Genomic DNA, 144,179 nt, shown 5'->3' on the forward strand with positions numbered 1-144,179 from the left:
ACAATTTCTGTTTTAATGTCTATCTATCTATCTATCTATCTATCTATCTATCTATCTATCTATCTATCTATCTATCTATCTATCTATCTATCTATCTATCTATCTATCTATCTATCTATCTATCTGTCTATCTATCTATCTATAAAACTTACCACTATTATTACTTTCTTTAAGATCAGCACCATCCTCCACTAAATATTGTACCACAGGGAGATGTCCTCCATATGAAGCAAGTAACAATGGTGTATCACCTGAATATAATTATAATATTATCATTTCAGTTCCAATATTTATCCTACTTTCTATCTTTATCTATCTATCTATCTATCTATCTATCTATCTATTTATCTATCTATCTACCTATCTATATATATATTTATCTATCTATCTATCTATTTATTCCTATAGACACTACTAAATAATAAAACTTACCATTATTATCTCTTTTTTTAAGATCAGCACCATCCTCCACTAAATATTGTACCACAGGGAGATGTCCTCCATATGAAGCAAGTAACAATGGTGTCTCACCTGAATATAATTATAATCATTATCATTTGTGTTTCTATATTTATCATTTAAATACATCCTTATTTCTATTGTTATTAATTTATCTATCTATTTATCTATTTATCTATCTATCTATATATCTATCTATCTATCTATCTATCTATCTATCTATCTATCTATCTATCTATCTATCTATCTATCTATCTATCTATCTATCTATCTATCTATCTATCTATCTATCTATCTATCTATCTATCTATCTATATATCTATCTATCTATCTATCTATCTATCTATCTATCTATCTATCTATCTATCTATCTATCTATCTATCTATCTATCTATCTATATATCTATCTATCTATCTATCTATCTATCTATCTATATATCTATCTATCTATCTATCTATCTATATATCTATCTATCTATCTATCTATCTTTCTATCTATCTATTTATCTATTTATCTATCTATCTATCTATCTATCTATCTATCTATCTATCTATCTATCTATCTATCTATCTATCTATCTATCTATCTATCTATCTATCTATCTATCTATCTATCTATCTATCTATCTATCTATCTATCTATCTATCTATCTATCTATCTATCTATCTATCTATCTATCTATCTATCTATCTATATATCTATCTATCTATCTATCTATCTATCTATCTATCTATCTATCTATCTATCTATCTATTTATCTATCTATCTATCTATCTATCTATCTATCTATCTATCTATCTATCTATCTATCTATCTATCTATCTATATATCTATCTATCTATCTATCTATCTATCTATCTATCTATCTATCTATCTATCTATATATCTATCTATCTATCTATCTATCTATCTATCTATCTATCTATCTATCTATCTATATATATATCTATCTATCTATATATATATCTATCTATCTATCTATCTATCTACTCTTATAGACACTACTAAATAATAAAACTTACCATCATTATCTCTTTCTTTAAGTTCAGCTCCTTTCTCCACTAAATATTGTACCACAGGGAGATGTCCTCCATATGAGGCAGCCAACAATGGTGTAGCACCTGAATATAATTATAATCATTATCATTTCTGTTTCAATATTTATCAGCCCATCTATATATCTATCTGTCTACATTAACCCTTTACAGTCGGGCCCCTTGCCGCACCTTAATCAGTCGGGGGGGGGGGGGCGTTCAACGCCCCCCCCCCCTATTATCTCAGTTCCTATTAGAGCTAGAGGGCTAAAATTTTTTGCGCAAGTCCCCTGTGTTATGATGAATTTTCGACCTTAAGTAAGTCAAGGTCATTTTCGCTTCCTTCACCCTTTTATTTAACAACCTTTGTTTTTAGGTCCTTTTTTACTTAAAAATTTCAAACGGCTGTAATTTTTTTATTTTTGAAGCTAGAAGAAAATTTTTTTTGCAGAAAATGTTTATTTTTATGTAAATTTTATGTTTGAAGTATCAAAACATAAATTTCAGCGGCCGCAGCTGTACTTGGCAGCTGCCAGCCGCCGCAGTCGGCGGTCAGCGGGAAAACGGCGGCGGATCTGTATGAAATTTTAATACATTATGTAGACATGTAAGAAAAGCTTAAGTTTAAAATTTGAAGTCTCTAAGTCATAGATTGCGGCCACAGGAGCCTTTTAAAGATTTCTGGAGACCTGGAGGATCAGGACCTGCAGGATCATACCTGGAACCTGAAATTGACTTGAACACCTGTATTTAATATGAGGATGTACTACTAGAGGATATTTTAGTATTTTGGTAAGATAAAATGCTTTGTTTAAGTCAAAAAATATTTTTGATCTTTACCTGGATGACCCTGCCAGGTTTGCTGGCATCCTGTGCCCGCCAGGATGGAGATATTCAAAAAATTCCAACTCTCAGTTATGTGTCATACCCAAACTTAAAAAGTCAAGCAGTTTGGGCTCTTTATCTTTCACACACAGAAAATGAGATAGAAAAAACCAGATGGGGGGGCGTTCAACGCCCCCCCCCCCCGACCGTTAAGGGTTAAGCTATAAAAATTGGAAAGAATTTTAATGAATATAATAGATTTGAAATCTGCATAAAATTTTAAGGAATTTTTATAAAATTCGTTTTTTGTATAATTCTTTATCTACATATAAGCGCAAATACAAATTAAGTTAAATAATTTTGACATCTGTGATTGGTGGATTGAAAACTATCTGCGCCCTGATTGGAGAAGCTCAAGTGACGTACATCATTCAACCAATTAGAGCACAGGTAGTTTCTAATCCACCTATCCTATTGGTCAAAATTTATTAACTTAAATTGGATTTGCGCTTTTAAATTATAAATTATATAAAAAACGAATTTTATAAAAAAGATCCTTAAAATTTTATGCAGATTTTAAATCTTTTATATTCATTAAAATTCTTTCCAATTTTTATAGCTTAGTCTACATATTTAGTATCTATTTATATACTTATCTATTAATCTATATACATATCTATCCATGTATCTATCTATCTATATATATATATATATATATATCTACTTATCTATCTATCTATCTATCTATCTATCTGTCTATCTAGCTATCTATATATAAATCTATCTCTCAATCTATATATCTATCTATATCTATCTATCTATCTATCTATCTATCTATCTATCAATCTATCTATCTATCTATCTATCTATCTATCTATCTATCTATCTATCTATCTATCTATCTATTTCTATAGTCACCACTGAATAATACAACTTACCATTATTAGTTCTTTCTTTAAGATCAGCACCTCTCTCCACTAAATATTGTACCACAGGGAGATTTACTCCATATGAGGCAGCAAACAATGGTGTAACTCCTGAATATAATTATAATCATTATCATGTATATTTCAATATTTATCAGTCTATCTTTGTAAATATTTTTCTCTTATTTTCTCTTTTTTTCTCTGTCTTTCTGTCTGTCGTCTGTATGTTTGTCAATATTTAATAGTTTTTCTATGTACATTTATATTTCATCATTCTTTAATCTATCTGTCTATCTAACCATCTATTTATCTATCTGAATGTCTATCTATTGTTATCTATTCTACTTTTTATCATTTCTATTAAATCGCTGCAAGATATACAATGTAAATGACCTTTCCTGTTTGTTTTGGTACTTTATTTTTTTTTATTTACTTAACCTGTTTGTTCATGTTTATATTTGATGAGAGTAGGATCTTGGCTCAATAGTTGAGTAACTCCATCTACATCCCCCTCATAGCACAAGTCCAGAAATTTCTCTTTATCCTCTTCACTGGTAGCCATTTCTTTAAAAAAGAAATAGGTTTATTTCTGGTTATAATAATGAAAAATCTTGATATTAGTCAAGGCTTTTATTTCTATACTCAATCAACATTTTTTATTATTTTGTTACATCTAGTATACTTTTAAAATTTATCTTTTGGGAGGGTACATCCTTTACCCCTCCCCTACCCCTTGGACGCCCTAACTCCTAGGGCTCTACCTCGCTAGGAGTTTGTCCCACTCTGAAGGTCGATTCCCTTATAACCCTAGACATTGGTCTTATCCCTCTATAACACCACCAATCAAACAAACAAGCCAATTAAAATCAGCTGAGACATTTATTTTAGTTTCTGTCCATATGTATGTCTGAATGAATTGCTGAACTAAAATGTTGGAGTGAGAATGATTGTTTGACTTCTGAAAAAGTTGATTAGCACCCTTCCCCTTACCGTAGTCTTGTCATAGACCTTAAAGCTTTCACCCCCTCTATTTTGGTCACATAAGGGAATATAAAACTTGTAAAGGGAGTACCAAAATATTAAAGCCTGTAAAAACATATAACTACCTGATTAGTTTGACCAGAGCCAAGAGAAATTAACCCATTAGTGCCGAACCGGGTTTTAAAACCCGGTGCCAGAAAATGGAAAAAAAACCGGTTTCCGGCTTCATAATTGCATCATTCTCAGTATGAATCCCCCCTCTACTACCCTGGCTTTCATTTCCCCCTGGAGCTGGCAGTTTAGCTTACTTCCGTTTGCTGGTATAGATCAACAAAGTTTGAAAATCATGACAATTCAAAATACCCCATCTAACTTTTTTGTTTTTATAGTAAAGTCGCTGATTTTTTTCGTGAAATCTAATGTTTATTGACAAGTACATCTATTTGTGAATTCGTTTTATTTAAATTATTATTTTTTATATGATTTTTTTATCGTTTTTTTACGCCCTATATAGGCCCGGTTCGGCATTTCCATTTTGAGTCTGAAATTTTTATTACCCGGTTTCACTAATAGATCTTTTTTGACAACAACAACAAAACAGGGTTTTTTTACCCGAAATCGCCGGCTAAACACGAAATTTGAAATAAATCGCTTCGTATTATACTTGTAGCTCTTTAGATTACATGAGGTTGTGTAGTTTTCAATTACGGATCGTATCAAAGTTCTAAAAAGTGTTCATCTCACTTTTGGCGTTCAAAAATTACATTTTTCGATTTTTGTTCAAAATAACCGGGTTTATACAGGTCAACCGGGTTTTAAAACTGGGGGAAAGCACCAAAAACGGGTGTTAATGCCTGGTTGGTATTTATGGCCAAGCCGAACCGGGTTTTTTTGCAACTTTCCTGTGCACGCCACTAGAGCAAAACAAAAAAATACGAATTCCGTTTTGACCATTATAAAGCTTCCCTGAAACTTACAGCTCGATCGGCCCATAAAAGTGGCGCTCGGCACTAATGGGTTAAATCAGCATGACAGCATATTTATAAATCTAAAGACAATGATCAGTAAATTTTTTTTATAAAATTAGTTTTTACACTAGGTTAGGTTAAGTAATATTTGAGATAGGGTAACCCGCAGGTTTTAACCCAACAGTGTTAGTGCCTTTCACAAGGGGTTAGGCTTTAAAAAATTTTATTGTCCATGATTTTTTTTGTACTTTGCTACTTATGGATATTGTTATCCGTGTTTAGAAAATAAATACTGTTCTTATTTTTCAAAATTTTTGTTTGATGTAAAATCAATTTGTGATTATAAGACATTCAAGGTTGTCTGGTACCTCTTGTTTATTGAGGAGGTAAGATGAGATTGCCTTATCTACTAAAAGCTCCATTTACAGGATGTTTTTTATAGGATTAAATCATTACTTAATGTAAAAATAACTAAAATTTAAACTCCACTTCCCCCAACCTGAAATTTTTACCCATGTTTTGGGGTGTCATAACCCCTTCCTAATAAATCTCTTAATTTTATTTGAGGGGGGGGGGTAAATGTTAAAAAGATTTTATCCCTCCCCCCCTCCATCCCCTACCAGATATTATCCTACCAAAATAAAATTTTGGATGTCCTTAACGCATACCCCCTTCCCTCCGGTTTTTTCTGAACCAGCTGTCTCTATTAAAAAGCAACCTGTTATTCAAATTTTTGATCTTTACCTGGATGACCCTTTTCAGGTTTGCTGGTATCCTGTGCCCGCCAGGATGGAGATATTAAAAAAATTCCAACTCCCAGTTATATGTCATACCCATACTTAAAAAGTCACGTAGTTTGGGCTCTTTATCTTTCACACACAGAAAATGAGATAGAAAAAACCGGAGGGGGGGGGGGGGCGTTCAACGCCCCCTCCCCGACCGTTAAGGGTTTATAGCCCTGGCAGATCAACTAAATAAAAGCAGCTATCGACCTAGAATCTAGGGGCTCTGTATTAGAAAGGGGAGAGAGTAGGTATGAATGTAATAGCCTAAAACCAACCTAACACTTAATCCTTTTATATAAAGTAGTAAGCTTTTGTGTCTGTAGCGAAGGATCTCGCAAACCACTGAACAGATATGGTTCTCAATTATAGGTCCAGGAAAGGTTTAAAACTATTTTGGGGTTCCTGTCATACCATTTCAGAGCTTTGCTTTTATGGATGTTGTCATCCTTGTTTGTTGAATTTTGATTGGGGCATTCAATACTAGTAGAGGCCATACGTATCAATCAATAATTTTGAAAGGAAAAGGATAAAGTTTGTTTATCATCAGTGGGGCTGTATATAATTTTTTCATCCATTGTCTTATCCCTTATGATCCCCGACATTCTTTAAGCCACAAGAATTTTATGAACATTAATTTATTGTTCATTGTCCTATCTCTGCAACCCTGAATTAATTAACCCTTATTTTTAAAGTTACTTTTCTATAATTAGAGTAGGTCCGTCCGTCTGTCAGTCCGTCACGGTTATCTCTTTTTGTTAATTTAGGCATGTTAGAATTATCTTATCCATTTCAAACTTTGCATGATGATTCCTGTAGTTTTTAGGTACTATTTGAAAAGCGTAGCAACTCTATAGTCATTGCCAGAATGTCCGTACATCCATTTTAAAAATGTTGATTTTTTTACTTTTTTAACAAAAAATTTGTATGTGATCTAATTATCCGATTAAAACATGTTTTTTTTACTTTTTTGACATCAAATTTTTGTATGTTAGAATTTTCCGATTTTTGGAATACTGATTCCTATTACAACAAGGTACAATGTTGTACTCGAAACATCTCTATAATAATGTCCTAAAAATGTAAGTATGTCCTTAAATAGTAACATGTATTTATGTAGTTTGCAACAAATGTCCGTACTTCCATTTTAAAAAGGCAGATTTTTTACTTTTTGACAACACATTTTTGAATGTTTAAATCATCCTTTTCATCTGATTTTTGGAATACTGATTCCTATTACAACAAGGTATAGTGTTATAAGCGAAACATAAGTTTTGCATCAAATTTACTTATAATTTTGTATAGACATATGCATTAATATTTAGTTTATTCAGTTCTTACACTCTACAAGTGTTAAAGTTGATTTGTCCTTCCATTTCAAGGCTTTGCTTTTATGGATGTTGTCATCCTTGATTTTTGAAAAGTTACTTTTCTATAATTATGGTCAGTCTGTCCTTCCTGTCCATAACAGATAGCTCTTTTTGTTAATCTAGACATGTTATAATTGTCCTAGCGATTTTAATTGCATATAAACTTTTTCTAATTTTTCTACTCATGTGATTTTTGGAATAATGATCACTAGGACAACAAAGTACAAAACTATAAGCGAGACATCTATAATCAAATCATAATGTACTTTATTCTGTTTTACACAATTTTTCAAATTTATGTAAATTTTGTTTAGGCTTACAAATTAACTTATTAACTGCTTATTACGATCTGACACCTTACAACTATAAATATTATAGGGTCTATCTGCAAGAATTCAAATACTTAAATGGGTTTGTCCTTGTTTAATTCTCTACAAGGGCTAGGTCTCAAGTTGTAGTGCTTTGGAGAGGTGAGAAAATTCAAGGGTCAATATTATTATGTTATGGTCATTTCTTGAGTATGAATTGGGTCATTTTTCAAATTTTTCATATACAATTAGAAAATTGATAAATGAGTACATATATATGTTTAGCGCTTATATAATTTTAAACTTTTCAACCACTCAGCCACAAAACAAAATACTGGTTCAGCCGGCTGAAGCAGCGAATATGTGAAAATGTGAAGAAAGAAAAATTTCAGTTTTGTCCCTTCATAACTCATTTGTGCATTACAGACAGACAGATATGTAGATAGCCAGACATGTAGATTGATAGACAGATATGTAGATAGACAGACAGATATGTAGATAGACAGACAGATATGTATATAGATAGCCAGACATGTAGATAGACAGACAGATATGTATATAGATAGCCAGACATGTAGATAGATAGACAAACATGTAGATAGATAGACAGACATGTAGATAGACAGACAGATATGTAGATAGACAGACAGATATGTATGTAGATAGACAGACATGTAGATAGATAGACAGACATGTAGATAGACAGACAGATATGTATGTAGATAGACAGACATGTAGATAGACAAACAAATATGTATATAGATAGCCTGACATGTAGATAGATAGACATACATGTAGATTGACATGTAGGTAGATAGACAAACATATAGATAGATAGACAGACATGTAGATAAACAGACAGGTATGTAGATAGACTGACAGATATGTATAGAGATAGACAGACATGTAGATAGATAGGCAGACATGTAGATAGATAGACAGACATGTAGATAGATAGACAAACATGTAGATATATAGACAGACATGTAGATAGATAGACAGACATGTAGATAGACAGACAGTTATGTATGTAGATAGACACACATGTAGATAGACAGACAGATATGTATATAGATAGCCAGACATGTAGATAGATAGACAGACATGTAAATAGACATGTAGGTAGATAGACAGATATGTATATAGATAGCCAGACATGTAGATAGATAGACAGACATGTAGATAGACAGACATGTAGATAGATAGACAGACATGTAGATAGACAGACAGATATGTAGATATATAGACAGATATGTATATAGATAGACAGACATGTAGATAGATAGGCAGACATGTAGATAGATAGACAGACATGTAGACAGACAGACAGATATGTATATAGATAGCCAGACATGTAGATAGATAGACAGACATGTAGATAGACTGACAGACATGTAGATAGATAGACAGACATGTAGATAGATAGACAGACATGTAGATAGATAGACAGACATGTAGATAGATAGGTAGACATGTAGATAGACGGACAGATATGTAGATAGATAGACAGACATATAGATAGACAGACAGATATGTAGATAGACAGACAGATATGTAGATAGACAGAGAGACATGTAGATAGATAGACAGATATGTAGATAGATAGACAGAAATGTAGATAGATAGACAGACATGTAGATAGACAGACAGATATGTAGATAGACAGACAGATATGTATGTAGATAGACAGACATGTAGATAGATAGACAGACATGTAGATAGATAAACAGACATGTAGATAGATAGGCAAACATGTAGATAGATAGACAGACATGTAGATAGATAGACAGACATGTAAATAGATAGACAGACATGTAGTTAGATAGACAGACATGTAGATAGATAGACAAACATGTAGATAGACAGACAGATTTGTATGTAGATAGACAGACATGTATATAGATAGACAAACATGTAGATAGTCAGACAGATATGTAGATAGATAGACAGACATGTAGATAGACAGAAAGACATGTAGATAGATAGACAGACATGTAGATAGATAGACAGACATGTAGATAAACAGACAGATTTGTATGTAGATAGACAGACATGTAGATAGATAGACAGACATGTAGTTAGCCAGACAGATATGTAGATAGACAGACATGTAGATAGATAGACAGACATGTAGATAGATAGACAGACATGTAGATAGACAGACAGATATGTATGTAGATAGACAGACATGTAGATAGACAAACAAATATGTATATAGATAGCCTGACATGTAGATAGATAGACATACATGTAGATAAACAGACATACATGTAGATAGATAGACAGACATGTAGATAGATAGACAGACATTTAGATAGACAGACAGATATGTATGTAGATAGACAGACATGTAGATAGATAGACAGACATGTAGATAGACAGACATATATGTATATAGATAGACAGACATGTAGATAGACAGATATGTATGTAGATAGACAAAAATGTAGATAGATACACAGACATGTAGATAGACAGAAAGATATGTATATAGATAGTCAGACATGTAGATAAATAGACAGACATATAGATAGACAGACTGATATGTATATAGATAGCCAGACATGTAGATAGATAGACAGACATGTAGATAGACAAACAGACATGTAGATAGATAGACATACATGTAGATAGATAGACAGACATGTAGTTAGACAGATATGTATGTAGATAGACAAACATGTAGATAGAGAGACAGACATGTAGATAGATAGACATACATATAGATAGATAGACAGACATGTAGATAGACAGACATATATGTAGATAGAAAGACAGATATGTATATAGATAGACATACATGTAGATAGATAGACAGACATGTAGATAGATAGACAGACATGTAGATAGATAGACAGACATGTAAATAGATAGACAGACATGTAGACAGATAGACAGACATGTAGATAGTCAGACAGATATGTATGTAGATAGACAGACATGTTAATAGATAGACAGACAAGTGGATAGACAGACATATATGTATATAGATAGACAGACATGTAGATAGATAGACAGACATGTAGATAGATAGACAGATATGTATATAGATAGCCAGACATATAGATAGATAGACAGATATGTAGATAGACAGACAGACATGTAGATAGATAGACAGACATGTAGATAGATAGACAGACATGTAGATAAACAGACAGATATGTAGATAGATAGACATACATATAGAAAGATAGACAGACATGTAGATAGACAGACAGATATGTAGATAGAAAGACAGATATGTATATAGATAGACATACATGTAGATAGATAGACAGACATGTAGATAGATAGACAGACATGTAGATAGACAGACAGATTTGTATGTAGATAGACAGACATGTATATAGATAGACAAACATGTAGATAGTCAGACAGATATGTAGATAGATAGACAGACATGTAGATAGACAGAAAGACATGTAGATAGATAGACAGACATGTAGATAGATAGACAGACATGTAGATAAACAGACAGACATGTAGATAGACAGACAGATATGTAGATAGATAGACAGATATGTATATAGATAGACTGACATGTAGATAGATAGGCAGATATGTATGTAGATAGACAGACATGTATATAGATAGACAGACATGTAGATAGACAGACAGATATGTATACATACATAGACATACATAGACATACATAGACATACATGTAGATAAACAGACATACATGTAGATAGACAGACAGTTATGTATGTAGATAGATAGACAGACATGTAGATAGATAGACAGACATGTAGATAGATAGACAGACATATAGATAGACAGACATATATGTAGATAGACGGACAGATATGTATGTAGATAGACAGACATGTAGATAGATAGACAGACATGTAGATAGACAGACAGATATGTATGTAGATAGACAGACATGTAGATAGATAGACAGACATGTAGATAGACAGACAGTTATGTATGTAGATAGATAGACAGACATGTAGATAGATAGACAGACATGTAGATAGATAGACAGACATGTAGATAGATAAACAGACATGTAGATAGATAGACAGACATGTAGATAGACAAACAGATATGTATGTAGATAGTCAGACATGTAAATAGATAGACAGACAGATATGTATATAGATAGCCAGACATGTAGATAGATAGACAGACATGTAAATAGACAGACAGACATGTAGATAGATAGACAGACATGTAGATAGATAGACAAACATGTAGATAGATAGACAGACATGTAGATAGACAGACAGATATGTAGATAGACTGACAGATATGTATAGAGATAGACAGACATGCAGATAGATAGACGGACATTTATATAGATAGACCGACATGTAGATAGATAGACAGACATGTAGATAGATAGACAGACATGTAGATAGATAGACAGACATGTAGATAGATAGACAGACATGTAGATAGACAGACAGATATGTATGAAGATAGTCAGACATGTAGATAGAAAGAAAGATATGTATATAGATAGCCAGACATGTAGATAGATAGACAGACATGTAGATAGACAGACAGACATGTAGATAGATAGACAGACATGTAGATAGATAGACAGACATGTAGATAGACAGACAGATATGTAGATAGATAGACAGATATGTATATAGATAGACAGACATGTAGATAGATAGGCAGACATGTAGATAGATAGACAGACATGTAGATAGATAGACAAACATGTAGATAGATAGACAGACATGTAGATAGATAAACAGACATGTAGATAGACAGACAGATATGTATGTAAATAGACACACATGTAGATAGACAGACAGATATGTATATAGATAGCCAGACATGTAGATAGATAGACAGACATGTAGATAGACATGTAGATAGATAGACAGATATGTATATAGATAGCCAAACATGTAGATAGATAGACAGACATGTAGATAGACAGACAGACATGTAGATAAATAGACATACATGTAGATAGATAGACAGACATGTAGATAGAGAGACAGATATGTAGATAGATAGACAGATATGTATATAGATAGACTGACATGTAGATAGATAGGCAGACATGTAGATAGATAGACAGACATGTAGATAGATAGACAAACATGTAGATAGATAGACAGACATGTAGATAGACAGACAGATATGTAGAGAGACAGACAGATATGTATGTAGATAGACAGAAATGTAGATAGATAGACAGACATGTAGATAGACAGACAGATATGTATGTACATAGACAGACATGTAGATAGATAGACAGACATGTAGATAGACAGACAGTTATGTATATAGATAGATAGACAGACATGTAGATAGATAGACAGACATGTAGATAGATAGACAGACAAGTAGATAGATAGACAGACATGTAGATAGATAGACAGACATGTAGATAGATAGACAGACATGTAGATAGACAAACAGATATGTATGTAGATAGTCAGACATGTAGATAGACAGACAGATATGTATATAGATAGCCAGACATGTAGATAGATAGACAGACATGTAGATAGATAGACAGACATGTAGATAGATAGACAGACATGTAGATAGATAGACAGACATGTAGATAGACCGACAGATATGTAGATAGATAGACAGATATGTATATAGATAGACAGACATGTAGATAGATAGGCAGACATGTAGATAGATAGACAGACATGTAGATAGATAGACAAACATGTAGATAGATAGACAGACATGTAGATAAACAGACAGGTATGTAGATAGACTGACAGATATGTATAGAGATAGACAGACATGTAGATAGATAGACAGACATGTAGATAGATAGACAGACATGTAGATAGATAGACAGACATGTAGATAGACATGTAGGTAGATAGACAAACATATAGATAGATAGACAGACATGTAGATAAACAGACAGGTATGTAGATAGACTGACAGATATGTATAGAGATAGACAGACATGTAGATAGATAGGCAGACATGTAGATAGATAGACAGACATGTAGATAGATAGACAAACATGTAGATATATAGACAGACATGTAGATAGATAGACAGACATGTAGATAGACAGACAGTTATGTATGTAGATAGACACACATGTAGATAGACAGACAGATATGTATATAGATAGCCAGACATGTAGATAGATAGACAGACATGTAAATAGACATGTAGGTAGATAGACAGATATTTATATAGATAGCCAGACATGTAGATAGATAGACAGACATGTAGATAGACAGACATGTAGATAGATAGACAGACATGTAGATAGACAGACAGATATGTAGATATATAGACAGATATGTATATAGATAGACAGACATGTAGATAGATAGGCAGACATGTAGATAGATAGACAGACATGTAGATAGATAGACAAACATGTAGATAGATAGACAGACATGTAGATAGATAGACAGACATGTAGATAGACAGACAGATATGTATGTAGATAGACACACATGTAGATAGACACACATATATGTATATAGATAGCCAAACATGTAGATAGATAGATAGACATGTAGATAGACAGACAGACATGTAGATAGATAGACAGACATGTAGATAGACAGACAGATATGTAGATAGTCAGACAGATATGTAGATAGATAGACAGACATGTAGATAGATAGACAAACATGTAGATAGATAGACAAACATGTAGATAGATAGACAGACATGTAGATAGATAGACAGACATGTAGATAGACAGACAGATATGTATATAGATAGCCAGACATGTAGATAGACAGACAGATATGTATATAGATAGCCAGACATGTAGATAGATAGACAGACATGTAGATAGACTGACAGACATGTAGATAGATAGACAGACATGTAGATAGATAGACAGACATGTAGATAGATAGGCAGACATGTAGATAGATAGACAGACATGTAGATAGATAGACAAACATGTAGATAGATAGACAGACATGTAGATAGATAGACAGACATGTAGATAGACAGACAGATATGTATATAGATAGCCAGACATGTAGATAGACAGACAGATATGTATATAGATAGCCAGACATGTAGATAGATAGACAGACATGTAGATAGACTGACAGACATGTAGATAGATAGACAGACATGTAGATAGATAGACAGACATGTAGATAGATAGACAGACATGTAGATAGATAGACAGACATGTAGATAGATAGGTAGACATGTAGATAGACGGACAGATATGTAGATAGATAGACAGACATATAGATAGACAGACAGATATGTAGATAGACTGACAGACATGTAGATAGATAGACAGATATGTAGATAGATAGACAGACATGTAGATAGATAGACAGACATGTAGATAGACAGACAGATATGTAGATAGACAGACAGATATGTATGTAGATAGACAGACATGTAGATAGATAGACAGACATGTAGATAGATAAACAGACATGTAGATAGATAGGCAAACATGTAGATAGATAGACAGACATGTAGATAGATAGACAGACATGTAAATAGATAGACAGACATGTAGTTAGATAGACAGACATGTAGATAGATAGACAAACATGTAGATAGACAGACAGATTTGTATGTAGATAGACAGACATGTATATAGATAGACAAACATGTAGATAGTCAGACAGATATGTAGATAGATAGACAGACATGTAGATAGACAGAAAGACATGTAGATAGATAGACAGACATGTAGATAGATAGACAGACATGTAGATAAACAGACAGATTTGTATGTAGATAGACAGACATGTAGATAGATAGACAGACATGTAGTTAGCCAGACAGATATGTAGATAGACAGACATGTAGATAGATAGACAGACATGTAGATAGATAGACAGACATGTAGATAGACAGACAGATATGTATGTAGATAGACAGACATGTAGATAGACAAACAAATATGTATATAGATAGCCTGACATGTAGATAGATAGACATACATGTAGATAAACAGACATACATGTAGATAGATAGACAGACATGTAGATAGATAGACAGACATTTAGATAGACAGACAGATATGTATGTAGATAGACAGACATGTAGATAGATAGACAGACATGTAGATAGACAGACATATATGTATATAGATAGACAGACATGTAGATAGACAGATATGTATGTAGATAGAAAAAAATGTAGATAGATAGACAGACATGTAGATAGACAGAAAGATATGTATATAGATAGTCAGACATGTAGATAGATAGACAGACATATAGATAGACAGACTGATATGTATATAGATAGCCAGACATGTAGATAGATAGACAGACATGTAGATAGACAAACAGACATGTAGATAGATAGACATACATGTAGATAGATAGACAGACATGTAGTTAGACAGATATGTATGTAGATAAACAAACATGTAGATAGAGAGACAGACATGTAGATAGATAGACATACATATAGATAGATAGACAGACATGTAGATAGACAGACAGATATGTAGATAGAAAGACAGATATGTATATAGATAGACATACATGTAGATAGATAGACAGACATGTAGATAGATAGACAGACATGTAGATAGATAGACAGACATGTAAATAGATAGACAGACATGTAGACAGATAGACAGACATGTAGATAGTCAGACAGATATGTATAGAGATAGACAGACATGTAGATAGATAGACAGACATGTAGATAGATAGACAGACATGTAGATAGATAAACAGACATGTAGATAGATAGACAGACATGTAGATAGATAGACAGATATGTATCTAGATAGACAGACATGTAGATAGATAGACAGACATGTAGATAGACACACAGATATTTATATAGATAGCCAAACATGTAGATAGATAGACAGACATGTAGATAGACAGACAGACATGTAGATAGTCAAACATTCAGATAGATAGACAGACATGTAGATAGATAGACAGACATGTAGATAGACAGACAGATATGTATGTAGATAGACACACATGTAGATAGACAGACAGATATGTATATAGATAGCCAGACATGTAGATAGATAGACAGACATGTAGATAGTCATGTAGATAGATAGACAGACATGTAGATAGACAGACATATATGTAGATAGACAGACAGATATGTGTATAGATAGACAGACATGTAGATAGATAGACAGACATCTAGATAGATAGACAGATTTGTAGATAGATAGACAAACATTCAGATAGATAGACAGACATGTAGATAGATAGACAGACATGTAGATAGACAGACAGATATGTATGTAGATAGACACACATGTAGATAGACAGACAGATATGTATATAGATAGCCAGACATGTAGATAGATAGACAGACATGTAGATAGTCATGTAGATAGATAGACAGACATGTAGATAGACAGACAGATATGTATATAGATAGCCAGACATGTAGATAGATAGACAGACATGTAGATAGACAGACAGACATGTGGATAGATAGACAGACATGTAGATAGACAGACAGATTTGTATGTAGATAGACAGACATGTAGATAGATAGACAGACATGTAGTTAGCCAGACAGATATGTAGATAGACAGACATGTAGATAGATAGACACATGTAGATAGATAGACAGACATGTAGATAGATAGACAGACATGTAGATAGACAGACAGATATGTATGTAGATAGACAGACATGTAGATAGACAGACAGATATGTATATAGATAGCCTGACATGTAGATAGATAGACATACATGTAGATAGACAGACATACATGTAGATAGATAGACAGACATGTAGATAGATAGACAGACATTTAGATAGACAGACAGATATGTATGTAGATAAACAGACATGTAGATAGACAGACAGACATGTAGGAAGACAGACATATATGTATATAGATAGACAGACATGAATAGATAGACAGACATGTAGATAGACTGACAGATATGTATATAGATAGCCAGACATGTAGATAGATAGACAGACATGTAGATAGACAGACAGACATGTGGATAGCTAGACAGACTTGTAGATAGATAGACAGACATGTAGATAGACAGACAGATATAAAGATAGACAGACAGATATGTATATAGATAGACAGACATGTAGATAGATAGACAGACATGTAGATAGATAGACAGACATGTAGATAGACAGACAGATATGTAGGTAGATAGACAGACACGTAGATAGACAGACAGATATGTATATAGATAGCCAGACATGTAGATAGATAGACAGACATGTAGATAGATAGACAGACATGTAGATAGATAGACAGATATGTAGATAGATAGACAGACATGTAGATAGATAGACAGACATGTAGATAGATAGACAGATATGTAGATAGTCAGACAGATATGTATATAGATAGACAGACATGTAGATAGATAGACAGACATGTAGATAGACAGACAGATATGTAGATAGATAGCCAGACATGTAGATAGATAGACAGACATGTAGATAGATAGACAGATATGTAGATAGATAGACAGACATGTAGATAGATAGACAGACATGTAGATAGATAGACAGACATGTAGATAGATAGAAAAATATGTATATAGATAGAAAGACATGTAGATAGATAGACAGACATGTAGATAGACAGACAGATATGTATATAGATAGACAGACATGTAGATAGATAGACAGACATGTAGATAGATAGACAGACATGTTGATAGATAGACAGACATGTAGATAGACAGACAGATATGTATGTATATAGCCAGACATGTAGATAGATAGACAGACATGTAGATAGATAGACAGACATGTAGATAGATAGACAGACATGTAGATAGATAGACAGACATGTAGATAGACAGACAGATATGTATGTAGATAGTCAGACATGTAGATAGATAGACAGACATGTAGATAGATAGACAGATATGTAGATAGATAGACAGGCATATAGATAGATAGACAGACATGAAGATAGATAGGTAGACATGTAGATAGATAGACAGACATGTAGATAGACAGACAGATATGTATGTAGATAGACAGACATGTAGATAGATAGACAGACATGTAGATAGATAGACAGACATGTAGATAGATAGACAGACATGTAGATAGATAGACAGACATGTAGATAGAAAGACAGACATGTAGATAGACAGACAGATATGTATGTAGATAGACAGACATGTAGATAGACAGACAGATATGTATATAGATAGCCATACATGTAGATAGATAGACAGACAAGTAGTTAGACAGACAGACATGGAGATAGTTAGACAGACATGTAGAAAGATAGACAGACATGTAGATAGACATACAGATATGTATATAGATAGACAGACATCTAGATAGAGAGACAGACATGTAGATAGATAGACAGATATGTAGATAGATAGACAGGCATGTAGATAGATAGACAGACATGAAGATAGATAGGTAGACATGTAGATAGATAGACAGACATGTAGATAGACAGACAGATATGTATGTAGATAGACAGACATGTAGATAGACAGACAGATATGTATGTAGATAGACAGACATGTAGATAGATAGACAGACATGTTGATAGATAGACAGACATGTAGATAGATAGACAGACATGTAGATAGATAGACAGACATGTAGATAGATAGACAGACATGTAGATAGATAGACAGACATGTAGATAGATAGTCATACATGTAGATAGATAGACAGACATGTAGATAGACAGACAGACATGTAGATAGATAGACAGACATGTAGATAGATAGACAGACATGTAGATAGACAGACAGATATGTATGTAGATAGACAGACATGTAGATAGATAGACAGACATGTAGATAGATAGACAGACATGTAGATAGATAGACAGACATGTAGATAGACAGACAGATATATATGTAGATAGACAGACATGTAGATAGATAGACAGACATGTAGATAGATAGACAGACATGTAGATAGATAGACAGACATGTAGATAGATAGACAGACATGTAGATAGATAGACAGACATGTAGATAGACAGACAGATATGTATGTAGATAGACAGACATGTAAATGGATAGACAGACATGTAGATAGATAGACAGACATGTAGATAGATAGATAGACATGTAGATAGATAGACAGACATGTAGATAGATAGACAGACATGTAGATAGACAGACAGATATGTATTTAGATAGACAGACATGTAGATAGATAGACAGACATTTAGATAGATAGACAGATATGTATGTAGATAGACAGACATGTAGATAGATAGACAGACATGTTGATAGATAGACAGACATGTAGATAGATAGACAGACATGTAGATAGATAGACAGACATGTAGATAGATAGACAGACATGTAGATAGATAGACAGACATGTAGATAGATAGCCATACATGTAGATAGATAGACAGACAAGTAGTTAGACAGACAGACATGGAGATAGTTAGACAGACATGTAGAAAGATAGACAGACATGTAGATAGACATACAGATATGTATATAGATAGACAGACATCTAGATAGAGAGACAGACATGTAGATAGATAGACAGATATGTAGATAGATAGACAGGCATGTAGATAGATAGACAGACATGTAGATAGATAGATAGACATGTAGATAGATAGACAGACATGTAGATAGACAGACAGATATGTATGTAGATAGACAGACAGGTAGATAGATAGACAGACATGTTGATAGATAGACAGACATGTAGATAGATAGACAGACATGTAGATAGATAGACAGACATGTAGATAGATAGACAGACATGTAGATAGATAGACAGACATGTAGATAGATAGTCATACATGTAGATAGATATACAGACATGTAGATAGACAGACAGACATGTAGATAGATAGACAGACATGTAGGTAGATAGACAGACATGTAGATAGACAGACAGATATGTATGTAGATAGACAGACATGTAGATAGATAGACAGACATGTAGATAGATAGACAGACATGTAGATAGATAGACAGACATGTAGATAGACAGACAGATATATATGTAGATAGACAGACATGTAGATAGATAGACAGACATGTAGATAGATAGACAGACATGTAGATAGATAGATAGACATGTAGATAGATAGACAGACATGTAGATAGATAGACAGACATGTAGATAGACAGACAGATATGTATTTAGATAGACAGACATGTAGATAGATAGACAGACATTTAGATAGATAGACAGACATGTAGATAGATAGACAGACATGTAGATAGACAGACAGATATGTATGTAGATAGACAGACAGATATGTATGTAGATAGACAGACATGTAGATAGATAGACAGACATGTAGATAGATAGACAGACATGTAGATAGATAGACAGACATGTAGATAGACAGACAGATATGTATGTAGATAGACAGACATGTAGATAGATAGACAGACATGTAGATAGATAGACAGATGTGTAGATAGATAGACAGACATGAAGATAGATAGACAGACATGTAGATAGATAGACAGACATGTAGATAGATAGACAGACATGTAGATAGATAGACAGACATATAGATAGATAGACAGACATGTAGATAGATAGACAGACATGTAGATAGATAGACAGACTTGTAGATATATAGACAGACATGAAGATAGACACACAGATATAGAGATAGACAGACAGATATGTATATAGATAGACAGACATGTAGATAGATAGACAGACATGTAGATAGATAGACAGACATGTAGATAGATAGACAGACATGTAGATAGACAGACAGATATGTAGGTAGATAGACAGACATGTAGATAGACAGACAGATATGTATATAGATAGACAGACATGTAGATAAATAGACAGACATGTAGATAGATAGACAGATATGTAGATAGATAGAAAGACATGTAGATAGATAGACAGACATGTAGATAGATAGACAGACATGTAGATAGTCAGACAGATATGTATATAGATAGACAGACATATAGATAGATAGACAGACATGTAGATAGACAGACAGATATGTAGATAGATAGCCAGACATGTAGATAGATAGACAGACATGTAGATAGATAGACAGACATGTAGATAGATAGACAGACATGTAGATAGATAGACAGACATGTAGATAGATAGACAGACATGTAGATAGATAGACAGACATGTAGATAGATAGACAAATATGTATATAGATAGAAAGACATGTAGATAGATAGACAGACATGTAGATAGATAGACAGATATGTATATAGATAGACAGACATGTAGATAGATAGACAGACATGTAGATAGATAGACAGACATGTAGATAGATAGACAGACATGTAGATAGACAGACAGATATGTATGTAGATAGACAGACATGTAGATAGATAGACAGACATGTAGATAGATAGACAGACATGTAGATAGACAGACAGATATGTATGTAGATAGACAGACATGTAGATAGATAGACAGACATGTAGATAGATAGACAGAAATGTAGATAGACAGACAGATATGTAGATAGATAGCCAGACATGTAGATAGATAGACAGACATGTAGATAGATAGACAGACATGTAGATAGATACACAGACATGTAGATAGATAGACAGACATGTAGATAGATAGACAGACATGTAGATAGATAGACAAATATGTATATAGATAGAAAGACATGTAGATAGATAGACAGACATGTAGATAGATAGACAGACATGTAGATAGATAGACAGACATGTAGATAGACAGACAGATATGTATGTAGATAGACAGACATGTAGATAGATAGACAGACATGTAGATAGATAGACAGACATGTAGATAGATAGACAGACATGTAGATAGACAGACAGATATATTTGTAGATAGACAGACATGTAGATAGATAGACAGACATGTAGATAGATAGACAGACATGTAGATAGATAGACAGACATGTAGATAGACAGACAGATATATATGTAGATAGACAGACTTGTAGATAGATAGACAGACATGTAGATAGACTGACAGACATGTAGATAGATAGACAGACATGTAGATAGATAGACAGACATGTAGATAGATAGACAGACATGTAGATAGATAGGTAGACATGTAGATAGACGGACAGATATGTAGATAGATAGACAGACATATAGATAGACAGACAGATATGTAGATAGACAGACAGATATGTAGATAGACAGAGAGACATGTAGATAGATAGACAGATATGTAGATAGATAGACAGACATGTAGATAGATAGACAGACATGTAGATAGACAGACAGATATGTAGATAGACAGACAGATATGTATGTAGATAGACAGACATGTAGATAGATAGACAGACATGTAGATAGATAAACAGACATGTAGATAGATAGGCAAACATGTAGATAGATAGACAGACATGTAGATAGATAGACAGACATGTAAATAGATAGACAGACATGTAGTTAGATAGACAGACATGTAGATAGATAGACAAACATGTAGATAGACAGACAGATTTGTATGTAGATAGACAGACATGTATATAGATAGACAAACATGTAGATAGTCAGACAGATATGTAGATAGATAGACAGACATGTAGATAGACAGAAAGACATGTAGATAGATAGACAGACATGTAGATAGATAGACAGACATGTAGATAAACAGACAGATTTGTATGTAGATAGACAGACATGTAGATAGATAGACAGACATGTAGTTAGCCAGACAGATATGTAGATAGACAGACATGTAGATAGATAGACAGACATGTAGATAGATAGACAGACATGTAGATAAACAGACAGATATGTATGTAGATAGACAGACATGTAGATAGACAAACAAATATGTATATAGATAGCCTGACATGTAGATAGATAGACATACATGTAGATAAACAGACATACATGTAGATAGATAGACAGACATGTAGATAGATAGACAGACATTTAGATAGACAGACAGATATGTATGTAGATAGACAGACATGTAGATAGATAGACAGACATGTAGATAGACAGACATATATGTATATAGATAGACAGACATGTAGATAGACAGATATGTATGTAGATAGACAAAAATGTAGATAGATAGACAGACATGTAGATAGACAGAAAGATATGTATATAGATAGTCAGACATGTAGATAGATAGACAGACATATAGATAGACAGACTGATATGTATATAGATAGCCAGACATGTAGATAGATAGACAGACATGTAGATAGACAAACAGACATGTAGATAGATAGACATACATGTAGATAGATAGACAGACATGTAGTTAGACAGATATGTATGTAGATAGACAAACATGTAGATAGAGAGACAGACATGTAGATAGATAGACATACATATAGATAGATAGACAGACATGTAGATAGACAGACAGATATGTAGATAGAAAGACAGATATGTATATAGATAGACATACATGTAGATAGATAGACAGACATGTAGATAGATAGACAGACATGTAGATAGATAGACAGACATGTAAATAGATAGACAGACATGTAGACAGATAGACAGACATGTAGATAGTCAGACAGATATGTATGTAGATAGACAGACATGTTAATAGATAGACAGACAAGTGGATAGACAGACATATATGTATATAGATAGACAGACATGTAGATAGATAGACAGACATGTAGATAGATAGACAGATATGTATATAGATAGCCAGACATATAGATAGAAAGACAGATATGTAGATAGACAGACAGACATGTAGATAGATAGACAGACATGTAGATAGATAGACAGACATGTAGATAAACAGACAGATATGTAGATAGATAGACATACATATAGATAGATAGACAGACATGTAGATAGACAGACAGATATGTAGATAGAAAGACAGATATGTATATAGATAGACATACATGTAGATAGATAGACAGACATGTAGATAGATAGACAGACATGTAGATAGATAGACAGACATGTAAATAGATAGACAGACATGTAGACAGTTAGACAGATATGTAGATAGCCAGACATGTAGATTGATAGACAGATATGTAGATAGACAGACAGATATGTAGATAGACAGACAGATATGTATATAGATAGCCAGACATGTAGATAGACAGACAGATATGTATATAGATAGCCAGACATGTAGATAGATAGACAAACATGTAGATAGATAGACAGACATGTAGATAGACAGACAGATATGTAGATAGACAGACAGATATGTATGTAGATAGACAGACATGTAGATAGATAGACAGACATGTAGATAGACAGACAGATATGTATACATACATAGACATACATAGACATACATAGACATACATAGACATACATGTAGATAAACAGACATACATGTAGATAGACAGACAGTTATGTATGTAGATAGATAGACAGACATGTAGATAGATAGACAGACATGTAGATAGATAGACAGACATATAGATAGACAGACATATATGTAGATAGACAGACAGATATGTATGTAGATAGACAGACATGTAGATAGATAGACAGACATGTAGATAGACAGACAGATATGTATGTAGATAGACAGACATGTAGATAGATAGACAGACATGTAGATAGACAGACAGTTATGTATGTAGATAGATAGACAGACATGTAGATAGATAGACAGACATGTAGATAGACAGACAGATATATTTGTAGATAGACAGACATGTAGATAGATAGACAGACATGTAGATAGATAGACAGACATGTAGATAGACAAACAGATATGTATGTAGATAGTCAGACATGTAAATAGATAGACAGACAGATATGTATATAGATAGCCAGACATGTAGATAGATAGACAGACATGTAAATAGACAGACAGACATGTAGATAGATAGACAGACATGTAGATAGATAGACAAACATGTAGATAGATAGACAGACATGTAGATAGACAGACAGATATGTAGATAGACTGACAGATATGTATAGAGATAGACAGACATGCAGATAGATAGACGGACATTTATATAGATAGACCGACATGTAGATAGATAGACAGACATGTAGATAGATAGACAGACATGTAGATAGATAGACAGACATGTAGATAGACAGACAGATATGTATGAAGATAGTCAGACATGTAGATAGAAAGAAAGATATGTATATAGATAGCCAGACATGTAGATAGATAGACAGACATGTAGATAGACAGACAGACATGTAGATAGATAGACAGACATGTAGATAGATAGACAGACATGTAGATAGACAGACAGATATGTAGATAGATAGACAGATATGTATATAGATAGACAGACATGTAGATAGATAGGCAGACATGTAGATAGATAGACAGACATGTAGATAGATAGACAAACATGTAGATAGATAGACAGACATGTAGATAGATAGACAGACATGTAGATAGACAGACAGATATGTATGTAAATAGACACACATGTAGATAGACAGACAGATATGTATATAGATAGCCAGACATGTAGATAGATAGACAGACATGTAGATAGACATGTAGATTGATAGACAGATATGTATATAGATAGCCAAACATGTAGATAGATAGACAGACATGTAGATAGACAGACAGACATGTAGATAAATAGACATACATGTAGATAGATAGACAGACATGTAGATAGAGAGACAGATATGTAGATAGATAGACAGATATGTATATAGATAGACTGACATGTAGATAGATAGGCAGACATGTAGATAGATAGACAGACATGTAGATAGATAGACAAACATGTAGATAGATAGACAGACATGTAGATAGACAGACAGATATGTAGATAGACAGACAGATAAATATGTAGATAGACAGAAATGTAGATAGATAGACAGACATGTAGATAGACAGACAGATATGTATGTACATAGACAGACATGTAGATAGATAGACAGACATGTAGATAGACAGACAGTTATGTATATAGATAGATAGACAGACATGTAGATAGATAGACAGACATGTAGATAGATAGACAGACAAGTAGATAGATAGACAGACATGTAGATAGATAGACAGACATGTAGATAGATAGACAGACATGTAGATAGACAAACAGATATGTATGTAGATAGTCAGACATGTAGATAGACAGACAGATATGTATATAGATAGCCAGACATGTAGATAGATAGACAGACATGTAGATAGATAGACAGACATGTAGATAGATAGACAGACATGTAGATAGATAGACAGACATGTAGATAGACCGACAGATATGTAGATAGATAGACAGATATGTATATAGATAGACAGACATGTAGATAGATAGGCAGACATGTAGATAGATAGACAGACATGTAGATAGATAGACAAACATGTAGATAGATAGACAGACATGTAGATAAACAGACAGGTATGTAGATAGACTGACAGATATGTATAGAGATAGACAGACATGTAGATAGATAGACAGACATGTAGATAGATAGACAGACATGTAGATAGATAGACAGACATGTAGATAGACATGTAGGTAGATAGACAAACATATAGATAGATAGACAGACATGTAGATAAACAGACAGGTATGTAGATAGACTGACAGATATGTATAGAGATAGACAGACATGTAGATAGATAGACAAACATGTAGATATATAGACAGACATGTAGATAGATAGACAGACATGTAGATAGACAGACAGTTATGTATGTAGATAGACACACATGTAGATAGACAGACAGATATGTATATAGATAGCCAGACATGTAGATAGATAGACAGACATGTAAATAGACATGTAGGTAGATAGACAGATATGTATATAGATAGCCAGACATGTAGATAGATAGACAGACATGTAGATAGACAGACATGTAGATAGATAGACAGACATGTAGATAGACAGACAGATATGTAGATATATAGACAGATATGTATATAGATAGACAGACATGTAGATAGATAGGCAGACATGTAGATAGATAGACAGACATGTAGATAGATAGACAAACATGTAGATAGATAGACAGACATGTAGATAGATAGACAGACATGTAGATAGACAGACAGATATGTATGTAGATAGACACACATGTAGATAGACACACATATATGTATATAGATAGCCAGACATATAGATAGATAGATAGACATGTAGATAGACAGACAGACATGTAGATAGATAGACAGACATGTAGATAGACAGACAGATATGTAGATAGTCAGACAGATATGTAGATAGATAGACAGACATGTAGATAGATAGACAAACATGTAGATAGATAGACAAACATGTAGATAGATAGACAGACATGTAGATAGATAGACAGACATGTAGATAGACAGACAGATATGTATATAGATAGCCAGACATGTAGATAGACAGACAGATATGTATATAGATAGCCAGACATGTAGATAGATAGACAGACATGTAGATAGACTGACAGACATGTAGATAGATAGACAGACATGTAGATAGATAGACAGACATGTAGATAGATAGGCAGACATGTAGATAGATAGACAGACATGTAGATAGATAGACAAACATGTAGATAGATAGACAGACATGTAGATAGATAGACAGACATGTAGATAGACAGACAGATATGTATATAGATAGCCAGACATGTAGATAGACAGACAGATATGTATATAGATAGCCAGACATGTAGATAGATAGACAGACATGTAGATAGACTGACAGACATGTAGATAGATAGACAGACATGTAGATAGATAGACAGACATGTAGATAGATAGACAGACATGTAGATAGATAGACAGACATGTAGATAGATAGGTAGACATGTAGATAGACGGACAGATATGTAGATAGATAGACAGACATATAGATAGACAGACAGATATGTAGATAGACAGACAGATATGTAGATAGACAGAGAGACATGTAGATAGATAGACAGATATGTAGATAGATAGACAGACATGTAGATAGATAGACAGACATGTAGATAGACAGACAGATATGTAGATAGACAGACAGATATGTATGTAGATAGACAGACATGTAGATAGATAGACAGACATGTAGATAGATAAACAGACATGTAGATAGATAGGCAAACATGTAGATAGATAGACAGACATGTAGATAGATAGACAGACATGTAAATAGATAGACAGACATGTAGTTAGATAGACAGACATGTAGATAGATATACAAACATGTAGATAGACAGACAGATTTGTATGTAGATAGACAGACATGTATATAGATAGACAAACATGTAGATAGTCAGACAGATATGTAGATAGATAGACAGACATGTAGATAGACAGAAAGACATGTAGATAGATAGACAGACATGTAGATAGATAGACAGACATGTAGATAAACAGACAGATTTGTATGTAGATAGACAGACATGTAGATAGATAGACAGACATGTAGTTAGCCAGACAGATATGTAGATAGACAGACATGTAGATAGATAGACAGACATGTAGATAGATAGACAGACATGTAGATAGACAGACAGATATGTATGTAGATAGACAGACATGTAGATAGACAAACAAATATGTATATAGATAGCCTGACATGTAGATAGATAGACATACATGTAGATAAACAGACATACATGTAGATAGATAGACAGACATGTAGATAGATAGACAGACATTTAGATAGACAGACAGATATGTATGTAGATAGACAGACATGTAGATAGATAGACAGACATGTAGATAGACAGACATATATGTATATAGATAGACAGACATGTAGATAGACAGATATGTATGTAGATAGACAAAAATGTAGATAGATAGACAGACATGTAGATAGACAGAAAGATATGTATATAGATAGTCAGACATGTAGATAGATAGACAGACATATAGATAGACAGACTGATATGTATATAGATAGCCAGACATGTAGATAGATAGACAGACATGTAGATAGACAAACAGATATGTAGATAGATAGACATACATGTAGATAGATAGACAGACATGTAGTTAGACAGATATGTATGTAGATAGACAAACATGTAGATAGAGAGACAGACATGTAGATAGATAGACATACATATAGATAGATAGACAGACATGTAGATAGACAGACAGATATGTAGATAGAAAGACAGATATGTATATAGATAGACATACATGTAGATAGATAGACAGACATGTAGATAGATAGACAGACATGTAGATAGATAGACAGACATGTAAATAGATAGACAGACATGTAGACAGATAGACAGACATGTAGATAGTCAGACAGATATGTATGTAGATAGACAGACATGTTAATAGATAGACAGACAAGTGGATAGACAGACATATATGTATATAGATAGACAGACATGTAGATAGATAGACAGACATGTAGATAGATAGACAGATATGTATATAGATAGCCAGACATATAGATAGATAGACAGATATGTAGATAGACAGACAGACATGTAGATAGATAGACAGACATGTAGATAGATAGACAGACATGTAGATAAACAGACAGATATGTAGATAGATAGACATACATATAGATAGATAGACAGACATGTAGATAGACAGACAGATATGTAGATAGAAAGACAGATATGTATATAGATAGACATACATGTAGATAGATAGACAGACATGTAGATAGATAGACAGACATGTAGATAGATAGACAGACATGTAAATAGATAGACAGACATGTAGACAGATAGACAGACATGTAGATAGTCAGACAGATATGTATAGAGATAGACAGACATGTAGATAGATAGACAGACATGTAGATAGATAGACAGACATGTAGATAGATAAACAGACATGTAGATAGATAGACAGACATGTAGATAGATAGACAGATATGTATCTAGATAGACAGACATGTATATAGATAGACAGACATGTAGATAGACACACAGATATTTATATAGATAGCCAAACATGTAGATAGATAGACAGACATGTAGATAGACAGACAGACATGTAGATAGATAGACAGACATGTAGATAGATAGACAGACATGTAGATAGACAGACATATATGTAGATAGACAGACAGATATGTGTATAGATAGACAGACATGTAGATAGATAGACAGACATCTAGATAGATAGACAGATTTGTAGATAGATAGACAAACATGTAGATAGATAGACAGACATGTAGATAGATAGACAGACATGTAGATAGACAGACAGATATGTATGTAGATAGACACACATGTAGATAGACAGACAGATATGTATATAGATAGCCAGACATGTAGATAGATAGACAGACATGTAGATAGTCATGTAGATAGATAGACAGACATGTAGATAGACAGACAGATATGTATATAGATAGCCAGACATGTAGATAGATAGACAGACATGTAGATAGACAGACAGACATGTGGATAGATAGACAGACATGTAGATAGACAGACAGATTTGTATGTAGATAGACAGACATGTAGATAGATAGACAGACATGTAGTTAGCCAGACAGATATGTAGATAGACAGACATGTAGATAGATAGACAGACATGTAGATAGATAGAAAGACATGTAGATAGATAGACAGACATGTAGATAGACAGACAGATATGTATGTAGATAGACAGACATGTAGATAGACAGACAGATATGTATATAGATAGCCTGACATGTAGATAGATAGACATACATGTAGATAGACAGACATACATGTAGATAGATAGACAGACATGTAGATAGATAGACAGACATTTAGATAGACAGACAGATATGTATGTAGATAAACAGACATGTAGATAGACAGACAGACATGTAGGAAGACAGACATATATGTATATAGATAGACAGACATGAATAGATAGACAGACATGTAGATAGACTGACAGATATGTATATAGATAGCCAGACATGTAGATAGATAGACAGACATGTAGATAGACAGACAGACATGTGGATAGCTAGACAGACTTGTAGATAGATAGACAGACATGTAGATAGACAGACAGATATAAAGATAGACAGACAGATATGTATATAGATAGACAGACATGTAGATAGATAGACAGACATGTAGATAGATAGACAGACATGTAGATAGACAGACAGATATGTAGGTAGATAGACAGACACGTAGATAGACAGACAGATATGTATATAGATAGCCAGACATGTAGATAGATAGACAGACATGTAGATAGATAGACAGACATGTAGATAGATAGACAGATATGTAGATAGATAGACAGACATGTAGATAGATAGACAGACATGTAGATAGATAGACAGACATGTAGATAGTCAGACAGATATGTATATAGATAGACAGACATGTAGATAGATAGACAGACATGTAGATAGACAGACAGATATGTACATAGATAGCCAGACATGTAGATAGATAGACAGACATGTAGATAGATAGACAGATATGTAGATAGATAGACAGACATGTAGATAGATAGACAGACATGTAGATAGATAGACAGACATGTAGATAGATAGAAAAATATGTATATAGATAGAAAGACATGTAGATAGATAGACAGACATGTAGATAGACAGACAGATATGTATATAGATAGACAGACATGTAGATAGATAGACAGACATGTAGATAGATAGACAGACATGTTGATAGATAGACAGACATGTAGATAGACAGACAGATATGTATGTATATAGACAGACATGTAGATAGATAGACAGACATGTAGATAGATAGACAGACATGTAGATAGATAGACAGACATGTAGATAGATAGACAGACATGTAGATAGACAGACAGATATGTATGTAGATAGTCAGACATGTAGATAGATAGACAGACATGTAGATAGATAGACAGATATGTAGATAGATAGACAGGCATATAGATAGATAGACAGACATGAAGATAGATAGGTAGACATGTAGATAGATAGACAGACATGTAGATAGACAGACAGATATGTATGTAGATAGACAGACATGTAGATAGATAGACAGACATGTAGATAGATAGACAGACATGTAGATAGATAGACAGACATGTAGATAGAAAGACAGACATGTAGATAGACAGACAGATATGTATGTAGATAGACAGACATGTAGATAGACAGACAGATATGTATATAGATAGCCATACATGTAGATAGATAGACAGACAAGTAGTTAGACAGACAGACATGGAGATAGTTAGACAGACATGTAGAAAGATAGACAGACATGTAGATAGACATACAGATATGTATATAGATAGACAGACATCTAGATAGAGAGACAGACATGTAGATAGATAGACAGATATGTAGATAGATAGACAGGCATGTAGATAGATAGACAGACATGAAGATAGATAGACAGACATGTAGATAGACAGACAGATATGTATGAAGATAGTCAGACATGTAGATAGAAAGAAAGATATGTATATAGATAGCCAGACATGTAGATAGATAGACAGACATGTAGATAGACAGACAGATATGTATATAGATAGCCAGACATGTAGATAGATAGACAGACATGTAGATAGATAGACAGACATGTAGATAGATAGACAGACATGTAGATAGATAGACAGACATGTAGATAGACCGACAGATATGTAGATAGATAGACAGATATGTATATAGATAGACAGACATGTAGATAGATAGGCAGACATGTAGATAGATAGACAGACATGTAGATAGATAGACAAACATGTAGATAGATAGACAGACATGTAGATAAACAGACAGGTATGTAGATAGACTGACAGATATGTATAGAGATAGACAGACATGTAGATAGATAGACAGACATGTAGATAGATAGACAGACATGTAGATAGATAGACAGACATGTAGATAGACATGTAGGTAGATAGACAAACATATAGATAGATAGACAGACATGTAGATAAACAGACAGGTATGTAGATAGACTGACAGATATGTATAGAGATAGACAGACATGTAGATAGATAGACAAACATGTAGATATATAGACAGACATGTAGATAGATAGACAGACATGTAGATAGACAGACAGTTATGTATGTAGATAGACACACATGTAGATAGACAGACAGATATGTATATAGATAGCCAGACATGTAGATAGATAGACAGACATGTAAATAGACATGTAGGTAGATAGACAGATATGTATATAGATAGCCAGACATGTAGATAGATAGACAGACATGTAGATAGACAGACATGTAGATAGATAGACAGACATGTAGATAGACAGACAGATATGTAGATATATAGACAGATATGTATATAGATAGACAGACATGTAGATAGATAGGCAGACATGTAGATAGATAGACAGACATGTAGATAGATAGACAAACATGTAGATAGATAGACAGACATGTAGATAGATAGACAGACATGTAGATAGACAGACAGATATGTATGTAGATAGACACACATGTAGATAGACACACATATATGTATATAGATAGCCAGACATGTAGATAGATAGATAGACATGTAGATAGACAGACAGACATGTAGATAGATAGACAGACATGTAGATAGACAGACAGATATGTAGATAGTCAGACAGATATGTAGATAGATAGACAGACATGTAGATAGATAGACAAACATGTAGATAGATAGACAAACATGTAGATAGATAGACAGACATGTAGATAGATAGACAGACATGTAGATAGACAGACAGATATGTATATAGATAGCCAGACATGTAGATAGACAGACAGATATGTATATAGATAGCCAGACATGTAGATAGATAGACAGACATGTAGATAGACTGACAGACATGTAGATAGATAGACAGACATGTAGATAGATAGACAGACATGTAGATAGATAGGCAGACATGTAGATAGATAGACAGACATGTAGATAGATAGACAAACATGTAGATAGATAGACAGACGTGTAGATAGATAGACAGACATGTAGATAGACAGACAGATATGTATATAGATAGCCAGACATGTAGATAGACAGACAGATATGTATATAGATAGCCAGACATGTAGATAGATAGACAGACATGTAGATAGACTGACAGACATGTAGATAGATAGACAGACATGTAGATAGATAGACAGACATGTAGATAGATAGACAGACATGTAGATAGATAGACAGACATGTAGATAGATAGGTAGACATGTAGATAGACGGACAGATATGTAGATAGATAGACAGACATATAGATAGACAGACAGATATGTAGATAGACAGACAGATATGTAGATAGACAGAGAGACATGTAGATAGATAGACAGATATGTAGATAGATAGACAGACATGTAGATAGATAGACAGACATGTAGATAGACAGACAGATATGTAGATAGACAGACAGATATGTATGTAGATAGACAGACATGTAGATAGATAGACAGACATGTAGATAGATAAACAGACATGTAGATAGATAGGCAAACATGTAGATAGATAGACAGACATGTAGATAGATAGACAGACATGTAAATAGATAGACAGACATGTAGTTAGATAGACAGACATGTAGATAGATATACAAACATGTAGATAGACAGACAGATTTGTATGTAGATAGACAGACATGTATATAGATAGACAAACATGTAGATAGTCAGACAGATATGTAGATAGATAGACAGACATGTAGATAGACAGAAAGACATGTAGATAGATAGACAGACATGTAGATAGATAGACAGACATGTAGATAAACAGACAGATTTGTATGTAGATAGACAGACATGTAGATAGATAGACAGACATGTAGTTAGCCAGACAGATATGTAGATAGACAGACATGTAGATAGATAGACAGACATGTAGATAGATAGACAGACATGTAGATAGACAGACAGATATGTATGTAGATAGACAGACATGTAGATAGACAAACAAATATGTATATAGATAGCCTGACATGTAGATAGATAGACATACATGTAGATAAACAGACATACATGTAGATAGATAGACAGACATGTAGATAGATAGACAGACATTTAGATAGACAGACAGATATGTATGTAGATAGACAGACATGTAGATAGATAGACAGACATGTAGATAGACAGACATATATGTATATAGATAGACAGACATGTAGATAGACAGATATGTATGTAGATAGACAAAAATGTAGATAGATAGACAGACATGTAGATAGACAGAAAGATATGTATATAGATAGTCAGACATGTAGATAGATAGACAGACATATAGATAGACAGACTGATATGTATATAGATAGCCAGACATGTAGATAGATAGACAGACATGTAGATAGACAAACAGATATGTAGATAGATAGACATACATGTAGATAGATAGACAGACATGTAGTTAGACAGATATGTATGTAGATAGACAAACATGTAGATAGAGAGACAGACATGTAGATAGATAGACATACATATAGATAGATAGACAGACATGTAGATAGACAGACAGATATGTAGATAGAAAGACAGATATGTATATAGATAGACATACATGTAGATAGATAGACAGACATGTAGATAGATAGACAGACATGTAGATAGATAGACAGACATGTAAATAGATAGACAGACATGTAGACAGATAGACAGACATGTAGATAGTCAGACAGATATGTATGTAGATAGACAGACATGTTAATAGATAGACAGACAAGTGGATAGACAGACATATATGTATATAGATAGACAGACATGTAGATAGATAGACAGACATGTAGATAGATAGACAGATATGTATATAGATAGCCAGACATATAGATAGATAGACAGATATGTAGATAGACAGACAGACATGTAGATAGATAGACAGACATGTAGATAGATAGACAGACATGTAGATAAACAGACAGATATGTAGATAGATAGACATACATATAGATAGATAGACAGACATGTAGATAGACAGACAGATATGTAGATAGAAAGACAGATATGTATATAGATAGACATACATGTAGATAGATAGACAGACATGTAGATAGATAGACAGACATGTAGATAGATAGACAGACATGTAAATAGATAGACAGACATGTAGACAGATAGACAGACATGTAGATAGTCAGACAGATATGTATAGAGATAGACAGACATGTAGATAGATAGACAGACATGTAGATAGATAGACAGACATGTAGATAGATAAACAGACATGTAGATAGATAGACAGACATGTAGATAGATAGACAGATATGTATCTAGATAGACAGACATGTATATAGATAGACAGACATGTAGATAGACACACAGATATTTATATAGATAGCCAAACATGTAGATAGATAGACAGACATGTAGATAGACAGACAGACATGTAGATAGATAGACAGACATGTAGATAGATAGACAGACATGTAGATAGACAGACATATATGTAGATAGACAGACAGATATGTGTATAGATAGACAGACATGTAGATAGATAGACAGACATCTAGATAGATAGACAGATTTGTAGATAGATAGACAAACATGTAGATAGATAGACAGACATGTAGATAGATAGACAGACATGTAGATAGACAGACAGATATGTATGTAGATAGACACACATGTAGATAGACAGACAGATATGTATATAGATAGCCAGACATGTAGATAGATAGACAGACATGTAGATAGTCATGTAGATAGATAGACAGACATGTAGATAGACAGACAGATATGTATATAGATAGCCAGACATGTAGATAGATAGACAGACATGTAGATAGACAGACAGACATGTGGATAGATAGACAGACATGTAGATAGACAGACAGATTTGTATGTAGATAGACAGACATGTAGATAGATAGACAGACATGTAGTTAGCCAGACAGATATGTAGATAGACAGACATGTAGATAGATAGACAGACATGTAGATAGATAGAAAGACATGTAGATAGATAGACAGACATGTAGATAGACAGACAGATATGTATGTAGATAGACAGACATGTAGATAGACAGACAGATATGTATATAGATAGCCTGACATGTAGATAGATAGACATACATGTAGATAGACAGACATACATGTAGATAGATAGACAGACATGTAGATAGATAGACAGACATTTAGATAGACAGACAGATATGTATGTAGATAAACAGACATGTAGATAGACAGACAGACATGTAGGAAGACAGACATATATGTATATAGATAGACAGACATGAATAGATAGACAGACATGTAGATAGACTGACAGATATGTATATAGATAGCCAGACATGTAGATAGATAGACAGACATGTAGATAGACAGACAGACATGTGGATAGCTAGACAGACTTGTAGATAGATAGACAGACATGTAGATAGACAGACAGATATAAAGATAGACAGACAGATATGTATATAGATAGACAGACATGTAGATAGATAGACAGACATGTAGATAGATAGACAGACATGTAGATAGACAGACAGATATGTAGGTAGATAGACAGACACGTAGATAGACAGACAGATATGTAGATAGACAGACAGATATGTAGGTAGATAGACAGACACGTAGATAGACAGACAGATATGTATATAGATAGCCAGACATGTAGATAGATAGACAGACATGTAGATAGATAGACAGACATGTAGATAGATAGACAGATATGTAGATAGATAGACAGACATGTAGATAGATAGACAGACATGTAGATAGATAGACAGACATGTAGATAGTCAGACAGATATGTATATAGATAGACAGACATGTAGATAGATAGACAGACATGTAGATAGATAGACAGACATGTAGATAGATAGACAAATATGTATATAGATAGAAAGACATGTAGATAGATAGACAGACATGTAGATAGATAGACAGATATGTATATAGATAGACAGACATGTAGATAGATAGACAGACATGTAGATAGATAGACAGACATGTAGATAGATAGACAGACATGTAGATAGACAGACAGATATGTAGGTAGATAGACAGACACGTAGATAGACAGACAGATATGTATATAGATAGCCAGACATGTAGATAGATAGACAGACATGTAGATAGATAGACAGACATGTAGATAGATAGACAGATATGTAGATAGATAGACAGACATGTAGATAGATAGACAGACATGTAGATAGATAGACAGACATGTAGATAGTCAGACAGATATGTATATAGATAGACAGACATGTAGATAGATAGACAGACATGTAGATAGACAGACAGATATGTAGATAGATAGCCAGACATGTAGATAGATAGACAGACATGTAGATAGATAGACAGATATGTAGATAGATAGACAGACATGTAGATAGATAGACAGACATGTAGATAGATAGACAGACATGTAGATAGATAGAAAAATATGTATATAGATAGAAAGACATGTAGATAGATAGACAGACATGTAGATAGACAGACAGATATGTATATAGATAGACAGACATGTAGATAGATAGACAGACATGTAGATAGATAGACAGACATGTTGATAGATAGACAGACATGTAGATAGACAGACAGATATGTATGTATATAGACAGACATGTAGATAGATAGACAGACATGTAGATAGATAGACAGACATGTAGATAGATAGACAGACATGTAGATAGATAGACAGACATGTAGATAGACAGACAGATATGTATGTAGATAGTCAGACATGTAGATAGATAGACAGACATGTAGATAGATAGACAGATATGTAGATAGATAGACAGGCATATAGATAGATAGACAGACATGAAGATAGATAGGTAGACATGTAGATAGATAGACAGACATGTAGATAGACAGACAGATATGTATGTAGATAGACAGACATGTAGATAGATAGACAGACATGTAGATAGATAGACAGACATGTAGATAGATAGACAGACATGTAGATAGAAAGACAGACATGTAGATAGACAGACAGATATGTATGTAGATAGACAGACATGTAGATAGACAGACAGATATGTATATAGATAGCCATACATGTAGATAGATAGACAGACAAGTAGTTAGACAGACAGACATGGAGATAGTTAGACAGACATGTAGAAAGATAGACAGACATGTAGATAGACATACAGATATGTATATAGATAGACAGACATCTAGATAGAGAGACAGACATGTAGATAGATAGACAGATATGTAGATAGATAGACAGGCATGTAGATAGATAGACAGACATGAAGATAGATAGGTAGACATGTAGATAGATAGACAGACATGTAGATAGACAGACAGATATGTATGTAGATAGACAGACATGTAGATAGATAGACAGACATGTTGATAGATAGACAGACATGTAGATAGATAGACAGACATGTAGATAGATAGACAGACATGTAGATAGATAGACAGACATGTAGATAGATAGACAGACATGTAGATAGATAGACAGACATGTAGATAGATAGACAGACATGTAGATAGACAGACAGATATTATGTAGATAGACAGACATGTAATTAGACAGACAGATATGTATGTAGATAGACAGACATGTAGATAGATAGTCATACATGTAGATAGATAGACAGACATGTAGATAGACAGACAGACATGTAGATAGATAGACAGACATGTAGGTAGATAGACAGACATGTAGATAGACAGACAGATATGTATGTAGATAGACAGACATGTAGATAGATAGACAGACATGTAGATAGATAGACAGACATGTAGATAGATAGACAGACATGTAGATAGACAGACAGATATATATGTAGATAGACAGACATGTAGATAGATAGACAGACATGTAGATAGATAGACAGACATGTAGATAGATAGACAGACATGTAGATAGATAGACAGACATGTAGATAGACAGACAGATATGTATGTAGATAGACAGACATGTAAATGGATAGACAGACATGTAGATAGATAGACAGACATGTAGATAGATAGATAGACATGTAGATAGATAGACAGACATGTAGATAGATAGACAGACATGTAGATAGACAGACAGATATGTATTTAGATAGACAGACATGTAGATAGATAGACAGACATTTAGATAGATAGACAGACATGTAGATAGATAGACAGACATGTAGATAGACAGACAGATATGTATGTAGATAGACAGACAGATATGTATGTAGATAGACAGACATGTAGATAGATAGACAGACATGTAGATAGATAGACAGACATGTAGATAGATAGACAGACATGTAGATAGACAGACAGATATGTATGTAGATAGACAGACATGTAGATAGATAGACAGACATGTAGATAGATAGACAGATGTGTAGATAGATAGACAGACATGAAGATAGATAGACAGACATGTAGATAGATAGACAGACATGTAGATAGATAGACAGACATGTAGATAGATAGACAGACATATAGATAGAAAGACAGACATGTAGATAGATAGACAGACATGTAGATAGATAGACAGACTTGTAGATAGATAGACAGACATGAAGATAGACACACAGATATAGAGATAGACAGACAGATATGTATATAGATAGACAGACATGTAGATAGATAGACAGACATGTAGATAGATAGACAGACATGTAGATAGATAGACAGACATGTAGATAGACAGACAGATATGTAGGTAGATAGACAGACATGTAGATAGACAGACAGATATGTATATAGATAGCCAGACATGTAGATAGATAGACAGACATGTAGATAAATAGACAGACATGTAGATAGATAGACAGATATGTAGATAGATAGAAAGACATGTAGATAGATAGACAGACATGTAGATAGATAGACAGACATGTAGATAGTCAGACAGATATGTATATAGATAGACAGACATGTAGATAGATAGACAGACATGTAGATAGACAGACAGATATGTAGATAGATAGCCAGACATGTAGATAGATAGACAGACATGTAGATAGATAGACAGACATGTAGATAGATAGACAGACATGTAGATAGATAGACAGACATGTAGATAGATAGACAGACATGTAGATAGATAGACAGACATGTAGATAGATAGACAAATATGTATATAGATAGAAAGACATGTAGATAGATAGACAGACATGTAGATAGATAGACAGATATGTATATAGATAGACAGACATGTAGATAGATAGACAGACATGTAGATAGATAGACAGACATGTAGATAGATAGACAGACATGTAGATAGACAGACAGATATGTATGTAGATAGACAGACATGTAGATAGATAGACAGACATGTAGATAGATAGACAGACATGTAGATAGACAGACAGATATGTATGTAGATAGACAGACATGTAGATAGATAGACAGACATGTAGATAGATAGACAGACATGTAGATAGACAGACAGATATGTAGATAGATAGCCAGACATGTAGATAGATAGACAGACATGTAGATAGATAGACAGACATGTAGATAGATACACAGACATGTAGATAGATAGACAGACATGTAGATAGATAGACAGACATGTAGATAGATAGACAAATATGTATATAGATAGAAAGACATGTAGATAGATAGACAGACATGTAGATAGATAGACAGACATGTAGATAGATAGACAGACATGTAGATAGACAGACAGATATGTATGTAGATAGACAGACATGTAGATAGATAGACAGACATGTAGATAGATAGACAGACATGTAGATAGATAGACAGACATGTAGATAGACAGACAGATATATTTGTAGATAGACAGACATGTAGATAGATAGACAGACATGTAGATAGATAGACAGACATGTAGATAGATAGACAGACATGTAGATAGACAGACAGATATATATGTAGATAGACAGACTTGTAGATAGATAGACAGACATGTAGATAGATAGACAGACATGTAGAAAGATAGACAGACATGTAGATAGATAAACAGACATGTAGATAGACAGACAGATATGTATGTAGAAAGACAGACATGTAGATGGATAGACAGACATGTAGATAGATAGACAGACATGTAGATAGATAGACAGACATGTAGATAGATAGACAGACATGTAGATAGACAGACAGATATGTATTTAGATAGACAGACATGTAGATAGATAGACAGACATTTAGATAGATAGACAGACATGTAGATAGATAGACAGACATGTAGATAGACAGACAGATATGTATATAGATAGCCAGACATCTAGATAGATAGACAGACATGTAGATAGATAGACAGACATGTAGATAGATAGACATACATGTAGATAGATAGACAGACATGTAGATAGACAGACAGATATGTAGATAGAAAGACAGATATGTATATAGATAGACATACATGTAGATAGATAGACAGACATGTAGATAGATAGACAGACATGTAGATAGATAGACAGACATGTAGATAGACAGACAGATATGTATTTAGATAGACAGACATGTAGATAGACAGACAGATATGTATGTAGATAGACAGACATCTAGATAGTTAGACAGACATGTAGTTAGCCAGACATATATGTAGATAGACACACATGTAGATAAATAGACAGATATGTATGTAGATAGACAGACATGTAGATAGATAGACAGACATGTAGATAGACAGACAGATATGTATGTAGATAGACAAACATGTAGATAGACAGACAGATATGTATATAGATAGCCAGACATGTAGATAGATAGACAGACATGTAGATAGATAGACAGACATGTAGATAGATAGACAGACATGTAGATAGATAGACAGACATGTAGATAGACAGACAGATATGTATGTAGATAGACAGACATGTAGATAGATAGACAGACATGTAGATAGATAGACAGACATGTAGTTAGCCAGACAGACTGAGATTAAAATATATCTTTTTTACTAATTTCATGACTGACAACCTGTGACTTTATATTTGGATTGAAGGTTTTTTTACCATATTTATAAACCAACCTTGCATTTTTATTCATTTTTTTAGCAAAGCTACTCTTTAATTCAAAATATCTTCTTCTGGCTGTACGTAGGTCTAAAAAATTTTGGGAGAAATGTGATTTTCTTGGCTCCTCCCCTAAAAGATAAGATAAGGCTGAAACTTGTTATCAGAATGGAGCATAATTTTGTATAAAACATCCATGGACGTCGGACTGCTTTAAGGCATGTTTTATACTTTTAAAAAGTATCCCATATCGGTGTTTTCGTCTTATTTGCAAAGTGTTGGTGGATATTAATATTAAAATTAAATTTTCCGATATTAAAGAGCATCCAGTATGTAATTTACTTTGACCGTCAGTCTATCAGTCTATTATTCTAAATAATAAATATTATAAATTATAAAAAAAATTGTTAAAAAGGCTTTGTGATTGTTATTTAAGTTCCTTGTACATAATTTTTCTTTTGCTTCGCTACTTATGGATGTTGTCATCCTTGTTTACGTAATAACTTATTAACTAAATAAAAATCAAACTTATAGAATTTATAAAAAATGGGGACGACAACATCCATAAGTAGCGAAGTTATGAAAAAAAAAGTAGCTTTAAAGCTGCTTAAAAGCAGTCCGACGGCTATGGATGTTGTATACTTAATTATACTCCATATTGATTGGAATATTGGCGAAAAGTTTCTGACCTCTACCTTATACAGTAGCCCAGAAAATCACGTTTTAGACATACAGACAGACATACATATAGACAAACGGACATTTCAAATCCTAGAGTACCTTCGCTACTAAAATAATGCTACAATGTGTATCTTATTTATAAAAATAAACAAATTTTAATAATAAAGATAAGAAGTCTTTTGAAGCTTTTCTATAATTAGGTTCAATCCGTCAGAACGTCCGTAACGGTTAGTTATTTTCGTTAATTATTGGCATGTTAGAATTGTCCTTTATCAATTTCAAACTTTGCTTGATTATGTCCATAACAGTGATGTATGGATTAGAAAGCGTAACAACTCTATAATCATTACCAGAAAGTCCGTACATCCATTTAAAACATGATGAGTTTTAACCTTTTTTTAACGACTTTTTTTTATAGTTATGATAGAATTATTGAAATATACATGTTAGAATTATCCTATCGATTTCAAACTTTGCATAATAATACCTATGATAGTTTATAAATCGTAGCAACTCTGTAATTTAAAACGTACTGACTTTGAACATTTTTACAAGAAAATTTTTTTATGGTATCATTATACTAATAATCTAATTTTTTTTCTAAAAATGAAAGTATGTCCTTTTACTTTATCCTATATTTACGCAATTTTGCAAAAAACATTATGTACAATTTCGTTTAGACTTAGAAATTAATGTTCTGCTTATTATTTCTGGTTCTCTACAAGTGTTAATGTTCGTTTGTCCTACCGTTTCAGTGATTCGCTTTTATGAATATTGTCATCCTTGTTTAAGTTGTAATTTACTGCTAATAAATGATATGAATAATATCAAGTGATGTTTTGTTAAGTAACATTAATGCCTAGAATAGAAGAATTGCCATTTTAAATTTATTTCTATGTTAAAAAAGACAATCACTAAAGTAACAGGATGTTTGTGTGTATGCTAAGATCTAAAACCGTTCACCCTGTAACTTGTAGGAAAGCTTATTATTGATTCAGAGCCGATTTAATGCTATTCAGCAGGTGGTGTGCCAAATTACCAATCCATCATATGCCATTTTCACATTATTCAAGAGAAAATTGTTGTCCCTTTCGTGACAACTCCTCTAAAGAGGCGTTTTGTTGTATTTTCACAGTAGCTTTTCTTATATCTCTAACACTCTGGGGAGATCACCTTACCTAACTTAACCTAACCTAACCGAACTTAAAATGACCTATCAAAGCTACTGTAAAAAATACGACGAAACGCCCCTTGTCACGAAAGGGACTATATCCGAATTTTTTATACTAAGCTGGATCTTTAAATCATTTTAGTGGTGAGACAGATCGGGGTGAGCCAACTTTCCACTAATGAGAGCACAGCATTTTACAAAATGCCACGCTGTGATTGGCTGAAATTCGGCGCACCCCGATCTGGCTCACCACTAAAATGATTTAAAGATCCAGCTCTAGTATATTCATCTATTCATAATCTAAATATTAACACAAACATTTTTTAAGCTTTTTAAAATGTCTATAAAATAATTACGTCATAGTGGCCTAATGGGTAATTTGGTCCATGCATTGACCTATCATTGGTCATTTGTATTGTTTTACGTCATTTTCATAGGCACAATTTCTTCTTCAAATAGATTGAAAAAATGATGGAAATGATTTAAAAAAAAAAAAATTCATGATTTTTCTCTGAGTATTTTATATTTTAATAGATTAAAAATAGGGGGAAGGAATTTTATTGTGTGTTAATTTATAATTAGGTTAGGTTACATTGGGTATAGGATAATAGTATAAGGAAACTAATGGTATAGGCATGGATTAGACATACAAAATATAACACCCCCCCCCCCCACACACACAGTTGATTTCAATTTATTGGAGGGGTGTTACTTTTAGAAAAGCAACCCTAATTATCTTTCCCCTTTTTGGAAACAGTAAATGTAAGTTTCTATGAAAAATTAACGTTCTAGCGAAAACTTAAATATTATTTTTAAAAGCGAAGCTTTTTTTATAATTAGGGTTGGTCCGTCCGTACATCCGTAAGGGACAGCTTTTTTTAGGTATGTTAGAATTGTCCGATCGATTTCAAACTTTGCATGATGATTCCTGTAGTAGTTTGGTACGTTTTAGAAAGTGTAGCAACTCTATAATCATTACCAGAATGTTCGTACGTCCATTATAAATATGTTGATTTTTAACTTTTTAATAACAATTTTCATATGATATAGTCATCCGATTGATCTGATCTTTGGAATACTAATTTCTATTACAATTAGGTACAATATTTAAAGCGAAGCATCTCTAAAATCAAGTCCTGAAAATGTCAGTATGTCCATAAACAGTATTCTGTATTTAATAAGTTTTGCAACCAATTTATGTATAATTTTGTCAAAACTTATTTATATTTATATTTTGTATATACAGTTCTGACACTTTACAAGTGTTAATGTTCATCTGTCATACTGATTCAATGCTTCGCTTTTATGGATGTTGTCATCATTAAATTAGTTTTTCTTGCATTTTTCTTATCTCTAAGAGAAAACAAATATTATAACATCAAATTATAGACAGATTTCCGTGGATAGTAAAGATAAAATTGTTTTAATTTGTATGTTTATATTTTGTTATTAGTGGAAAATTGGCTTTTATACTATTCAATGAATCAATACATTATTTTTCTATATGGCTCAGAATTAATTCTAATCCAGCGGAAATTAATCGGTTTTGAAGCCATACTTGAAAATGTTTTAAATTTAAACATAATTGAATTGAATATAAAAAATTATAGATGTACAATTCCAATATTAGTAACTCAAATAGAAAATTTCGGATCTTGGTAAACAAAAGAAAACTAAGTAGTGGGTTTCGTCGCTTATCCACAGTAGCTATTGAAAAGTTAATTTAGGTTAGTTTATGTTTGGTAAATTTTAATGATTGTCCCGCAGGATTAGGATATAGGCCCCGTGGGATTAATCCCCACCGCAGGGACTAGAAATAGGAGAAAAGCTCCTATGGAAATAAACAAAACCCGCTACTTTGTTTTCTTTTCATGATATTTGATATGTAGATTACTGTCCAAAACTTTTATCGATTATATTTAAACAAGGATAACAAATTGCCTTAAAGGATAACAACATCAATAAAAGCGAAGCTCTGAGATGGTAGGACTAGTAAACATTAACACTTGTAGAGTGTCAGAACTTAATAAGCAGATTATGAATGTGGAATATATTTGTTGCAAAATTGTTTAAAGACATACTTACAATAGACAAACAAATATGACAACATCCATAATATTAAAATTTTTAACTTTTTTAACAACAATTTTTTATGGGGTATAATCATCCGGTTGATGTGATTTTTAGAATACTGATTCCTATTACAATAAGTACAATATTATAAGCGAAGCATCTCTATAATCAGAAAGAGAAGCATCTCTATAATTAAGTCCTAAAAATTGCAGTATGTCCTTAAACAATATTCTTTATTTTAAAAGTTTTGCAACAAATTTACATATATTTTTTTAAAAACTTATATATTTATATCTTGTTTATTCAGTTCTGACACTCTACAAGATTTAATATTCGTCTGTCATACTGTTTCAGAGCTTCGATTTTATGAATGTTGTCATCCTTGATTTTTAAAGATTTAAGTATATCTGACTTAATATTAATGTTAGAAATGTTATTTTTTTTGTCTGCTAAAAATTCCTGTCTTTTGTTGGTCGACAGATTGTGTTAAATTGACACCCGTACATACAATTAAGATACATTATCTCATTTCTTGGAAAAAAAATTATTAAATAACATTCTATTGCAACAAAAAGGTGATGTTAGCAAATAATTTCTTGAATAAAATGAATAAACGTTTTTTCTTTTAATTTCATTTAGTTTAATGTTTTGTTTTTGTTCAACTTTGATATTAAAATAAAAAAATCTTCCAAATAAAAAAGAAAAAATGTTTGAATCATTTGTCAATTTAAGTTCAAAGATTTTTTTTTCATTGTAAATAAAAATTTGAAAAAAACCTTGTAACAATAAAATTTTTGCAATGGAATGTTTATTGATTGGTTCAAACGACGAAGCCCAAAATACATAACTTTTGCACCACGTCGTCTTCCCGTGACGTCATAAAATGAGGGAGATGAGAGGAGAAGTGGAAAAGAAAATCCCTAAAAAAGAGATGGAGAATATGACAGGAAGACGTGGTGCAAAAGTTATGTATTTGGGCTTCGTCTGTTCAAACTTTTTAACAACCACCACCCCCCCCCCCCCAAAAAAAAACTAAAAAAACCACCTCAATATTATTTTAGCTAGGCTGTAGCAGTACCTATTTCTTTTAGGTAGTTAAGGCAACATGTTGTGGTTGCAGCACCAGAGGTACTTAATTTTTTTTTTCAAATTAACTCTTGGGGCAAAGCCCTAGAGGCTAGGGGCGAAGCTGCTAGTAAATATATACTATATAAATAAAAAGTAGGATGTTTCTCTATCTATTTGATTGACCTCTGTAAGCATTTAATTTTAAAGGGAGTAGAAAAATAGCCTAAACCCATCCTGGGACCAATCTGATTCTTACTTCTTTCAATCTTAGTTTTAGTAAGAACAAGGATGACAACATCTATAAAAGCAAAGCTCTAAAATCATAAGGAAGGACAAACAAACAATAACTTTTTGTAGAGTGTGAGAGCTTAAAAAATAAATATATAAACGAAAAAATATATATTTGTTGCAAAATTGAGTAAATCTTACTTTATTATAAGGATTTAGGCTAATTGTTATTAAGTGTTCATGGGAAGCTTTTCTATGCTTATGGTAGGTCCGTCCTTACGTCCGTAACGGTTAAACTTTGCATGATTATTCCTATAACATTTAGGTACAATTAAGAAAGCGTACTGACTTTCTGGTATCTATTATATAGTTGCTACGCTCTCTAAATTGTACCTAATTGTTATAGGAATCATCATGCAAAGTTTGAAATCGATGTAACAATTCTAACATGTCTAAATTAATGGAGAGAGAGTTACCCGTTACGGACTTAAGGACATACCTACCAATAGCTTCCCATTAGTCTAAATCCTTATAATAAAGTAACAGGATGTCTGTTTATTTGTCTGTTTGTCTGTACCAAAGGATCTTGCTAACAGTTCTCCTTATCAGGATAGCTTCTCATAGATCTTGGAGAGGTTTATAACTATATTGAGGGAGGGTACCACCACCCTCCCCAGATGAATCGCAAAAAATAATATATAAAAAAAACAACGGACTGCCGATATTTTTGAAGCTTAGCTAAAAACATGTCTAACACAATTCAGCGGCGAAAATAATATGTTTTATAATATGTTTTAACACAGATTTTTAAAAGAATTTTACGTGTCCCTAGAGGCCTCTAGGGGCGTAGCCGCTAGTATAATATAAAGTGGTAAGTTTTTGTCCGAAACTAAATATCTCGGAAATTGCTGGTTCGAATTTGTTGGACTTTTCAGGCAAGCTTTACAATATTTTGGGATGGTTTTAAGCTATTTTCTTGACCTCCACCGCCCTCCCCTGGAGGCTAGGGGCAAAGTAACTAGTATCTAATACAAATATAATATAAAGTAGAACGATGCCTGTCTGTCTGAAGCTTAAGATCTTTGTATCTGCTGAACCGATTGGGTTATACTCTTTAACTACTGGTCCTGGGATGGTTTTAAGCTATTTTCTAGGAAAAAAAATCTCCCCACCAAAAACTTTTTTACTTTTTCTTCTCAAATCTAAAATATGAAAAACTAGGTGAAGCCCTAGGTTAGAGGCTAGGGTCGAAGCCGCTAGTATTATATAAAGTGGTAAGTTATTTTTGTTTGAAGCTAAATATCTCAGTAATTGCTGGTTCGAATTGAATGGAATTTTCAGGCAAGCTTTACAAATATTTTGGGATGGTTTTAAGCTATTTTCTTGACCTTCTTCGACCTCCCAAAGGATATGGGCAAAGTAACTAGTATCTAATACAAATATATGTAATATAAAGTAGAACGATGTCTGTCTGTCTGAAGCTTAAGATCTTTGTAACCGCTGAACCGATTGGGTTCTACTCTTCATACCAACTAGTCCTGTGGTGGTTTTATGCTATTGTCTTGGGAGTTGTGAGACCCACAACCCCCCCCCCAAAAAAAAAAAATAATATTCCTTTTTTTAAAGCAAATTACGAACGAATAATTCTATATAGGTCGGAGACTTCCCAATATCTTTTAGGGCAGCCCCTAGAGGCTAAGAGCGATATCGCTAGTTAATTATAAAGTATAAAACAATAATGTATAATGTATATAAACTTGTAAACAAGGATGACAACATTAATAAAAGCGAAGCCTTGAAATGGTCGGGCAAACGAACATTTATACTTTTAAAGTGTCATGATTGAAAGGCAGAATATGAATGTATAAGTTTAAACAAAATTGTAGGTAAACTTGTTGCAAAAATACGTAAATACAGGATTCTGTATACTCACATTTTCATGCTTTTATTCTGTACTTTGATTAAATTATTGTATCTTGTTCTCCTGGGAATCATTGTTCCAAAATCAGAAGAATAGGATAATGATATCATACAAATAATTAATGTTCATAAAGTAAAAAATCAGCATATTTTGAATGGATGTACAAACTTTTTCGGGTACTTGCTTACATGTGGTAGACTGGAGCACCGAAACCCCCCCCCCCCCGCTTAGTTTTGACAAAAATCAAAAATAAGGGGGGGGGGGTAGTTTTTTAATGTCTGGAAAACGGCAAGGAGGAAAAGTGCTCAGCAAGGCAAAGACTTAACCCCCCCCTTAATTTTGAAGAAAATCAAAAATAAGGGGGGGGGGGTAGTTTTTTCACTGTACACACGCCAGAAAGTTGAGTGAGGTAAATCAAGAAAATCCAGTATAAAATCCAGTGAAAAAACTACCCCCCCCTTATTTTTGATTTTCTTCAAAATTAAGGGGGGGGGTTAAAAACTACCCCCCCCCTTATTTTTGATTTTTGTCAAAACTAAGCGGGGGGTTAAAAAACTACCCCCCCCTTATTTTTGATTTTTGTCAAAACTAAGCGGGGGGGGGGGGGGTTTTCGGTGCTCCGGTCTTCACATGTAAGCAAGCACCCTTTTTCGTAATATTTATAAATTTGCTAAGATTTCTAAATTATACCTAATTGTCAAATGAATCATCATCCAAACTTTAAATTGATAAGAACAATTTGAGAACTCCATAAAAGCTAACTGTTTCGTATGGACGAATGTACAGACCCTAATTATAAACAGCTTCGCTTTTAATAACAATAGTTTTGATTTAAAGGTAAAAAAGTGAAGATAATAATTTTTTTGTTTTGTTACTTCATTACTTAAGCTTTTCTATAATTAGGGTCCCCCGTCCATTTGTAAAGGATAGCTTTTTTCGTGAAGCATATTAGAAATGTCCTATCGATTTCACATTTTGCATGGTGATTCCTATAGTAGTTAGGTAGGATTTAGAAAGCGTTGCAACTCTATAATCATTACTATAATATCCGTGCGTCCATTTTAAACATGTTTATTTTTTTACTTTTTTAACTACAAATTTTTATGTGATCTAATTATCTGATTGATCTGATTTTTGGTATACTGATTCCTGGGACAACAAAGTACAATAATGTAAGCGAAGCAACTTTATAATCCTAAAAATTATCCATAAACATTATCCTGTATCAAGCCGTTTTTCAACAAATTTACTTACAATTTTGCTTCGACTTCTTCTCAATTATATTCTGATTATTCAGTTCACACACTATACAAGTGTTTATGTCCGTTTGTCCTACCATTTTAGTGCTTCGCTTTTATGGATGTTGTCATCCTTGTTACATTACAGACAGATAGACAAAAATACATGGAGACTGTTATTTACTAAGTATATTTGCGATAACTTTTATTTAATGAAATCTTCCAATTTTTAACATGTACAAAACGGCCTGCTTAATTGCTTCAAGATCCATGTCAGATCTATATAGGAAATAAATGTCTATAAACGAGCTCAAGTTTTCCAAAGAATATTTCTTTAAAACTCATAGTGCTCCAATAATTCATAATAAACTCTCACTGCCCAGAACGATAAGACCCATTATTTTACTTTATTAAAAATAAATTCCTTTTTTAATTTCATGTTGCTATTTACCTTATATCAATGTATTTAATTTCTAATCATAAAAAAGAAAATTTAAATTTATAATATAATAAATTTAAGAAAACTCTGTTTTAAAAGAATTCGATTGTGGCGACACTTTGTGTGTTCAAATATTAAACTAAAATTGTAATCATCATCATTAACCCTTTGATGATGGTAATGTAAAGAAAAAAATATAATTTAAAAAATCTTTTTAAAATCATTTAGATTGTTAAATATTTACTTTCTTTTAGATAGTAATGCCGGGTGAGGAAAATAGATTTATTGAGAAATAGATATGCATATAGAAAACTAGCCAATAGGGAGATAATTATATCGAGCCAACTCTAGTTAAAATATATGTTTCACTAATCTTTTTTTTATTTTTTTCACTTTGAACACAAAATGTAAATCAATACTATTTAAAATTTACGTTTTTCTTTTATCTTTTGAATAAAAAAATTAAAGATAAGGTTTAGTAATGAATATATTATTACTTGGATGTTGCGCCAAATTTGTTGTGTACTCTAATAAAGTGATGCTTGCAGCTGGCTAAAATAATAATAACCTTCTATCCACACCCTTCCCTCTTACTAGAAGAAAGAACTAACCAATAAAGGGTCCATATGAGCAAAATAGACGACAAATCCACATATATCCTACATCCATTTGTTTAGCGTTCGGTTTCACACTTTTACTTTATAGTAGCAAAGCTACTCTGTAATTTAATATGTTGGAAAATGATGGAATGTGCGAATTTGCTCGGCTCCTATTCAAGATAAACGGCAGAAATAAGTAGCTATTTTTAATATTTTTTTAAGCGAAGCTTTTCTATAATTAGGGTCGGTCCGTACGTCCGTCTGTTCGTCCGTGACAATTAGATATTTTCTTTAATTTAAACAGGTTAATATTTATCGATTTCAAACTTTGCATGCTGATTCCTGTAATAGTGAGGTACGACTAAGAAATCGAAGCAACTCCAAAATCGTTACCAGAAAGTCCGTACGTCCATTTAAAACAAACACCTTTTTTTACTTTTTTTGACAATACCTTTATGTAAGTTAAAATTATACTACTCATCTGATTTTTTAATACTGATTCCTATTACAACAAGGTATAATGTTATGAGCGAAGCATCTCTACAATCAAGTCCTAGAAAGGTCGGTATTGATTTACACTTTTGTATTGACTCTTATGCATCAATATTTAGTTTATTCAGTTCTGACACTCTACAAGTGTTAATGTTCGTTTGTCCTTCCACTTCACAGCTTTACTTTTAAGAATGTTGTCATCCTTGTTTATATATTTCCGCATTTCTGTTGTGTTATGGGTATGATTTAAATTATTTTTTAAAAGATGAACTGACCAATAAATGATGTTATCAACTTGAATTGAATATATTTTTTCCGTTGTCTTAATATTCACATATGTTCTATATATCCATTGTTGTCATAATATTCACATATGTTCTATATATCCATTGTTGTCATAATATCCACATATGATCTATATATCCATTGTTGTCATAATATCTACATATGTTCTAAATATCCATTGTTGTCATAATATCCACATATGATCTATATATCCATTGTTGTCATAATATCCACATATGTTCTATATATCCATTGTTGTCATAATATCCACATATGTTCTATATATCCATTGTTGTCATAATATCCACATATGTTCTATATATCCAATGTTGTCATGGCCTTGTGAGGGTGTTATGTGCTCCAGATTTGATATAAGGGAAGTCACTGGATGTGAACCTGAGCATGGCCTAAGAAAACGCTCCAAAAGATCACCTTTTTACGCGCATTTACTCCCACTGCGTCATCCTTGTAAGTAAATGAGTCATAGGCCAGTTTAGATTATTTGAAGGCCTACTATTTAAAGGCAAAGTTTCAGACTTTGCATGCCGATTCCTGTAACAGGTAGGTGCAATTTAGAAAGCATGGCAGCTCTATTATTATAAATTTTTAGAAAGTCTGTATGTCCATTTTAAACAAGATTATTTAAAGCATTTTTAAACATAATATTTTATATAAATGTTATAATATTAATCATTTGCTTATGTAATATGGATTCTTTGGACTATTAGGTATAATATCATAACGTTATTTTTTTTAAATCTTAAAATGTAAGTATTTCGAACCTAGTAAAAGTGTCTGACTCTGATTATGACGTAAAAAAAATTTGCCAATAAGAGGCAAGTATGCACTGTAATTGACCAATGGTAAAATTTATACTGGCATCTCATTGTTTAATTTTTTTACGTCATAATCAGAGTCAGACACTTTTACTAGGTTTAGTATTTTTTTCTTAACTCTTACAGATTGGGCTCCAATTCGCACCTTTGGGGGGGGGGGGGTTGTACTTAACCCCTCCCCCCTCGTTCTCGGCTCCTGTTACAGATAGAGACATATTTTTTTTCTGGTAGTTCATGTGCATTTTTAGAGAATGACATTGAAAAAACTTGAGGGGGGGCTGATTTAGCCCCCCCCCCCACTCGATCCATAAATATTAAAAAATGTTTTAAATGGATATACTGACTTTCTGATTATAGAGTTGCTATGCTGCTTTCTAATTTGTAATTGTTATAGGAATCATCATGCAAAGTTTGAAATTGTTATGAAATAACATGCCTAAATTAACGGAAAGAGCTAACCAACCAACACTATATATAGAAAAGCTTTGCTCTTAAAATGTGGATTTTGTGGTGAATTAAAGTTAGGAGGTCGATTCAGGTTCTAGAAACTTCTGGTGCAAGATGTACCAGTCAAAAGCCTTTCTTGGCTTTAGCAGGCTTAATACCAATAGTAGCGGGACAGAGTGTATCAAAAATCTGCCATGTGACGTCATAAAAGGGAGAAGGGAGACGAGAGGAAAAGTGGGAAAGAAAACCCCTAAAAAAGAAATGGATGATTTCTCATTTTAACGACGTCACTTGGCTGAGTTTTGAGAGACTTTGTCCCGCTACTACCAATAATACTTTAAGTGTGAAACAAAACGTCATAGAAATGTGATTTAGTGTTTTTTTTTATAGAAAATATATAGCATAAATCTTCCTAACTGTTCATGAATATGAGTTTGAATGAAGGCATTCCATTCAAGAAGACCAAAATACACTACTTTTGCACCTCTTTTGACGTCATATTCTCCATCTCTTTTTTAGGGGTTTTCTTTCCCACTTCTCCTCTCATCTTCCTCATTATACGACGTCACAGGAACAAAAGTAACACTAAAGTTATGTATTTTGGTCTTCGTCACTCTACTCTTTCATAATAGCAGTAGGTTCAACTTTTAATGTCTTTAGTAATGACGCTAAGATTTTCTGTAACTTTATTTGAATTATGAAAGGAAATAGAATTCTTATCAATTTAGAAATATTTTTGATTTTTTAGGGAGGGAGGAGACATTGGACTTTAATTTATATTGGTACCCAAAGTTGTAGAAAATTTGTTTCAACTTTTATGGATTTTTTTTTTTTTGGGGGGGGGGGGTGGGGGGGTGGTTGGGTTGGAGAAATTCAAATGTTTTTCCTCCTACAAAAAAAAGTTATTACCCTCCCCTGTCCTTCCAAATAAAAATCCTTGAAATTTGGATTAGGTTTTACAATAATTTTATCTATACAACTTTTGTATACATTGTCTTACAAAAAGATTTATCCTAAGCCAGTATTAAATAACTTTAACTTGTTAGAAAAGTCCTATCAATCCTAAATCAAACATGATGATTCATGTAACAGTTTAAAAACCTGTTTATAGGCTAAAGCATTACACGGCTCAAATGTTTTTAAAAAACAAAGCTTTTATAATATTTGTGTTGGTCCATCCGTCTGTATCGGATAGGTTATTTCATTATTTAGATATGTTAAAATTGTCCTATTGATTTCAAACTTTGCATGATGATTCCTATAACAGTTAGGCACGTTTTATGAAAAAAATGATTCCTAGGACAACAAGGTACAATAATAAACACAAAGCATCTTTATAATCATATTCTATAAAATTAGATTAATTCCTTTCACGTTATCCTGTGTTTACGCAATTTTTCTAAAAAAACAAATCATATACGATTTTGTTTTAACTTATAAATTACAAAATTTTCTGTTTATCAAGTTCTGACACTCTACAAGAGTTATGGTGTGTTTGTCCTTCCTTTTGAATTTAGAACTTTGCTTTTTTGGATGTTGTATATATTCTGTGTATAAAAAATGTAATAAGTAAAGATGTACTACATATACATATGTATAACCAAGGCAACTATCTGACCCTTGTCTTGGGGACACTGTTTGTCTGCTAGTAGCTTTGTTAATGTTAAGGTTTATGACGCTATTGGTTGATATTCATTGACCCAATTGAATGTCTGTACAGGGTCTATGGGGTGAGGCCATATAGTTATTTCTCGTATTCATTCGAATCCTGTGGATAGGAACCGGTTTTCATCCATACGAAAAAACTATGTCTAGCATCGTATTATATTTAGCTTTCTACGAATATAAAAATGTATAATCATAAGATTAAAACCAGTTTTTTTAGCCCGTGCCTTCGGCATCTCGGGGCTAAAAAACTGGTTTTAATCTTATAATTGTACATTCTATATCCGCGGAAAGCCATTTATAATACGATGCGAGAAATAACTATGAACCCCTCTATTCTAATCTCAAACCCACCAGGGTAAGTATTGTTTTTTGTCCATTGAGATATTGCTAATGACCATATCTTTTATGTTTTCCAGTATTTAGATGCTTTACGAAGATCATGAGCAGGTTCTATTCCTTTTCTATCTTCAATAGTTATTTATCATATCTTATGATGAAATTTTCCGAAAAATGTAGAATTTATGATGTTTTTATTCCTAAAGCAACCAAGTAAATAGCATTTAAAATAATTTCAAATTTCCCTTTACCGTCAAGTTATATTCTTCAAGCTCATTGGGATGAGGCATCTCCACCAAAAAAAAGTATCAGCTGTCTATCTCAAATGGCACCAAGTTTCCTACTGACATCCGAATTATTGAGTAGCTCCGCTGCTAATAAAACAAACCGCTGTTAAAACGATTTTAAGATTAAAAATCTTGGAAATTTTGTGTCTAATATACATGTTTCAATTTATTTATTTCACACGAGAATAAAGAATAGTTTATGGTGCATTATTTTCCAAGTGTACCACTTTTCTGCACTACCTCTACGATTTTGATGATATGTGGTAATACGACACCCAGACGGACAGGCCGTTTACAGAGTTGCTTCGCTGTGACTTATGATAACAAACCCCCCGCACTAATCCTATTATATCACTATCCATCTCATGACCGCTGTTGACCCCGCACCCAGCGGTCAAACTAGCCTGCCTAAATGTGGGGAGGGGACTTGAACATGCAACTATCACGAGTCCCTCACGCGCTTATATAATCGGGAGGCGCTGCCTCCCCTTTTACCACCGCTGCCCCCACAGCCTGTCTACCGTCGGGCGCTAAGCCCTAGCGCCCCACACCCCCTTCAAACCTAACCATTGTTCTATTTTGTTGTATATATATAGTAAACATAACTTGTAAATATTATTCAGTTTAAATATATAATTTCTGTATGATTGAATCCTGCTTGTTTGTTTGGTAGAATACTTAAAGGCTAGGGCTCATTGAATCCGAACTCGTTACCCCGTGGGCCGAGAACGCTCGGCTTACCAGAGATACTCTATATGTTGGATAACTCAAGGATGCTGGATGGCATAAAAAAAGAGTCCCAAGATGTCTCGATATCTAACTATATATGACGGTAGGTAACAAAAACCCCCAAAAAAAACATTTTTTAACAATTATAGAAAATGAACCTAGTAAAAGTGTCTGACTCTGATTATGACGTAAAAAATTAGCCAATGAAGGCCACTATAATTTTTACCATTGGTCAATTACTGTGTATACTGGCCTCTCATTGGCTAATTTTATTACGTTCATAGAAATGAATTTTTTCATCAAACTTTTATCAAACCTATACATATTATACACCAATATGATTGCATTAAGTGCACATAATGTTATTTTGGCCAAAACTTTAGTTTCACAGGGTGTTCAACAAAAAGTATGTTTTTGATATCTCGCGTAATACCCAAAATACTAAGGAACATTCGTAGCGTTGCCTAGCATCAGTTTAAATTATTATAGTAGTTTTAAACCCTCTTTGGTCATATAACAAGATAAGGAGAACCATACCAGTTAATAGGATAGCAAGATCCTGTTACTTCAATATAAGGACTAGTGCCTACGTCCCCTGAGGTAGGGGGGGAAGTTAACCTCCCTCACTTTCAAATTAAGGGAAAAAAATTGGGTCATTTTTTTTAGCGAAGTTTTCTGAACAGTTTCCAGGACCTATAAGAAGCTATCCTATGGGAGGACCATATTGGTTCAGCGGTTAACAAGATCTCATCCTTCGGTACAAACACATTGACATAGACTTGAGGGAGTAAATGTCGTATTGACAGAACATAATTTCAGATCTTAATCAATTTCATAAGCCCAGAATAAAATGAGCCCTGTAATATAAAAAGGCAAGATTATTGCAGCTGACCTAAAAAATATAGTTTCTTCATTTTTGTATATATCCTTGTAAAATCAACTCTTTCTGACGTATAATTACTAAAATTGAAAAGTCATGAAGTCACAGCTCTCTATCTCTTATCTTAAAAAAATGGCATTGAAAAAACTAGAGTTTGTGGATTTGTAAGGGTCAAACATTTGATTGTTTGTTAACTGAAGATTAAATAATCTTAATTAAAAAATCTTTACACGGACCACTATAAAGATTATCATCAAAATTGTTGTTAAAAAAGTAAAAAAACATGTTTAAAATGGACTTACGGACATTCTGGTAACGATTATAGAGTTGCTACGCTTTCTAAATCGTACCTAACTACTTCAGGAATGTCATGTATAGTTTGAAATGGATAGGACAATTCTAACATGCCCAAATTAAAAAAAAAGCTATCCGTTACGGATGGACTGACACGTTACACTGGACCTTATTTAGAAATCTGAATGAAAATTTTGTCTTAGGGAGTGAAAGGACATTGAGCTGTTTATTACACTAGTCCCCAAAGCTTTATATCAACTTTTTCTTATTTGTTACCCTAACAACTTTGGGGACTTTTGATTAAATTTTTAATTGTTTGTTCTTTATATCAAGTGTCCTAGCTATTCAACCACTAATTTTAATCTACAGAGGGGGTAATTTTGTGTATCATTATTGGATATGTACATGAATTTATCGGCCATTGTCTTATCTTTCTTAGAGCCCTGTAAATAAAATTGAGATTAGTTGGAATGTCTAGGCTCACAAACAGGTGCAACTAATGTGTTTCAGACAAAGGTCGTTCAATTAAAGGGTTGGCCGAAGAAGAATCTCCCAACACAGGGTGGTAATTAACCAGATTAATTCTGGTAATTTTTAAATTGTACCCAACTGTACCAGGAATCATCATGCAAAGTTCAAAATTGAAAGGACAATACTAAAATAAGAAAAAAACAGCTGTTTATTAAAAACGGACAGTCGGACGTACACACGGACACATTCTAGACAAAAAAAGCTACGCCCCTAGAGGCCTCCAGTGGCAATTTATTTAAAAATAATATAATACCTATCTATGTTGCGTTCAAGTCTCTGCGTTGAAATTTTTTTTCTCGATTTTTTTATTATTTCTTTTTGGAGGGTGGTAGTAGCCTCCCCTAAAATAGTTATAAACGTTCCTGGGACCTATGAGAAGCTAGCCTGTTCAGGAGAGCCCGATCGGTTCAGTGGATAGTGAAAACAGACAAACAGACATCCTGTTACTTTTTTATAAGGATACAAGAAGCTACTTTGAAGAACACTTTGTCTGTCAGTCTGTAACGCTGTATGGGTTGCTCAGCATCTATCTATCTATCTATCTATCTATCTATCTATCTATCTATCTATCTATCTATCTATCTATCTATCTATCTATCTATCTATCTATCTATCTATCTATCTATCTATCTATCTATCTATCTATCTATCTATCTATCTATCTATCTATCTATCTATCTATCTATCTATCTATCTATCTATCTATCTATCTATCTATCTATCTATCTATCTATCTATCTATCTATCTATCTATCTATCTATCTATCTATCTATCTATCTATCTATCTATCTATCTATCTATCTATCTATCTATCTATCTATCTATCACTATCGGTTGGGGGGGGGGCGTTCAACGCCCCCCCTTATTATCTCAGTTCCTATTAGAGCTAGAGGGCTAAATTTTTTTGTGCAAGTCCCCTGTTTGATAATGAATTTCCGACCTTTTATAAGTCTAAGTCAATTTTCGCTTCCTTCACCCTTTTATTTAACAACCTTTGTTTTTAGGTCTTTTTTTACTTAAAAATTTCAAACGGCTGTAATTTTCTTATTTTTGAAGCTAGAAGAAAAATTTTTTTCAGAAAATGTTTATCTTTATGTAAAATTTTACATTAGAAATATGACAATATAAATTTCAGCGGCCGCAGCTGTACTTGGCAGCTGCCAGCCGCCGCAGTCGGCGGTCGGCGGGAAAACGGCGGCGGATCTTCATGAAATTTTAATACGTTATGTAGACATGTATAAAAAGCTTAAGTTTAAAATTTGAAGTCTCTAAGTCAAAAAATGCGGCCACAGGAGCCTTTTAAAGATTTCTGGAGACCTGGAGGATCAGGACCTGCAGGATCATACCTGGAACCTGAAAGTGACTTGAACACCTGTATTTTATATAAGGATGTACTACTAGAGGATTTTTTAGTATTTTGGTATGATAAAATGCTTTGTTTTAGTCAAAAAAATATTTTTGCTGTTTACCTGGATGACCCTGCCAGGTTTGCTGGCATCCTGTGCCCGCCAGGATGAAGATATTCAAAAAATTCCAACTCTCAGTTATGTGTCATACCCATACTTAAAAAGTCAAGCAGTTTGGGCTCTTTATTTTTCACACACAGAAAATGAGATAGAAAAAACCGGTTGGGGGGGCGTTTAACGCCCCCCCCCCTCCCCCCCCCGACCGTTAAGGGTTAATGAGCTATCCAATCAATATTCAGTCCCCAAAGTTGTTAAGCCAACAAATAAGAAAACGTTACTATGAAAGTTTTGGGGACTAGTGTAATAAACAGCCCATTGTCCCCTCTTTCTCTCACTGTTGATTAAGCCGCAAAAAGTAACGCGGACTTGAACCGCAGTAAAATTGATCCATGTAAGACATAGCAGCCAACAAACCACTTATGTAAAAAAAATCATCCATGTGACGTCATAAAAATGAGGGAGATGAGAAGTGGGAAAGAAAACCCCTAAAAAAGAGATACATAATCACTCATTATTATGACTTCACATTGATCATTTTTGACACAATTTTGCAGCAATTTGGAATTTGTCACCTTATACAGTGAAATTAATTTAAAAACAAGGATGACAACATCCATAAGTAGCGAAGCACAAAAATCGTATACAAGTAGATTTAAAGTGAATTTTTTAAAAATCAAGAATAAATTTATTGGAGAAAATAAACACAAAACCTTGGTTTATTTGTATGATGACGACAGTCAAAGTAAATTACATAAAAGATGCTCATAACAATGAGAAAAATTATTTTGATACTGGTTTGAAAGTTTGAAAATAGGACCAAAAACAATAAAAATATGGGGAAATATGTAAAACATATAAAAATAGACAAAAACCTGCTAAAAGGCAGTTTGACCGCCACGATTGTTTACTTAAAACTACCGGAAATTTAATTTTGATATCTCTAACTGAAAAAATCTTGAAAATCGGAACATAAACACCAAAGATATGAAGAAAAATCTGAAAAATATAAAAATAGCCTAAAACCTGCAAAGGACAGTTGGACTGTCATGGTTGTTTCCTGTAATCGACGGGAAATTTAATTTTGATATCTATTTCTGAAAAAATTTTGAAAATCGGATCATAAACACCAAAGATATGGAGAAAAATCTAAAAAATATAAAAATAGCCTAAAACCTGCTAAAAAGTGGTCTGACCGCCATTGATGTTTTATAGTTAATTGTGCTCCTTAATGATGGGAATGTCGTCAAAAAGTTTCAGCCTTTTATCATTTGTACGAGCTGAGTAAATCCCATTTCCCCCATAGCGTTACGGACTGACTGACTGACGGACTGACGGACTGACTGACGGACAAAGCGAATTATAGAGTTAGAATTATAGCTGTTTTGGGGCCAACATATCTTGACAACCTTTACATCTGTATTATATTTTAAAATATTATTTTAGATTTATTTCGCTTGTTGGTTATACCTTATTCATGGGTTTAGTGTAAGAGAGAGAGAGAGAGAGATAAAGAAAGGCAGAGAGAGAGAAAGACAGAGCTAAGCAGAGATAGAAGTAAGCGAGAGAGAGAGAGAGAGAAAGAGTGATAGATAATTAAATAGAGAGTGATTAGAGAGAATGAGAGAAAGAGAGACAGAGAGACGGAAAGAGAGAGGTGAGCGAGAGAGAGAGAGAAGAGTGACAATGTACGATAAAGAGACAGAGAGAGGAGAAAGCTTGATAGAGATATGGAGAGAGATAGAGAGAGAGAGAGAGACAAAAAAAGAGAGAGAGTGAAAAAGAAAGAGAGAGAGAGAGAGACAAAAATAAAGGGGGAGAGAGAAAAAAAGTTTTTAATATAATTAAAATTGATAAGAATTATACTTCCTTTTATATTTTACAAATAATAGAATAAGCTAGCGACGATTAAGTCCAATAACAATCATTTTTAAAAGCGAGAATTTTCTAAAATTTTGGTCGGTCCGTACGTCAGTCCGTCTGTAATGGTTAGCTCTTTTTCATTAACAATCGTTACCAAAATGTGCAGGGGGAGAAAGTCACTCAAAAATCAGCCACGTGACGTCATAAAAGTTATGGATTCTCCATATCTTTTTTACGGGTTTAGAGTCCTCTGGGAGCGTAGCCGCTAGCAGAACATAAAGCAAGGATATATGTAAAACATGATTGTAATTCTGGATTGTAAATTGATTTAAGATGATGCCAGTTAAATGGTTCTAGGACAAAGGTCGGAGTGGACAATTAACCTAACTTAACATTTTAACCCTTACAGATCGGGCCCCAATTCCCACCTTAATAGATCGGGGACCCCCCCCCCACTCTATCTCGGCTCCTGTTACAGTTAGACATAAAAATTTTTCTGGTAGTTCATGTGTATTTTTAGAGAAAATATTAAAACAGCTGTAGAGCTGCCAATTTTGCAGCTAGGATGACCAAATTTTACGACGAACTTTTATTTTCATAACAAAAAAAATACTTTTTCTGATCATCGCCTAAAAACAGCAAATAACGGAAACCGCCATTTTCGGCGGTTACGGTGGTAAAACGGCGGTTGGCGGCGCCAATTAATATTTAGTTTATTGTTGCTCAAGGATTTACCAAAAATTTACCTTACAGTTTTTTTAAATACCTAACCCCAACGTTTGGGAGCTTAGTTGTATATTCATATCTAATGTCTTTATATTGGAAATAAAGATAAAGTCATTTAATGTATAGCTTAGAAACCGATTAATATCGACTGGAGGATTAAATCTGGTTCTCAACCAAACTAAAATTATGTAAAGCATTGTATTACAGACAATTTTCCAAGAATAATAAAAAGAAGTATTTTTGTAGTATGCTGAACAGATCTCTAGTATAGATGTATATACAAATAACTATCTCCCCCCCCCCCCTTTTCCAATGATTACCAAACATTTTGTCTGCTAGCAAATTATTTTCTGCCACTAAGCTGTGTTGATATTACCGACACCATTGGTTGGTTTTCAAAGACCAAATTGAGAGTCGGCACAAGGTCATTGGTATGGGGATATACAGTTATTTAATCCCTTCCCCCTATAGCGTTTTACTCTATTGTATGCTGTGCAGCTAAAAATTAGGCTTACACTCTTTGAACTCTAAAATTCTTAATGAAAATTTGAATCATACTTAGGTAAACATGTCATATAAATACATCTCAGTTTTTATTATGGAAGCAGTCCATTTGTCTGACCGCTACTTATGCTTTGGGGGAGTTGATTTTCTCAGCTGCTGTTTAAAATAGACAGCTTAAATGTTTTCACCAATGGTCATCCATAATCATAATATACTTTGTCTGTCTGTCTGTCTGTCATTCTTCAAAAGGCAAAGATACTTAATTTTATATAGGTTACTATATCTGTTTTTTTTATGATCTTTGTAGTTTGCTACATATGGATATTGTCATCCTTGTTATAATGTCTTAAATTTGTTTTGTTAACATTTTTATTTCATATTAATCATAAGGAATAAGACAATGAATAATTTAAATTCCGAATTATTATACATAATTAGTAAGAAAAGTAAATTTTCATTAAAATTGATAAAAATTTTGGAATTATAAATAGTGCAGTAGTTACCTTTTTTAATACAAATAAAATAAATATATACTTTGTCTCTCCGTCCATATTCAAGAAAATGATCATAATCAAAGTCCCCAAGGTTGTAAAGCCAACGAATTAGAAATCTCTGGGGACTTGTGTAAAATAACAATAGCCCATTGTCCCCCCCCCCCTCTCACTCTCTCTCTCTCTCTCTCTCTTTCTCTGCTTATTTCATTTTAGATCAAAATGAACACCAGATTCAAAATCTCCGACACCAAATTGTACAGAAAAAAATGGGGGCTATAATATTCAAAACCATTTTTTGTGACGTCGAGGGTTTTGACCAAAGAAGATCTACTTTAGAAGACTAACTTTTAGACAGACATAAAGATTATCCTGTATCAAGTAGTTTTTCAACAAATTTACTTACAATTTTGCTTAGACTCTTATACATTCATATTCTGATTATTCATTGCTGACACTCTACAAGTGTTAATGTTCGTTTGTCCTACCGTTTCAGAGTTTAGCTTTTATGGATGTTGTCATCATTGTTTATTAGAGAAAATGCTTGTTCAAAAGAAGGTCATAAAAAAAGAATTTTAGAAAATTGTATTTGGTATTATTTTTAATAAAAACTGACGCAACCTTTATCAAACTTAAAAACCTATACTATGTAATTTTTGCTTTCGTTGGGGGTCAACACAATGTAGAATTGACGACCTCTACATCTGCCCCTCAAATATTATTTTAGATTGATTTCCCTTGTTCTTTATACCTTACTCCTGTAGAAAACCTAATAAAATAAAATGGGTGCATATGATAATTGAATATTGCTTGCTAGAATTTTCTCAATTTTTGATTTAGAGACTTATTAAACTTTTAAACTTAAGCTTTTTTACATATTTTGACATATATCTAGCATCGTAATACATCCAGTTTCTACAAATATAATAATGTACAATAAGATTAAAACCTGTTTTAAGCCCGTCCTATCGGTATCTTGTGGCTAAAAAAACTTTCTCGAATCTTAAAATTGTACATTTTATATCCACCGGAAGCTGTTTATAACATACTGCGAGAAATGACTATTATAATTGAAGGTGTACATGATGATGTTGCTCCAGAATGAAGGTGGAATGAGAAATGACTATTATAATTGAAGGTGTACATGCTGATGTTGCTCCAGAATGAAGGCGGAATGAGAAATGACTATTATAATTGAAGGTGTACATGCTGATGTTGCTCCAGAATGAAGGTGGAATGAGAAATGACTATTATAATTGAAGGTGTACATGATGATGTTGCTCCAGAATGAAGGTGGAAATAACTATTATAATTGAAGGTGCACATGATGATGTTGCTCCAGTATGAAGGTGGAATGAAATGGAATGAAAAGGAGCTGGAAGCCCATCCTACTTTGTGCTTTCATCTGACACGGAAACCCAGGGATCAAAAGGGATAAGACATCAGCCGATAAATTGATATACATATCCAATGAAGATGCACAAAATTGCCTACTTTGTAGATTACAATTAGTGGTTGAAATGTTTGTACACTCAACTTAATAGACAATCCAATAATAATTCAAGTTGTTAAGCCAACAAAAAAAGAAAATGCTATTATAAACTTTGGGAACTAGTGGAATACAATTAGCCCAATGTCCCCTCCCTCCCTGGCAATGTGTAATAAAACACGGATGACAACATCCATAAAAGCGAAGCACTGGAACGGTAGGACAAATGGACATTAACACTTGTATAGTGTCTGAACTGAATAAACAGAATATAAAAGTATAAGAAATTGTAAGTAAATTTGTTGAAAAACTGCTTGATACAGAATAATGTTTATGGACATACATACATTTTTAGGACTTGATTATAGACTTACTTTGCTTAAAATATTGTTCTTTGTTGTCTCATAAATCAATACACCATAAATCAGATCAAACGGATAATTAGATCACAAAAAATTTGTGTTAAAAAAGTAGAAAAATCAACATGTTTAAAATGGACGTACGAACATTATGGTAATGATTATAAAGTTGCTATGCTTTCTAAATCGTACCTAACTACTAAAGGAATCATCATGCAAAGTTTGAAATCGATAGGACAATTCTAAATTAACGAATAAAAGCTATATATTTCGGATGGACGTACGGACCAACCCTAATTATAGAAAAGCTTTGCTTTTAGTAAATTTTTGATATCAATATTATGCATTACTATAGAGAATCTACTCTATAACTCACTTATACCTTGTTTAGAAATCATGTATTTGCACATGTTTGTATAGGTATATTTTGTAAGCCTTGCTTGTTAATTTGGGAAATATATTTGTCCTAACTTTTTCATAAACTTTGAACAGTTATTATTGCATTGTATTATAGACAGCTTCCCAGGGAGAGTAAAATGAAAAAAAATCAAAAGATTAATTCAAGGTTGGTAGACCAGAGGGGTTGAAGGCCCAGGGCAACAAAACTGGTGTTCATTTAATTAACTGTCTGTCAGTCTGTCCGTAACGCTATGAGGGAAAATATATTTACTCAGCTGCTATCAAAGCTAGACACTCTTTAAGTAGCAAGGCAAATTTGAGTACATAACATTCATTGCAGTTCTACTGCTTTAAAAGGTTTTTAGCCGATTTTTAAAAGAAAAGCTTTTCTATAATTAGGTTCGGTCCGTAAGTCTGTTTGTAAAGAATAGCTATTTCCTTTAATTTAGGCATTGTCCTATCAATTTCAAACTTTGCAATTATGATTCCTGTAGTAGTCAGGTACGATTTAGAAAGCGTAGCAACTCTATAATCATTACCAGAATGTCTATACGTCTATTTTAAACAAGTTGCTTTTTACTTTTTTTGTGATATAATCATCTGATTTTTGGAGTACTGACTCCTATTATAATAAGGAACAATATTATAAGCAAAGCATCACTATAATCGAGTCCTAAAAAGTTCCGTAGTTAGGAGGTTATGCAACAAATTTACAGTTTTGACACTCTACAAGAGTTGAGTTTGTCTGTTATACCGTTTCAGAGCCACGCTTTTATTGATGTTGTCATCCTTGTTATCTTTTAATGATTTCTAGATATCTTGTTTTGTTACGCAACAAATGACATACAGGGTGTTTTTTTTAATTGAACAAAAGTATTGCTTAATATAACCCACTTGCTATTGACAGAAATTAATAATCTATATCTTATTTTCTTTATTGGTTTGGGGCAATTTGTATAAGAAAAAAAAATACTTGGCGATTTTCAACAAAATTATGCCTTAAAAACCGGTTTTTCTAAAGTACCTATTTTTGGAAGATTTTTGGATCATGACCAATTTAAAGATTGTGCAAAAATGCATTCATTTTTAAAATTCAAATTGTGCGGATTTCTGATACTGCCATTAGTGTCATCAAGGGAGTGTCCATCTAGACTTTATATGTCTAGACCCCTAGCTTCGACCCCTAGCCTCTAGAGTTCGTTAAAAAAACAGTGGTGGTGCGACCACCAAAGTTTTATTACATGCCTGAAAAAAAATTTGGGGGATTTTTTGGGGGGAGGTGGGGTTGTCCTACCCCTAAAGAAACTAGCTTAAAACCACCACAGGACCAGTAGATATATTCCCTGAAGAGTAGAATCCAATTGGTTCAGTGGTTACCGAGATCTTATAGATAGACAGATGGACAAACAAACAAATGGACAGACAGACGTCAAGCTACTTTGTATTATAGATTATCCATCAGTTATAATTTATTCAAATTATGACTATTTGTGTAATATAAATTTGATATTGAAGGAAGTAAAATTTTTATCAATTTAGAATTATAAATTGTATTAAAATATTTAAAGTTTTTTCATTAAGGAAGGGAGGAGACATTGGCCCTCAAAATACATTGGGGCCTAAAGCTCTCTCATTAATTGGCACAAAACACTTTGGACACTTTGATTGGTTCATTTTATTAGCAGTGTCCAGAAGTGGTAATTTTGTTTATCATTCAATTTATTGTCCATTGTCTTATCCCTTAAGATCCCTGGGAGCAGCACTACTCTACTAATTCTGTAATATACAGGGACTTTAGGGATAAGACAATTCATGATGAATTCATACTCTCAACCCAAATGAAGATAAACAAAATTACTAGAAATTATTATATAGAAATTTTTGGTTGAAAAGTTTGAAGCAACCAATGAAAATTCAAAAAAAGTACCCAATTTTTTTTAATAAATGAAAAATAAAATTTTTGGTACCAGTGTAGTTTCCTGTCTATTCCTTCTCCTCACTGATAAAAAAAAAACAAAATTTCCACTAGTAAAGCTACTCTTTAGTTTGATTTGTCAGTCTTGTTATATGTTCAGTTTATTCAGAGAGAGAGGGGACTTAATAACTTTAGGGATTTTTTGTTAATTCTGATTGGTTGAATCATATCATCAAATAAAGTGTCCAAAAGTTTAAACCATAGTTTGTAATATACAGAAGTGATAATTTTATGTGTCGTCATTGGGGATGTACATCACTTTATCGGCCATTGTCTTATCCATTTAGATCCATTTAGATTTAAAAGAAAAATTGAAGAAGAAAAAAATTGGGGTGGGGGAGAATTTTTTTTTGAAGGGGGGGTGGTGTTTATCGACCCACAGTGAGCCCAGGAATCCAACTTTGTGGAAAAAATTATTTATGCCCAAAATCGAACTTTAGAAAATCAATTATTTTAAAAGTCCATGTTAAAATTCATCATATTAGAGGAGGTTTGCCATTTTAAATTAATGAAAAATTTAAAAAATTAAAGTTTTTATGGCCTTCTGAAGTTGTTACCCTGGAATTCACGAAATTTAGATACAAAAATCTCACAAAAAAAATATTTTTAAATTTTTTTTTGTTTTATTTGCCATTTAATCAAATATTAACTTAGGACGTAATGTAATAACATTTTAGAAAGGTTGTGCAATTATCTAACGCTGGATAACAAGAAACTAAATAGTTTTGTATATAAAAAAACATCTTGAATCCATATTAAAGAAAGTTGGTGAAAATGCAAAAAAAAGCACGTTGAATATTTTTTTAAGCTCTGATTCAAATACCTTGATCTTTTTAGCAACGAGGTGAAAATTTTTAGAATGAAGTTCTAGCATTAATTAGGCAATATATAAGAGGATCCCATTAGTCTTATTAACTTTCACTTAGTTGCTTAACCTCTATAGATAATTTTGTAAAGGTCGTTTTAAGCTATTTTTAGTGTATAATCCTTATATAATTTGTTGCCGGATTTCATTATAGAGAAAAATCCTTTTACAGGGTAAAAATCTGGCAAAATGCCTTTCCGAAAAATCATGGCATAAAATTTTCCCACCAGTGGTGGAAAAGTTAGAGCACCTCAAAATAAAATTTTACTATGCCCTTGTGTATTGGAACCTGAGGGCCTCCTGGAGGGGCTACCAGAAATCTAAAGGTATCTTTAGAACCACAATGGCCGGCTCTAACTGCACTCAGAAGACGTCAGAGATAATTGCCGGCCGCCTTCCGTCCTTTAATTGGCGGCAAAGTTAGCACACCAAAAAAATGACAATTTTTTGTTGTGTTTTTTGCACACAGGGCGGCGTGTGTTTGTGGCGCAGCCACGTGTATTACCACTTTTTTGTAGGTCATTCCAAGCCGGATTGGCGGGTGTGCGGCCAGAGGTGGTCTGACCGGCCGTTTGGCCGACAGCCGCAGTTAAAGGTCGCAAAAATTGTCAAAAATTGAAGTTTTTGAGGATTTTTGGCATGCCAGTGCAGCCAGACTGCTTAGCTGACAGGCCTGGGACACATGTCACCTGTCACACTGGGCCATTGCCCATCTTTGCTATTTTGCAAAATTTTTTTCCCATCACTTCCCTGGCCGTGATGGCCATTCAAAGTGGCCTGGGTCAAAATTGACCAAAAAACAATTTTTGGGGTTGATATTTTGACCCCCCAATCATCTAGAGAGGGAGGAAGGAATAATCTTGTTAATTCTGTAAAAGGTACTATAAAAACCTTTTCATTAAAAAAAAATTGTTTGATTTGGTTGAAAAATAAGGAAGTTATTAATTTTTTCCACAAAATTGGATTCCTGGGCTCACTGTGCGACCCCAATATTTTAAATTTAGTTTTAAAAATTAATTATTTTTTTTGTGGGGGGGGGTTATTTTAATTTTTTGGGGGGTTGGGGGTGTCCCACCCCCCAAGAAAATAGTTATAAACCTTCCCGGGACCTATGAGAAGCTACCCTGTAACGGAGAACCCAGTTCAGCGGTTAGCAAGATCCTTTGCTACAAACAGACAGACAAACAAACAGACAGACACCGTTTTACTTTGTATATCAATTTAATAAGTTTAATTAAATCAAATTACTAAGAAATTTATAAATTCACACCCATTTTTGATAGGAAGTATTTCTTATCAATATTGATTGGGCTTTTAATCAGCAGTTGGTAAGTTTCAGTCTTGAAATAAACATAAAAAAAAGGTAATGTAAGTTTTATGGATAATATAATTATATTTTGTGTCCATAAGGATCTCATGAATAGCCCAACATAGTTGAATTGATAGATGTTAGGTTATTTGTTATTTTTATTTGTCAAGTAATTAAATTTAAATTATTTCTAATAAAGTAAAATAATATTTATCTGACATGGTCTCATGAATTGTTCAACTGTTTTAAAAATCAGCAGAGAAGGTCAAGGGCAGGTTTTAGTATATTTCATATCCTTGACAAAAATTATCACAAATTTTATTTAGATTACATCTGTTGAAGTATAGTTTCATAAGATGTCTAGTGCAGAACCTCCTCAAGATGAGGAGGCTGCTGTCAATGTAGTCAATGAATTGTTAAAAGATCTCATCAATTCTGTGGTAGAACTTAATGAGGTAAAGTTAATATAATCATTCAAAATTTAAGTTTTACTGTACATTTTATAATTAACAGTTGATATACTTAAACAATAAATTAGAATTTCTATTGTATTCAATTAAATTGTAATCTATGTAAAGGAAAGAACAATTACTGTTGGCATGTCTGACCAAGTTGAAAATGGTGAACACTTGTCAAACTTTGATGCAGAGGAGGAAACATCAAATAAAGTATTTATAATAGTTATTTCTTGCATTGTATTTTAAACAGCTTTCCGCGGATATAGAAATGTACAATTATAAGATTAAAACCAGTTTTTTAAAGCCCCAAGATGCAGAATGTAGGGAATACAAAAAACGGGTTTTAATCTTATGATTGTACATTTTTATATTAATAGAAAACTGGATATAATACAATGGTAGACAAAGTTTTTTTGTATGGATGAGAACTGGTTCTAATCCATCGGATATTAATCGGATTTGAATGAATATATGAAAATAATATTATAATATATGTAAAGGAAAAAAGAATTTCTGTTGGAATGTCTGACCAAGTTGAAAATGGAGTACACTTGTCAAATTTTGATGCAGAAGAAGAAACGTCAAATAAAGTATTTATAATAGTTATTTCTTGCATTATATTATAAGCATTTTTCTAAAGACATTAATGTACAGTTATAAGAATAAATCCAGTTTTTTAACCCCAAGATGCCGAATGCAGGGGATACAAAAAACATGTTTTAATCTTATGATTGTGCATTTTAATATTTGTAGAAAACTGGATATAATATGATGCAAGACATAGTTTTTTTTCATATGAATAATCCACTGGATATTAATAGGTTTAGAATTAATACAAGAAAAAATCTTATTTTTGTAACATTTCTTTTAAGCTCAATACAAGTTTCCTTCCAGACAACCAACTAAGCACACAATGCCCCTCAGACAAAACAAACATTTTGTATTCTTAAATTACTTTTCATTTGAGTCATACTCCTAAAAATCATTTATCAGCTAAAGACTTTTAAATTATAAATAACTGATAGTTGACAAAAAAAATCCTGGATGTTTTTCAAAATTGATATTACACTGAATATTATAAGCTAACCAACAAAAAAATATTTTTATAGGGTGGTGGAGATTCGCCTACAGAGGATATGGCTATTAATGTTGCTATTAGATCTTCTGCTGAGCAAGTTTTGATTACTAAGGTATTGTTCAAATACTTTCATGCAAATATTATAATGTGCCTTTAAGTACAATTCATTGGTATAAAAGTATTCATAAAAACTCTTCGTAGGAAACACTATAGAGCAGCAGTCGTCGTAATCGGTTGAGCTTTCAAAAGTGATGTACGATGTTCATGAATGAACTCGATTTTTGAGCGCATGGCTATACGTAGCTGTAACGCTTTGTTCATGTCAGCTTCGGTGACCCTTGGGTCTGGGCTGTTGCGAAAGAAAGCTATGATGTGGCGAATTGACGAGGCTTTTTCTTCCAACAATGATAGACTATTGTCTAGCTTTTCAATGCTAAACCTGTCAGGGTTATTTATGATGCTCTGACAGTCTTCGTCTATCATCATGCACTCATCGCATTCGATGATGAGTTTGGTTGCCTCATCAGTCATGGTTGGGGTTTGTGCTGTAACAAGCGCAGATAGATCAACACTAATATTGTGTGTCGATGTAGAAGCGTTATAAGCGGAGCCTGGGAGGTGGTCGTGTAATGGGAACTGTTCAGGGTTATAAAAAACCTCGTCCTGAACCTCTTTCTGTAAATCTTCAGAATAGAGTTGTTCCAAAGCTTCTTCAAGAATTGAAGCTGATTTTTTGAAGGATGGTATGGGGGAATAATTATCCCAATCTAGTTGCTGTGGGGCTAGCTCAAACTCTTCAGTATCTGTAGGGGTTGTGGGGGTTTGTGGTGAAAGGCCGTTATACGGATGTATAACGGGAAAAGTTACCAGTGGATCAACAGGTGAGGAGGGTAAGTGGGGGGCTGCAAGTAGTTGGGGAGCTGCAGGGGGTGTAGGGAATCCTCGGATAGGTGACGGGGATGGGCTACGGTGGTGGCTGTTTTGGCCTGGGGGGGTGCGACTAACGCTGGGCCTGCGTGAGGAAACGACGGGCCTAGAGTTGCGGTCAACCGGTTTTTGCCGTTGAAGTAGCGCTTTTTTTGTTTTAAGGAGTTTTTTGGCGCGTAATTCAAACGGGGTGTTGAGTTTATGTTTTTTGGCTAAAACTCTGACGGTTTTAGGCCGACGACTCGCAACAGTCGCAGAGTCGGATTGTGAACGTTTGGTGTGAGAAGGGGTGGGGTGTGAGTTAGATGGATGATAGAGGGTGTTATGCCTTGAGCGTGTAATTGCTCCGGGCGGTTTAGTGAGGAAAATCTCCTTCATTGACCACTGAATGCTATTGTTAATTTATTTATTTAAATTATAACCTCTCTTTAGCTTATATTTTTTTTTTGGTGTTTTTATATTTTTGTGTTTTTACAACAAATAAATGATGAGGGGAGAACCTTCACCGAATTTTTGTTGTCTTTAATATGGCGCAGTATGGGAGGGACCGCAAGCTATCAGGGAGATGAAAAGGGGTAGGGGGGAAAACAGGTTCGGATTATTTAACAGCTATATTGTTAAATAAGAGGACAAGGAGTTGTCCTATGGGTAGGGAGAAAAACAGGTTTGGATTACTTAACAGTTATTGTTAAATAAGAGGACAAGGAGTTGTCCTATGGGTGGGTGGCACTTAGTTGTAAAGCACCTCAGCAGCTGTACAGGATTAACAGTCTGTAAACATCAATGTGCGGGAAGGATGCTGTATCCCCCTTGAGGCTTAAGACTTACAGACAGGGTAGTTATAGAGCAGCTTTAGCAAAATGTTCTACCTGTGACTGCAATGCAGGGAAGGATCAAATTACCACAAGAATCCAGAGGTATCCAGGGGATGCGCGGGGCCAGACGGGAGGGACTGTTGGGATCTCCAGGTGGGCCTTGGTGCATTTATGGATGGTCTGTAATTTGTGGAAGTGTTGATGTTTAGGCCTAAATGAATAGAGTTATATTTTGGGAAATTTGGTGGAAACCTAAACTTCACCCGGCCTAAGCTATTGTCCTATCCTCCCCCCAATTACATTATTTGTTAATAGGGAAGGTGGAAAGGTTAATGATTTGAAGAACTAAGCTGTACCTGGATGTTAATTCTGGACAGCTTAGTTTTCCAAAGAGCCGGCAGACATTATAATTAAGCGGTCTGAAAAATGAAAATCTTTAATTTGCTATTAGCAACCGCGAAATTATGATGTCTGCCGCAGTGAGCCGCAGGCAGCCTCTGTTCTTCTCCAAATTTGGTGGCCTGAAAGTGTACATACATTAGCGTACATGACAGGTAATACATACATTATCGTTTTAAATCAGGGTTAATTTCTTTCTAATTAAAAAAAAATGTTGTCTTCTTAAAAAGTAAGTCTTTTTTGTTGTAAATTAGAATGTTTGATACTGTGTGTACAGGCGTTTAAGAAAAATAAGTTTTTAAAGAAAAAATTGGGATTTAGGACCTTTTTGGAGCATTTTTTTCAAGGTGGACTTTTGCTATGTATTTTTGTTGGTTGTTAACACCGATAAAGACCATGTGGTTTTAACTACCCTGGACTTTTCTTGCAAACCCATTATATTATCGTTTTAAATAACTATATATTTATTTAGGGAGTGAGTCAGGAACCTGAAAGAAAATCTTTCTACATCTCCCAACGGGATACTGAAAAACACCAGGAAAAAAAATACATCTTTAGTTGAAATTGGACAATGAACAAGAAAATTGGGGTATAGTTCCTTTCGTGGCAACGCCTCTTAAGGGGCGATTCTTCGTATTTTTAAAATGGCTTTTTATAGGTTATTTTAGGTTAGGTTAGGTTTATTGGGTTAGGTGATTGCCCCACAGGGTTTGGTACTTGGCCCCGCAGGGGCTAGAAATAGGAGAAAAGCTACTGTGAAAAATATGAAGAATTGCCCCATAAGGTGCTATGTTGCGAAACGGACTATACCCGAAAATTTTAATTAGTGTCATTCAAATTTGGACCTAAAAGCGAGGCATTAATAGTTTTTTTTTTATCGCGCCGTATTTTAGACAGCTTTCCAGGAACATTGAAATGAAAATTAGGATAAAATTGAAAAAAAATTCTAAGAGGATATTACCGTAATACGATATTATTTTCACATTCTAGGTATTTCAATATGTTGACTTAAAAATAAAGTGAGGGGGCGGAAGTGACACTTTTTGAAACCAAAACTGAAAGTCAAAGGAACTCAACTAAATAAAGAGTTACAGCTTTGAGATTTCACATGGTAGTTGCTATATAGAAGTACAATATGGAACTGTTAAGAAACGGCGGTGGAACCGCCGCTCCCGCCGAAATTTATTTTTGTCTTTTCTCGCTATATTAGATAATTTTTTTTATAAAAATTTCCCTTATTTTTTCATATAAAAAGTGTCAAGTGCAAATATATTGAACGGCATCATACTTCTAGTAAACCACACATCTCTTTTACTGCATTTGCAGCCTTCCACTTTCCTGTCGTCCCTTATATTTGCATTTGGAGAGAAAAGTCGAAAAAAATTCGGCGGGAAACAGCGGTTTTCCGCAGGAGCAGCGGTTCCGCCGCCGTTTCTTCACAGTTCCATATTATACCTCTTAAAAGCAACTGCCACGTCAAATCTCAGAGCTGTAACTCTCTATTTAGTTGAGTACCTTTGACTTTTAGTTTTGGTTTCAAAAAGTGTCACTTCCGCCTCCCCCCTTTTATGTATTTTTATCTGTGCAGAGAGGGTTCTACATCTCAGATAATCGGTCTCCAGCTCAGGAGGATATCAAGTCAGCCAATACTACAGTCAGGTAATATTAGTGGTGGAAAAGTTTGGACACTAAGATATATAAATTGGAAAGAAATTTAATGTTAGAGGTTGATTTGAAGTCTGCATCAAATTTTAAGGATATTTTATAAAATTCATTTTTTGTATAATTCTTTATTGAAAAGCGCAAATACAATTTAAGTTAAGGGGGGGGGGGGGGAAGTTTTGACACATTTGCGTAAACCTGGCACCTAGGCTTTATCTTCGGACTGAGAGAATAAGTTATTAATGATAAAATCATTCTTATATGATGAATTTCACTAAGTTTTAAGATTTTTTGGATAGGCCTCCAGGTTAAAGGTCAACTTATAAAACAAAATATGCAATTTTTAATATTATTCACATATTTGAAGAAAAAATATGCATATTTTGTTTTATAAGTTGATTTTTAACTTTAAACATTTATTTTTTATTTTTGCCTGTACAGAGACCACCTGGAGGCCTGGAGCTCCGGAACCTATCCTCTCAGTCCAAAGATAAAGCCTAGGTGCCAGGTTTACGCAAATGTTTCAAAACTTCCCCCCCCCCCTTAATTTTAACATCCGTGATAGGTGGATTGAAAGCTACCTACGCTCTAATTGGTTAAATGATTTACGATACAAAGCTTCTCCAGTGCACTGTAGAGAAAAACCATATCGTTTCAGCAGTTAGCAAGATCCTTTGCTACACACAGACAGTTAGATAAACCAACAGCCAAGACAATGGAAGAAAAAATTAATGTTCAAATTCAATGATAGTAAATCTTTTACCCCTTCTGAAGATTTCAGTTACTGGTTTAAACCAAACAATCATTATTTTTTAGAAGTTCCCAAAGTTTTTAAGCTACCCAATAAGAGAACTTTAAAACCTTTGGGTACCAGTTTGGTTGAAAGTTTTAGAAACTTCTAGTTTAAACCAAACTATCAATATTTTTTAAAGGTACCCAAAGTTTTTAAGCTATCCAATAAGAGAACTTGTTTAAAAACTTTGGATACCAGTATAATTTTCTTCAGGCGAACGTGGGGCACCCCTCAGCCAATGCTGTTGCCCGAACAACACCATCAGTATCAACACCATAACCAAGGTAGGTCAAGTACCAAATCCCCTGCAGGGTAAGTTTTAAGGGGGGAAATTTTTGAAGAAAAAAAAAACATTGTCTTGATTGATTCCAAATTGCCTAATTTGGCGAGAAATGAAAAAAAAATTTGGCGGCGGCGGAAAACGGCGGGAGCGATGGTCACTGATAATCTTCAAAGTAACATTGGCCCTACATTCGCTTAAAATTAGCTCACCCTAGCTCTAAGGGTTCTCAAGTACCCCTTCTCAAACCATTTTAGTGCACATCCTCCAAATTTTGATTTCCTTAACTACAAAAATTTTGAAAATCGGACCATCAATACCAAAGATATGGGGGAAAATAGCCAAAAAACCTGCCATATTGGGGGGGGGGGGGATGTGAAATAAATTACACAAGGTATAATTTAAAATTAAATTATTTTTAGGCCATTTGCCTCCTGGAGATCAATACTCATCAGGTAAACACTTTTTTAATATTGTGGCAAATAGTTTACTAGGGTCTGTTTGTCTGTTCTTACACATGGATCTAAAGGGATAAGACAATGGAATGTAGATAGGTTTAGGCACCTTAACTGTCCAATTTGGTCAATTTAGAACAAAATTAGAAAGATTTACATGAAGATACTTGTAATTTTCTCTAAAATAACTAATTTTATAACTAAGACAAAATAAGACAATAAAGGACGTTAGGTGAAGGTAGTTTTAAAAATAAAAGTAAAATTTGATCACCAAAAGTAATTTTAAAATTTTCTACTATGGGAAGGTACTAACTCAATTTAGGGAAAGCTTGTTCTGAACTCACCATAAGGTCCCAGTACGTCCTGTGTAAACCATTTCTGCGGGGTTTTTTTCTAACCTAACAAGCCTTTGGGTGGGGTGTGTCTGTTCTTGTACATGGATCTAAAGTAATAAGATATTGGCCGGTTTGCTAGGGTCTGTTTGTCTCTTCATATACAGGGATCTAAAGGGATAAGATAATAGCCAGTTTACTAGGGTCTGTTTGTCTGTTCTTATACATGGATCTAAAGGGATAAGACAATGGCCGGTAAATAATGTACATCCCCAATAATAATACAACTTTGTTTCCAATTTCGCCACATGGCCACTCGACAATTTTTAAATTGCTCTCTTGTAACAATAAAGCTGTCAACTCTGTTTCGACTTTTAGTGTACTCAATTTCCAGTTTCCCACGTCTTAAATTATTCACTGTATCTATAAAGTTACCAACTCTGTTTCTACTTTTAGTGTACTCAACACCCGCTGAGCAATTTCTGGTTCACCATGTGGCCGAGTAACTTCCTTGTTTTTAAATTATTCTCTGTAACAATAAAGTTACCAACTCTCTTTCTATTTCAGCAACTGCAAAGCAATATCTGTGTCACCATGTGTCCGAGTAACTTCCTTGTTTTTGAATTATTCTCTGTAACAATAAAATTGCCAACTCTCTTTCTATTTCAACAACTGCAGAGCAATATCTGTGTCACCATGTGTCACCTGTTATTAAATTAATCTCTGTATCTATAAAGTTGCCAACTCTGTTTCTACTTTTAGTTTACTCAACACCCGCCGAGCAATTTCCGGTTCACCACGTGGCAGAGCGACCAACTCTACTGAATCAAGGTGGCGGGTTTTCTCAACAATATCACATGCAAGGTAACTTATTTTCCAGTATTACTTTGAAACTGAGCTAAAACTTTTTTTCTTTTTTAATTTGTTTAACTAAAATTAAAAATGAGGGGGGGGGGGCAAGAAATTGGGTTATTCAATTCAACTCTCTCCTCCTCAAGTGCCCCTAGAGGCCTCTAGTAGGAGTTGCATATATTGTCCAGGGTTTGCAAAAATCCGGGTTTTTCTAGAAAAGTCTGCAGACTATTGAAAAGTCCGGTTTTAACTGGTTAAATCGTGGAAAAAAAACCAGAACAGCCTGTATGCAAACATTATTAATTTCACGTACCCCCCAACAGTATTTAGGCTACCGTTAACAACAACAACATGATATATTTATATATATCATAATATAAAAGACAGCTTTCCGCGGACATTATGCGGATAGTATGACTAAGAAACGGTTCTAATCCAGCAGATTTGTGAAATTATCCTTTATTTTAGGTGCCCCCCAACAGTATTCCGGCTACAATCAACAACAACAACAGCCACTAAACGGGGGTAGTCCTGGGGGTGGGGGCTACCATCCCCCACCCTCCTACAACCGGCCCCTATCTGCACCAGGGGGTGGAGGGTATATGAATCCTGTTAGTTCTTCTCAGGGTTATTCAGGTAAAGGCCTCTTTTTCTCTCCCCTTCTCTCTCCATCTACCTCTTAATAATCCTTATTATAACAATAAAATAATAAGAAAGTTCCAAGAAAAAAGCATTCGTCTGAAAATTATATTACCAGCACATCAGACTGATGTAACCATTATGTAATTAATAACTAGAAAAATCTCCCTGGAACCCATTCAACCCATAGCCCCATAACCCAAAATTTAATTGGATTCCTAGATTGTTTATTAAACAAATATCACAATACAGTTTTTACAAATGATATTTTCTGGAGAGAAAAAAATTGTCAAAACCAGCCACATCATAACAAATTAAGTTTATTGATACTTGTCTGCAATATTCAAAATTAACAAACGAGTTAGCAGCATTCTGTTTGCTAGTACCTAAAGTCAGTCAGAAACTGCTAAATTCTTGCACATTCCCTTTAAGCCAGTACCCAAAGTCTGAGACTCCTAAAATTTGAATATTCGATCCATTGTCCCCTCCCTTACTCCCTGAGTATCTCCCTCTTCTTTCTTTCTTTCTCTCTGTTTCTCTAACTAATTCTCTCTTTCTCTTCCTCCCCTCTCTCTTTTTCTCTATCTTAATAATCCTTTTTCTTAGGTTATATTATTAACCAGTATGGTGGGGGAGGCCCCTCATATCCTGAACCTTATGGGTCAACCTTTACTCTCTTTCTTTCCTCTTTCTCTTTCACTATCTTCCCTCTTTCTCTCTCTTTCACAATAATCCTCATTTTTTACTCAGGTTATGGTAGTAATCATTATGGTGGTGGAGGCCATTCCTATCCTAAACCTTATGGGTCAACTTTTACCCTGTGTCTTTCCTCTTTTCTTTCTCTCTTTCTCTTCCCCCTTTCTCTCTCTTAATAATAGTTTTTCTTAGGTTATGTTGTTAACCAGTATGGGGGTGGAGGCCGCTCATATCCTGAACCTTATGGGTCAACCTTTACTCTCTTTCTCTCTCTCCTTCCTCTTTCTTTCTCTCTCTCTCTCACTATCTTCCCCCTTTCTCTCTCTTTTTCAACAATCATTATTTTTTCTCAGGTTATGGTAGTAACCAATATGGGGGTGGTAGTGGCCCCTCCTATCCTGAACCTTATGGGTCAACCTTTACTCACATTCAGCCCAACAACTCAGATGTACAACAACACCAACACCACCACCACCAACCTCAACTTCATCAACAACAAATGCAACATCAAACTTATGAAGGTCCGGGCACTGTGCGAATCAACTTGTCTCGCAACAATAGTTTCAACAGCCAACAACAGCAGAGACATCTACACATGCAACAACAAACTAATATTTACACCTCCCCGGCAAACACCAACTATTCGGAACCAATTTACTCAGAACCACCAGCAGCGGCATCTGTCTATGGTGGCGGCAATTCTCTGGCAGTGACAGCCTCGCCCAATCCTGGCAGACCCAGAAGCACACCTGCCTTTACCCAGGTCGAGGAGAGAAGCTTGGTGCCTCCCGCCATCGCCGAGAAACCCGCCAACCTGTCCGCACTTGCACATTTCCAGCAGAGGCGCAATGCCGCCGCGGCGGCCAACCGAAGCTCAGGATCAGGATCTCCAATGTCAGAGACTCCTCCCCACCATCATCCTGTGGAGAATCTGTACGAGTCTGTTGATCATGGCTACACAAAATCCAGGTAAGTTTTTTTAAAATCCAAAGCTCTAATTGGTTGAAATACAATCAAGTGATTAAATCCAAAGCTCCTATTGGTTGAAATACAATCACGTGATTAAATCCAAAGCTCCTATTGGTTGAATAAAAATCACATAAAATGCAAAGCTCCTATTGGTTGCATTTATTTCAGGTCTCCTTCGCCAGCTCCTGTTCTCCACGCCCAACCATCCCCAGCTGTGGCGGAACATTATTATGAAACTCTGGAACCGCAGGCCACCCCTCCCAGAAGTTTCAGCTCCCCAAGAACATCTCTAACAATGAACAGGTCCGGACGGCCATCTCTGGAGACATGTGAGCCTCGACAACTAGATTTCAATACACCCTCCAGACTCAGGTAAACTTCTTTACAACAATTTATTGGCCATTGTCTTATCACTTTAGAACCCTGGGTACCAATTCAGTAATCCTAAGAAATAAGAGATGGATGATAAATTGATGTACATCCTTAATGATGATAAACAATATTACCCCATCTGTAGATTATATTTATTATGGAACTATAGACTCTTCACTGTAAAGGAGAAACACAATATTGGTTCAGTGGAAAACGCGATCTGTTGCTACAAACAGACAGACATTCATTAACTTTTATACAAGGATAGACATTAACCGTAAGACTATTAAGGATTGGATTTTAAGGTTTTGTATTAAGGTAGTACGGACTTCCCAGGGGGGTGGAAAAGGCTTTATTACCATAGCCACCCATCAAAACCTTCGAAATGCCATTGTCCAAATTTTAGGGTGTTAACTACACCTTCTACTAATTAAAAATTTTATCTTTAGGGGGTAGATGTTGGGGTAAAAAAGTGTTAATAATGTAATGAAACCATTTTTTAGGGACAGCAATAGCCTTGGTTCCCCCTCGTCAAATCTTCCACCAAGCGGGGTCATGGGTAAACCTTCGCTGCCCCCCACAGGAGCTGCAGGACAGCTGGAGGAGCAGGAAATAATGACCTCCTCAACTATTGAAACTCTCAACACCATGAAAACTGAAACTATAGGTAATTATATTAGATAGGTATAGTCAGTCTAGATGATTAATCTCTTAATTTGACCAATAGAAACATAGAGTTGTGAAAATCCGACGACATGAAAATACAGTTCTTTTTTATTTCATCCATACAATAAGTCCGCTCTAGAGGGATAGGAAGGTTGCGGTAAAAATTTGTAAAGGTATGAGTTTTAAGGCTCAAAAACAGTTGTAGATCGATTAAATTTATGTTTACAGAGCGTTTCAAAAAAACTGCGTTAACTTTTTTGTTTTTAAAGATAACTTCTTGGGATGAAAAGTATTTTAATTTTTATATTATAATCTAAAATACTATAAAGAGTTAGTCACCTAAAGTTTGTTCAACCAAGAGAAACGAGAAATATTGCTATTTGTAAGGATCTAAAAAGCGTTTTTCAGAGAAAAAAAAGGGAAATAATGACAAAAAATTAAACATGCACTTTCATTTAACCATTTACCATATTATTAATGGGATTTTAAAACTTTTTTCTCAAAAATTTACAAGTTATTTCAATCAAATTGATATATCAAATTTAATAGCATTTTTCTCCTACATGTACCTATCAGAAAAGCCGTATTTTTAGAGATATTAAAAACACCTTAAGCAAATCTGGTGTACATTTTTACATAGAATATGGACCTATAATCATTTTTTTCATACTCCTACTGGTTGTTTCCCAAAACCGGAAAACGCAGTTTTTTTTAAACGCCCTGTACATTAAACAAAAAAAAATTTGTCTAGTTCTTTTCAATAAGGAATACACATATTACATTATCGTTTTACTACTGTTCTTAAGCCTTAAAACTCAAACCTGACTTAATATAAAGCTCCTATTGGTTGAAAAAAAGATCACATGACTTAATCTAAAGCTCTCATTGGTTACAGGTGATACCAGCGACGCTAAGGGATTTGTAATATCATTTGATAATGACTCACCAGTGAAACCAAAACCAGTTCTAAGACCCAAACGGACAAGCAGGTGAGATTTGTAAATTTTCTCGTACTAAAACATAGATGTGTCATAACTAAAGATGTTAAAAATGGTTCCTACTGCTACTCAGTCTTCAATATAAAGGTTGTGCACAATGAAAGGGTTGGTTGTCTGTAAGATGTTTGATCAAGTAAGACTGATCTCCAAAATCTTGACATGCATCACCTAAAGTATTTTCTTGTCCATCCAGCGACGTTCACAGGGTTTTATCAGGGTGTCAACCCTCTCCCTCTTAATTAAAATCATGGGATGTGCAGTACGTTATCTCAAAAACTTTGAATGCCTTTATTGAATTTTGATTGATTCATTTTAAACTTAAAATTAAATATTCGAACCCATAGTCATAATCTACTAAAGCTAATTGTCCATTGACCTATAACCCCATAAAATCTAAAGCTCCTATTGTTAAAAAAAGATGACTTTAACCCTATATAAGGCTCCTATTGGTTGAATTAGGAAACCTGACTGAATCTAAAGCTTTTATTGGTTCGAAAAAAATCACATAACGTGATATTATCCTCCTATTGGTTGAATTAGAGAAACCTGACTAAATATAAAGCTCCTATTGGTTGAATCATTTTTTTGTAATTTCTAGACGCGAGTCTCTGACAAGCGGAATCTCAAATGACTCAGTCAGCAGGTAAAAAAATATCTATTAAAAGCTACTGTGAAAATACGATGAAACTCGCTACTTCGTTTTCTTTCCATCATCCAAACTTACTAATTTGAAATTAGCCAATTGGAGAGTCCCAAGGTTGTGTTCTAGGACCAATGTAAACTGTTCCCGTATTGCTTCGGAACCGATTAATATCCTGTGGATTAGAACTGGTTCTGAGCCATACTGTTAAATTATGCCTAGCATCGTATCCAGTTTTCTACGAATATAAATACGTATAATCAAAAGATTTTTCAGGCCGTGCCTTTGGCATCATGGGGCTAAAAAACCTGGTTTTAATATTATAATTGTTCATTTTATATCCGGGGAAAGCTGTTTATTTATAATGCGATGCAAGAAATAACTATTATTTTGTTTAGTGACAGACGTGATAGCACTACAACGAATATTTGTGGGCCGGTTTTCCGCGGATATAAAATGTACAATTATAAGGTTAAACCAGATTTTTTTAGCCCAGAGATGCCGAAGACATGGGCTAAAAAACTGTTTTTAATCTTTTGATTTTTTTGGAAGTTTGAAGTTTTTTAGCTAGAAGTAATTATTGAGATAGAATGAGGAAACACCGAGGAAACTGTGTACACAATCGGCAACTAAAATTCAACTGAACTTCTTTTGTTTAGTGACCGACGTGATAGTACTACAACGAATATTAGTGGCACAGCCAAAACTCCGGATGACAGCCTTCAAATCTCACAAGACTCTAAACAGGCACTTTACTTACATTTAATGGTTGAAACGTTTGGACACTCAACTAAATTTACATCCTTTAACTTGAAGATACTGGCAGCCAGGGATCTAAAGGGATAAGACAAAAGCAGTTGAGTTGATGTACATTCCCAATGATGCTACACAAAATTACCCCTTCTGTAGATTACAATTAGTGGTTGAAACGTTTAGACACTCGACTAAATTAACCAGCTAAACAAAATTCAATTAAAGTCCCAAAGGTTATTAAGCCAACGATGAAGGAACAAACATAGTTTAATCTTTTCATAATTTTAAACTTAATACCCGCGGAAAGCTGTCTATAATACAATGCGATATTTAACTATTCCTTTATTTTGGTGAATATGTAAGCAACAGATCTATAGTATAGATGTATATACAGATAACTACCTCCCTTCCTTTTCATTGACCTTTTTTGTCTGCTTCTAAATTGTTTTTCGCTACTAGGCTGTGTTAATATAAGGTATTGGTTAATTTTCAATGACCCAATAGAAAGGTTGCACAAGGTTTATGCGATGGGGAGATACAGTTATTTAACCATTTCTCCCTCTAATGTTTTACTCTAATATGTAAGTAAGTGTAAAATATCTCAGAATTCTGCTTTATCCTATGGTAGTAAAGCTTCTACCAACCAATCAATAAGAAATAATCTTCAACAAGAACGAGATATTTCCACCACCAGTAGCAGCAATCCACCCTCCAGCTCAAATAATTTAGAAGGTATTTATTCTCCGGGATCTAAAGGGATAAGACAATGATTGATAAATTGATGTACATCCATTAAACTAAATGAACCAACCAATTAATATTCAATTAAAGTCCTCAAAGTTGTTAAGCCAACAAATAAAAAAACGTAATTATTAAACTTTGGGTACTAGTGTAATAAACAGACCGATGTCCCCTCCCTAATACTAGCTACTACGCGCCCCTAGAGCCATCAAGGAGCACTTTAGGTGTAGGGGGGTTAAATAGTTGCTTTAGTTTTTAAAAAATACTTAAGTACCTAGGTAATAAAAACATTTTGGGAGGGTAATTTTTACCAACCCTTTTTTAAATTTTTGTTTTAAAAAGAAACTTTGGACCGGAGGTTAGTGGCACCCTCCCCAAAAATAGTTATAAACCTTCTCATGACATCTGTGGAGCTCCCCTGTAAAGGAGATCCATATCGGTTCAGCGGATAAAGACAGATATACACAGAGAGATTCTGTTACTTTTATATAAGAATAAGAAAATTTTAGAGATAGATGAGTAAGAGGGTTATTTTTTTCGCATATTTCTGTTGGGTTGTAGACAAATGCTTTTATTAAGTCAAACTGTTATTAATTATTTTATATACATTTAGTTATAATTAAGAACACTTTGACTTAATAAGAGCATTTGACTACAACCCAAAACCTAATTTTACAGAATTACGCGATAAAATGATTCTCTTTCTGAAGAAAAAAGACATTTTACCTATCTATCTATCTACCTTTCTATCTATATTTCTAACTATATATCTATAAATAATAAGCTAGACAACTATGAAATTTTTTTTCTATCTCTCCTTCTTTCTATCTATATTCTTATCTATCTATATTTCTATCTATCTATCTATAAATATTTAGATAGACAACTATGAAATTACTTTCAGGAAAACTAGAAGTTAGAGATCAATATTCCAACATTCAAAATGAAAATTCATCTTCACAAAGGAAATTAAGCTTTTTAACAACAAACTTTTAGAAATATGGTTGTTGCAGCAAATCATTTCGGATATAGGCTACATTTATTTATCCTAGGCTTTTTGTTTGCAGCAATAAAAAATCAAAAAAATCATAGAAGGGATGATCTGACAAAAATTTGCCGAAGTAACAAATGAAAGTATAATCAATAAACTACAACTTTGCTTTTCAGAAGATTTCTGGCAAATGTTTAGAACATCGTTAAAAAAGCTTTTTTTCCCGCCAGTGAATTGTGTGTCCTGTGTGAGATATCTGAGATACAGCAGCCCATACTCAAACTCTGCTCCAAATGCTCCAATGTCCTCAAGGAATTTCAACCATCTAAATGATAATGATAATGTCGTATGGGTGAGTTGCACCTGGACTGAATAGTCAACTTGACAACTCAATGCTAGATTCCTTCACCTCATACCCGTAGTACAGTACATAGCAGACAACCAACCCTTTGATTGCACGATCTTTGTCTGGAGATCCTAACTGTGTATTTTTGGGACTAGTGTATTAAACAGCTCAATGTCCCCTCCCTCCCTCTCTCCCTGCTTATTAATGGTTGAAATTGAATCTAGGCAAATATAAACTCCCCAGAGGCTTTGTTGAGGTGTAGCAAAGTTGGCGCTTGTGATCCAGGAATGATATTTGATTAATTTATAATAAACTAGCGACTACGCCCCCTAGAGGCCTCTAGGGGCACTTTAAATGTTTTTTTAAAAATAATACAATACCTATCCAAATGGCTTTCAAGTCTCTACGAATCACAAAAAAAAATTATGTTTAAAGACTCCTATGCAAAGACTCCTATACTTCTTAAGCCGGATACCGGATATCCGGCTGATATCTAATGCCGGATATCCGGTTCCGGCCGGATATCTGGCAAACGTTCGATATCCGGCAAATTACCGGATATCCGGCCGGATAATCGTATATCCGGCGTCAAAAATCAGCCGGATATCATATAACCGGATAGTTTTAATATCCGGTATCCGGCCGGATATTTATAATGACCGGATACCCGGCCCAACCCTACTTAAGAGCAGCATAGATAGGTTTCGTAGAGACTTAAACAAACAAAAAAAAAACATTTAAAGTGCCACTGGAGGCCTCTAGGGGCGTAGCCGCTAATATTATTATAAATGAATCAATAATTTTTGTTAACAGAGGAGTATTGTCCAAAATGTATGATTGAGAAGTCAAAATGTATGGATTTATTTGATAAAATTAGGGATAATTTCCAGGAGGCAAATCCTTCCCTAAATTCAGCGGTAACAAATCTTTTTATCCTTTTTCAAAGCGCAGCTTTTCTATAATTAGGGTCGATCCGTCCGTCCGTACGTCCTTTCGCCCACGTCTAGAGTGGATAGCTTTTTACGTCAATTTAGGCATGTTAGAATTATCCTATCGATTTCAAACTTTGCATGGTGATTCTAAGTATATATTATATTATGCTTTTTATGTTTTTTTTCCACACTTTCAATACATTTTCTTACATATTTATTCTTAATTCTCATCTCCGGGCTAAAAAAAACTAGTTTTAATCTTATAATTGTACATTCTATATCCGCGGAAAGCTGTTTGTAATACAATGAAAGAAATAACTATTCCCAACTCCCAAAACATTTTTCCTACACTCCAAATACATTTTCTTACACTTCAGTATGTATTTTTTTCCACACATTCAAAACATTTTTGCCATGCTAAAGTGTATTTATTTGGAACTTCCAAATACATTTTCCCAACTCTTGAACTTCCATAGGAATTTTTTCCCTTCAAATATTTTTCCCACACTTTTCCCCCTAGATTTAACAAATTTTTCCCTAAACTCCCCCCAAAAAATTGCCATGCTAAAGTGTATTTATTAAGAAGCTGGATGATAAGAAGTTGGAGTGGGTGCAGATGATGACATTGAAGAGAAAACAACAGGTACCCAAAGTTTTATTATATTAGTACCCAAAGTTTTATTATATTGGTACCCAAAGTTGGAGTGGGTACAGATGATGACATTGAAGAGAAAACAACAGGTAACTAAAGTTTTATTATATTGGTACCCAAAGATATATTATTGGTACAGGCTGAGTAGACTATGTTAAAGGGAAAGGAGTGGAAGGCAATTCCGTTACACTATTCCTATTTGATAAACTAGCGGCTTCGCCCCTAGCCTCAAGGGGCGAAGCCCCAAGAGGTAATTTTAAAAAGAATTATGTATTTCTGATGCTGCCATTTTATGTGAAGTGACTGCCTAAAAACAATTTATTTTTGGGGGGGTTGGGGGTGTCCCACCCACCAAAAAAATAGCTTAAAACCACCACAGGACCCGTAGGTATATTCCCTGAAGAGTAGAGCCCTATCGGTTCAGTTGTTACTTAGATCTTAAGCTTCAGGCGGACAGACATAGATTGCACATTATCCTATTTCATATAATTATATAAGTTTGGGTATCATTACAATTATATAAGTTTGGGTACCAATATAATAATATAAGTTTGGGTACTATTCTAATTATATAAGTTTGGGTACCATTCTAATTATATAAGTTTGGATACTATTATAATTATATAAGTTTGGGTACCATTACAATTATATAAGTTTGGGTACTATTCTAGGCTGAAGAGGCGAGGGTGAAGCGGGAAGAGGAGGCGAGAAAGCGAAGAGAAGACGAAGAAGCCAAAAAGGTGAGCTCAGCTACTCAGGGATAGTAGAACCGATTAATATCCGCTGGATTAGAACCGGTTTTTAGGCATAATATCCGCATAATGTCCGCGGAAAGCAGTCTATAATACGATGCTATACATAATATATGAAACTAAGCGATCTAAAGGGATAAGACAATGGCTGGTTAACTTAAGTACATCCCTAATGATGATACACAAAATTACCCCTTCTGTAGATAAAAATAATTGAAACGTTTGAACACTTCATCAATCAATCAATCAAAATTTAATAAAATTCCCCAAAGTTGTTAAGCCAAGGAATAAGAAAAAGTTATCATAAAACCTTGAGGACTAGTGCAATAAACAGCCCAATGTCCCCTCCCTCCCTATGAGCCATATAATGACGTCATTTTATCAGGGAGGGGGGGGGGGGGGAACTTGAACTGTAAAGTAGCCTGGTACCCAAAGTTTTATAACCACGTTGTTTTATTTATTGGCTCAAAAATTTTGGGTACTTTTATTGAATTGTGGTGTTATCGTATTAAAAACAATTTAAACTTTAAGATATTTCCGCGGAAAGCTGTCTATAGATAATTAAAAATAGGTTTTATCACATAGTATTATAAACAGCTTTCCACGGATTTAAAAATGTACAATTAAAAGATAAAAGCCAGTTTTGTTAGCCCCGAGATGCTGATGGCATGTGCCTAAAAAAAACTTATATTAGAAAACTGGATATAATATATGATACATGATTTATCAGTATAGCTTAGAACCAGTTCTAATCCAGCGGATATTAATCGGTTTCGAAGCCATACTGGAAAATAATTTCTATGTTTATCTTTAAATGTTTAAATGAAAGGCCTGTATTCTTTTTTTTGTTTCAAAAAAGCATCAGATTTCATGAAAACTTTTCTTTTTATTTTACTTTCCCTGGAGAGCTGTCTACAAATAACTAAAAATAGGTTTTTTATTACATAAACAACTTTCCACGGATATAAAAATGTACAATTATAAGATTAATATTATGATTCTACATTTTTATATTCATAGAAAACTGGATAGAGATATAATACGATACGATACATGATTTTTCAGTATGGCTTAGAAGGGGTTCTTTTTGCATCGTATTACAGACAGTTTTCTACGAATATTAATAAATAACAATTATTTGGTAGGCGGAGCAAGCCAAGAAGAAGGAAGATGAGAAACGGCGGAGAGAGGAAATATTTGAACAATACAAGATAAAAAAGGTACCCAAAGTTGTATGCATGTACCTAAAGCTTTGCTCCTAGCAGACTTAAAACGTACAGGGCTATTTAAATCAGGGATCTAAAGGAATAAGACAATGACCTATAAATTGATGTACATCCCAAATGTTGATATACAAAATTACTAAGATTAAAAGCTACAGAATAGTTATTTTCAGTATGGCCTCGATTTGAACCGGTACTCAGCCATACTGAAACTTCATGTATAGCATCGTATTACAGACAATTTTCCACGAATATTAAAATAAAAATTATAAAATTAATACCAGTTTTGTTAGCCTGGTCGTTAGGCTAACAAAACTGGTTTAAACTTGTGATTTTTCATGTTTTTATAATACGATGCGGTAAATCCTTATACTAAAGTAACATGATGTCTGTGTGTTTGTCTTTACAGGGTAGCTTTAATGAAGAACCATTTCAGTTCAGTGGTTAGCAAGATCCTTTGGTACAAACAGACAGACAATAAGACAGATACTGTTAGTTTATTATAAGGATTAAAACACAATATTCCTATTTTATTCAGTTTTTTTTTCTCTTTTTTGGTGTGAGTGTCTTTCATCCCTCAATAAAATAGCTTAAAACCACCACAGGACCAATATTTACATATTCCTATTATATTTAGGAGCTGGAGAAGGAAGACAAAGCCCCCAGCCACTAGTTATATACTCTTTGTAACATTTATATACTCTTTGTAATGTTTATTATTATATTCAGGAGATGGAGAAGGAAGACAAAGCGCCCAGCCACTAGATATATACTCTTTGTAACATTTATATACTCTTTGTAATGTTTATTATTATATTTAGGAGCTGGAGAAGGAGGACAAAGCCCCCAGCCACTAGTTATATACTCTTTGTAACATTTATATACACTCTTTGTAATATTTATTATTATACTCAGGAGCTAGAGAAGGAAGACAAAGCCCCCAGCCACTAGATATATACTCTTTGTAACATTTATATACTCTTTGTAATGTTTATTATTATATTCAAGAGCTGGAGAAGGAAGACAAAGCGCCCAGCCACTAGTTATATAATCTTTGTAACATTTATATACTCTTTGTAATGTTTATTATTATATTCAGGAGCTGGAGAAGGAAGACAAAGCCCCCAGCCACTAGATATATACTCTTTGTAACATTTATATACTCTTTGTAATGTTTATTATTATATTTAGGAGCTGGAGAAGGAGGACAAAGCCCCCAGCCACTAGTTATATACTCTTTGTAACATTTATATACACTCTTTGTAATATTTATTATTATACTCAGGAGCTAGAGAAGGAAGACAAAGCACCCAGCCACTAGATATATACTCTTTGTAACATTTATATACTCTTTGTAATGTTTATTATTATATTTAGGAGCTAGAGAAGGAAGACAAAGCCTACAGCCACTAGTTATATACTCTTTGTAACATTTATATACACTCTTTGTAATATTTATTATTATACTCAGGAGCTAGAGAAGGAAGACAAAGCGCCCAGCCACTAGATATATATTCTTTGTAACATTTATATACTCTTTGTAATGTTTATTATTATATTTAGGAGCTAGAGAAGGAAGACAAAGCCTACAGCCACTAGATATATACTCTTTGTAACATTTATATACTCTTTGTAATGTTTATTATTATATTCAGGAGCTGGAGAAGGAAGACAAAGCCCCCAGCCACTAGATATATACTCTTTGTAATGTTTATTATTATATTTAGGAGCTGGAGAAGGAGGACAAAGCCCCCAGCCACTAGTTATATACTCTTTGTAACATTTATATACTCTTTGTAATGTTTATTATTATATTCAGGAGCTAGAGAAGGAAGACAAAGCCTACAGCCACTAGATATATACTCTTTGTAACATTTATATACTCTTTGTAATGTTTATTATTGAATTCAGGAGCTGGAGAAGGAAGACAAAGCGCCTAGCCACCCTCCCCCAACTAGTTCTAACAAAACTGGACCAAGAATGCGACCTAGGAATTTATTTTTACATGAGTTGTGGATTCCATTCTAGTGTTTGTATACAAGGGGGGGGGGGAAGTTTTGACACATTTGCGTAAACCTGGCAACTAGGCTTCATCTTTGTACTGATGAGAGGATAGGTTATTAATGATAAAATCATTCTTATATGATGAATTTCACGAAGTTTTAAGATTTTTTGGATCCATAACCCCCTCCTCTCGCAATTACCGAGGGATCTAAAGAAATAAGACAATGGCCAATAAAAAATTATATTACACATATAATGAGTGTTTAAACGTTTCATCAACTAAGTTTAATCTACAGAATGGGCAATGTTTTAAATCATCATTGGGGATGTACATCAATTTCTCGGCCATTGTCCTGTCCCTTTAGATTTCCTAAGTCAATGCACCGTAAATTAAAGGGTGTTAAAAAAATAATCGATCGCTCACAATTTGAACCACTATAAGTAAATCAAATCTTGGAGATAGACCCCACAATGTTTAGAGTTTTTGATGAGGCATGTAAAGACCTTTCTTTAGACACCTTAACAAGGTTTCTAACTCAATCTATGCCAATTTGACATAAAAAAGACATTCCTATCCAACTTTGAGGCATGATGGCTCTGGCTATTCCTAGTTCTTGATGATTGCCAGGTCTTTCTTTTTGATGCCAAATTGGATAAGATTGTGTTAGAAACCTTGTTAATGTGTCTAAAGAAAGATCTTTACATGCCTCATCAAAAAATCCAAATATTATGGGGTTTATCTACAAGATTTTAAGTACTTATGGTGGTTCAAATTGTGAACGATTGGTTTTTAAAAAGACAAATTTGTAATAAAATATGCACTTTTGAAGTGAAGAGATTGGTTTTCATTTTAACACCCTTTATATTGATACTTTAAAGGTTTTAAAAACATTGGGGACTTTTTATAAAAACTTTTGGGAGTTTTATAAAAAATGTGTAAAATAAACTTGTGGCTGGCTAGATCTGCTGGAGCTGGAGGTATGAAACCACGGCCGCGAACCATCCATGTAGATTCTGACGACCTGCCAGATGGACGGACAGGTGGACAAGTTACGCGCTCATCCAGCGGACTTCGGGGCAGCCATTCCAATCTCAATATTTCAAGTCTCAATAGGTCAAGGTGAGTTTGGGTACCGTTTTAAATTAGTTTGGGTACCATTATCAATATGTAAGTTTGGGAACCATTTTGAAAGATAAGTTTGGGTACCATTCTAATTATTTAAGTTTGGGTACCATTACAATTATATAAGTTTGGGTACCATTATGATTATATAAGTTTGGGTACCATTATGATTATATAAGTTTGGGTACCATTATAATTATATAAGTTTGGGTACCATTATAATTATATAAGTTTGGGTACCATTCTAATTATATAAGTTTGGGTACCATTAATAACACTAATTTTGTTAAATTTTAGAAATTACAGAAGGGGGAGTAATTCATCCCTAGCTGATGAAGAACTTTATGGAGGCGTTTCTTCTGGGCTTAGAGGTCTTGGCCATATAGGTCAGTTCTACTTTTACATTAGTCCCCAAAGTTTTATAATAACTTTTTCTTATTTGTTTGCTTACCAGCTTTGGGGACCTTTGACTTGAATTTTGATTGGTTGTTTCATTTAGTTGAGTGTCCAAACGTTTCAACCACTAATATTAATTTGGTAATTTGGTTTATCACCATTGGAGATGGATATCAATTTATTGGACATTGTCTTATCCCTTTAGATCCCTGACTTTTGTCAGGTGACAGACGTACTTACGGACGTACAGAAATTAAGTAGAGTATCTGCATTAGATATAGATAGATAAATCTGGAAATGAGAGGTCATTGGAGTTTAAATTCTCATAGTACCCAAAGTTTTACAACCATGTTTTCTTGTTCATCGGCTGTAAAACTTTGGGTACTTGGCCAACAACAAAACTGGAACTCTTCTCCCCACTTTTAGTTTTAAAAAAAAAAATTAGTTTTTTTATGTTGTGAGTGTGATGATAGTATCCTTCCATATTATCGTGTACTCTAATAAGTGAAACTTTTAGCTGGCTAGAAATAACAATCCCCTCCCTCTACCAACTTTATCCATCCCCTCCCACTGGATGAACAAACTGACCAATAAATGACGCCAATTTTTCCCCTTTTCATAATATCCACGTAAAATTTACATCCATTATTGTTAGTGCCTTAAATTTTCAACCATTTTTTTTGTAGGACGCAGTAAATCATCCAGTGTTAGCAATCTTGGTCCTGGCTCCTTACCCCTGGGTCTCCGTAGAGGTACAGGTTAGTTTTACTAAAGGGATGATCTTGTTTATTATCATTGGGTATGTCTATCAACATATAGCGCATCCGCTCGTCGTCTGAGAGGTGATAGGTTCGAATCACGGCCCGATACCGCGTCATAACTAAAGACGTTAAAAATGGTTCCTAACTGCTTCTATGTTAAGTGCGCAACATTAATAGTTAAAGTAGATGGGAAGAATGCCTTGGCTCATAAACATGCGCAACTTTTCACCATGTACAGTTAGAATTTCTCAGACAAAGGTTGTCCAATCAAAAGCTCCTTTCCCCTTGGCAGGTACAGTGGGGAGACTGAGTATCTATCTATCTACATATCCATCCATCTACCTATCTATCTATCTAAGGTCTTTCTGGCGGGGGGCACAGATCCGAGTATGGCAGGCACAGGGGGGAGGGAGACTCAAATATCTATATATCTATCTCTCATAAAAAAAATTCTTTTCTTTGAAAATTCTGTTTTTTTTCTATGATTAACTGGTTAAAAATCGGACTTTTCAATTATCCGCGGACTTTTATAAAAAAAATCGCATTTTTGCCTACCCTGTCCCTGGGACTTAAAAAATCTTGTTAAAGGTCTTTCTGGCGGACACAGATCCGAGTATGGCAGTCACAGGGGGGAGACTGAGTTATCTATTTATTTATCTATCTATCAATCTAATTATCTATCCATCTATCTATCTATCTAAGGTCTTTCTGGCGGACATAGATCCGAGTATGGCAGTCACAGGGGGGAGACTGAGTTATCTATTTATTTATATATCTTTCTATCTAATTATCTATCTAACTAAGGTCTTTCTGGCGGACACAGATCCGAGTATGGCAGTCACAGGGGGGAGACAGAGTTTGATGACAGAGCTTCAGATATTTCTAGCACCACGTCTGGTTATAGGTCAGGCAGAGGTAAGAGTACCCATAGTACCCCACCAGTACCCAAAGTTTTTTATTAATGGATAGACTAGAGAATAGTTTAGTTTAGTTTAGTTTAGTTTAGTTCAGAGAGTCGGGCTGAGAACACGCATTTTGCAAGCTCTCCCCGCCCTACCCCATGTGTTAAGCTCAGTTCTACCTTCCCCCTCTCTCTCAACTAGTTCCCCTCTCCCCACTGCCCGTGGTCACTCCGCAGTTGGAGGAAAGGGAAGACACTGTAGCCAGAGGGCACCTCGTATTTAGGCCTGGCAATGTGTATGTGTTAACGTATCGGTCAATTGTTAACACAAAAAAGTGAAAATAAAACATTAAATAAATGAATTAAAAGTCTAAATTTATGTGTAACCTAATCGCTTTAATGAACAATTTATAGTGAAGACACTCTCTAAAACTTTTTGATAATTTATCGGTCTGGCAACATTCTACCGGCGCAAAGTACTCCCGACAAATAAGCTCTCCCATTGGCTAACATTTTCTCGCGTCCCACTATTGGTCAGCTGACCCACACTCATTCAGCACCCTCGGATCCGCCATCTTCACTTCATCATGGCCTGTAGTACGTGTGACAACCCAGAATATTGGTCAAAATTTAAAACAAATTTGGACGCAGCTTTGGATGTTAAGTTTAGTGAATACGATGCGAATATAGCCAAGGTAAGGGATGAGCTTATCCATAGTACTTTTGCCAGTCATAAAACCGAAATAAATGATATTAAATCGAGAGTCTCAGATTTAAATGTTAAATTACAATCTATCGAAGGCATTGAAAATTTCGTCGACGCTAAATCAGTCGCAAGTGAGCAAAAAGCGATTAGGACTACGATTACACAACAAAAGGACTATTTAAACTCTGTCGAATCGTCGAGAGAAAATTTCGTAAAGTTTCAACTTCTACAAAACTCGATAAGAGAGCAAAGATGTCGCGATTGGAGTTGTAGAATAGTGAACTTTCAGCAGCCATGGAGCGGTGAAAATATCACTGAGTTTGTTATATTCAGAAACATTATAAGGCCCACCCTTGAAGCCGCCGTTAAACGAGGGGAATTAGAATATATCCCTTCACATTTTAGTGATATCGTTGAGCGTGCTCATATGCTCCCATATACAAAGGGCCAGATCCCCGTTTTTATCTTTCGTTTTATGTCTAGATCCTACCTCGACGCGTGGATGAACAATAAGAAGGCTGTGCTCGACCGCTACAACGCCGAGATCAAGAGGTTCAACCCCAGGAATAACGCGTCACCGGTCCCGTTCTTTCCCAACAGATTAGTGCAGGCAAAACAAGATATGTCAGACCTCAACAGGAAGACAATGACCTTTGTATATGCCACCAACCAGATTTCGAGGGCCAAAGTCGCTGGCCAATATGTGCAATTCCAGCTCAAGAACGGCAGCCGCTGGATACGCTGCCTTAACCCGTTCGGCAAAGACCTGAAGGAAATGGCTCTGCCCATACCTGGAAGTGAGGATTTTTTTCTGTCTGAAGCACCGCCAATCCTTCGTTTCAACAGGTTAACGCCTGAGGAAAGGAAAACATTCTTCTCGAACCAAGCTGATTTAACAGAGGATGACTTCCCCAGACAGTTTAGTACAATCACTGCCCATCCAGCCAGCACGGTTCAACATAATTCAACGTCTGCCCCTGCCCCAGCTCTTGAGGACCTGGCTGTGTTTCCTCCCATAGACTCTGCCGCACGTAATGCCGCAACTGCAACCGCCGCAACCGCCGCACCTAGTGCCGCACATGCCGCCGTTGCACCAGCCGCCGCCGCACAGTCTGTACCTACCGCACCCGCCGCCGCCGCTGCCGCTGAATTCACTGCCGCACCTGCCGCCGCGCTCACCGCCGCACCTGCCGCCGTGACCGCCGCCGTATCTGCATCTACTGCCGCACTTGCCGCCGTGTCTGCCGCCGTACCTGCCGCATCTACTGTCGCACCTACCGCCGCACACGCCGCCGCACTTGCCGCCACGTCTGCCGCCGCATCTGCCGCCGCATGTTCTGCACCTCCTGCTTCTGCATCTTCTGCATTTACCGTTGACTCAGCACCTTCTGATCCTGTTGCCACGAGGGCATTTACCGTTGACTCAGCACCTTCTGATCCTGTTGCCACGAGGGCCAAATCCAGAGAAATCAAGGAAGTGAGAGACACCGCCAATAAAACAAAACGTATAGCAACAAAGGCGGTAATCTCAACATAAAGTTAAGTATCTTGTACGGCGAAAAAAGGTACCTAACATAAGACATTCAGCATAGTTATTATTTTCGGAATAATTTAAATATTTTTGGAGTTAATCCTGATCCATATGACGTGAACTTTATAATATTATATATATATTACTTAACTTATAATTGTTCGAACGTCTATGTCGCCTATTAATCTTAAAACTATGGTCTCAATCATATCTCTATTTTTTTCTTTTTTTGTTGATTAGCATATAAAATATATGGAACTTGTATGAAAATGAGTAGGGGGAACTAAACTAGCTTTTAAATGTGTTGCCACCCCCAACACACACATAAACTAAACGCAATCGGAATAAATATAGTAAATATAGTAATTTTTTTCGTTTCAACGATAATATTTTGTATATTAACTATCTTTATTTGTCCATTAATATCTACTGTGTTTCAGATCAAGATATTGTATTTTATTATTGTTAAGATTATTGTTAAGATTATTTATTTGCACATATAACATTGTATCGGCTTGGCAAGCGTCAAAGTACACCAGTGGCTCCACAACCCTTAAAGGGTTATGCCAACTATCTGGTACAATGTTGCATGGAATTTTTCTTGTAAAATGTTATCTTCATCCTATTCGAACTGGCCTGGCAACTAGGTGGAGACGAAGTTCGGCCAATTCCATGCTAGGTACTTAATAATAGTTATTATGTAAATTGTTCTCAAACCTGCATCAAACATAACAAACCAGAAGAATCAAACCAATCAAAGCATAGTAACTTAATGTATGATATATATCTAATAAAATATGTTGTACCTTTGAGGAAAATAAATCTTATCTTATCTTATCTTATCTTAATATTTCCAGCACCACTTCCGGTCAGTCAGAGTTAGGTACCTACCAGTTCCCAAAGTTTTCATTTATTGATTTATGGATAGATTGATTTATTAATTGATGAATAGATTAATGAATAGATTGATTGATTGATAGATAGATAAGTTGATTGATAGATTCATTGATTGATTAATATATTCATTGATAGATTGAAAGATTAATAGATTAATAGATTGTTTGACAGATTTATTGACAGATTTATTGACAGATTGAGTGATAGATTGATTGATTGATTGATTAATTGATTGATAGACATGGATGGTTCGTAGGTCCTTGTCTTAACCTAACCTAACCTAACCTACATCATGTCAAACAACTGGCTGTTCCATTATACACTGTACAAAACTAAGGTTTAATAAGTAATTGCAAATGAGTTTGATTATGAGTTAAGGTTGGCACTTAGGCACTTTTCAATATATATATAGAAAAAAATGGTTCTAAATTAAACCAATAATTATCAACCAAACAGGGAACCAACCTAACCTAGCCTAAACAGCCATACAAGTAACCATTTCTTCAAACTTTGTGCAAGTGAGATTCATTATGAGTTAAGGTTGGCACTTAGCCACTTTTCAATATATATAAAGAAAAAACTGGTTCCGAATGGGTATGGTACAGTAGAAAACGGTTAAAACCATAATGGGTCTTACATCCCCTTACTCAACCTAACCTAGCCTAAACAGGCCAATACAAGTAACCATTTTAGATGAATTTGATTGTGAGTTAAGGTTGGCACTTAGGCACCTTTTAATATATATTAAAAAAAAAACTGGTTCCGAATGGGTATGGTACAGTAGAAAACGGTTAAAACCATAATGGGTCTTACATCCTTTTACTCAACCTAATCTAGCCTAAACAGGCAAATACAAGTAACCATTTTAGATGAATTTGATTGTGAGTTAAGGTTGGCACTTAGCTACTTTTCAATATATATATATATATATATAAACGGTTCTGAATTAAACCAATAATTATCAACCAAACAAGGTCTCACACACCCCTACTCAACCTAACCTATCCTAAACAGGCCATACAAGTAACCATTTTAGATATATATAAGGAAAATTATGGAAAGTTTAAATCTGATTCATTAGGTTACATGGCTAGTTTGAAGGTCCATGTCTTAACCATTATACACAGTCCAAAACTAAAGTTTAGTAAGTAATTGCAAATGAGATTTATTATGAGTTAAGGTTGGGACTTAGGCACTTTTCAATATATATATAAAGAAAAAACTGGTTACTACAGGGAATGGTACAAGTAGAAAACTGTAACAACCATACAGGGTCTCACATGCCCCTACTCAACCTAACCTAGCCTAAACAGGCCATAAAAGTAACAATTTATTCAAGCTTTGTGTAACTCCATGTGAGATTCATTATGAGTTAAGGTCGGCACTTAACTACTTTTAAATATATATAAAGAAAATTATGGAAAGTTTAGACATGTTTCATTAGGTTACATGGCTAGTTTTTAGGTCCATGTCTTAACCATTATACACAGTCCAAAACTAAGGTTTAGTAAGCAATTGCAAATGAGATTTATTATGAGTTAAGGTTGGCACTTAGGCACTTTTCAATATATATTAAGAAAAAAACAGGCCAATACAAGTAACCATTTCAGATGAGTTTGATTATAAGTTAAGGTTGGCACTTAGCTACTTTTCAATATATATATAGAAAAATGGTTCTGAATTAAACCAATAATTATCAATCAAACAGGGTCTCACACACCCCTACTCAACCTAACCTAGCCTAAACAGGCCATACTAGTAACAATTTCTTCAAGCTTTGTGTAAGTAACTCCATGTGAGATTCATTATGAGTTAAGGTTGGCACTTAGCTACTTTTCAATATATATAAAGAAAACTTTATAATCATGGGACGGGACAATAGATTGTATATTAATTTCTGGTACCCAAAGTTTTATAATCATGAGAGGGTGTAGTAAACTGTATATTATTCTGGTACCCAAAGTCTTATAACCATGGAAGGGAATAGTAAACTGTATATTATTCTGGTACCCAAAGTTTTATAATCATGAGAGGGTATAGTAAACTGTATATTATTCTGGTACCCATAGTTTTATAACCATGGAAGAAAAAAAAGGTTCCCAAAAGGCAAAGTAAGAGTAGACCCAGTCATAAACAACCAACCAGGGTCACTCACCTTCCTAATTGGTTACCTTAGTAAAAACTATACTTCCACACCTTCCTAATTGGTTACCTTAGTAAAAACTATACTTACACACCTTCCTAATTAGGTACCTTAGTAAAAACTATACTTCCACACCTTCCTAATTGGTTACCTTAGTAAAAACTATACTTCCACACCTTCCTAATTAGGTACCTTAGTAAAAACTATACTTCCACACCTTCCTAATTAGGTACCTTAGTAAAAACTATACTTCCATACCTTCCTAATTAGGTACCTTAGTAAAAACTATACTTCCACACGTTCCTAATTGGTTACCTTAGTAAAAACTATACTTCCACACCTTCCTAATTGGTTACCTTAGTAAAAACTATACTTACACACCTTCCTAATTAGGTACCTTAGTAAAAACTATACTTCCACACCTTCCTAATTGGTTACCTTAGTAAAAACTATAATCACCCACCTCTCTAATTGGGTACCATAGTAAAAACTATACTTACACACCTTCCTAATTGGGTACCTTAGTAAAAACTATACTTACACACCTTCCTAACTTGGTACCTTAGTAAAAACTATACTTACACACCTTCCTAACTGGGTACCTTAGTAAAAGCTATACTTACACACCTTCCTAACTGGGTACCTTAGTAAAAACTATACTTACACACCTTCCTAATTGGTTACCTTAGTAAAAACTATACTTCCACACCTTCCTAATTGGTTACCTTAGTAAAAACTATACTTACACACCTTCCTAATTAGGTACCTTAGTAAAAACTATACTTCCACACCTTCCTAATTGGTTACCTTAGTAAAAACTATAATCACCCACCTCTCTAATTGGGTACCATAGTAAAAACTATACTTACACACCTTCCTAACTGGGTACCTTAGTAAAAACTATAATCACCCACCTCTCTAATTGGGTACCTTAGTAAAAACTATACTTACACACCTTCCTAACTGGGTACCTTAGTAAAAACTATACTTACACACCTTCCTAACTGGGTACCTTAGTAAAAACTATACTTACACACCTTCCTAATTGGGTACCTTAGTAAAAACTATAATCACCCACCTCTCTAATTTGGTACCATAGTAAAAACTATACTTACACACCTTCCTAATTGGGTACCTTAGTAAAAACTATACTTACACACCTTCCTAACTGGGTACCTTAGTAAAAACTATACTTACACACCTTCCTAATTGGGTACCTTAGTAAAAACTATACTTACACACCTTCCTAATTGGGTACCTTAGTAAAAACTATAATCACCCACCTCTCTAATTGGGTACCTTAGTAAAAACTACACTTACACACCTCCTGCAGGGTGCTTATTTGTTTATTCATATCTTAACCTAACCTAACCTATTGTATACCATTCTAAAGGTTTTCCAAATGCCTAACCCCTGCGGGGGGCTTAGTTTTTATTCATATCTTAACCTAACCTAACCTATTGTATACCATCTAAAAGGTTAATTAAATGCCTAACCCCTCCAGGAGCTTAGTTGTTTATTCATATCTTAACCTAACCTAACCTATTGTATACCATCCTAAAAGTTTTCCAAATGCCTAACCCCTATGGGGGGCTTAGTTGTTTATTCATATCTTAACCTAACCTAACCCATTGTATACCATCCTAAAATTTTCCAAATGCCTAACCCCTGCGGGGGGCTTAGTTGTTTATTTATATCTTAACCTAACCTAACCTATTGTATACCATTTAAAAGGTTAATTAAATGCCTAACCCCTGCGGAGGGCTTAGTTGATTATTCATATCTTAACCTAACCTAACCTATTGTATACCATCCTAAAGGTTAATTAAATGTCTAACCACTGCGGGGGGCTTAGTTTTTTATTCATATCTTAACCTAACCTAACTTATTTTATGCCATCCTAAAGGTTTTCCATATGCCTAACCCCTGCGGGGGGCTTAGTTGTTTATTCATATCTTAACCTAACCTAACCTAACCTATTGTATACAATCCTAAAGGTTAATCAAATGTCTAACCACTGCGGGGGGCTTAGTTGTTTATTCATATCCTAACCTAACCTATTGTATACCATCCTAAAGGTTAATTAAATGTCTAACCCCTGCGGGGGGCTTAGTTGTTAATTCATATCTTGACCTAACCTAACCTATTGTGTACCATCTTAAAGGTTAAGTAAATGTTTAACCCCTGTGGGGGGCTTATTTGTTTATTCATATCTTAACCTAACCTAACCTATTATATACTATCTTAAACGTTAATTAAATGCCTAACCTCTGAGGGGGCTTATTTGTTTATTCATATCTTAACCTAACCTAACCTTTTATAAACTATCTTATAGGTTTATTAAAGGCCTAACCCCTTTGGGGGATTAGTTTTTTATTCATATCTTAACCTAACTTAACTTATTGTACATCATCTCAAAGGTTTTCTGCATGTCTAACCCCTGCAGGGGCTCATTTGTTTATTCATATCTTAACCTTAGCTAACCCTTTGTAAACTAACTTATTGGTTGATTAAATGCCTAACCCCTGGGGGGGGGCTTAGTTGTTTATTCATATTTTAACCTAACCTAACCTATTCTATACCATCTTAAAGGTTTTCCAAATGCCTAACTCCTGCAGGGGGCTTATTTGTTAATTCATATCTTAACCTAACTTAACCCTCTGTAAACTATCTTATAGGTTAATTAAATGCCTAACTCCTGTGGGGGGATAGTTGTTATTTCATATCCTATCCTAACCTAACTTATTGTATACCATCCTTCTTATGTTTAAAATCAACCTTGTAGAGCTAGAAAAATGTGTCAATCTGAAAAGGCGGGATTTAGGACCTTTTAAAAGTAACCAATCACAGATGATCTAGCTTCCCTCCAAAAGATTCTGGATTCTAATTGGCTTTACAGCCATTTAAATTTAATGTTGACACAGAAAAATTCTTAGATGGGAGGAAGTCTAAAATTTGAACTATTTTCTTTTGGGATTAAAGGACTTTCTTATGTGGTAAAATAAATATACATATTAGGTACATATATTGAACTATCAAAATATGATACTTCATAATTGTTGAGCAGGTTTAATTCCATATGGGGGTATGTGGAAAATTGATAAGTATTAATTAAAAATAATGGTTTGGTATTAGATCTAATTTTAGTACTTTTGCATTATTAAACTTTTTTCATTACTTTTTCCCCTTAGCCCTGACATCAAGACTTTTAAAATCTTATTCCCATGTGAAAAAAATGTCAACATGATATTTTGTCCTTTCAGCAGAGGGGGTAAGGATAAGGAAGGTTATACTGTAAATAATTCTTGTATTTAAATCTTAATTAGAACAAATAAATTGATCTTAAAATGGTTTGCTGCAAAACTCCTTAAATACATGATTCTATTCTTACATTTTTAGGACTTTATTTAAGAGATGCTTCGCTTATAAAATTGTACTTTGTTGTAATAGGAATCAGTAAGTTTACCAAATATCAGATGAATCAGATAATTTTAACATACAAATATTTGTTGTCAAAAAAGTAAAAAATCAACATGTTTTAATGGACGTACGGACTTTCTGGTGACAATTATAGAGTTGCTACTCTTTCTAAGTTGAACCTAACTTTTATAGGAATTAATATACAAAGTTTGAAATGATTAGGACAATTCTAACCTTATAATTTAATGAACAGAGCTTATCATAACAGCCAGACAAACAGACATTTATTATAGAAAAGCCTTGCTTTAAAAAAATAGAATTGACTAATGAAACAAAAAAGGCGGGACTTCTATATAGTTAAAACAACCTAACTAATCACAGCTAAGCATTTTTTCCCTCCATAAACTTCGCGATTCTAATTGGCCAATTACAGCCCTTATAATTTGGATAGTAACACAAAAAAAATGTGGGAGGGGTCTCAAATTAAAGGGACCCGTTAAATTTAATGTTGACACAGACAAATTCTCACAGGGTAGGAGGTATTAATTTTAAACTATTTTCTTGGGGATAAAAGGATTTTCAAATGTGTTAAAATGTTAAAAAATAACATACAAATAATATCTATTAATAATTTTAATAATATTGGTCTTTTACATATCTTTTATTTTATACAAAATAATATGAACCAGAACCGGTTTAATGCTATTCTACTTGGAGCCTGGTGAATAATTCATTTGCATTTAATATAAATAATTCATATGCATTCAATATAAATAATTCATATGCATTCAATATAAATAATTCATATATTATATATCCATTATAAATAACTGTTTTTACTAAATTCTATTTTGGTATCTTGATAGTACTGAACTCAATTTAAAATAATGCATATTTCTTATTTATAAAACTTTAATTTATTGAATTTATCTTTGTTTTTTTATTTAAAGTTATTGCGTATCACTTTACCCCTATCATGAAGACTTTTACAACCCATGTGAAAATAAGTCAGTGACCTTTTTAGTTTTTAGTTAGTGTTAACACATATTTGCAGGGAGGGAGGGGACATTATGCTGTTTATTACACTAGTCCCCGAAGTCAAAACAACATTGGTAACCTTTACAGAATTTTAATAAGTTGTGTGTCCAAAAGTTTTTACCACTAATTGTAATATACAAAAAGGATAATTTTGTGTATTAAAATTGGGGATGTGCATCAATTAATCAGCCATTGTCTTATCCCTTTTTATCCCTGCATTTATAACCTGTTTCCTCTGCCTTTCTTGTCCTAAAAATGCCGACATCCTACACATTTGTAACAAGATATATTTTTAAAGCATATTTAACAAAAATGTCTTTTTTAGTGGGGGGGGGGGGGTTTGTCGTCCAGGATAGGGAAGGATTTACTTTAGATAAATCTTGTATTAAAATCTTAAATTGGAGGGGTTTATTTTCTAGTACAGGAAGAAAGGGGATAATGGGCCGTTAATTTCACTAGTCTCTAAAGTTTTATAATAATGTTTTCTTATTCATTGTCTGAACAATGTCTTATTGTTTTATTAGATATTTGTTGAGTGTTCAAATCTTTAACCAATAATAGTTGTCTACAGAAGGGATATTTTTGTGTGTCATCATTGGGAAAGCACAGTAGTTTAGATCCCTGTATATATATAAATTGATTCCCTAAAATAGATCAACATTAACTAAAATTTTGATTACATATTTCTATCCCAGATATTTATGACTTATTTCCCTTTCTACAGCTAATTAATCTACATATATTGTACAAAACTTAACTGTTTTTCTCATGAAAAAAGATATTTAAAAAATTTAAAGCAGCTTAACAAATATTTCAAAGAAGTAAACATCTTATACAATATTAGCAGCCGTGCCATTAGAATTCAGGGGCTCTGTGTTGGAAAGGTAAAAAAGGAAGGAATATAGCCTTAAACCATCCCAAGATATACATCTGAAAATAAAATAGCCTAAAACTGGGACCAAACTGGGACTGAAGCTTCCCTTAAATGGAGAACTCAATAGGTTCAGTAGTTATAAAAATCTTAAGCTATAGACAAAGAAACTTACTTACTACTTTGATATCAAAATTTGAATAATAATAAAATTTGAACTCTATTTTTACCTCCCAAAAAAGGAAAAATTTTCCTGCTTTTTGTTTTAAAGTGTAAACTTGAGACATATTAATTGGGGGCAATTAAACTTGTCAATCCATGTGTAAATATGCAGGGAGGGAAGGAGGGGAAATTGGGCTATTTATTACACTGGTCCCCAAAATATTATAATGTTACTAATTCGTTGGCTCAAAACTTTGAGGAATATAGTGAATTTTGATTGGTTGGTTCATTGCGTTGAGTGTTTCATTTCAACCACTAATTGTAATGTACAGAAGGGGTGCTTTTGTGTTACTTCATGTGTAAATCAATTTATCGGCCATTGTCCTTTCCCTTTACATCCCTGTGAAATATTTTATGACCCCAAAAATATAAAGGACTAATTTTACTGCTTTTTGTTTTAAGGTGTAAACTTGAGACAAATATATTGGGTGCAATTAAATTTGACATGCTTTCTTTAAAATGTTTCCCATATGTGGTGTGTGTTCAATAAAACAAATGCATCAATTTGGCTATTTGTAAAATCAGTGCAAACTGTTTCTTTTACTTTGCTTCACTCTTTTAATTTTAAACATCCAATCATTGACTTATATTATGGGGGAGTAGTTTGTGTTGTGTATACTATTTTCTACTTTAAGTCAGGTTAGGTTAGGATAATTAGTAGCCCCGCTGGATTAAGTTACCCCAAGTATATGCCCTGCAGGGTTAAAGCCTTTGCTTTAGGGAAAACACCATATTGTGAATAATTTTCTTTGTAAAAAAATGTGTTGATTTGTATACACACCTATATGGGAATGAATGATTTCAGCATAAATCTTTATATTTCTTACCCCCCCCCCCCTGGGCACATATTGGGAAATACTAGATTTTGATATTTCCAAATTCTTTAGCACAAAGTACCCCCTCTAATTTAACTGAAATTATAAAACAAGAACATCCTAGTCTAAAATTTAACTAAAGGTAAAGACTTTGCACATAAATATAAATCTTGTATTTTTAGGATTCTTTTTCTTATGTGGCCATTAGTCTTTTAATGTATTAGAACTTAGCCTTGCCAAAATTTGAGCAGAACCAGTTTAAGACCAATACAAACCTTCACTGAAAGTGAAGACTTTTTTTCAAAATATTTCTTTTATGTGAAACCGATAAATAAATACTTTAAAAAATACTTTAAAAGACAATCAAAACTGTTCTAATTGTATTGACAGCAAATTTAATGTGTAAAAGAAAATATAAGCAGCATAGAACAATTTCTACATGTATTCAACACAGCAGGAGATATGGAGATATTTTGTTACAATATCCTATAATATATCAATATAAAATTTGTTGCAACGCTGTTTCACCACTACCCATCTGCCTCTCTCTTTCTCTCTCTCCTTCTCTTTCTTTAAAACTTTCCTTCTTTTCTTTTATTCAACAAAACTGATTACAAAATATAAATAAACCAAATTTGTTGCTATGCTAAATATATAACCTTCTTTTTGATTTTTATATATGCAGTGCACAGACTAGAAAATACTATATTTACTAAGAATACCTTATATTTTCCTATATAAGGTTGAAATTTTTATATTTAGTCTTAAATATCCTTCTCCTCCCCGGGCCCCCTATCCCCCTGCCAAATACTAAGCTTCTCTGAATATTTTGGAGTTATATGTCATACTTCTACTTTTACTAACATATTAGAAAGAAATATATAATTTGATATCAAGGCATAAGGACAAAAAGTGCTCCAATATGCCAAAAGAGTTTGCCTTATCATTTTTGTTTCATGAAGCCCCTTTGGACACAGAGAGAGAGAGGGGACGGTTATGGGCTGTTTATTACACTAGTCCCCAGAGTTTTATAATAATGTACCTACGTACAAAACACTAGTTTTATATAGTAGCTTCACTACTAAAAAAAGCTTAATAACTGGCATATTAATAATATAGACAATTATTAGGTAAATTAGCTTTTATATACAGCTTGACTGACGGACAGACACTGGTATTATATAGTAGCTTTGCTGTATCAAAATAAAAATATGGTAAAATAGTTAAGCTACGCTTATATTTATCCTTGTCTTGCCTTAGTATTTGTATAAAAAAATATTAACCCCCCACCCCCCACTGTGAAAGTTGGTAATATGTAATTTCTACAATGAAGAAATGCAGCTACTCTATTATTAAAGTATGTTACTTCAATTATTTTTAAATTGAATTTTCTCTCTCTACCTACCTATCTATCTAAAACTTTGGCCTGATTCATTAGGTGACGTGGATTCACAATTTTTAGCGCAGCTTTTAATTCATTGGATAAGGGTTTTGATTATTTTTTTGTAAAGAAAAACTCAAATTTTGTTGTAATCTTTTTCATTTGTTGTATTTTGAACATAAATATCCTTGTTTTAAAATGAGGATCTCCCATCCATTCATTCTCTCTTACACATAGTAGTGTGTCTACAATTCCACACTTTTTTTAAAATGAAAATTAATTGGGATGAGAGGGATGCCATTTACAGTGTACAGTGGGGCAAATATAACTGATATAACCTAACCTAACTAGGCTTTAAGTAATGATGAAAAAACAAAATTCAAAAAAGTTGGAGTGTACAATGATGAAATAGAAGCAAAGTAGAAGGTATAGTTTAGAATGTTTTGACAACTAGCAAATTTAAAACTATTGGGGGGAATATAGACGCACCACCTACGTAAAGGCCCCATGTGTAGTTTTTAGTCTAAATTTTTTCACACATTAATTTAAATTTAGGTCTTTACTGTCTTTCCAATCAGGGATCTTAAGGGATAAGACAATGGCCAATAAATGGATGTTCCCCAATGATTATACACAAAATAACTCACTGTAGATTACAATTTATGTGTAAAAAGTTTGGACACTTAACTTAATAAACTAACCAATGAAAATTTGATTTATGTCTCCAAAGTTGTAACCAACGTATAAGAAAATGATTTATAAATCTTTGGGGACTAGGGTAATAAACAGCCCAATGTCCACTCCCTCCTTGCTTTCCAATAGTGTGTCTACAGTTTAGCGCGCTTTAAATGGTGTAAACTGTCATACAAAATACATACGTCTGGGGTAAAGTAAGAAAAAACTTTAACATTAAACCTGTTCTGGGTTGTATTCAATATTTTGATAGATCAAATTTGTAGGAATCTATTTTTTACTACATTTGAAAGTCATTTTATCGTGTGAAAATTGTTTAAATTTGAGACCCCCTTTTTTCTGACAATTTTTCTGTGTCAACATTAAATTTCTTGTTGCCTCTGAATTCGCACTTTTTTATTCATTCCTCTTTGGGAAAAAAATATATAATTTGGTCTTAGAAAATAATCATAATATCTTTTAAAATTTAAATCCTAAATTAAGACTATTATAATGTATATCAATTTACTACTTAGAATCTATGAGATCCCAGATTAGCTTTACTTTTCTTAACAGGTAAATATGTTTAAACTAAGAAGCTACATAGAAAAATTTGAGAAAGGTTAAAAAGTTTTGAGTAAGTTCGAACATTTTACCAATACTATATGTAGAACAGGAATTTTAAAAAACGTTTCTCTTGAAAAACCCTGTAGATTTATTGATATAAAGATAGATTGATTGATATATTGATAGAATGATTAATTGAAATATTAATAGATATATTGATTAATTGATTGATAGATTTATTAATTGATAGATTGTTTGATACATTAATTGATAATAGATTCATTGATAGATTCATTGATAGAATTGATAGATCATTTATAGATTCATAGATTGATATATTGTTTAATAGATTGATAGTTAGATTGATGATATATTGATTGATAGATTGATTGAATGAGTGAAAGATTAATTGATTTAGAATGATTGATAAATTGACTCATTAATTTATACATTGAGAGATAGATTGATTGATTTTTTTTATTGTACTTATATATTTAGTATCAGCCCGCCTGTATAGAGAACCAGTGAGCAAGTCTAACAGACCAATAGTCATGAATGCCATAGAATTTGTTGTCTTCCCGGGGGCTGTCAATAGAGAAACAAGGTCAGTGCTTGGGTTAGGTCGAAATTGAATTTTTTTATTTAGATGTAGTACCTATAGGACTAGGCTAGCTAGGATAGCCTAAAACCTTTCAGAGACATGTGTTTAGTTCCCCTTGAAAGGAGAACGCAATTGGTTTGGTGGTTATCTAAGTGGGATTTTTAAGGACAAACCAAAAAAGTTTTCTTTTTATATAGGGTGAATTAACACTAAATACATTTTTTTTGTAAGTTAGTCTGTCATCTATGCAACAAAAGACATAAAACTTATCTGCTTATTATACATGTTTCATGATTTACTTTGGTTTTTTGGCATAAGTAGGTGTTCCTTCTTTACTTTACTTTTTTTTACCACTGAACATCTGCTTTATCATGAACTTTTTCTGGTTGTCTATATCTATTGGATTTTTTGTGCTCCTCTACTTATGGATGTTATCATTCTTGTCAGAGACTGAGCTGTTTATAATACTATTCCCCAAAGTTTTATAATAACGTTTTCTTATTCGTTGGCTTAACAACTTTAGGGACTGTTATTGAATTTTTATTTTTTGGATAGTGTTCAAATGTTTCAACCACTAATTTTAGGATGCGCCTGTTGGAGGAGATAGAGAGGTGTGACTGTCCACATTTCCTTCTTCTCTTCCGAGACAATCGTCTACAGTTCAGAGCTCTGTACGCTTTCTACCCGGACACTGAAGAGGTAATCATTAATCTTTCATTGATTAATTGATGGATTGAGTTTTTGATTCATAGTTAGACTAAATCTACCATTATTTTTGGATTGATTGTTTGATTGATTCGTTGATTGATACATTAATTGATTCATTGATTAATGCATTTATGATTTAATTAATTTATTGATTGATTCAATTGATTTATTGATTGATAAATTGATATTGATTGATTAATCATTTTATTCAACAATTGATTCTAAGATTAATTCATTGATTGATTCATTGATTGATCAATTGATTTATGCATTGATTGATTCATCAATTGATTCATTGATTGATAAATTGATTTATGCATTGATTGATTCATCAATTGATTCTATGATTGATAAATTGATTTATGCATTGAATGATTAATCAATTGATTCATCAATTGATTCAACAATAGATTGATAGGTTTACTGAATATATTGATAGATTGACTAATAGTTTGATAAAAATAAATAGATAAATTGATTAAATAATAGATAGATTGATTAATTAATAGATTTATAGATTGTTGTAAAAATAGATGTATTGATTCTTTCAATAAAAGATTGTGAGATTGTTTGATTAATAATTGATAGATTGCGTTAATAAGGGGGGGGGGGGGGGGGGAAGTTTGTACAGTTATAGGAAATGAAATTCAGTACCAAATTTTGCCCTGGCCGTTTGGGCTTGTTTTTATAGTTATCAACCTAATTCTTTTTGTAAGCGCTCTTATATGATTGCATCTACCTGTAAAACTTTAAAAATTGAATTTTGGGACTTTCCCTTAAAGGGGCTAGTGGAGCAAAAGACCCCCAAACACTAAAATTTTAAGTTCTGAGTCTATTTTCTGAGATATTGAGACGATTTTTTTAATGAAAACACTTTTTAACAAAACCGAACTAAATAGCCAATACAAATTTCATTTTGGGACTTTCCTTCTAGGTGCTAGTGGAGCAAAAGGCCCCCCAAACACTAAAATTTTAAGTTCTGAGCCTATTTTCAGAGATATTGAGATGATTTTTTTTATGAAAAATTTTTTTCTCAAAACCGAACTAAGTAGCCATTACAAATTTCATTTTGGGACTTTCCCTTAAAGGGGTTAGTGGAGCAAAAGCCCCCCTAACACTAAAATTTTAAGTTCTGAGCCTATTTTCAGAGATATTGAGACGATTTTTTTAATGAAAACACTTTTTAACAAAATCGAACTAAGTAGCCAATACAAATTTCATTTTGGGACTTTCCTTCTATGGGCTAGTGGAGCAAAAGGCCCCCCAAACACTGAAATTTTAAGTTCTGAGCCTATTTTTAGAGATATTGAGATGATTTTTTTAATAAAAGCATTTTTAACAAAACCGAACTAAGTCGTTATTACAAATTTCATTTTGGGACTTTCGTTCTAGGGAATAGTAGAGCAAAAGACCCCAAAACACTAAAATTTTAAGTTCTGAGCCTATTTTCAGAGATATTGAGATGATTTTTTTAATGAAAACATTTTTAACCAAACCGAACTAAGTAGCCAATACAAATTTCATTTTGGGACTTTCCTTCCAGGGGCTAGTGTAGCAAAAGACCCCCAAACACTAAAATTTTATCTTCTGATTATTTATTTCAGTTATTTGAAAAAAATTTTCATTAAAAAAATCAGCCATAATATCTTTAAAAATAAGCTCAGAACTTAAAATTTAAGTGTTTGGGGGCCTTTTGCTCCACTAGTCCCTAGAAGGAAAGTCCCAAAATAAAATTTGCAATGGCTACTTAGTTCGGTTTTGTTAAAAATATTTTCATTTAAAAAGATCATCTCAATATCTCTGAAAATAGGCTCAGAACTTAAAATTTTAGTGTTTGGGGGCCTTTTGCTCCACTAGTCCCTAGAAGGAAAGTCCCAAAATGAAATTTGTAATGGCTACTAAGTTTGTTTTCTTTAAAAATATTTTTATTAAAAAAAATCGTTTCAATATCTCTAAAAATAGGCTCAGAACTTAAAATTTCAGTGTTTGGGGGGCCTTTTGGCTCCACTAGTCCCTAAAAGGAAAGTCCCAAAATAAAATCTGTAATGGTTCCTTAATTCGGTTTTGTTAAAAATGTTTTCATTAAAAAAATTATCTCATATCTCTAAAAATAGGCTCAGAACTTAAAATTTCAGTGTTTGGGGGGCCTTTTGCTCCACTCATCCCTAGAAGGAAAGTCCCAAAATAAAATCTGTAATGGTTCCTTAATTCGGTTTTGTTAAAAATGTTTTCATTAAAAAAATAATCTCATATCTCTAAAAATAGGCTCACAACTTAAAATTTCAGTGTTTGGGGGGCCTTTTGCTACACTAGTGCCTAGAAGGAAAGTCCCAAAATAAAATCTGTAATGGTTCCTTGATTCGGTTTTGTTAAAAATGTTTTCTTTAAAAAAATCATCTCATATCTCTAAAAATAGGCTCAGAACTTAAAATTTCAGTGTTTTAGGGTCTTTTGCTCAACTAGCCCCTAGAAGGAAAGTCCCAAAATGAAATTTATAATGGCTACTTAGTTCGGTTTTGTTAAAAATATTTTCATTTAAAAAATCATCTCAATATCTCTAAAAATAGGCTCAGAACTTAAAATTTTAGTGTTTGGGGGGCCTTTTGCTCCACTAGCACCTAGAAGGAAAGTCCCAAAATGAAATTTGTATTGGCTACTTAGTTCGGTTTTGTTAAAAATTGTTTTCATTAAAAAAATCATCTCAATATCTCTGAAAATAGGCTCAGAATTTAAAATTTTAGTGTTTGGGGGTCTTTTGCTCCACTAGCCCCTTTAAGGGAAAGTCCCAAAATTCAATTTTTAAAGTTTTACAGGTAGATGCAATCATATAAGAGCGCTTACAAAAAGAATTAGGTTGATAACTATAAAAACAAAAAAAATCATCTCAATATCTCTAAAAATAGGCTCAGAACTTAAAATTTTAGTGTTTGGGGGGCCTTTTGCTCCACTAGCACGTAGAACGAAAGTCCCAAAATGAAATTTGTAATAACGACTTAGTTCGGTTTTGTTAAAAATTGTTTTCATTAAAAAAATCGTCTCAATATCTCTGAAAATAGGCTCAGAATTTAAAATTTTAATGTTTGGGGGGTCTTTTGCTCCACTAGCCTCTTTAAGGGAAAGTCCCAATATGAAATTTGTATTGGCTACTTAGTTCGGTTTTGTGTAAAAAGTTTTCATAAAAAAAATCATCTCAATATCTCTGAAAATAGGCTCAAAACTTAAAATTTTAGTGTTTGGGGGGCCTTTTGCTCCACTAGTCCCTAGAAGGAAAGTCCCAAAATGAAATTTGTATTGGTTATTTAGTTCGGTTTTGTTATAAAGTGTTTTCATTAAAAAAATCGTCTCAATATCTCTGAAAATAGGCTCAGAATTTAAAATTTTAGTGTTTGGGGGGTCTTTTGCTCCACTAGCCCCTTTAAGGGAAAGTCCTAAAATGAAATTTGTAATGGCTACTTAGTTTGGTTTAGTGTAAAAAGTTTTCATAAAAAAATCATCTCAATATCTCAGAAAATAGACTCAGAACTTAAAATTTTAGTGTTTGGGGGTCTTTTGCTCCACTAGCCCCTTTAAAGGAAAGTCCCAAAATTCAATTTTTAAAGTTTTACAGGTAGATCCAATCATATAAGAGCGCTTACAAAAAGAATTAGGTTGATAACTATAAAAACAAGCCCAAACGGCCAGGGCAAAATTTGGTACTGAATTTCATTTCCTATAACTGTACAAACTTCCCCCCCCCTTGATTGTTTCATTTTTAAAAAATAGAATGATTGATAGATTTACTGATAGATTGATAGATTTACTGAAGAGATTGATAGATTGTCAGATAGTTTAATGGATTGATTGATCGATAGAATGATAGATGAATAGTTTGAAGTATATTTTACCCAAAGCACAAAAATAGTTTTTTCTTGCATGGTATTATAAACAGCTTTCCGCGGTTATAAAATGTACATCAGCATCTCGGGGCTAGAAAACTGTTTTTAATCTTATTTTTATATACATAGAAAACTGGATATAATACAATGTTGTACATAGTCTTTTTGTATGGATGAGAACCGGTTCTTATCCACCGGATATTAATTGGATTTAAATGAATACAAGAAAATATTTTACTTTTTTTAGGTGTTTAAAATTTATGGAAACGGGCCGAAACAAATTGTGGATAACATGATAGACAACTATTATAAATACAATTCAGGAACATAATTTTATCAACCAATAGGAACTCTAGATTTAGTCATGTGATCTTTATTCAATCAATAGGAACTCTAGATTTTATCATGTGGTAGTTATATAACCAATAGGAGCCTTTGATTTATTCATGTGATCTTATTCAACCAATAGGAGCTTTAGATTTAGTCATGTGAACTTATTTAACCAATAGCTTTAGATTTAGTCATGTGATCTTATTCAACCAATAGGAGCTTTTGATTTATTTATGTGATCGTTATTCAACCAATGAGAGCTTTCAATTTTAGGAACTCTAGATTTTATCATGTGGTTGTTATATAACCAATAGGAGCCTTTGATTTAGTCATGTGATCTTATTCAACCAATAGGAGCTTTAGATTTAGTCATGTGAACTTATTTAACCAATAGCTTTAGATTTAGTCATGTGATCTTATTCAACCAATAGGAGCCTTTGATATATTAATGTGATCTTTATTTAACTAATAGGACATTTAAGTCATGTGATCTTTATTCTATTATATAAAGTAGTAGGGTTTTCTTTCTGTTGCGAAGAATCTCACTAACCGCTGTTCTGCTGATATGGTTCTCCTTTACAGGGAAGCTTCTTTTAGGTCAAGGGAAGGTTTTTAACTATTTTGGGGAAGGGTATCCCCGATTCAACACCCTTCCAAATATGTATCCCCCCCCAAAAAAACCTTTTTTTACTTTAAAAAAAAATTGTTTTTGACTTTTCCCCCTGGCACCTTAAGTGCCCCTAGAATAATTACCCAATATTATTACTACTGAAATCCTACGTGACCATAGAACTTTGGGTACTTGGGAACCACTTGATGAACCTGATGCAGATATTATAGGCTTTGTCTTTATGTTAGGAGCCAAGCCCCTCTTCACCCCCCTGGAAAAGGGGGGGGGCTTAAAACCTCCCCTGAAAATGGACATTCGTAGGAACTACTTGGACTTCAGCTTTTAGGGACATAGGCTAACGTTTCACAATGAATGTATCATCAATACATCTTCCTCCATTATCTTATCCCTCAAGAGTATAAATTAAAATTGTGTCACTTGTGTCTGTAGGTGGAAAGAAATTTACCCAAATCCACACAAAGCACTTAACTGTTACAATCGACGCCTTCACAATCCACAACGGGCTCTGGTTGGGCAAGAAGACGAGGCTCCCAGACAAGAAGGGCCTACCATTGGTCATTTAGATTGTGTGCTGGCCTACCATTGGCTAATTAGATTGTGTGCTGCCCTACTATTGGTTAATTAGATTGAATGTTGAACTACTATTGGTCATTTAGATAGAAAACTGAACTGCTATTGGTTCTTTAAATTTTTTAATGTCCTATAATTGGTCAATTAGATAGATTGATCACTGACCTACTATTGGTTATTTACATTTCTACTGGCCTGTCATTGGTCAGTTAATTTAATAGTCCTTGCCTCTTATTGGTTAATTTTATAGTTAAATCTGATTGGTCATAGTAATTATATGATTTTCTGGCCAATGATTGGTCAGTTTAATAGTAGTTTTGAAAAGATTACTTCTGATTGGCCACATAATATTGATTAAAATTATTACTTTTAGAACTTAATAGATACAATACACCAAGAAAAAAAAGCTTAAAATTATCCTTCTAAGTTGCAAAAATCTTCAAATCTTGATCGTAAAAAGAAATTGTATAATTTCGCATAATTCCTTAAAGTTGGGTGTTGTGTTACAGTCAAATGCTCTTAATACGTCACACAGAGAGAGAAGGGACAATGGGATGTTTATTACTCTAGTCCCCAAAGTTTTATAATAACGTATTTTTATTCGTTGGCCTTACAACTTTAGGAATTTTAGTGAATTTTGATTGGATAATTTATTTGGTTGAGTATTTAAACGTTTCAACCACTAATTTTAATAAACAGAAGGGGTAATTTGTGTTGCATCATCGGGAATATACATCAATTTATAGGCCATTGTCTTTTACCCTTAAGATTTCCTATGAATAAATCTATAAATAATGGATCTCGCTAACCGCTGAAGTGATCGGGTTCTCCTTTACAGGGTAGCTTCTCATAGGTCCCGGGAAGGTTTATAACTATTTTCTTGGGGGGTGGGACACCCCCAACCCCCCCAAAAAATGAAAAATACCCCCCCCCCAAAAAAAAAAAATTTTCTTTTTAAAACTAAATTAAACTAGTGGGGTACACTACTCCCCCACCCCTCAGAAAAAAAAAAATCCCCCCCATCAAAAAAATTTATTTTAATTTTTCTCTTAAATCTATAATACGAAAAATTGGTTTGATTAAACCTCATAGGGCAAAGCCCCTTGAGGCTAGGGGCGAAGCCGCTAGTATGGTTATAATTAAGAACAGTTTGACTTAATAAGAGCATTTGACTACAAGCCAACAACCATCTTTACAGAATTACGCGAAATAATGATCCTCTTATTCGCTGAAAAAGTGGTTAGATATAAAATTGTGTCGTGTCTGTTTTAGTGGAATAGTTATTTATACAATCCTATTATAGACATCTTTCCGCGGATATTAAAATGAAAAATTATAAGATTAAAACCAGTTTTGTTAGACCCGGGGCCGAAGGCCCTTGCTAACAACTGCTAAAACTGGTATTAGTTTTTAATTTTTATTTTAATATTCATGGAAAAATGTCTGTAATACGCTGTTATACATGATTTTTCAGTATGAGTGACCGAACCGGTTCTAATCCAGCGGATATTTATCGGTTTCGAAGCCATACTGGAAAAGGTTATATGTAATAATTCTCTTGTAAAATAGGAAAAAAATTATAATATTTTTATTTTTAAAAATTTCTGTATTACTTAGCTTAAACTAAAAAGCTCCATTTTAGTGTAGAATAGAACTTTTTTTAAAAATATTTTTTTGTAATCGAGCATTTTTTGGCGTTTGAAACACTACTCCTGTGATGCTATAAGATCAGGGATCTAAAGGGATAAGACAATGGCCAATAAATTTATGTACATACCCAATGATGATACACAAAATTACTTCTTATATGTAGATTTTAATAGTGGTTGATTGCAACGTTTAGTACTCAACTGAATCAACCAACCAATCAATGTTCAATAAAGGTCTCTAAAGTTATTAAGCCAACGAATAGGAAAGTTTTATTATAAAACTTTGGGGACTAGTGTAATAAACAGTCCAATGTCCCCTCCCTTCCTGGGATTTTCAATTAAATTTGTTTTATGTGTTTTTTCAAAGTAGAGAGGGGATATTAGGCTGTTTATTACACTAGTCCCCAAAGTTTATGATAACTTTGGGGACTTTACTTGAATTTTGATTAGTTTGTTCAGACGTTTCAACTACCAATATATAAACAGGGCAATTACATTTTGTATATCATCATTGGGAATGTACTTCAATTTATCGGCCATTGTCTTATCCCTTTAGATTTCTAGTTACTCCACTTTTCTTTTACAATGTTGTACATTTTAAAATTCTACAGTTTTGCATTTATTTTTGAAATTCCAAGATCATCAATGATAATTATTATGTACCTTTTTAAATTCTTGTTTGCGGGGCTCGGCAGCTATCAAACAGTCGCTATCAATATTAAGAACCTTCTGTGTTTCTCTCTCTCTCACTTTTCTCCATCTCTCTTTTTTTTCTCTCTTTCTCTCTCTCTCTCTCTCTTTCTCCCCCTCTTCTCTCTCTCACTCTCTCCCATCCCTCTCAGGAAAAATATTTAAGCAGCAAAGTGACTTTAATTTGGCGGCTGGCTTGTGGCTGTTTGGCAGCTGTAAAGACCTGTTTTTAGGCAAGAGGAGCTAATTTGTACACATTTATTCAATTTATATTAGTAATATAATATGATTATTAGTAGGTATAACAAATTAATAAAAAAAGTTTTATAATTTTTAATTTTATGAATTTTTAAGTTATTACCTAACATTTTTACTAAACCTATATTTTTTCTAATTTATATATTATTAATTTATAATTAACTTACCACTTTACCATATTTTTATACATTTTAATTTTATATACCTAACCTAATATATATATTTGTGCTTTAAAATAATGTGGGGGGGGGGGTGTTATCCGCCCCTCCCCCCCGTTCCTTCGCTCAGTATTTTGTAGGGGTGTTTAAAACATTAAGAATTGGGGGGCAATAAGTTTTTAAAGCTATTGTAATACCCCCCCCCCTTTTTAAGTAACAAATAGATTAGAGCACATAGATAGTTTTCTTAAGATATTCGAATCATGTAAAAGAAAAATGCGCATTTTTTTTATATGATCAACACATGCTAATAGGAGTCTTTATTACCATATAAGTCTTTAAGAATAATAATTTTTACATTCTGATAATATATATTTATTATAAACCCGTGGTTTGGGGTAATACATTTTACCCAATGGCCGCTATGATTAAAAAAACTTGGAGCTACTGCAGTTCACGATAAAAATATTTCTGGTAACAAATATCTATGAATTTTTAAGGCTGCTAGCTGCCCAATGGCTAAACGTACATGTCATGCCCGCACACTGTGTTAAGCGGCATTAGAAGGCCTGCAAATAATCTGGTATAGCCAAGATCCAATGAAGAAAAAACGCGTGAAATAAGTCTTTTTCGCGCATTTATGTACACTGCGAATTAATTGTGCAAGGCTTTTTCTTTACAGTTATAATTCTGTGCGAGCAAAATCTATACTTTCCACCATTTGGCCGTTAGCAGATTTTAAAATTGACAGTTTTTTTGAGATATTCGTAACCAGGAATATTTTACTGTGAACTGCACTTAACCTAAAAACTTACTAGAATATTAACTAAGTCTACTAACAACCAAAGTTTATTGTATAAAAATATTAATTTTAATTTTATGCTTTTAGTTATATTTTGTAAAATATTATCTATAAAAAAAAACTGTAAGGATTTTATTTTTATATTCAGCAATTTCATTTTAAAAAATGGTTATTTCTTAGATAACTATAAATTAATTGTCTAGTACTTTAATATGAAGTAAAAACTTTTTAGAAATATTTCATTAAAGAAAATATATTTTTTTGTTTGGTTTTGATAATTGACTTTAAATACGAAAATAAAAATTTATTATTTTTGTCAGCCACGTTTAAGCCTTAGTAAAATCATCATATTCTAACCAGTGTTGCCTTGGACTCAAAAAAAATGCGGATCCGGATTCTAACTTTAAAATTCAGCTGGATGTCTAAACCTTTTTCTAAACAGACAATCTACATTTTCATAATTTTATTATTTGCACACAAGCGGATTTAAATTTGAGGCTTATGCGTGGCTGCCGAGCCCTGATTTAAAAGATTTTCGTTTTGATTTCTATAGGATTTCTTTGAAAATTTGAAGATTTTTTTCTTTAAAAAATTAGCCATGGCTAACAAACTGTTTAAAAATCGGGGTGAAAAGTCATGTCTAGTATGAAACAGGGACAACGTCCAAGCTTTTTATTTTGAGGGTGTAAAATGAAGGGTTTGAGAGGGGGGGGATTATCTAATGTATTTTTTAAAACTTTGAGGGGGTTAAATGGGGGGTTTCAAAGGTTTGAGGGGGGGGGGGGGGGGGGTTCAAACACCCCATTACTTTGGACGTCTTTGGTATGAATTATAGAAATTAAAGCAAAATCTAAAATACCAATATAACAAATACCTATTTAATTTTCGTATCCGCAGTCAATTGTCTAAATAAAACTAAACAAGAAATATATATTATTACCAAGTATTGCCATGTTTATTTAGGGGAAGGGGGGGGGGTGGAAGATTTGTAACTTTTTGGAAGAAAATATACCAAAAACCGCCATTTATTGGGGATAATAGTAAAAAACGGCGGTTTTTGGTGCATTTCTTTGCAGAAATAGCACATCCCTCCCCCACCAATCCAAAACTCCCCCCCCCCCCCTATTACCTACTTGATTATTTGTATTTTTTTTATTCGTTAAAAAATGAGCTTTTACCCCTCTTTTATACCAAATTAATTCTACTAACAAACCAAAATTCAGGACTTGGTAGCCGCCCCCCAAAAAAACCGCCGCAATTTGTATAGATAATTTGGCGGTTTGTCGGCGGTTTTAAAGGCGGCTGTCTAGCCCTGCCAAATATACTATTATGTACTAATGTATTAATTATATGAAATAAGTAGTATTAAACAATTATTAAAACTATTGAAAAAAATTGGATAGTTCTATGAAGGCAGTTTTAAAGGTTGCTTACGGCAAAGCGGCTAGCGGCACTTAACTAGTTTATAAAAATAAATATGTCTTAACTTTTTTACCAATAATTTTAATCTGCATAGTGGGTTGATTTGTTTAATATAATTGGGGGGGGGGGTGAAGTATGGGTCCTAAGGGATAAGACAAAGGATATTGATCCCCAATGATAATAAACATAATATCCCCTTCCCTGATATTAATCTAACTAATAATGTGTTAAATTTATCTGTAAAAACTGCCGTTTGACCGTAAGCAGCTTTTAAAGTTTAAAAAAATAGTTATTTAAAGCATCGTTTTATAGTCAGCATGCCGCGGATATTAAAATGAAAGATTATAATTAGTTTTGTTAGGTATGAGGGACCAAAGGCTAACAAAACTGGTGTTAATTTTATAGTTTTTATTTTAATATTCATGGAAAATTGTCAGTAGTAATACGATGCTATATACATGATTTTTCAGTATGGCTGACCGAACCGGTTCTAATCCAGCGGATTCGCAGCTATACTGGAAAAATAGATAAATTTCAACTGGATCCAAATTATTAGTTATTGGGGTATAGTCCCCTTTGTGGCAACGCCTCTTAAGGGGCGTTTCGTCGTATTTTTAAAAGTAGCTTTCCCCCTGTTTCTAGCCCCAGCGTGGCCAATTGCCTAACCCAACTTAACCTAACCTATCAAAAGCTAATGTATAAATACAACAAAACGCCCCTTAAGAGGCGTTGCCACGAAAGGGACCTGTACCCAATGAATTATTGAAATTGTCATTCTAAGAATGTTTTGTGTAGGAAATCCTTTTTTTATACTAAGTAAATAATAATAATAATAAAAATTGTAGTTTTTTTTTAGTAGCCAAATTACTCTATATTTTGAATTGTCCGTATGTCCGTTTTTGGGGAAACGCTCTTACAAAATGTATGTAGACGATCATTATATTATGTATTATGTTTTTATAGTGAAACTACTCTATGATTAAGGTCAGTCATTCCGTCTGCCAGTTAATTTAGACATGTTAGAATTATCCTATCTATTTCAAACTTTGCATGATGATGGTTAGGTACGATTTAGAAAGCGTAGCAACTCTATAATATAATATATGTCCATTTTAAACATGTTGATTATTTACTTTTTTGACATTAAATTTTTGTATGTTAGAATAATCCGATTCATCTGATTTTTTGAATACGGATTCCTTTTACAATAAGGTACAAAATTATAAGTTAAACAACTCTATAATCGAGTCCTAAAAATTTAAGAATGTCCTTAAACAGAATTCTACATTTAAGAATTTTTAAAACAATTTTACTTACAATTTTGTTTATATTTTATACATTTGTATTCTGATTATTGAGTTCTGACACTGAACGAGTATTAATGTTTGTTTATCCTACCACTTCTATGGATGCTGTCATCTTTGCTCAGTAGCACTTAAGGAGGAATAGAACATTGGACCTTAATCGTTTGCTTAAAACTTTGGGTACTTATAGTGAAAATTGGTTATTTTTAAACTAGTAGTGTTAAAACCTTTTCAACTAATAATTTAGATCTACATAAGGAGATATCTTGTTCATCATTGAGGTTATAACATTTATCTTTTTGTTGTACTATCCATAAAGATCCGTGTTAGGAATTCTGTAAGGATATGAGCGTGTAAGGCGTTTTTTAGTAGCAAAACTCTAATTCAAAATATTTGTCCGTGTAAAAGAAGTGAACTGATTTTAAAAAAGAGGGAGGAGTAGGTTGCGCTAAAAATCAGTAAAGGTGTGAGTTTTAAGGCTTAAAATAGTAGTAGAACGATAATATTCACTAAATATGTGTATTTCTTATTGAAAACAACTATAGACAAAAATTGATAAATTTTTATCGTTCTACTACTGTTTTTAACTTAAAACTCACAACCTCTACGGATTTTTAGAGCAACCTACTCCTCCCTTTTTTGGCATAACTTTTTTTGTAGATTCTCTTCAGGATATATAAAATATGATTTCTCGTATTCATTTGAATCCGGTGGATAGGAACCGGTTCTCATCCATATGAAAAAACTATGTCAAGCATAGTATTATATCCAGCTTTTACGAATATAAAAATGTACAATTATACAATTTTTAGCCTGTGCCTTCAGCACCTCGGGACTAAAAAAAATTAGTTTAATCTTATAATTATACATTCTATATCCGCGGAAAGCCGTTTATAATACGACGCAATGTAAGAAATAAATATACCAGCATAGCTTCTGTATAATTGTAAGTACATCCCAATAATAATAAACAAAATTATCCCTTATTTAGTTTAAAAGTAGTGGTTTATAAAATGTGTAGAAATGTACAAATCAAACTATAAAATAACCTAAAATTTTTAAGCCAACAAATTAAAGATCGTGTTTTAAAGTTACTTTAGATAAAGGGGATAATGGACTCAAAAAATGGACCTACCGTCAAAGTTTTAAAAGATAATTAGATTCAGAGTAATATGTTCCACCAATAATTTAAATAAATAAAAGGGTTAATTTTGTTGGTCATTTTTGGTTTTGTGGGTACAATAATTTTAATCTACAAGTACAGAAGGGGTAATTTTGATTGTCATAATTGATGGGTACATTAATTTTTATTTCTATTTAGTTTTAAGCAAAAAACTATTCTTATGATCAAAACACTCTAAATATTTTTCTCATTTATAAACCCAAATCAACTATGCTACTTTAATTAGCGTATAGATATTCAGGGACCTAAAGGGATAAGACAATGACCAATACATCGATTTATATCCCCAATGATGATGCACATAATTACCCCTACTTTAAATTAGTATAAGTATGGACACCCAACTTAATGAAACAACCAATCAAAGTTCACTGAAGTCCCCAAAGTTGTTAAGTCAATGAATAAGAAAACTTTGGAGACCAGAGTAATAAACTGCCCATTGTCCCCTCTCTCTCTCTCTCTCTCTCTCTGATGAATATTTTTAACCTCTTACACTTCTTAACAGCGCTATGCATCCATGGAGGGAGAAGACAGAGGACTGTTTAATACACTAGTTCCCAAATTTTTATGATAACATTTTCTTATTCGTTGAATTAACAACTTTGGGTACTGTTGTTGAATTTTGATTGGTTGTTTAATTAAGTTGACTGTCCAAACGTTTCAACCAATCATTGTAATCTACAAAAGGGGTTAATTTGTGTATCATCATTGGGTATGTACAACATTTTACCGGCCATTGCCTTATCCCTTTAGATCCCTGATATATATCGTTACATCTCTACATTAAATTTAGTGTCTGCCCACTTATCCTGTTCAAATTGGCATTTTTTTTGTCCCACCTGTCCTAAATAAGTTTGGGTACCATTCTTATTAAAGTTTGGATACCATTCAGATATATAAGTTTGGGTACCACTCTAATTACTTTTCCTTTTAGGTGCCCTAAGGCTGGCTACTTGTCCTAGGAAAAGAGTTTTCAAGACAGACGAACAGACAGAAAAACAGATAGACAAACAGACAGATAAACAGACAGACAAACAGACAGACAAACAGAAAGACAAACAGACAGATAGATAGATAGACAGAAAGAAAGACAGACACAGAGACAAAAAGTCATAGAGGCAGATAGCTATACAAACAGATACAGATACAGATAGACAGACAGAAATACAAACAGACAGACAGACAGACAGACAAACAGACAGATAGAGAAAAAAGACATACAGACAACAACAGTTTTGTTAATTTAGACATGTTAGAATTGTCATATCGATTTTAAACATGTTAAGTTGATTCCTATTACACTTTAGTTCTATATAGAAAGCATAGCAACTCTATAATTCTTATCAGAAAGTTTGTATGTCCATCTTTTTACTTTTTTTTACAACTAGTTCTTGTTTGATATAATTATCCTATTCATCTGATATTTAGAATAATGATTCCTTGAACAACAAGGTACGTCCTTTATGTCTTAGTTAGAGCTTGTTTTTTTTATGGATGTTGTCATCCTTGTTTTGATAAAATTAATAAATTAATCGAAACAGCGATTAGTGTCCAATAAAAAATGCAAACGACCAATGATAGGACAGTATACATTGTAAATGACCAATGGTAAATTGTATGCTGGCCTATTTATTGATCATTTGTATTGTATGACATTTTTTATTGGACTTTTTGCTGCTTTTAAAAAAATTAATCTCTTATTTTAGTGAAACTTACTGGGAAGAGAAGTTGGCGAATACAGAAGACGATTAATACTATTATTACTAGTAATATATTAGTAATAAAGTAATATATTTTAAGTAAGTTCAAATATTAATTCAAATTAATCTCTTTTTTTAGTGAAACTTACTGGGAAGAGAAATTGGAGAATACAGAAGACGATTATTACTATTATTACTAGTAATATATTAGTAATAAAGTAATATAGTTTAAGTAAGTATAGCGGCTACGCCCATAGAGGCCTCTAGTGGCACTTAAATTTTTTTTTATATTTTGAATATGTAATTAAAGAAATAATTTGTCTATGTTGCGTTTAAATTTTTTTGTTACGTCTCTTGGGAGGGTTTTGGTACCCTCCCCAAAAATAGTTATAAACCTTCCCAGGACCTATGAGGAGCTACCCTGTTAAGAAGAACCCGATCGGTACAGCGGTTAGCGAGATCTTTCGGTACAAACAGACAAACAAACATCCTTTATACTTTATTAGATACGCAAATAAAAGTAATAGGATTCTGTCTGTCTGTTTGTACCAAGAAATCTTGCTAACCGCTGAACCGATATAGTTCTCCTTTACAGGGTAGCTTCTCATAGGTTCTAGGAAGGTTTATAACTATTTTGGGGGAGGGTACCTCTTAGAAGCTACCGCCATGCCAAATTTCAGTCCTGTAACTCTTTTTTTCCATTGAGTTTCTTTGACTTTTTATTTTGGTTTCAAAAAGTGTCACAACCGTCTCCCCCCTTAGCAAGCCTGAGGTGAATGGATTCTTTTAAAAGAATTAGGGTCGTAAAATTGTTTGTGTAAAAAATCCTCCAAAATCACATGAAAAATCTACAAAAATTAAACAAAATCTTATGTTAATAACCCTTTTATGATTTTATTTAAGTTTTGTAGATTTTTTTTGCGATTTTTGAGGATTTTTCACAAAAATAATTTTGCCTCACCAGCGAGCAGCTACCCTATTTTTTTTTAAGAATCCACCTCTGCTTGCTGTCAGGTTGGTATCTAGGCCACACCACGTCAGTGCTAGAGACATTAAAAATTATACATAATATTGAATTTAGGGGGAATGCCTGTTTTGTAATAAGCAACTTATTCTGATACATGTTCTTAGTATTAAAATGTTTAGACCTAAAAAGAGATGTCAATATACCCCCCCCCCCCTTCCATTCTCTGTATGTTTCGAAGTGGAAGAAATCTTTACGAAAAATTTCAGTTGTCTCATAATAATAGCAGCTTTGAAAATCACATTTTTCCCCTATAACAATAACTACTGGACAAAGTTCAATGGTCCCCAAAGTTTTCTTCTTTGTTGGCACAACAACTTTGGGGACTTTTATTAAATTTAATTGGTTGTGTCATTGTGTTGAGTGTTCAAACGTATCAACCACTAATTTTAATCTACAGAAGGGTTAAATTTGTGAATCATCATTAAGGATATACCTCAGTTTATCTGCCATTGTCTTATCCCTTAAGATCCCTGACAAATATATTTAAAGAATCAATACAAAAAAAAATAATATCTATAATACAAAGTAGCTTGATGTCTGTCCGTCCGTCTGTCTGTCCGTCTGTCTGTCCATCTGTCTGTCCGTCTGTCTGTCCGTCTGTCTGTCCATCTGTCAATTAAGATCTCGGTAACCACTGAACCGATTGGAATCTACTCTTTAGGGTAAATACCTAATGGTCCTGTGGTGGTTTTAAGCTATTTTCTTGGAGGTTGGGACACCTCCAACCCCCCAAAAAATGAAAATTCCCCCCCCCCAAAAACAAAAAAAAATTCTGGGGAAACTACTTCACATAAATTATGGGCTCAGCACCATACTTTTTTTTTAATTACTTCTTGGGGTGAAGGCGCTAGTTTTATATATAATAATAAGAATATTTTTGGAACATGGAAAGAAAACGAAGTTGCGGGTTTCATCATATTTTCACAGTAGCTTTTCTCCTATTTCTATCCCCTGCGGAGGACTCTAGCCCCTGCGGAGGACTCTAGCCCCTGCGGAGGACTCTAGCCCCTGCGGAGGACTCTAGCCCTGCGGGGCAATCATTAACATTTATTTAACCTAACCTAACCTAAATCCAAAAGCTACTGTGAAAATACGATGAAACCCGCAACTTGGTTTCCTTCACATGACCCGAATATTTATTTTCAGGAAAAAAGAGATTATTTCCGTGGCATTTATATTTACCAGTTACAATCATATAAAAAATATTATGTGAAAATTAGAATTATATACTTTGTGAAAAAAAATTATTTTATTTTATATTATATTTTTAGATGTATTTGAATTTTATATTAAAATAATAAAATTATTTAATAATCCCTAGTAATCTCTAAACGTGTAAGTAAGCAATTAACACCTTTTTAGTCCTACTTAAATGTGCCATTGTGCCATTTTTGTGGTAAATTACTGATAAGCCACATAAATACTAATTGCTTACTTATTTCAGCATTCAACAACAATTTGGTCTGACTTGTGAGTTAAAAGAGGGTGGAGTAAATAAATACTCAGTCATTTATAGTAAAAGTGGCTTATATAAGTTGAAGTGAAGAAAAAGGAGGAGGAGTTATAATTAATCCCTTCCTTCCTGTAAGCAGTTTATGAAAAAATGAGAAGATTTGGCTGATATAAGCCAAATAAGCAATAATTTCCATTGATTGCTTACAAGTAATTTATCCAAAAAATAGCATGATTTGTTATGTAAGCCAAATAAGCAATAATTTCCATTGATTGCTTACAAGTAATTTATCAAAAAATAGCATGATTTGTTATGTAAGCCAAATAAGCAATAATTTCCATTGATTGCTTACAAGTAATTTATCAAAAAAAAGCATGATTTGGTATGTAAGCCAAATTAGCAATAATTTCCATTGATTGCTTACAAGTAATTTATCCAAAAAAAAGTATGATTTGGTATGTAAGCCAAATAAGCAATAATTTCCATTGATTGCTTACAAGTAATTTATCAAAAAATAGCATGATTTGGTATGTAAGCCAAATAAGCAATACTTTTCATTGATTGCTTACAAGTAATTTATCAAAAAATAGCATGATTTGTTATGTAAGCCAAATAAGCAATAATTTCCATTGATTGCTTACAAGTAATTTATCAAAAAAAGCATGATTTGGTATGTAAGCCAAATAAGCAATAATTTCCATTGATTGCTTACAAGTAATTTATCAAAAAATAGCATGATTTGGTATGTAAGCCAAATAAGCAATAATTTCCATTGATCGCTTACAAGTAATTTATCAAAAAATGGCATGATTTGGTATGTAAGCCAAATAAGCAATAATTTCCATTGATTGCTTACAAGTAATTTATCAAAAAAAAGCATGATTTGGTATGTAAGCCAAATTAGCAATAATTTCCATTGATTGCTTACAAGTAATTTATCCAAAAAAAAGTATGATTTGGTATGTAAGCCAAATAAGCAATAATTTCCATTGATTGCTTACAAGTAATTTATCAAAAAATAGCATGATTTGGTATGTAAGCCAAATAAGCAATACTTTTCATTGATTGCTTACAAGTAATTTATCAAAAAATAGCATGATTTGTTATGTAAGCCAAATAAGCAATAATTTCCATTGATTGCTTACAAGTAATTTATCAAAAAATGGCATGATTTGGTATGTAAGCCGAATAAGCAATAATTTCCAATGATTGCTTACAAGTAATTTATCAAAAAATAGCATGATTTAATATGTAAGCCAAATAAGCAATAATTTCCATTGATTGCTTACAAGTAATTTATCAAAAAAAAGCATGATTTGTTATGTCAGCCAAAAAAGCAATAATTTCCGTTGATTGCTTACAAGTAATTTATCAAAAAATGGTATGATTTGGTATGTAAGCCAAATAAGCAATACTTTTCATTGATTGCTTACAAGTAATTTATCCAAAGAAAGTATGATTTGATATGTATCCCAAATAAGCAATAATTTCCATTGATTGCTTACAAGTAATTTATCAAAAAATAGCATGATTTGGTATGTAAGCCAAATAAGCAATAATTTCCATTGATCGCTTACAAGTAATTTATCAAAAAATGGCATGATTTGGTATGTAAGCCAAATAAGCAATAATTTCCATTGATTGCTTACAAGTAATTTATCAAAAAATGGCATGATTTGGTATGTAAGCCAAATAAGCAATAATTTCCATTGATTGCTTACAAGTAATTTATCAAAAAAAAGTATGACTTGGTATGTAAGCCAAATAAGCAATAATTTCCATTGATTGCTTACACGTAATTTATCAAAAAATAGCATGATTTGGTATGTAAGCCAAATAAGCAATAATTTCCATTGATTGCTTACAAGTAATTTATCAAAAAATAGCATGATTTGGTATGTAAGCCAAATAAGCAATAGTTTCCATTGATTGCTTACAAGTAATTTATCAAAAAATAGCATGATTTTATAGTCAAAATCATTAAAAAAAATTAAGTTTAACTTGCGTTGTACTGAATGTACTGTAGCCAATCAGAAGGCTGAATCAGCTAAGCAACCAATTACAGCTGAGTTTCCCCCTTTGTTTCCGCTATGATTTTTGTTTAAAAATACAATTTAAATTGAATTTTGAGATGTGGTGTTTTTATTGTAAAAATGTAATCAGTTACCGGCAATCTAAGTTTCTGACAAAGATAAAGTCATAATTTTGTGTCTAGGCGACGTAATTTAATATTGTTTTTTCTTTTATAAGCATTGGAAATCTTTGAAAATTTTCATTGTATATAAAATGCTATTTTGAAATGCCCAGAACTTTTTTGTTATTGAAGCTGAAGGCTTTAAATTTGGGGTATTGGGTCTACTTGTGGCAGTCTTTCAGCAGTCAAAGCGTGGTATTTCTTGCAGGCGTCCTTTAAATACCAACAACTATTCTATTGTAAAACTAGTTATTTGATATTAATGTTGATAAAATGTTTTTTTGTATTCATTTGAATCTGGTGGTTTTGAACCTGTTCTTATCCATACAAAAAAACTATGTCTAGCATCATATTATATCCAGCTTTCTACAAATGTGGAAATGTACAATCATAAGATTAATACCAGTATTTTTAGCCTGTGCCTTCGGCACCTGGGGGCTAAAAAAACTGGTTTTAATAGTATAATTGTACATTCTATATCCGCAGAAAGCTGTTTATAATATGGTGAAAGAAATAACTATTCTTCTTCAATTTCTATCTTATTTTTTATCAAGTAATATCAAGCCAATAGAGTTTTAATTTTTTCTAGGGGGGAGGTGTGCATGTGGGCAGAAAAACAGCCTAAAATAAATCCAAGGTGCAAATTTTGAAGCAGACTAGCCTAAACAAAATATTCTTTAAAATGGAAAAATTATTTAGTATAAAAATTAGCAAGAATTAATAGTGGGAAAAAAATGCAGTAAAATACAGGGTACGCCACAAAATCAAGACATTTTTATTTTTAAAAAGGTTAATATAAAATCGTCAATTTTAAAGATTTTATTGAATTTCAAAAATTGGGACCCAAACTAGGTATATGACTATTAGATCATTCAATAATATCGCTGCCAGCCTCAATTACTGCCTCTACCTGCCCCCTCAACCACCCGCCGACCCTGGTCACCATGTCCCTGTCCAAGGTGGCTAAGTTCTCTTTGATAGTGGCAATGAGGGAGGTCTTCAGGCCCAAAAGTTCATTGGATTCAGATCGGGGCTGCTGGGAGGCCACATCTCCTTAGGGATGTTAGTAACTGCAGGATCTAAATTAAACCATCTATCAAGCTACCCTTTGACACGGCGGCTCTCATTTGGGCCACAGTTGAGCTACAACAATGGTATACGTTTTTAAAAATGGAAAACACATTAAGCTAGAATTATCAGCGCAACACATAGTCTTAAAGGAGTTTTGACGTTTTTGACATCTTAAAATCACTTTGCCAAGGTACTACGGCCAAGCCAGCGGAGATAGAGAGGTTTAGTCTTTTAGTGTCTTCATTATGTATCTAACATTATCTCCACCAAGTTTCATAAGTCTACCTCATCTACAGATGGGCTGAGGTCAGATTTATTAGGCCGAAGTCAATGATTTAAGGTAAACTATCAGTGCATTTCAAATCTGCCTTGTTGAACATATGCACGGCCAGCTTGGAGTACATGTCCTTAATAGTGCAAAACTTTTTATGGGCAAAAAGGTCATTACTGAAGCTTTTTATAGTGGGGTCAAACGTCCTGATTGGTCAAGTAGTTTTGGCGCTATGGCCTTTTAAAAAAAAGTCCGGATTTATGTGGCGCACCCTGTATATCTTTTTATTTAATTTAGGCATGTTAGAATTGTCCTATCAATTTCAAACTTTGCATGGTGATTCCTGTAGTAGTTATGTACGAATTAGAAAGCATATCAACTCCAGAATGTCTGTACATCCATATATCTTACAAACCAAATATCCATGTTTTAACCCTTAACTGTTGGGGGGGGGGGGGATGTTAAATGCCCCCCCTCCGTTTTTTTTAACCTCATTTCTGTGTCTGAAAGATAAAGAGCCCAAACTGCATGACTTTTTTAGTATGGGTATGACACATAACTGAGAATTGAAAGTTTTTGAATATATCCATCCTGGCGGGCACAGGATGCCAGCAAACCTGGCTGGGTCATCCAGGTAAAGAGCAAAAATATTTATTTCAAGTAAACAAAGCATTTTATCTTACCAAAATACTAAAATATTCTCTAGTAGTACATCATCATATGAAATACAGGTGTTCAATTCAATTACAGGTTCCAGGTAGGATCCTGCAGGTCCTGATCCTCCAGGTCTCCAGAAATATTTAAAAGGCTCCTTTGACCGCATTTTTTGACTTAAAGACTTCAAATTTTTAACTTAAGCTATTCTTACATGTCTACATAATGTTTTAAGATCCGCTGCCATTTTCCCGCCGACTGCCAACTGAGATTTACTTAAGGATAATCATTTTCTGCAAAAAATTGTTCTTCTAGCTTCAAAAATAAGAAAATTAAAGCCGTTTGAAATTTGAAGTAAAAAAGGACTTAAAAACAAAGGTTGTTAAATAAAAGGGTGAAGGAAGCTAAAATTGACTTTAACTTACTTAAGGTTGGAAATTCATTATCAAACAGGGGACTTTTTCAGCCCACTAGCTCTAATAGGAACTGAGATAATAAGAGGGGGGGAGGGCATTAAACACCCCCCGCCCCTCACCGATTAAGTGCGGCAAGGAGCTTGACTGTTAAAGGTTAATTTTACCTTTTGTGATTTTTATTAAATTTTGTTTGGTCTTTTCATTAAGTTGAGTTTTTAACGTTTCAACTAGTAATTGTTAGCTACAGAAATAGCATTGTTGTCCATTATCATTGGGGGATATATATCATTTTATCGGCCATTGTCTTATCCCTTTAGGTCCCTGATTTGTAACAGTAATAGTTAAATTTTTTCTTTTCTTTGGCTAAAATTTTAATTCAAAATCACAGAAAAGTTTCAACTTCGCAGGGATCGTATTATAGACAGCATTCCGCGGATATTATGCTTAGAACCAGATCCCAGTCTTACTGAAAAATCATGTTTAGCATTGAATTATAGAAAATTTTATGATGTTTCATTTTGATATCTACATTAAGCTGCCTGTAATACGATGTGATACATAACTATTAAATCTTAAATTAAATCAAAGGAGGCAATTTCTCCCCCCCCCCACTCATAATAGTTATTAACCTTCCCAGGGCTCCACTACACTGTGATGGAAAACCATATTGGTTCAGCAGATATCAAAATCCCCTGTGACACACACACACATACAGACATCCTGTTACTATTTTATAGGGATTTTTCTCTTCAGGCATCAACTGTTGTATCTCAGAGAGAAAGGGGACAATGGGCTGTTTATTACCCTAGTCCAAAAAATTTTATTTCAACGATTTCTTATTCGTTGGCTTAACAACTTTGGGGACTTTTTGCTTGAATTTTGATTGGTTGGTTTATTAAGATAAGTGTTTCCAGTTTTTAAAAAAATTTGAGAAAAAATGAATTTTTTTTATTTTATTAGAATTAAATAGGTATTATGTTAAAGACAGCCAAAGAATTCCCTTCTAAACAATCTTAAAGCAATTTTATTGTCTATTGTAAAAAATAAATTTTAAAAACTAAATGTGGATCAATTTGATTAGTTAATTAAAATGATTGATGTTTTTCAGGACCTACGCTACCCTTAGGTACAGACAGACAGACATACCAACAAAGGTCCTGTTACTTTATTATAGAGAATAAAAATAAAATAGCTTAAACCCATCTAAGGACCTATAGGAAGCTTTTGTGTATAGGAGAACTATATTGGTTCAATAAGTTTTGAAATCTCAATCTTCAGACAAAAAAACCTTACTACTTTATATAAAAGGATAAGGATAATAGTTATTTTTTAATAGTATTATAGACAGCTTCTCTAAGCCCCAGGCTAACAAAAATGGTAGGTACTAATTTTATGATTCTTATAAAATTCGCAAAAATTGACTATACATGATTTTTCAGTGCTATTGAGAACTGGTTCCAATCCAGGGGATCTTAATCGGTTCTGAAGCAATACTGCAAATTTTTAATAAGATAAAAAGTTATGCTTGAAAATTGTTTTAATAGCTATTATTATATGTTGCATTTTAAAAAAACGCAAAAATCGAGATCTGAAATTTGCGTAATTTTCAATTTTCGGATTGTTTATAGTGACGACCATGAAATAACCATATGGGCGGTGCGGTACAAAAAGGTCAGTGCGTGTGGCGCGGTCAGTCAGCGAGTTTAGTGTTATTTTGTTTGTGTAAGGAGAAAGATTGTGTTTATTTTTTACGTGATTTTAAATACAAGTACAGTTTAAATATTTATGTGAGATAAAAAGTTATAATTAATAAATATATATATATATTTAACTGTAAACTGTGCTATTCTGAAAAGATAGATAATCAAATATGAAATAAATATTTTTTATTTATCTTTTTTTAGCAAAGTTTATAAATGCGCATATACTTGAAAACAAAGCAAATTCAAAGTGAAGAACAAAATAGAAGCCAGAAATTTCGCCCCTCTCTGTATCTTGTCTTTCATCATGATGCATAACTGGACATAATTTTTGTAAAGGTAATTCTTATATTATTAAAAAGCTGTTAAATACATGTTTATCTAAAGGAAAAATTGTCTGTAATGCGATTATATACATAATCCAGTATGACTAAAAACCGGTTATAATCCAGCGGACATTAATCGGTTTCGTAGCGTCTCTATAAGCTAGTCCTTGAAATATAATTATGTCTTTAAACAGTATCATGCTTAGTTAGTTCTGACACTCTACAATTGTTCAGTGCATAGCTTTGATTTTTATGAATGTTGTCATCCTTGTTTCACTGATATTTATCAGGGATCTAAAGTTATAAGACAATGGCAGCTAAATTGATGTACATCTCCAGTGATAATACACATAATTACTTCTTACGTAGATCACATTTAGTGGTTAAAACGTTTGGACACTCATCTTAATCAACCAACTAAACAAAATTTATTAAAGTCCCCAAAGTTGTTAAGCCAACGAATAAGATAACTTTATCATAAAACTTTGTGGACTAGTGTAATAAACAGCCCAATTACCCCTCCCTCCTTGGATATTTCTACTGCCATTTTCTTATCTATCCAATTTTATTATTGGCAGAATTTAGTTCACAACACTTTTCGTCAATTGTTCCATCCCTGTTTGTTTATATATACCAAGGGAGGGATGGAACATTGGACATTGTAAATTAGAATTATATGAAAGGAATGAGGAGACAGGTACCCAAAGTTTTATAACTACGCATGTTTAATAAAAAAATTGGGGGGAGTTTGATTTGTTGATTTTGAACTTGTTGTGCCCAAACTTTATTAAATCCAATAAACAAATTTAATTCACAACAGGAGTAATTTTATTCATCATCATTGTCTAATCTCTTAAGATCCCTGTATTATACCTTACCTCGTAAGGGCCAGATTATCCCTGAAGTATATACAATGTTTAATAACCACGTTATCTTGCTTGTTGGCCCAAAAGCTTTAGGTACTTAAATTGATTTCTTATTATCGCAGGTATCTAAAGGGATAAGACTATGGCCGATAAATTAATATACATTGATGGTAAATATAATTACCCCTTCTGTAGATTACAATATGGGTTGGAAACGTTAGAACACTTTAGATAATAATGATAAATTATTGAATTTTGAATAGTTAAGTCCTCAAAGTTGTTTGTAAATATGGAATTTTCATCAATTTATCGTCCATTGTCTTATTATTCTTTAAGATTCCTAGTAAACGAAAATTTAGTGTGAAGTAAAAACAAGAAAAATAAATCCATAAATGCGATGCTCTAAAACAAAATATTTGCGCTTTCACTTGAAGTACCTTGATGAGCACTGATACCTTAAATTTTGGGTCAGATTGTAAGGATACGTTGTATAAGGAGAAAGGGGGGTGGTATTTTACTTAAAACGTTTTTTATTTGAGGCATATCTTTGAGCAAATGAAATGAATTTTTTATGCATTATTTTTAAAATATTTTTACTCTTTCAACTGTACATTTTAAAATCCATGGAAAGCTGTTTAGTGTACTGTTTATAATATGATTGCATAATAACTATTTTAGTGTGGCTACGAATCTAAGCTTTCCCGCTTGATTGATAGGTTATGAGTTGTACTGAAAAAAAATGTATTATATTGTAGAAAAACATTGCTTGCGCGATAACTGTTTACAATTTGCACAATTACAATTATAAAACGGGACCCCTTTTGTAAATTAAAATAATCAGTGGAAAACTTTGGACACTGCCTTTTTGTAGACACACCATACCCAGGGATGTTAGGGATCATTGAGCAGTAAATTACATTTTTACCCAAGGAGGGAGAGTACACTGGACTGTATTTACACAGGTATCCAAAGCTTCATTACTATCCTTGCTCTATGGTTAGCTTAAAAACTTTGGGTACTTTAATTTTGATTGGTTGGTTCCGAACAAGTAGTGCCCAATCAATAATTTTAATCTTCAACAGGGGTAATTTTATTTTCAGTGTGGCTTTGAGACGGATTAATATCCGCGGGATTAGAGCCGGTTCAAAGCCATACTGGAAAAATGTTAGACAATTTTATATGAATATTAAAATGAAAAAAAACATAATATCAATGCCAGATTTGTTAGCACAGGACTTAGGCCCCTCAGGGTTAGCAAAACCGGAATTATTCTTTTAATTTTAAAATTTATTATCCATGGAATGCTGTCTATAATACGATGCAATAAATAACTATTATCATCATTGAGGATGTATTTCAAATAAACATTCATTGTCTTATCCCAATAAAACTTCTAAAAATTTGTGCTTTCACTCAGGGTACCTTGTTGGTCACTGAAACCCTGAAGTTTAAAGGACAACTCTAACATAGCTAAATTAACGTAAAAGTATGAACGGACATACAGACTCTACCTATAGAAAAGCTACGATATTAATAAGATTCTAGAAAATACATCACCAGGGATTGAACAATGGATTTTCAAGTTTTTCTCTGTTATCTTTCCCATGTCGTTATAGACAGAGTTAGATTAATTTTTTGTCCAATGTTCCTGTATACAACCTTTACTATACCCAGGCTCATTGGTCAGCTTAAAAACGTTGGGTACTTTTATTGAATTTTTATTGGTTAGTTTCAAGCTTGTAGTGACCAAAACCAATAATTTTCATCTAGAAGAGGATTAATTTTATTTATCGTCATTGTGGATGTATCATGTATATTATATACATTCATTGTCTTGTCCCATATGATCCCTTAATTATATATACTTTTTAAAAGCGAATCTTTTCTATAATTAGGGTCCGTCCGTACGTACGTCCGTCCGTCCGTCACGGATAGCTTTTTTCGTTAATTTAGACATGTTAGAATTTTCTTATCGATTTCAAATTTTGCATGGTGATTCCTTTAGTAGTTAGGTACGATTTAGAAAGCGTAGCAACTCTATAATCATTACCAAAATGTCCGTACGTCCATTTTAAACAAGTTGATTTTTTTACTTTTTCCGTAATTTAGACATGTTAGAATTGTCTTATCGATTTCAAATTTTGCATGGTGGTTTCTGTAATAGTTAGGTACGAGTTAGAAAGCGTAGCAACTCTATAATCATTACCAGAATGTCCGTACGTCCATTTTAAACATGTTGATTTTTTTATATTTTTAACAACAAATTTGTATGTGACCTAATTATCCGATTGGTCTGATTTTTGGTATACTGATTCCTGGGACAACAAAGTACAATATTATAAGCGAAGCAACTCTATAATCAAGTCCTAAAAATGTAAGTATGTCCATAATCATTATCCTGTATCAAGCAGTTTTTCAACAAATTTACTTACAATTTTGCTTTGACTCTTATACATTCGCATTCTGATTATTCAGTTCTGACATTATACAAGTGTTAATGTCCGTTTGTCCTACCGTTTCAGAGCTTCGCTTTTATGGATGTTGTCATCCTTGTTTATAAGACAATAACCAATATATTTATGTACATTCTCAATGATAATACACAAAATTACCCTTTCAGTAAATTACAATTAATGATTGAAACGTTGAACACTATACTTAATGAACTTACAAATACACATTTAAGTCCCCAAAGTTGTTAAGCCAACGAATAAGAAAACGTTATTGTAAAACTAGTGTTATAAACAGCCCAATAGCCTTTCTCTACAATGCACTTTTCTGCCTGTCTGTCATTCCGTCCATAATTTAATTGATTTTCCAGTATGACTACGAAACCAATTAATATCCGCTGGATCAGAACCGTCTCATCCATACTTAAAAATCGTGTATTGTATTATAGATATTTTTCTACGAATAGTAAAGTAAAAAATCGTAATATTAACACCAGTTTTGTTAGGCTGAGCCTTGGGCCCTCCGGGGCTATTAAAACGGGAAAAACCGATGCAATAAACAACTAATCTTGGCTGTTAATTTAGACATAGAGACGGACGGACTTCTACCAACCCTTTTTGTAGAAAGCGTAACTAAGAAACAATAACGTTTTGTATGTATCTTATCAATGTATATTGTCTTAACTCTTAATGTAAAAAGCTTCGCCAAATGTTTTAAATTGACGTTCAGACTTTCTGATAACGATTACAGGGTGCTACTTTCCTCCTCGTGCTGTTTTCTCATGATATTGTAGATATTATTTATTTAAGTTTTCGTCCATTGTTTCCTCCAAATGTACTGAATTTTAGTTTTCGAAAGTTCAATATTTCTTTATGTGTTACAATTTATTAAAGCTTTGTATAAACAAAGGAGGGAAGGCACATTGGACTGGAAATTATACTTGTCTCAAAAACTAATTTGTTGTTTGTTGGCTTAAATATTTGTGTTTTTTTTTGGGTTGTAAAACTGAAAGTGTCTTAACCTTTCTACTAAAAAAGTGTTACCTACAAAAAAAGATTTATTGTAATTGAGGTGCTTACATAAATTTATCATCCATTGTCTTATCACCTTAGATTCCTAGAAAATTTAGTCTAAAATGAAAACAAGGATAGTTCAATCCATTAAAGGGAGGGAGGGGACCATGGGCTGTTTGATACACTAGCCTCCATAGTTTTATAGTAATTTTTTCCCATTCGTTGGCCTAACAACTTTGGGGATTGGTTGATTCATTAAGTTGAGTGTCCAAAAGTTTCAACCACTAATTGTAATGGAAGATTTTTGTTTTATTATCGGAGATGTATATTAATTTATCGGCCTTTGTCTTATCCCTTTAGATCCCTGCATTAAAGCAACAATAAATAAGTGCAATCAAATAATCTTATGCTACCAAAGAAACAATTTAGTTATTTTAATTTCGTCTATTGTCACATCCCTTCACGGTCCATACAATGCTTTACTCTGGTGGGCCTTTACGTCTGCATATTGTCATAATTAAAACATTTTTTTTTTGCAAATTAGCACAAGACTTCTCACTAGTAAAATGTAGGTTTTTTAGCCAAAAAGAGGAATACTCTGGAAATTCGACCTGTTATAATTTATTTATACCTAAATAGAGAGCCCCACGTCTTTATTTAAATCATAAGTGTATAGCCTAATTTTTTTCATATTTTCATATTTTATACCTAATAAAACCCTCTATTTTCCAAAAATCTAACATCATTTCAACAAGTTTTATTCATATATTTTATATGAAGTTCTTTTAAATCCACAATAATATTTTTTTGTATAAATATACATTTAATTAACTAAGATGGCATTCAAAATTTAAAATAAATTTCAAAGTATATAAAGATTTTAAAAAGTTATTATAGCAATTCAGATTCTCATACTGGAATAGGTCACTAGGACGAACGAACATTAACACTTAGAGAATAATTATAATTATATATGTAAATACTTTAAATGTCAAAACAAAATTGGAGTAAATTTGTTAAAATTCTGAGTACGGACATTCTGGTAATGATTATACAGTTGCTACGTTTTCTAAATAAATACTTACATACTAAAGGAATCACCATGCAAAGTTTAAAATCAATAAGACAATTCTAACATGCCTAAGTAAACAGGGAAAAAACTATATGGATGGGCGAACGGACCGTCACTATTTTTAGAACAGTTTTGCTTTTAATAGACACATCACTTTGAATTTATAATTCATAATTACAAATATGTTTTATAAACATGTTTTACAAGTATTACAAAGACCTGTTAGTTCCTTTATTTGCACAAGATTTTCAAGAACAAACACTGTTTCATTTTTTTCTTAATCTTGGCAATTCTTGACTTTTCTTTCACAAGCAAAATAGATTGTTTTAGAGCTTTTAAATGATCTATTGCAAAATATGGTATGTTTGTTATTTATGAAATAATCACACTAAGCATGAATTTTATTACTAAAAAGCTTCCCGGATTTTTCATATTTTAACTTGCGGATTTTTTTTTATGAATTTGTTAGGTTAAAAACACATTTTTACAGCTTTTTTTCAAGAAAAAATACACTCAAGTTCAAATGCAATTTATTCTTTAGGCTATGCACTTATGATTTAAATAAAGACGTGGAGCTCTCTATATAGGTATAAATAAATGATATCAGTTCGAATTTCCAGAGTATTCGACTTTTTGGCTAAAAAACCTATATTTTAGTAGTGTTCTATAATACAAAGTAGAACGATGTCTGTCTGTCTGTCCGTCTGTCTGTTCGTCCGGTCGTCTGTCTGTCCGTCCGTCTTTCCGTCCTTCCCTTAAGATCTCGGTAACCACTGAACCGATTGGATTCTACTCTTCAGGGAATATACCTACTGGTCGGTGGTTTAGGCTATTTCTTGGGGGCTAGACACCTCCCCCCCCAAACAAAAAATCCCCCCCCATTTTTTTTTGTAGGGGATTTCCTTGGTCCTTTTACGTATTTCGCCCAAATTTTTTTTTATCACCTCTTGGGGCAAAGCCCCTAGAGGCTAGTATATACATATTTGAATAAAATTTTTGGTCAATAAAGGTGAATATAAATGGGAAGAATAAGTAATAAACTATGGTTCTGAATATTCTATCATTTTGACGAAGGTGATGATGCACTATCTATAATACAAAGTAGAATCATGTCTGTCTGTCTGTCTGTCCGTCCATCCGTCCATCCTTCTGTCTCTTAAGATCTCGGTAACCACTGAACCGATCGGATTCTACTCTTCAGGGTATATACCTATTGGTCCTGTGGTGGTTTTAAGCTATGAAAAAATGAAAATTTCCCCCCACAAAAAAAAATGGTGCTGAGTTGACCATAAAGCAAACCAAGATTTTTTTTAATTTTTAAATTTTTTTTTAAATTACCTCTTGGAGCAAAGCCCCTAGTCCTATTATATAAAGTAGTAAGCGTTTTTTGTCTGTCCCGAAGGATCTTGCTAACCGCTGAACCAATATTAGTCTCCTTTGCCGTGAAGCTTCTTAAAGGTACTGGGAAGGTTTTAAACTATTTTTTTACTGTTTTGAAACTCAAATTCAAAATAGGCTGAGGTTGACTTTTCCCCCTTCTACCTTAAGTGCCCCTAGATGCTTCTAGGGGCGTAACCGCTAGTTAATTATTATTAAGAAAGACAAAATAACCTTTGTTATAAATTTCAAATACTAACATTTAAAAATCTAGCGGCTTTGCCCCTAACCTCTAAGGGCTTTGCCCTAAGAGGTAATTAAAGAAAAAAAAATAATTACCTCTGGAGATACCCCCACAAATTAAAAAAAAATTGAGGGGGGATTTTTTAATTTTTTGGGGGGTTGGGGGTGTCCCATCCCCCAAGGAAATAGCCTAAAACCATCACAGGACCAGTAGGTATGTTCCCTTAAAAAGAGTAGAATCCGATCGGTTCAGTGGTTACCGAGATCTTATGGGACGGGCAGACCTTTTTTAATCTTTATATTTATTTCATAAGAAGTGCATCAATAACAATCTACACCTTCTTAAACAAGAATGATTCGATTATAAGTAGGGCAAAAATTGGATATAAATAGCTGATTACTTTTTAGTAGCGAAGCTACTCTATAATTCTAAATATCCGTCCGTCCATCTGTCTGTCCATCTTTCATTCTGTAAGAGAAAAAGTGGGGAAACATGAATTTCTTGGCTCCTATGACAGATGTGAAGGCTGAAACTTTATGACAACATTTTCATCACTAAGGACCAGAATTAACTTTCACATACCATGGCAGTGACATGCTTTTTAGCAGGTTTTAGGCTATATTTGTATTTTTCACCATAACTTTGGTGTTTGCAATCCGATTTAAAATTTTTTTGTAATAGATATTATTGTTATTAAATTTCCTGCATATTTCCCCATATCTTTAGTAATTATGGTCCAATTTTCAAAATTTTTGTAGTTAAGAATATCAAAATCATTTTTCCAGTTGTTTCAAAAAATATCCTTGGTGATTGGACTGCACCAAATCTTTAGACACACATAAGTATTTCACCTCAACTACAACTCACCTGTAAGATTTACAGGTGGGTATTGATAAATCTTTTAAGTGTAGTAAAATTAAAGAATGATCCGGAGGATAATTATTTCATTGTGATTCTTAATTTTAATCATGTGAATTTTAGCCTGTTAATCACATGGTGACGTTAGACCACAAGAAAAGTTACCTCGTACGATAACTCAGTATAACTATACATCCTACACAATATTCATGAGGTAGAGCTTTTGGTGATCTACCCATTAAAGCATTCTGCAGTTTTCATTTAACAGGCCTCATTTATTTATCCCTCTTTGACAGTTTTAAGTTCAGCCCTGTATCCATTAGACACATTTTAATGAGAATATATTTAGAATTGACCTAATATTTGTATCATAAATAATTTTTTCTTCTCAATGACGCTTAGTTTTCCTTCTAAGACATTCTAAAGTTCTATTTTTTTTTTGAATAAATTTGACTTATTTTGAGAAGATATTATATTATGTTGAATTAGTCTTGAAATTTAAAATTCAAATGTACACTTTTTTTGTTAAACGGCAATTTTCTCTCTCTTTTTTTTTACTTCTGCTTTATAATCAACTGACACCTTTTTTTTATATAAGAGAACATCTTGGATTAGTTTATTTTAATATTGTTATAATAACTTTTATAATTAAGATGTAAACTGTTTATGTAAATAATTAAGACAAATGAAGAATCAAATAATAATAATAGCATTTTAGCAGGTTTTTGGCTATTTTTATATTTTTACATATTTCCTAATATCTTTGGTGTTTTGGTCCGATTTTCAAACTTTTTTAAGGTGACAGTATCATAATAATTTTTCCTATTGTTCTGAGCATCCAGTATGTAATTTACTTTGTCCATTTATATGTCAGTCATCATACAAATTAAAAAAAGGTTTTGTGTTTATTTTCTCCAATTAATTAAATCTATTCTTGATTTTAAAGAATACTCTTTCTTTCTACTTGTAGGTATTCCCATCCACAATTTTTGTGCTTCGCTACTTATGGATATTGTCATCCTTGTTCAATTTTTTACTTGCACTTCTGTATTTCTTCTTGTAAGTCTGTATGTAAATCCCATATGTCTGGACTAGCTAAATGTCCGTATGTTCATATGTTTATCTGTATGTCTGAAAATCTGTCTGCATGTCTGTATGTCAGACTGTTGTCAGTCTGTCTGTCTGTCTATATGTCCAACCATCTCTCTGTCCATCTGACTATCTGTCTATTTGTTACTCTATCCATTTTTCTGTCTGTCTATCCATCTGTTTTGAAGTCTTTCTAAATGTCCATCTGTTTGCTTATCCATCTGTCTGTCCATCTATCTATTTGTCCACCTGTCTGTCCATCTATCTATTTGTCCATCTGTCTGTCCATCTATCTATTTGTATTTGATCTGTTTTTCTGTCTGTCTGTTAGTCTTCTGTCAAGACTAATTATTTTTTAAGTAGTGCAACAATAACAATTTACAGCTTTGTAAACAAAGATAATTATATCAATAAGCAGCACAAAAAAACATTGTATACTTTTTAAACAAGAATAATTATTTTATAAGTAGTACAAAATAACATTCTAAACTTTCTTTAACAAGAATGATTATTTTATAAGTAGCGCAGCAATACCAAGGTATACAATAAGTAGCACAAAATA

At 33.4% G+C, this 144,179-nt stretch overlaps 1 protein-coding gene and 2 long non-coding RNA genes across 3 annotated transcripts; all 3 read left to right on the top strand.

Annotated features, from left to right (window-relative positions):
• The first annotated feature begins 74,939 nt into the window (after positions 1-74,939).
• LOC145307142 (uncharacterized) lies at positions 74,940-116,613 on the top strand. Its single transcript, XM_080149503.1, has 29 exons — positions 74,940-74,997; positions 76,048-76,121; positions 77,131-77,201; positions 77,620-77,652; positions 78,747-78,848; positions 79,305-79,472; positions 80,525-81,140; positions 81,309-81,512; positions 82,016-82,179; positions 83,074-83,167; positions 83,775-83,819; positions 84,476-84,563; positions 85,175-85,301; positions 86,215-86,273; positions 86,530-86,611; positions 86,870-86,929; positions 87,458-87,564; positions 88,163-88,222; positions 88,903-88,971; positions 90,129-90,203; positions 92,118-92,193; positions 93,168-93,330; positions 93,631-93,719; positions 94,416-94,487; positions 95,295-95,405; positions 110,153-110,258; positions 110,840-110,954; positions 115,086-115,159; positions 116,227-116,613. Exons 3-29 carry the CDS (start codon positions 77,156-77,158, stop codon positions 116,360-116,362), a joined length of 3,141 nt encoding a protein of 1,046 aa, XP_080005629.1. The 5' UTR covers positions 74,940-74,997; positions 76,048-76,121; positions 77,131-77,155; the 3' UTR covers positions 116,363-116,613.
• A 4,861-nt stretch (positions 116,614-121,474) lies between these two features.
• Positions 121,475-122,187, top strand: LOC145306767 (uncharacterized). The gene is made up of 2 exons (XR_013875202.1): positions 121,475-121,912; positions 122,073-122,187. It is a non-coding gene; the product is annotated as an uncharacterized LOC145306767 (long non-coding RNA).
• A 3,449-nt stretch (positions 122,188-125,636) lies between these two features.
• Positions 125,637-127,873, top strand: LOC145307292 (uncharacterized). The gene is made up of 2 exons (XR_013875382.1): positions 125,637-125,767; positions 127,709-127,873. It is a non-coding gene; the product is annotated as an uncharacterized LOC145307292 (long non-coding RNA).
• Positions 127,874-144,179: the final 16,306 nt, after the last annotated feature.

Source organism: Acartia tonsa, chromosome 15 (genome assembly GCF_053477335.1).
Source record: "Acartia tonsa isolate MP-2025a chromosome 15, ASM5347733v1, whole genome shotgun sequence".
Taxonomy (NCBI): Eukaryota; Metazoa; Arthropoda; class Copepoda; order Calanoida; family Acartiidae; genus Acartia; species Acartia tonsa.

Bases quoted from the DNA above. Each gene is read 5' to 3' on its own strand.
- LOC145307142 (XM_080149503.1), top strand. From the start codon at position 77,156: ATGCTGTTGCCCGAACAACACCATCAGTATCAACACCATAACCAAG. The intron at 86,274-86,529 runs AGGAAATTAAGC...TTTTTTCCCGCC, and splicing joins ATGAAAATTCATCTTCACAA to AGTGAATTGTGTGTCCTGTG. The intron at 95,406-110,152 runs GTAAGAGTACCC...TTATATATTTAG, and splicing joins TGGTTATAGGTCAGGCAGAG to TATCAGCCCGCCTGTATAGA.